General features: G+C 65.9%; 13 protein-coding genes across 21 annotated transcripts in view; 6 read left to right on the forward strand and 7 right to left on the reverse strand.

Moving 5' to 3' along the window:
• ACTN4 (actinin alpha 4) overlaps positions 1-4,954 on the forward strand; it is a 27,414-nt gene extending 22,460 nt beyond the window's left edge. For 2 of the 4 annotated variants that reach the window (XM_062598234.1, XM_062598237.1), the window contains exons 13-22: positions 97-205; positions 337-477; positions 771-953; positions 1,068-1,202; positions 1,411-1,590; positions 1,998-2,144; positions 2,534-2,614; positions 2,963-3,028; positions 3,457-3,615; positions 3,727-4,954. In XM_062598234.1, the coding sequence (XP_062454218.1) occupies positions 97-205; positions 337-477; positions 771-953; positions 1,068-1,202; positions 1,411-1,590; positions 1,998-2,144; positions 2,534-2,614; positions 2,963-3,028; positions 3,457-3,615; positions 3,727-3,885 (1,360 nt within the window). In that variant the 3' untranslated portion in view covers positions 3,886-4,954. The remainder of the gene's footprint in view (positions 1-96; positions 206-336; positions 478-770; positions 954-1,067; positions 1,203-1,410; positions 1,591-1,997; positions 2,145-2,533; positions 2,615-2,962; positions 3,029-3,456; positions 3,616-3,726) is intronic. The other 2 variants (XM_062598235.1, XM_062598236.1) reach the window with 1 other exon arrangement.
• A 1,061-nt stretch (positions 4,955-6,015) lies between these two features.
• Positions 6,016-14,335, reverse strand: LGALS4 (galectin 4). The gene is given in 11 exon segments (XM_062598239.1): positions 6,016-6,916; positions 7,726-7,891; positions 8,114-8,202; positions 8,917-8,946; positions 9,112-9,153; positions 9,284-9,310; positions 9,444-9,563; positions 10,905-11,103; positions 13,482-13,570; positions 14,211-14,221; positions 14,224-14,335. Coding segments are annotated over 11 exon segments (951 nt in total). The 5' UTR covers positions 14,255-14,335; the 3' UTR covers positions 6,016-6,769.
• A 1,194-nt stretch (positions 14,336-15,529) lies between these two features.
• ECH1 (enoyl-CoA hydratase 1) lies at positions 15,530-27,417 on the reverse strand. The gene is made up of 10 exons (XM_062598296.1): positions 27,330-27,417; positions 24,893-25,052; positions 24,680-24,768; positions 18,118-18,242; positions 17,973-18,021; positions 17,831-17,895; positions 16,795-16,865; positions 16,610-16,681; positions 16,374-16,524; positions 15,530-15,686 (listed from the first exon to the last, which is right to left on the reverse strand). Exons 1-10 carry the CDS (start codon positions 27,370-27,372, stop codon positions 15,582-15,584), a joined length of 930 nt encoding a protein of 309 aa, XP_062454280.1. The 5' UTR covers positions 27,373-27,417; the 3' UTR covers positions 15,530-15,581.
• A 532-nt stretch (positions 27,418-27,949) lies between these two features.
• HNRNPL (heterogeneous nuclear ribonucleoprotein L) lies at positions 27,950-37,294 on the reverse strand. 2 transcript variants are annotated; one of them, XM_062598294.1, is made up of 13 exons: positions 37,061-37,294; positions 35,775-35,893; positions 35,420-35,657; positions 34,883-34,968; positions 34,334-34,430; positions 33,673-33,745; positions 30,133-30,204; positions 29,760-30,040; positions 29,281-29,402; positions 28,997-29,198; positions 28,861-28,918; positions 28,596-28,691; positions 27,950-28,280 (listed from the first exon to the last, which is right to left on the reverse strand). In XM_062598294.1, the coding sequence occupies exons 1-13, from the start codon at positions 37,292-37,294 to the stop codon at positions 28,222-28,224; spliced, it is 1,737 nt and encodes a 578-aa protein (XP_062454278.1). In that variant the 3' UTR covers positions 27,950-28,221. The 2 variants fall into 2 exon arrangements, with proteins under 2 accessions (XP_062454278.1, XP_062454279.1); XM_062598295.1 differs by having other exon boundaries at positions 28,596-28,724; positions 37,061-37,198.
• A 2,527-nt stretch (positions 37,295-39,821) lies between these two features.
• On the forward strand, positions 39,822-50,757 carry LOC134152712 (RNA-binding protein Nova-2-like). Its single transcript, XM_062598297.1, is given in 12 exon segments — positions 39,822-39,972; positions 42,733-42,801; positions 42,804-42,874; position 43,831; positions 46,593-46,676; positions 46,679-46,759; positions 48,153-48,214; positions 48,216-48,411; positions 48,414-48,551; positions 48,554-48,641; positions 48,643-48,743; positions 48,746-50,757. Coding segments are annotated over 12 exon segments (1,404 nt in total). The 5' UTR covers positions 39,822-39,887; the 3' UTR covers positions 49,174-50,757.
• Positions 50,758-55,606: 4,849 nt separating this feature from the next.
• CCDC61 (coiled-coil domain containing 61) lies at positions 55,607-60,886 on the forward strand. 4 transcript variants are annotated; one of them, XM_062598249.1, is made up of 15 exons: positions 55,607-55,639; positions 56,912-57,081; positions 57,318-57,400; positions 57,602-57,765; positions 57,856-58,008; positions 58,468-58,684; positions 58,866-58,948; positions 59,083-59,142; positions 59,252-59,454; positions 59,561-59,639; positions 59,853-59,962; positions 60,073-60,151; positions 60,236-60,302; positions 60,477-60,546; positions 60,645-60,886. In XM_062598249.1, exons 2-15 carry the CDS (start codon positions 56,934-56,936, stop codon positions 60,740-60,742), a joined length of 1,614 nt encoding a protein of 537 aa, XP_062454233.1. In that variant the 5' UTR covers positions 55,607-55,639; positions 56,912-56,933; the 3' UTR covers positions 60,743-60,886. The 4 variants fall into 4 exon arrangements, with proteins under 4 accessions (XP_062454233.1, XP_062454234.1, XP_062454236.1 ...); XM_062598250.1 differs by having other exon boundaries at positions 60,242-60,302; XM_062598252.1 differs by lacking the exon at positions 59,853-59,962 and having other exon boundaries at positions 60,029-60,151.
• A 525-nt stretch (positions 60,887-61,411) lies between these two features.
• Positions 61,412-64,464, reverse strand: BLOC1S3 (biogenesis of lysosomal organelles complex 1 subunit 3). The gene is made up of 2 exons (XM_062598266.1): positions 64,401-64,464; positions 61,412-63,575 (listed from the first exon to the last, which is right to left on the reverse strand). The coding sequence occupies exon 2, from the start codon at positions 63,565-63,567 to the stop codon at positions 63,034-63,036; it is 534 nt and encodes a 177-aa protein (XP_062454250.1). The 5' UTR covers positions 63,568-63,575; positions 64,401-64,464; the 3' UTR covers positions 61,412-63,033.
• A 2,920-nt stretch (positions 64,465-67,384) lies between these two features.
• On the forward strand, positions 67,385-71,700 carry NKPD1 (NTPase KAP family P-loop domain containing 1). Its single transcript, XM_062598198.1, has 4 exons — positions 67,385-67,426; positions 68,410-68,578; positions 69,236-69,367; positions 70,031-71,700. Exons 1-4 carry the CDS (start codon positions 67,385-67,387, stop codon positions 71,698-71,700), a joined length of 2,013 nt encoding a protein of 670 aa, XP_062454182.1.
• A 1,619-nt stretch (positions 71,701-73,319) lies between these two features.
• Positions 73,320-102,037, reverse strand: PPP1R37 (protein phosphatase 1 regulatory subunit 37). The gene is made up of 14 exons (XM_062598200.1): positions 102,032-102,037; positions 101,740-101,989; positions 92,358-92,455; positions 91,381-91,426; positions 88,754-88,854; positions 85,536-85,655; positions 83,031-83,181; positions 81,764-81,919; positions 79,313-79,425; positions 78,623-78,764; positions 77,971-78,137; positions 76,612-77,518; positions 75,737-75,825; positions 73,320-75,267 (listed from the first exon to the last, which is right to left on the reverse strand). Exons 1-13 carry the CDS (start codon positions 102,035-102,037, stop codon positions 75,743-75,745), a joined length of 2,340 nt encoding a protein of 779 aa, XP_062454184.1. The 3' UTR covers positions 73,320-75,267; positions 75,737-75,742.
• A 607-nt stretch (positions 102,038-102,644) lies between these two features.
• Positions 102,645-104,329, forward strand: GEMIN7 (gem nuclear organelle associated protein 7). Its single transcript, XM_062598273.1, has 2 exons — positions 102,645-102,924; positions 103,930-104,329. Exons 1-2 carry the CDS (start codon positions 102,867-102,869, stop codon positions 104,280-104,282), a joined length of 411 nt encoding a protein of 136 aa, XP_062454257.1. The 5' UTR covers positions 102,645-102,866; the 3' UTR covers positions 104,283-104,329.
• Positions 104,330-104,431: 102 nt separating this feature from the next.
• CLASRP (CLK4 associating serine/arginine rich protein) lies at positions 104,432-114,470 on the reverse strand. Of its 2 annotated transcripts, XM_062598277.1 has the most exons (20): positions 114,305-114,470; positions 113,742-113,839; positions 113,045-113,146; positions 112,056-112,135; positions 111,638-111,722; positions 111,090-111,235; positions 110,635-110,731; positions 110,218-110,296; positions 109,930-110,003; positions 109,330-109,371; positions 108,953-109,174; positions 107,902-108,150; positions 107,491-107,670; positions 107,230-107,269; positions 105,587-105,647; positions 105,415-105,473; positions 105,287-105,333; positions 105,103-105,185; positions 104,649-104,673; positions 104,432-104,546 (listed from the first exon to the last, which is right to left on the reverse strand). In XM_062598277.1, the coding sequence occupies exons 1-20, from the start codon at positions 114,401-114,403 to the stop codon at positions 104,504-104,506; spliced, it is 1,911 nt and encodes a 636-aa protein (XP_062454261.1). In that variant the 5' UTR covers positions 114,404-114,470; the 3' UTR covers positions 104,432-104,503. The 2 variants fall into 2 exon arrangements, 1 of the variants encoding a protein (XP_062454261.1); XR_009961052.1 differs by lacking the exons at positions 104,432-104,546; positions 104,649-104,673; positions 105,103-105,185 and having other exon boundaries at positions 105,300-105,333; positions 107,226-107,269.
• A 1,257-nt stretch (positions 114,471-115,727) lies between these two features.
• RELB (RELB proto-oncogene, NF-kB subunit) lies at positions 115,728-120,757 on the reverse strand. The gene is made up of 10 exons (XM_062598302.1): positions 120,686-120,757; positions 120,103-120,587; positions 119,534-119,691; positions 119,174-119,265; positions 118,957-119,088; positions 118,457-118,561; positions 117,875-118,090; positions 117,348-117,416; positions 117,151-117,228; positions 115,728-116,443 (listed from the first exon to the last, which is right to left on the reverse strand). Exons 2-10 carry the CDS (start codon positions 120,193-120,195, stop codon positions 116,142-116,144), a joined length of 1,245 nt encoding a protein of 414 aa, XP_062454286.1. The 5' UTR covers positions 120,196-120,587; positions 120,686-120,757; the 3' UTR covers positions 115,728-116,141.
• Positions 120,758-123,373: 2,616 nt separating this feature from the next.
• The window catches only part of CLPTM1 (CLPTM1 regulator of GABA type A receptor forward trafficking), a 12,773-nt gene continuing 5,332 nt past the window's right edge, over positions 123,374-130,814 (forward strand). The window contains 7 exon segments of the mRNA XM_062598301.1: positions 123,374-123,458; positions 123,567-123,673; positions 127,659-127,782; positions 128,839-128,997; positions 129,163-129,280; positions 130,185-130,270; positions 130,798-130,814. The exon segment at positions 130,798-130,814 is cut by the window's right edge and continues 104 nt beyond it. Coding sequence (XP_062454285.1) covers positions 123,384-123,458; positions 123,567-123,673; positions 127,659-127,782; positions 128,839-128,997; positions 129,163-129,280; positions 130,185-130,270; positions 130,798-130,814 — 686 coding nt within the window. The 5' untranslated portion in view covers positions 123,374-123,383.

Here is a 130,814-nt window from a genome sequence, read left to right on the forward strand (position 1 = left end):
GGAGCCCGTCCCGAAGCGGTGGCGTCTCCTCCGCAGCCCCGGCGCGTCCTCTTGCGTCCTCACCCCTGTGCTTCTCTTCCCTTTGCCCCGCTAAAGCGAGCTGGATTACTACGACTCTCCCAGCGTGAACGCCCGGTGCCAGAAGATCTGTGACCAGTGGGACGTCCTGGGTTCCTTGACCCACAGTAGGAGAGAGGCCCTCGAGGTAAACAACACCTGCCTGCTTGCTGGCTCCGTGGCCCGAATCGCGGCGGAGGAGGCCGCGTCGCTGCGGCCTGCTGCCGGGGAGGTTCCGCTCTTCCTAACCCAGCCCGTCCGTGTGTCTCCTTCCCGCAGAAAACGGAGAAGCAGTTGGAAACGATCGACGAGCTGCACCTCGAGTACGCGAAGAGGGCGGCCCCCTTCAACAACTGGATGGAGAGCGCCATGGAAGACCTTCAGGACATGTTCATCGTCCACACCATCGAGGAGATCGAGGTAGGAGGCTGCGGGAGAAGCTCTGCAGCCTTCGGCTTTCTGCGGACGCGTTTGTCTCGTGTCCTGAGGTGGCCTCTCTGCCGTCTTTCCGTGCTGCTGCGAGCTTTGGGGTCTGTAAGACCCAGCGAGCTCGTCCTCAGTGGAAAGATGCTTGTGTGAGCGGGTATAAAACCATCTTCGGAGGAGCCCTGAGGTCCCGGGGCCTTCCGGGACCTCCGCAGCCAAAGCCGGCTGCACCGCGCGGCGCTCCAGCACCGACTCCGGCGCTGTAACGTGGATCCCGTTTCTTGCAGGGACTCATTGCCGCTCACGACCAGTTCAAATCCACCCTGCCCGATGCCGACAAGGAGCGCGAAGCCATCCTGGGCATCCAGAGGGAGGCGCAGAGGATCGCGGACTTCAACAGCATCAAGCTGTCCGGGAATAACCCTTACACTTCCGTCACCCCGCAGATCATCAACTCCAAGTGGGAGCGGGTAAGCGCCCCTCGCTGCAGGGGGTCGCCTCTCGGGACGGGCCTCGTCGTGGACGTCCCGGCTGCGAAAGCGAGCTCCCGTGGGTCTCCCAGCACCCTTCCCTGTTGCACGCAGGTCCAGCAGTTGGTGCCTAAGAGGGACCACGCCCTGCTCGACGAGCAGAGCAAGCAGCAGTCCAACGAGCACTTACGGCGGCAGTTCGCCAGCCAGGCCAACATCGTGGGACCGTGGATCCAGACCAAGATGGAGGTGAGGGCCGGGCTCCCTCCCGGCGCGTCCTGGCGATGGCTGCTGGGGCTGGAGTGCCATCTGCCGTCCAGAGGGCTCGGCAGATGCCTCGGAGGAGGAGAGAGCCGGCCGCGCGGCTCGGAGCGGAGCTTCCCCGCGGGCTTCCTCGCGCGGCACGCCGGCTGCCCCTGACCCGGCCGTGCCGGCGTTCCGCTCCTCGTCCCCGCAGGAGATCGGGCGCATCTCCATCGAGATGAACGGCACGCTGGAGGACCAGCTCAACCACCTCAAGCAGTACGAGCAGAGCATCGTGGACTACAAACCCAACATCGACCTGCTGGAGCAGCAGCACCAGCTCATTCAGGAGGCGCTCATCTTCGACAACAAGCACACCAACTACACCATGGAGGTGGGTGCCCTGCGCGCGCCGGTCCCCGTGGCGGCCAGACCGCGGAGGGCTGGAAGCGGGAGCCCGAAGGGGAGAGGCCTGAGATGTCGCTCCAGAGCTGAGTCAGAGCTCAGCCACCCGATTTGGGCAGCCCTAGGGTGCCCCCAGCCAGGCCGAGGTGCTAGAGGGGTCGGTGTCGCGTCTAGGAAGACCCTTGCCAAGCGTTTGACTCGGGAGCCAGCGAGAGTCAGGGATGCCGGAGCCTTCCAGCTTGGCTTCCAGCCCTTGAACCTCGCTGCGGTGTTGGGATTAGTCGCTTCACGTCCAGCGACTCTCGCTCCGCTTACCGGCTTCGGTGAAAGCCGCGTCCCGCCCGCGGCAAGCTGGGCGCTCCTGGCCCTCTAACCGTGCCCCTTTGCCTCCGCCAGCACATCCGCGTGGGCTGGGAGCAGCTCCTCACCACCATCGCCCGCACCATCAATGAGGTGGAGAACCAGATCCTGACACGCGACGCCAAGGGCATCAGCCAGGAGCAGATGCAGGAGTTCAGGGCTTCCTTCAACCACTTCGACAAGGTACCCGCGAAGCTCCAGCGCGCCGGGCCGCCGGCCGCTTGCGGAAACGTCCCTTCGGCGTCACTTGCTTCCGCCGTCGTCTTCTCCCTCGGGCAGCGCGGACTGAGCTGAGGCTCCGGCTTCCCCTAAAGCTGCTGCTGCTCTCCCAGACCTGGGGGGTTTTCTTCTCCCCCCTCAACCCCTCACCATTGGCCTTAAAATCCCCCAGTTTGGGGACGTGGCCCCGTGGCGGTGCCCGACCTCCTCTCCCGCAGCGGAGCCGCCGGGCACTCAACTAACGGAGTGTTTTTTCCCCCCTCCCCTCCATCCCCGCCCGCCGGTGCACGTCTCCTCCCTGCTCTCCCCTCCCGCCTCCGCGCGTGCCGGCGTCCTGGCGCCGCGTGCCGCAGGACCACGGCGGCTCCCTGGGACCGGAGGAGTTCAAAGCCTGCCTCATCAGCTTGGGATACGACGTGGAGAACGACCGCCAGGTACCCCGCCGCGCTGCCGCGCAGCCTGCCGCCGCCGCTGCGATTAACCTGTCTCCTTTCTCTCTTCCTTCGCCCCCGTCCCGTGCTCCTTCCTCGCCCTCCTCTTCCTCCCGCCCCGTCGCCTCCGTTCCTGCTGCCTTTTCCCGTTCGGCCCCTCTGCTCCGTGTCCGCTTCCAAAACATCTCCTTTGACTGAATCTGCCTGTTTTTCTCCTCCTTTCATCCCTGCCGCTGCCCTGCTGGGGTTTTTCCCTCCTCTCTTCCCGTCTGTCTCTGCATGCACTGCCCGTCTCCGCCCTTCGTGGCTGCCTCTCTCTCCTCTTCCTCCTCTGTCACCCTCTCGGAGTAGAAGCGCACAGGAAGCATGGACACGGATGACTTCCGAGCTCTCCTTATCTCCACAGGATACAGCCTGGTAGGCTCTCTGCTAGCTCCCCCCCTTTTTTTTCCCCTTTTCCCCCCCCCTTTCCCTTTCTGATCTTCTCCTCTGCGTCCGCCCGAGGGGCTGCGGTCGGCGCCGGCGCTCCACTGCGCTGGCTTTGCGCGAGGCGGGGGGCTGAGGGCAAGCGGGAACAGCGCCGGAGCGGCCGGAGGCGGCTCCCGCTCGAGCGCCCACGCTTCCGAACGGGGAGCGTGCCGAGTCGCCGGCGGCTCCCGGCTCGGCTCGCCCGTCCCGCCGGAGCGGAGGCGGAATCGCCTTCGGAGAGGTTTCCCCCGGGGAGCGGATTAGCTCGCGGGGAGACGGCGAACGCGGGTCGGCGCCGGCCGCGCCGTGCTCACCGCCGGACCCGTGTCTCCCTCCCTCCCTCCTCCTCCTCCTCCTCCTCCTCCTCCTCCTCGTAGGGCGATGCCGAATTCAACCGGATAATGAGCGTCGTGGATCCCAACAACAGCGGGATCGTCACCTTCCAGGCCTTCATCGACTTCATGTCCCGGGAGACGACCGACACGGACACGGCCGACCAGGTCATCGCCTCCTTCAAGGTCCTCGCTGGGGACAAGGTGAGCTGCGGGGGCGGGAGCCCGGACGGCCTCGGAGGAGCGAAAAGCCGCGGCGGAGCGGAGAGCGGACGCGGCGCTCGGCCCTGAGCCTCCGCTCGCTCTCCGCCGCAGAACTACATCACGGCCGAGGAGCTGAGACGGGAGCTGCCCCCGGACCAGGCCGAGTACTGCATCGCCCGCATGGCTCCCTACCAGGGCCCCGACGCCGTGCCCGGCGCCCTCGACTACAAGTCTTTCTCCACGGCGCTGTACGGCGAGAGCGACCTGTGAGGCGGCGGCGGCGGCGGCACCGAGCGCTGGCGCTTCGTGGCGGAGCCGGGGCAGCCCCCCGTTCCCGCTGGCGCGCGCGTCCCCTCCCCACCCCGAACCCGCCGGCGACGGAGAGCCCGGGGCCCTTCGCCTGCCTTCCCGGCCGATTTGCCGTTATTATATCTCGACCGCGTTACCTATGCAAAACGATTTTATTTTTGAATTTCTTTTTTTTTTGGGGGGGGAGGGGGGGGTCCGGTTCCCCACCCTGCTCGGTTAGAGGGGCTCGAAAACGGGGTTTTCTCACCGTCACTCGCTTTGGGGTTTCTTGGCACGGGGTTGGGGCGGGGAGGGGAAGGCCCGAAGCGCCCGGCGGCTCTGCTTCAGATGGTTATTTTTTTTAATATATCCCCTTCTATTTTTTCAAACGACCTTAAGGAAGAGAGAAAAAAAAAGGAAAAAAAAAAAAAAAAGAAATCTGCTGTCGACCGGTCTGTTTAAAGCGGAGCCTTGTCCCCCCCCCCCCCCTTCTCTCTGCTCCCTCCTGCCCACTGGCTCTGCCCCTCCTTTAATTTATGCCTCTGCGCAGCCCAAACCCGAACCGGTCTCGACGGGGGAAGGAAAAAAATAACCCCCACCCCAAAACGGGAATAGCGCCGGAGCCCCCTCGCGGGGAGGCGGACGGGGCCCCAACGCGCCCTTTCCCGGCCGGAGCGAGGCACCGAGCCGGCGGCGGCGGCCTCCAGCCCTGGAGCAGGTTTTTTCTGAGGACCAAAAATTAAAAAACAAAAAAAAGAAAAAAGCAAAAAAAGTTAAAAAATTAAAAAAAAAATGACACCCCTTCCCACCACCACCACCACCACCACACACAATTCCGCTCTTTTAAATGAAATCAAGAAGGTTCCTATTTACTTTATTAACTTACGGATTTATTATATAAATATATATTCACCTAGCAGCTTCTGTCACGGGGTTTCTTTGGCGCGCGGTTGAGGCGACGGCACGTGGAGCGGTGTGAGGCTGGGGCCGCCCTCGGGGACGCCGCGGCCACCGGCGCTGTCCCGGGCAATAAAACGTGTCCTGTTTTTAAGGGCGACGGGGCCGCGTCTTTGTCTCCGGGGGTTCGGCGGAGGAGGGGGAAGAGGGCCGGGACCACGGGGATGGGGATGGGATGGGAACGGGATGGGGATGGGGATGGGGCTGTGGGGACAGGATGGGCTGATGGGGACAGGATGATGAGATGGGGACAAGGATGGGGATGGGAATGAGACCATGGGGATGGGATGGTGGGGACGGGATAGGGACAAGGACGGGGATGGGACCGTGGGGGTGAGAGGGGGACAAGGATGGGGACAGGACTGCGGGGACAGGGATGGGAATGGGATGATGGGGATGGGACCACGGGGATGAGATGGGGATGGGGATGGGACTGCGGGGAATGGGATGATGGGGATGGGATGGGGACAAGGATGGGGACAGGACTGCGGGGACAGGGATGGGAATGGGATGATGGGGATGGGACCATGTGGACAGGATGGAGATGGGCTGATGGGGACAAGGATGGAATGGGACCATGGGGATGAGATGGGGATGGGGATGGGACTGCAGGGATGGGGATGGGAATGGGATGATGGGGATGGGATGGGGACAAGGATGGGGATAGGACTGCGGGGACAGGGATGGGATGGGACCATGGGGATGGGGATGGGCTGGGACCATGGGGATGTGATGGGGATGAGGATGAGGATGGGGATGGGACTGCGGGGACAGGGATGGGAATGGGATGATGGGGATGGGACCATGGGGACAGGTTGGAGATGGGATGATGGGGACAAGGATGGGGATGGGATGGGGACAAGGATGGGACCATGGGGATGGGATGGATGGGGATGGGGATGGGATTGCGGGGATGGGATGGGACCATGGGGATGGGATGCGCCCATGGGCATGGGATGGGGACAGGCCCTTGGGGGCAGGAACCTCAGTCTGTGCTGGGGGTGGGACTGTGGCGACCACGCTGGGGCCTGGGACAGGCCCATGGGGCTGGGACACCAGGCCCATGGGGACACGCTGGGGCAGATTTGCAGCCCCCCCTTGGCGTGGGGTGGGTGCCGTGGGGTGGGGGTGGGGGGGGGCAGCACTGGCGGAGGCTTCTGTGCAACAACAACTTTATTGGGGGGGGGGGCATTGCCGTGGGGCCAGCTGTGGGGTAAGTTATGGGCAGGCTGTGGGCTGGCTGTGCAGAGAGCTCTGGCCATTGCTATGTGGCTGGCTGTGGGGTGAGCTGTAGGGCAGGGCAAGCTATGGGGCCGAGCTGTGCCATGGGGCTGGCTGGGGGCTGCACCATGGGGCCAGGCTGCACTGTGGGGCAGGCTGGGGGCTGTGCAATGGGGCTGGGCTGAACCACGGGGCAGGCTGGGGGCTGTGTAATGGGGCCGGGCTGCACCATGGAGCAGGCTGGGGATTGCACTATGGGGCTGGGCTGAGCCATGGGGCTGGCTGGGGGCTGTGCAATGGGGCTGGGCTGAGCTGTGGGGCTGGCTGGGAGCTGAGCAATGGGGCTGGGCTGTGCTGTGGGACTGGGCTGAGCCATGGGGCTGGCTGGAGGCTGCGCTGTGGGGCTGGGCTGCGCCACGGGGCCGGCCGGGGGTTGCGCCGTGGGGCCGGGCTGCGCTGTGGGGCTGGCTGGAGGCTGAGCAATGGGGCTGGACTGCGCCGTGGGGCTGGCCGGGGGTTGCGCCGTGGGGCCGGCCGGGGGTTGTGCCGTGGGGCCGGGCTGCGCCGTGGGGCTGGCTGGAGGCTGCGCTGTGGGGCTGGGCTGCGCCGTGGGGCCGGGCTGCGCCGTGGGGCTGGCCGGGGGGTTGTGCCGTGGGGCCGGGCTGCGCCGTGGGGCAGGCCGGGGGGCTCAGAAGTGGACGTAGGAGAGGACGACGTCGCCCTCCACCTCCAGGGTGTCAACGTGGGGCCCGGCGGGCGCCCGGTGGGCGAAGGAGAAGAGCGGCTGCCCCTCGGCGAACACCTTGAAGCGATGGTTCCCGCAGCGGATGGAGAGCTGGGGGGCAGCGGGGGGTGAGCGCGCAGCGCCGCGCACGCCCGCGTGCAACGCACGCTCCCCCCCCCCCCCCCCCCCATGCAACACCCGTCCTCGGGCACCACCCGTGCAACACCCGCCCTCGGGGCAATGCACACCCATGTGCAATACCACTCCCCCCCGCAACACCCGCCCTTGGGCAATGCACACCCGTGTGCAATACCCCCCCCCGTGCAACAGCCGCCCTCCGGGCAATGCACACCCGTGTGCAATACCACCCCCCCCCCCCGTGCAACACCCGCCCTCGGGCAATGCACACCCGTGTGCAATACCACCCCCCCCCCGTGCAACAGCCGCCCTCGGGCAATGCACACCCTCGTGCAACGCTGCCCTCATGCCCCATACCCTTGTGCAACGCCCACCCTCGTGCAACGCCTGCCTCCGTGCGACACCCACCCTCGTGCAACACCCACCCTCATGCCCTGCATCCTTGTGCAACACCCGCCCCTCGTGCAACACACCCTCTTGTGAAATACCTGCCCTCGTGCAACGCCCGCCTTTGTGCAATGCCCACCCTTGTGCAATGCTCTCCCTCGTGCAACACCTGCCCTCGTGCAACGCGCTCCCTCGTGCAACGCCCGCCCTTGTGCAACGCCTGCCCTCGTGCAACGCCCGCCTTCGTGAAACACCCACCCTCGTGCAACACCTGCCCTCGAGCAACACCCGCCTTCGTGAAACACCCGCCCGCCCTTGTGCAATGCTCTCCCTCGTGCAATGCCTGCCCTCGTGCAACGCCCGCCCTCGTGCACCGCCCCCCCCCCCGCACTCACGTCGAAGTAGCAGCCGCGCTGCAGGGGGTTGTGGGGCAGCTCGCGCTCCTCGGCGCCCCACCTGCCCCCCAGGAAACTGTTGCGCACCAGGGAGCCCTCGCCCAGGCGGGGGTTCACGTGCAGCAGCACGTCCCCCCCCCGGCCCGCCCGCAGGTTGATGTGAAACCTGGAGGGGGGTGGAGGGGGGGGGGAGGTCAGGGCGCCCGGACACCTGGGCCCCCTCCCCGCCTTCCCCCGGACGCCTGGGCCCCTTCCTCCCCCAGCTGCCTGGGTTCTCCCGGACACCTGGGCCAACACCCCTGATTGCCTGCCCCCCCCCCCCACCCTGGCTGTCTGGGGCCCCTGCCCCCGGACACCTGGGCCCCCCGGATGCCTGGGCCCCCCGCACCTGTTGGCGTTGGGCGGGATGAAGCCCTTGACCACGATGGTTTTCTTGGGCGTGAGCCCCCCCGGGATGGTGGCCACGAAGGGGACGGGCTGGAAGAGACGGTGACGGCGCTGGCACGGGATGGGGACGGGATGGGGATGGGATGGGGATGGGATGGGGATGGGATGGGGATGGGGATGGGGATGGGATGGGGATGGGATGGGGATGGGGACGGGGATGGGGACGGGGATGGGGACGGGGATGGGGATGGGATGGGGATGGGGATGGGGATGGGATGGGGATGGGATGGGGATGGGGATGGGGATGGGGATGGGGATGGGATGGGGATGGGGATGGGGATGGGATGGGATGGGGATGGGATGGGATGGGATGGGATGGGGATGGGGACGGGGATGGGGACGGGGATGGGGATGGGGATGGGGATGGGATGGGATGGGATGGGATGGGATGGGATGGGATGGGATGGGATGGGGATGGGGACGGGGATGGGGACGGGGATGGGGATGGGGACGGGATGGGATGGGATGGGATGGGATGGGATGGGATGGGATGGGATGGGGATGGGGACGGGGATGGGACGGGGATGGGGACGGGATGGGGATGGGATGGGATGGGATGGGATGGGATGGGATGGGGATGGGGACGGGGATGGGGATGGGGATGGGGACGGGATGGGGATGGGATGGGATGGGATGGGATGGGATGGGATGGGGATGGGGACGGGATGGGGACGGGATGGGGGTGGGATGGGGACGGGATGGGGACAGGGATGGAGACGAGGGTCCCGGGGGTCCCGCGCTCACCGGGTGGAAGGTCGGCGGCTGCTCCATCATCTGCGGGGAGAGGACAGGGGTTAGCGGGGACGCGGTGGGGACGCAGTGGGGACATCATGGGGACGCCGTGGGGACGCCGTGGGTGGGACGCCGTGGGGGTGTTGTGGGGACACCGTGGGGTGCCGTGGGGACGCCGTGGGGTGCCCCCCCAGCCCGGTCACTCACCGGCAGCTGCGTCTGCTGGTAGGGGATGGGCTGCGGCACACCCTGGGGACACAGTGCGGGGTGGGGGGGGGGGGAGACAACACACGGGGTGAGGGGGGGTCTCCCCGGACGCCTGGGCCCACTGCAGGGCCGGGGGGACCCCGGGGACCCCCCCCACCCCCCCAGTGCTCACCGGCATCGCGGCTGGGGGGAACATCCCCTGCGGAGAGAAGGGGCAGAGCTGAGCCGGGGAGGGAGGGGGGCCCTCCCGGACGCCTGGGCCCCTGGAAGCAGGGGGGGGGATGAGGAGGGGGGGGTTGGGGGGGGGCCCGGACGCCTGGGCCCGCACTCACGCGGCCGCCCAGCACGGTGACGGCCTGGAGCTCCACGTCGCCGTCCACGGTGACGGCGGTGACCTGCTCCGGCGGGAGCCGGTGCGGAAACTCCGCGAAGTCGCTGCCGTTCAGCAGGATCTGGGGGGGGGGCAGGGTCGGGGGGAGGTCAGGGGGGGCCCGGCACCCCCCTGGGACCCCCTAACCCCCCCCGGGACCCCAGGGACCCCTTAACCCCCCCCACGTCCCCCTAACCTCCCCCCCCCATGACCCTATATCCCCAAGCTGGGGTCCCCTATACCACCCCACGACCCTATACCCCCCCGGGACCCCCTAGACCCCCCAGGACCCCAGGGACCCGCTAACCCCCCCCCCACGACCTTATATCCCCCCCGGGACCCCCTAACCACCCCGGGAACCCCTAAACACCCCAGGACCCACTAACCCCCCCCCCCCGGGACCCCCTAACCCCCTCCAGGACCCCATAAACCCCTGGGACCCCCTGAACCTCCCCCCCCAAGACCCTATATAACTCCCAGGATTCCCTAAACCCTCTGGGGTCCCCCTATATCTCCCCAGGACCCCTGGGACCCCCTATAGCCCCCCTGGGGCCCTATATACCCCCTAGGGACCCCCTACATCCCCCCCACAGGGACCCCCTATACCCCCCCCAGGAGCCCATATATCCCTCTATAAGGCTCCCATGACCCTATATAGCCCATAGGCCCCTCCAGTGCCCCCCCATGTCCCAATGTCCCCCCATGTCCCCCCACCACCCGTGTCCCCCCACATCCCTATGTCCCCTGATCCCCCCATGTCCCCCCATGTCCCCTGTCCCTGTGTCCCCCATGTCCCCCCACCCCCCATGTCCCCTGATCCCCCCCATGCCCCATGTCCCTGTGTCCCCCCATGTCCCTGTGTCCCCCCATGTCCCCCCATGTCCGCTGTCCCTGTCCCCACATCCCCGTGTCCCCCCATGTCCCCCGATCCCCCCATATCCCGTGTCCCCCTGTGTCCCCCCATGTCCCCCGATCCCCCCATATCCCGTGTCCCCCTGTGTCCCCCCATGTCCCCTGATCCCCCCATATCCTGTGTCCCCGTGTCCCCCCGTGTCCCTATGTCCCCCCATATCCCCCGTGCCCCCGATACCCCCATATCCCGTGACCCCGTGTCCCCCCGTGTCCCCATGTCCCCCCATATCCCCTGTGCCCCCGATCCCCCCATATCCTGTGTCCCCGTGTCCCCCCGTGTCCCTATGTCCCCCCATATCCCCCGTGCCCCCGATTCCCCCATATTCCATGTCCCCCCATGTCCCCATGTCCCCCCGTGTCCCCCAATCCCCCCACATCTCATGTCCCCATGTCCCCCCAATATCCCCCACATGCCCCGATCCCCCCACATCCCATGTCCCCATGTCCCCCCATGTCCCCATGCCCCCCCCCCGTGTCCCCCGCGTCCCCCCCCCCCCGCCCCGCGCAGCACCCGGTAGCCGCTGGGGGTGACGGTGACGACGAGCTCGAAGGGGCGCCCGGGCGCCAGGGCGCCGAGGTCCCGGCGCTGCTCGGCACCCCAGCGCCCGCCCGCCCGGCTGTTGAGCACGGCCTGCGCCTCGCGCCCGAAGCGGGGGTTCACGTGCAGCGCCACGTCCGCGCCCGCGTCGCCCCCCAGATCCAGCCGGAACCTGCGCCGGGGTGGGGGGCACGGCACCGGCCGCGTCTGCACCCCAAATCCCTGCACCTGCACCCCGAATCCCTGCACCCACCCCTGCACCCCTGCGCCGCCCCCCAGCTCCAGCCAGAACCTGCGCCGGGGTGGGGGGCACGGCACCGTCCGCGTCTGCACCCCAAATCCCTGCACCTGCACCCCGAATCCCTGCACCCTGCACCCATCCCTGCACCCCTGCGCCGCCCCCCCCGCGCCGCCCCCCAGCTCCACCCGGAACCTGCGCCCGGGGAGGGGGGCACGGCACCGTCCGCGTCTGCACCCCAAATCCTGCACCTGCATCCCGAATCCCTGCACCCTGCACCCACCCCTGCACCCCCGCGCCGCCCCCGAGCTCCAGCCAGAACCTGCGCCGGGGTGGGGGGCACGGCACCGTCCGCGTCTGCACCCCAAATCCCTGCACCTGCACCCCGAATCCCTGCACCCACCCCTGCACCCCCGCGCCGCCCCCCAGCTCCAGCCGGAACCTGCGCCGGGGTGGGGGGCACGGCACCGTCCGCGTCTGCACCCCAAATCCCTGCACCTGCACCCCGCACCCCGCACCCTGCACCCACCCCTGCACCCCCGCGCCGCCCCCCAGCTCCAGCCAGAACCTGCGCCCGGGTGGGGGCACGGCACCGTCCGCGTCTGCACCCCAAATCCCTGCACCTGCACCCCGAATCCCTGCACCCTGCACCCACCCCTGCACCCCCGCGCCGCCCCCAGCTCCAGCCGGAACCTGCGCCCGGGTGGGGGGGGCACGGCACCGTCCGTGTCTGCACCCCAAATCCTGCACCTGCACCCCGAATCCCTGCACCCATCCCTGCACCCCTGCGCCGCCCCCCAGCTCCAGCCGGAACCTGCGCCCGGGTGGGGGGCACGGCACCGTCCACGTCTGCACCCCAAATCCCTGCACCTGCACCCCAAATCCCTGCACCCTGCACCCACCCCTGCACCCCCGCGCCGCCCCCCAGCTCCAGCCGGAACCTGCGCCCGGGTGGGGGGCACTTCACCGTCCGCATCTGCACCCCAAATCCCTGCACCTGCACCCCGAATCCCTGCACCCTGCACCCACCCCTGCACCCCCGCGCCGCCCCCCAGCTCCAGCCGGAACCTGCGCCCGGGTGGGGGGCACGGCACCGTCCGCGTCTGCACCCCAAATCCCTGCACCTGCACCCGAATCCCTGCACCCACCCCTGCACCCCCGCGCCGCCCCCCAGCTCCAGCCGGAACCTGCGCCGGGGTGGGGGGCACGGCACCGTCCGCGTCTGCACCCCAAATCCCTGCACCTGCACCCCGAATCCCTGCACCCTGCACCCATCCCTGCACCCCTGCGCCGCCCCCCAGCTCCAGCCGGAACCTGCGCCGGGGTGGGGGGCACGGCACCGTCCGCGTCTGCACCCCAAATCCCTGCACCTGCACCCCGAATCCCTGCACCCTGCACCCACCCCTGCACCCCCGCGCCGCCCCCCAGCTCCAGCCAGAACCTGCGCCGGGGTGGGGGGCACGGCACCGTCCGCGTCTGCACCCCAAATCCACCCCTGCACCTGCACCCCGAATCCCTGCACCCTGCACCCATCCCTGCACCCCTGCGCCGCCCCCCAGCTCCAGCCGGAACCTGCGCCGGGGTGGGGGGCACGGCACCGTCCGCGTCTGCACCCCAAATCCACCCCTGCACCCTGCACCTCGCATCCTGCACCCACCCCCGCACCCCAAATCCCACACCCGTCCCCACGTCTGTCCCCGCGCTCCTGCCGTCCGTCCCTCCTGCCCTCCTCCCCCGCCGTCCCCGCGTGTGCAAAGGGCCGGGGGATGCGCGGTGCCATGCACACGTGCGTGCAAAGGGCCGGGGGATGCACAGTGCTGTGCACACGCGCGTGCAGGGGGACGGGGCATGCACACGCGTGTGCAAAGGGAGGGAGGATATGCAGTGCCGTGCACATGCGCGTGCAGGGGGACGGGGCATGCACACGCGTGTGCAAAGGGAGGGAGGATATGCAGTGCCGTGCACACGCGCGTGCAGGGGGATGGGGCATGCACACGCGTGTGCGAAGGGCCGGGGCATGTACAGTGCTGCGCACATGCGCGTGCAAAGGGACGGGGGATGCACAGTTCCGTGCACACATGTGTGCAGGGGGATGGACCGTGCACAGGGCCATGCACACGCGTGTGCAGAGGGATGAGCGGTGCACACGTGCGTGCAAAGGGACGGGGGATGCACAGTTCCGTGCACACATGTGTGCAGGGGGATGGACCGTGCACAGGGCCACGCACACGCGCGTGCAAGGACCCAGCTGCCCCTCCTCCCCCCCCGCCCCGAGCTCCCAGTGCCCCCAGTGCTCCCAGTGCCCCCAGTACCTGTCGGCGTGGGGCGGCACGACGCCCTGCACGTAGATGGACATGCCGGGCCGGAGCCCCCCGACCACGGGGGACACGTGGGGCAGCGGCTGCGCCGGGAGCCCCGCTCAGCGCCCGCCCGGACGCCTGGGCCCCCCCCGACCCGGCAGGGGAACGGGGGACCCCCCCGAGGGCCCGGACGCCTGGGCCCCTCCCCGACCCGGCAGGGCAACGGGGACCCCCCCCAAGGGCCCGGACGCCTGGGCTCCCCCCCGACCCGGCAGGGCAACGGGGACCCCCCCGAGGGCCCGGACGCCTGGGCCCCTCCCCGACCCGGCAGGGCAACGGGGACCCCCCCGAGGGCCCGGACGCCTGGGCCCCCACCCGACCCGGCAGGGCAATGGGGACCCCCCCGAGGGCCCGGACACCTGGGCCCCTCCCCGACCCGGCAGGGGAACGGGGACCCCCACCACCCCCAGGGCCCGGACGCCTGGGCCCCTCCCCGACCCGGCAGGGCAATGGGGACCCCCTCAAGGGCCCGGACACCTGGGCCCCCTCCCCGACCCGGCAGGGCAACGGGGACCCCCCCAAGAGCCCAGACACCTGGGCCCCCACCCCGACCCAGCAGGGGAGCGGGGACCCCCCCCCACCCCCGGGGCCCGGACGCCTGGGCCCCCACCCCGACCCGGCGGGGGGAACGGGGACCCCCCCAAGGGCCCGGACGCCTGGGCCCCCTGGGGTGATACGAACCGGGTTGTAAATGGCTGGTAGCCGGGTGCGGGGACGAAGGCCATGGCCGCGGTGGCCGCGGTGGCAGCGGTGGCAGCGGTGGCAGCGGTGACAACGGTGGCAGCGGTGACGATGACGCGGAGCCGGACGCGCCGGGCGCCGGGGACTTTATAGCCCCCCGCGGGGGCCCCACCCCTGCCCGGACACCTGGGCCCAGGCGCCAACTTGGCCAGGTTGGGGGGGGGGGGGAACAGCCTGGCGCCCCGGACGCCTGGGCCCTCAGGGCTGGGTCAGGTTTGGGGGGGGGGGGGGGGGGGACACCCACTCAGCCCCCCCCCCCGCCCCCATTCCCGGACGCCTGGGCCCTCCTGTGGGTTTAGGGAGGGCCCTTCGGTGCCTCCCCACACACACACCCCCACACATCCGCCCAGTGATGGGGGGGGGGGGCAGGGCTGGAGCCGGACGCCTGGGCCCCCTCCCAGGGCGGGGTCCGGACTTTGGCCCCGAGATGGGGCAGAAACGTGCCTGGGGCGCCAACGCCCCGGACTCTGCCCCCGCGCCGGGGCCCAGGCGTCCGGGCGGGTGCCAGGTGGCGAGCGAGCGGTCGGGGGGGTGGTGGGGGGTTGTCCCCTGTCACCATCACGGCACCCTGGGGACACGGGGTCACCCTCTCCCCATCGTGGCACCTCGGGGTCCCCCCCATCTCCATCAGGGCACCCCGGGGACATGGGGACACCCAGTCCCCATCACAGCACCCAAGGGACACCCCAATCCCCATCGCGGCACCGTAAGAGTCGCCTCCATCTCCAACGTGGCACCTTGGGGACACAGGGTCACCCTGTCCCCATCGTGGCACCTTGGGGTCCCCCCATCTCCATCAGGGCACCCTGGGGACACGGGGACACTCTGTCCTCACTGTCCCCATCGTGGCACCTTGGGGTCCCCCCATCTCCATCAGGGCACCCTGGGGACACGGGGACACTCTGTCCTCATTGCAGCACCCCGGGGTCCCCCCAACTCCATCACAGCACCCTGGAGAGACAGGGACACCCCAATCCCCATCAGAGCACCCCAGAGCCCCCCCCCCCATCTCCACTGTGGCACCTCGGGGACACCCAGTCCCCATCACAGCACCCGAGGGTCACCCCAATCCCCGTCACAGCACCCCAGGGTCCCCCCATCTCCAACACAGCACCTCGGGGACATGGGGACATCCTATCATCTCCATCGTGGCACCTCGCGGTCCCCCCCGCCCATCTCCATCGTGGCACCTTGGGGACACGGAGACACCCCGTCCCCACGCCGGCAGCGGTGCCCAGGGATGAGGCGGGACGCGGGGGCGCGGGGACGTGGGCGGTTTATTGGCGCCGGCGGCGCGGGGAGCCGCCGTCCCTACAGCTTGGAGAAGGCCACGTCGCCGGCGTCCTTCTTCTCCAGCGTGGCCTGCACCAACTTGAGGATGTCCTCGGTCTGCAGCATGCTCATGTTCCAGGTGGCCTGGGGACGGGCACCCTCAGGGACGGCACGGGGACGGGGACCACATGGGTATGGGGACAACACGGGCAGGAGGACAACACAGGCAGAGGGACAACACAAGTATGGGGACAACATGGGCACAGGGACCACATGGGCACAGGGACAACATGGGCATGGGGACAACACAGGCAGGGGGACAACACGGGCAGGGGGACCACATGGGCACGGGGACAACACGGCCACGGGGACCACACGGCCACGGGGACCACACGGGCACAGGGACAACATGGGCAGGGGGACAACACGGGCAGAGGGACCACATGGGCACGGGGACCACATGGCCACGGGGACCACACGGCCACGGGGACCACATGGGCATGGGGACAACACGGCCACGGGGACAACATGGGCATGGGGACCACATGGCCACGGGGACAACACGGCCATGGGGACCACATGGCCACGGGGACCACATGGGCATGGGGACAACACGGCCACGGGGACAACATGGGCATGGGGACCACACGGCCACGGGGACAACACGGTCACGGGGACCACATGGCCACGGGGACCACATGGGCATGGGGACAACACGGCCACGGGGACAACACGGTCACGGGGACCACACGGCCACGGGGACAGGGCGGGACACGCAGACGGGACGGCCACGGGCACAGGGCACGGCCGGGGACGGCGCGGGGGACTCACGGCGTAGCGCAGGCCCTCGGCGACGGGGTGGTCGCGCGCGTACACCAGGTTCACCTTGGTGCCCTGCACGGCCACCGGGCTCTTGGCCGCCACGGCGGTCGCCAGGTCCAGGGCGCCCCGCAGCAGCGCCTCCTTGTCGGGGAACACGCGGCTGCGGGGCGACACCTTCGCGTCACCCCGCGGCCACCTCGTCGGCCCCCGGGCCGCCCCGGACGCCTGGGCCCCCTCTCCGATACCTCACCAAGCCGCAGCTCTGCGCCTCGGGCGCCATCATCTTGCGCGCGGTGAAGGCCAGCTCGTTCACGAGGCTGCGGAGGAGGCGGACGGTGAGACGGGTCCCCAGCAATGTCACCCCTGGTGACCCCGTGATGTCCCCATGATGCTCCCCACCGCCACCGCCACCCCCAGCCCCGGCACCCACCTCTGGCTGCCCACGATCTTCGGGAGACGCTGCAGGGTGCCCACGTCAGCCGCCAGCCCGATGTCCACCTCCTGCGGGCGCGGGGACACGTGAGGGGACATGGGGGACGTGCGAGGGGCCACCAAAACCTTTGCGTCCTGGTGGCCCCCAAGGGGCCATGGGGACACACGACGGGGGCTGGGGGGGTGCACAAGGGCACGTGGAGATACCAAAGGGGCCACAAGAGATATCTGGTGGCCTTCGGGAAGCCTTGAGGGGCCTTGGGGACATCTGAGGGGCCCAGGGGACACCCAAGGAGACACAGAGACCTGAGGAGCCTCCTGACACACAAGGGCACACAGGGAGGCCCAAGGGAACATGGGGACATCTGAGGAGACACCGGAACCACCGAGGGGACCTGGGGACGTCCGAAGAGTCACAGGGACATCTGAGGGGTCACAGGGACATCCCAGGGGCCACTAGGCATCCAAGAGGACACAGGGACACCCAAGAGACACAAGGATTCCCTATGGGTCACAGGGACCTCTGAGGGATCACAGGGACACACAAGACAGGGACAACCAAGGGACCCTCAGGTAGGTCTAAGGGGTCACAAGGATGTCCCAGGTGCCTTTGGACATCCAAGGAGACACAGGGATGCTTGAGGGGCCACAGGGACGTCTCAGGGCCCACGGGGACGTCCAAGGAGATAGAAGGACATCTGAGAAGCGCCTGGACACCCAAGGAGCCACAGGGACAACCAAGGGACCCAAAGGGGCAACCAAGGGACCCACAGGGATGTCTGAGGAGACCCTGGACACCCAAGGAGCCACGAGGACACCCAAGGAGCCACAGGGACAACCAAGGGACCCAAAGGGGCAACCAAGGGACCCACAGGGATGTCTGAGGAGACCCTGGACACCCAAGGAGCCACGAGGACACCCAAGGAGCCACAGAGACAACCGAGAGACCCACAGGGACATCCGAGAAGCCCCTGGACACCCAAGGACACAGGGAGACACCCCGGGGGCCAAGTCGGCCCCGCGCGGCCACCTACCTTCACCTGGAACCAGGCGTCCTGGGTGCAGTAGCGGATGTCACAGGCGGAGATGAGGTCGACGCCTGCGGAGGGACAACGCGGTGGGAGCGAGGGGACCCCGTGCCGCGGCGCCGTCCCCCCAACCCCGTCCCCAGCTCACCCCCGCCGATGCAGGCGCCGTGCACCGCCGCGATCACCGGCTTGGGGCACTGCGAGAGAGCGGGGCGGTGAGCGGGGCGGGCGCCCTCCGTCCGTCCCGCCGTCCGCCCGGCCGCCCGGCCGTCCGTCCCCGCGGCCTGACCCACCTGCTCAAGCACGGAGAAACTCTCCTGGTACTGGCGGATCTTGTGCCGCAGGTTCCAGGCCTTCCGGGCCACGTCGTCACCCTCCACCACCAGGAACTCGCCGCCCATCTCCATGAGGTCAAGGCCTGCGCCGACGAGGTCGCCCGTGACCGCCGGCACCCGCGGGGCCCCCCAGGATGTCCCCAACGCCCCTCGCCCCCACCCCGGACCAGCCAAGAGACCCCCCCGCTCCCACCCCGGGGGGCCAGGAATGAAGGAGCCCGGGCGTCCGGGCACCCTGAGGTCCTGGCAATCAAGGAGCCCGGGCGTCCAGGCACCCTGAGGTCCTGGCAGTCAAGGAGCCCGGGCGTCCAGGCACTCTGAGGTCCTGGCAATCAAGGAGCCCGGGCATCCAGGCACCCTGAGGTCCTGGCAATCAAGGAGCCCGGGCGTCCGGGCACCCTGAGCTCCTGACAATCAAGGAGACCAGGAGTCCAGGCACTCTGAGGTCCTGACAATCAAGGAGCCCGGGCGTCCAGGCACCCTGAGGTCCTGACAATCAAGGAGACCAGGAGTCCAGGCACCCTGAGGTCCTGGCAATCAAGGAGCCCGGGTGTCTGGGCACCCTGAGGTCCTGGCAATCAAGGAGCCCGGGCGTCCGGGCACCCTGAGGTCCTGGCAGTCAAGGAGCCCGGGCGTCCAGGCACCCTGAGGTCCTGACAATCAAGGAGACCAGGAGTCCAGGCACTCTGAGGTCCTGGCAATAAAGGAGCCCCGGTGTCTGGGCACCCTGAGGTCCTGGCAATCAAGGAGCCCGGGCGTCCGGGCACCCTGAGGTCCTGGCAGTCAAGGAGCCCGGGCGTCCAGGCACCCTGAGGTCCTGACTATCAAGGAGACCAGGCGTCTGGGCACTCTGAGGTCCTGGCAATCAAGGAGCCCGGGTGTCTGGGCACCCTGAGGTCCTGGCAATCAAGGAGCCCGGGCGTCCGGGCACCCTGAGGTCCTGGCAATCAAGGAGCCCGGGCGTCCGGGCACCCTGAGGTCCTGGCAGTCAAGGAGCCCGGGCGTCCGGGCACCCTGAGGTCCTGGCAATCAAGGAGACCAGGAGTCCAGGCACTCTGAGGTCCTGGCAGTCAAGGAGCCCGGGCGTCCGGGCACCCTGAGGTCCTGGCAATCAAGGAGCCCGGGCGTCCGGGCACCCTGAGGTCCTGGCAATCAAGGAGACCAGGAGTCCAGGCACTCTGAGGTCCTGGCAATCAAGGAGCCAGGGCGTCTGGGCACCCTGAGGTCCTGGCAGTCAAGGAGACCAGGCGTCCCGGCACCCTGAGGTCCTGGCAATCAAGGAGACCAGGAGTCCAGGCACCCTGAGGTCCTGGCAGTCAAGGAGCCCGGGCGTCCGGGCACCCTGAGGTCCTGGCAATCAAGGAGACCAGGAGTCCAGGCACTCTGAGGTACTGGCAATCAAGGAGCCCAGGCGTCTGGGCACCCTGAGGTCCTGGCAATCAAGGAGCCCGGGCATCTGGGCACCTTGAGGTCCTGGCAGTCAAGGAGCCCGGGCGTCCGGGCACCCTGAGGTCCTGGCAGTCAAGGAGCCCGGGCGTCCCGGCACTCTGAGGTCCTGGCAATCAAGGAGCCCGGGCGTCCGGGCACCCTGAGGTCCTGGCAATCAAGGAGCCCGGGCGTCCCAGCACCCTGAGGTCCTGGCAATCAAGGAGCCCGGGCGTCTGGGCACCCTGAGGTCCTGGCAATCAAGGAGCCCGGGCATCTGGGCACCTTGAGGTCCTGGCAGTCAAGGACCCCAGGCGTCCAGGCACCCTGAGGTCCTGGCAATCAAGGAGACTAGGAGTCCAGGCACTCTGAGGTCCTGGCAATCAAGGAGCCCGGGCGTCCGGGCACCCTGAGGTCCTGGCAGTCAAGGAGCCCGGGCGTCCGGGCACCCTGAGGTCCTGGCAGTCAAGGAGACCAGGCGTCCCGACACCCTGAGGTCCTGGCAATCAAGGAGCCCGGGCGTCCGGGCACCCTGAGGTCCTGGCAATCAAGGAGACCAGGAGTCCAGGCACTCTGAGGTCCTTGCAATCAAGGAGCCCGGGCGTCCCAGCACCCTGAGGTCCTGGCAATCAAGGAGCCCGGGCATCTGGGCACCTTGAGGTCCTGGCAGTCAAGGAGCCCGGGCATCCCGGCACCCTGAGGTCCTGGCAATCAAGGAGCCCGGGCGTCCGGGCACCCTGAGGTCCTGGCAATCAAGGAGCCCGGGCGTCTGGGCACCCTGAGGTCCTGGCAATCAAGGAGCCCGGGCGTCCAGGCACTCTGAGGTCCTGGCAATCAAGGAGACCAGGAGTCCAGGCACTCTGAGGTCCTTGCAATCAAGGAGCCCGGGCGTCCCAGCACCCTGAGGTCCTGGCAATCAAGGAGCCCGGGCATCTGGGCACCTTGAGGTCCTGGCAGTCAAGGAGCCCGGGCATCCCGGCACCCTGAGGTCCTGGCAATCAAGGAGCCCGGGCGTCCGGGCACCCTGAGGTCCTGGCAATCAAGGAGCCCGGGCGTCTGGGCACCCTGAGGTCCTGGCAATCAAGGAGCCCGGGCGTCCAGGCACCCTGAGGTCCTGACAATCAAGGAGACCAGGAGTCCAGGCACTCTGAGGTCCTGACAATCAAGGAGCCCGGGCGTCCAGGCACCCTGAGGTCCTGACAATCAAGGAGACCAGGAGTCCAGGCACTCTGAGGTCCTGGCAATCAAGGAGCCCGGGCGTTCGGGCACCCTGAGGTCCTGGCAGTCAAGGAGTCCGGGCGTCCAGGCACTCTGAGGTCCTGACAATCAAGGAGACCAGGAGTCCAGGCACCCTGAGGTCCTGGCAATCAAGGAGCCCGGGTGTCTGGGCACCCTGAGGTCCTGGCAATCAAGGAGCCCGGGCGTCCGGGCACCCTGAGGTCCTGGCAGTCAAGGAGCCCGGGCGTCCAGGCACCCTGAGGTCCTGACAATCAAGGAGACCAGGAGTCCAGGCACTCTGAGGTCCTGGCAATCAAGGAGCCCGGGTGTCTGGGCACCCTGAGGTCCTGGCAATCAAGGAGCCCGGGCGTCCGGGCACCCTGAGGTCCTGGCAGTCAAGGAGCCCGGGCGTCCGGGCACCCTGAGGTCCTGGCAATCAAGGAGACCAGGAGTCCAGGCACTCTGAGGTCCTGGCAATCAAGGAGCCCGGGTGTCTGGGCACCCTGAGGTCCTGGCAATCAAGGAGCCCGGGCGTCCGGGCACCTTGAGGTCCTGACAATCAAGGAGCCCGGGCGTCCGGGCACCCTGAGGTCCTGGCAATCAAGGAGCCCGGGCGTCCGGGCACCCTGAGGTCCTGGCAATCAAGGAGCCCGGGCGTCCGGGCACCCTGAGGTCCTGGCAATCAAGGAGCCCGGGCGTCCGGGCACCCTGAGGTCCTGGCAGTCAAGGAGCCCGGGCGTCCGGGCACCCTGAGGTCCTGGCAATCAAGGAGACCAGGAGTCCAGGCACTCTGAGGTCCTGGCAGTCAAGGAGCCCGGGTGTCCGGGCACCCTGAGGTCCTGGCAATCAAGGAGCCCGGGCGTCCGGGCACCCTGAGGTCCTGGCAATCAAGGAGACCAGGAGTCCAGGCACTCTGAGGTCCTGGCAATCAAGGAGCCAGGGCGTCTGGGCACCCTGAGGTCCTGGCAGTCAAGGAGCCCGGGCGTCCCGGCACCCTGAGGTCCTGACAATCAAGGAGACCAGGAGTCCAGGCACCCTGAGGTCCTGGCAGTCAAGGAGCCCGGGCGTCCGGGCACCCTGAGGTCCTGGCAATCAAGGAGACCAGGAGTCCAGGCACTCTGAGGTACTGGCAATCAAGGAGCCCAGGCGTCTGGGCACCCTGAGGTCCTGGCAGTCAAGGAGCCCGGGCATCTGGGCACCTTGAGGTCCTGGCAGTCAAGGAGCCCGGGCGTCCGGGCACCCTGAGGTCCTGGCAGTCAAGGAGCCCGGGCGTCCCGGCACTCTGAGGTCCTGGCAATCAAGGAGCCCGGGCGTCCGGGCACCCTGAGGTCCTGGCAATCAAGGAGCCCGGGCGTCCCAGCACCCTGAGGTCCTGGCAATCAAGGAGCCCGGGCGTCTGGGCACCCTGAGGTCCTGGCAATCAAGGAGCCCGGGCGTCTGGGCACCTTGAGGTCCTGGCAGTCAAGGACCCCAGGCGTCCAGGCACCCTGAGGTCCTGGCAATCAAGGAGACTAGGAGTCCAGGCACTCTGAGGTCCTGGCAATCAAGGAGCCCGGGCGTCCGGGCACCCTGAGGTCCTGGCAGTCAAGGAGCCCGGGCGTCCGGGCACCCTGAGGTCCTGGCAGTCAAGGAGCCCGGGCGTCCCAGCACGCTGAGGTCCTGGCAGTCAAGGAGACCAGGCGTCCCGACACCCTGAGGTCCTGGCAATCAAGGAGCCCGGGCGTCCGGGCACCCTGAGGTCCTGGCAATCAAGGAGACCAGGAGTCCAGGCACTCTGAGGTCCTTGCAATCAAGGAGCCCGGGCGTCCCAGCACCCTGAGGTCCTGGCAATCAAGGAGCCCGGGCATCTGGGCACCTTGAGGTCCTGGCAGTCAAGGAGCCCGGGCATCCCGGCACCCTGAGGTCCTGGCAATCAAGGAGCCCGGGCGTCTGGGCACCCTGAGGTCCTGGCAGTCAAGGAGCCCGGGCGTCCAGGCACTCTGAGGTCCTGACAATCAAGGAGACCAGGAGTCCAGGCACTCTGAGGTCCTGACAATCAAGGAGCCCGGGCGTCCAGGCACCCTGAGGTCCTGACTATCAAGGAGACCAGGAGTCCAGGCACTCTGAGGTCCTGACAATCAAGGAGCCCGGGCGTCCAGGCACCCTGAGGTCCTGACAATCAAGGAGACCAGGAGTCCAGGCACTCTGAAGTCCTGGCAATCAAGGAGCCCGGGCGTCCAGGCACCCTGAGGTCCTGACAATCAAGGAGACCAGGAGTCCAGGCACTCTGAGGTCCTGGCAATCAAGGAGCCCGGGCGTTCGGGCACCCTGAGGTCCTGGCAGTCAAGGAGTCCGGGCGTCCAGGCACTCTGAGGTCCTGACAATCAAGGAGACCAGGAGTCCAGGCACCCTGAGGTCCTGGCAATCAAGGAGCCCGGGTGTCTGGGCACCCTGAGGTCCTGGCAATCAAGGAGCCCGGGCGTCCGGGCACCCTGAGGTCCTGGCAATCAAGAAGCCCGGGCGTCCAGGCACCCTGAGGTCCTGACAATCAAGGAGACTAGGAGTCCAGGCACTCTGAGGTCCTGGCAATCAAGGAGCCCGGGTGTCTGGGCACCCTGAGGTCCTGGCAATCAAGGAGCCCGGGCGTCCGGGCACCCTGAGGTCCTGGCAGTCAAGGAGCCCGGGCGTCCGGGCACCCTGAGGTCCTGACAATCAAGGAGACCAGGAGTCCAGGCACCCTGAGGTCCTGGCAATCAAGGAGCCCGGGTGTCTGGGCACCCTGAGGTCCTGGCAATCAAGGAGCCCGGGCATCTGGGCACCTTGAGGTCCTGACAATCAAGGAGCCCGGGCGTCTGGGCACCCTGAGGTCCTGGCAATCAAGGAGCCCGGGCGTCCGGGCACCCTGAGGTCCTGGCAATCAAGGAGCCCGGGCGTCCGGGCACCCTGAGGTCCTGGCAGTCAAGGAGCCCGGGCGTCCGGAAACCCTGAGGTCCTGGCAGTCAAGGAGACCAGGAGTCCAGGCACTCTGAGGTCCTGGCAATCAAGGAGCCCGGGCGTCCGGGCACCCTGAGGTCCTGGCAATCAAGGAGCCCGGGCGTCCGGGCACCCTGAGGTCCTGGCAATCAAGGAGCCCGGGCGTCCGGGCACCCTGAGGTCCTGGCAATCAAGGAGCCCAGGCGTCTGGGCACCCTGACGTCCTGGCAATGAAGGAGCCCGGGCGTCTGGGCACCCTGAGGTCCTGACAATCAAGGAGCCCGGGCGTCTGGGCACCCTGAGGTCCTGGCAATCAAGGAGCCTGGGCGTCCGGGCACCCTGAGGTCCTGGCAATCAAGGAGCCGGGCGTCCAGGCACTCTGAGGTCCTGGCAATCAAGGAGCCCGGGCGTCTGGGCACCCTGAGGTCCTGGCAATCAAGGAGCCCGGGCGTCCGGGCACCCTTAGGTCCTGGCAATCAAGGAGCCCGAGCATCCTGGCACCCTGAGGTCCTGGCAATCAAGGAGCCCGGGCGTCCGGGCACCTTGAGGTCCTGGCAGTCAAGGAGCCCGGGCGTCCAGGCACTCTGAAGTCCTGGCAATCAAGGAGCCCGGGCGTCCGGGCACCCTGAGGTCCTGGCAATCAAGGAGCCCGGGCGTCCGGGCACCCTGAGGTCCTGGCAATCAAAGAGCCCGAGCGTCCCGGCACCCTGAGGTCCTGGCAATCAAGGAGACCAGGAGTCCAGGCACTCTGAGGTCCTGGCAATCAAGGAGCCCGGGCGTCCGGGCACCCTGAGGTCCTGGCAGTCAAGGAGCCCGGGCGTACGGGCACCCTGAGGTCCTGGCAGTCAAGGAGCCCGGGCATCTGGGGCACCCCGGGATCCCGGAGATTGGCGAAGGGGGCCCAGGCGTCCGGGGCGGCCCTCACCGGCCGTGAAGACCTTCCCGGCGCCCGAGATTACGACGGCGTGGCAGGCCGGGTCCTGGGCGATCTTGCGGAAACACTCCACCATCTCCCTGCGGGGAGGGACGAGGGAGGAGGGCAGCGCTGGGGCCTGGGGACCCCCACCCCCCCCCAGCCCGGCGCGGGGCGGGGCGGGGTCCCGCGGCGGGGCCCAGGCGTCCGGGCCGGCCCCGTTACCTCCAGAAGGCCACGTTCATGGCGTTCCTCTTCTCGGGGCGGTGCAGCTCCACGTGCAGCACCCGGTCGCGCGCCGGCGTCACCCGCAGCGTCTCGTAGCTGTGGGCCCCGGCCCGCGGCCCCGCGCCCGCCGCCATGCGCCCCGCCGGCGTCCCCAAGCCTGGGGGGGGGGGCAGAGCCCGTCACGGCCCCCCACCCCCACCCCGACGCGCTGGGGGCACCGGGAAGGGACTGGCAGCCGCTGGGAAGGGATTGGGAGCTACTGGGATAGGGTTGGGGGGGCATTGGGAAAGGGCTGGGGGCACTGGGAGCCACTGGGGAGGGGCTGGGAGCCACTGGGAAAGGGCTGGGGAGCACTATGAAAGGGCTAGGGGCACTGGGAGCCCCTGAGGAGGGGCTGGGAGCCACTGGGGAAGGACTGGGAGCCACTGCGAAAGGGCTGGGGAGCACTGTGAAAGGGCTGGGGGCACTGGGAGCCCCTGAGGAGGGGCTGGGAGCCACTGGGGAGGGACTGGGAGCCACTGCGAAAGGGCTGGGGGGCACTATGAAAGGGCTGGGGGCACTGGGAGCCCCTGAGGAGGGGCTGGGAGCCACTGGGGAGGGACTGGGAGCCACTGGGAAAGGGCTGGGGGGCACTATGAAAGGGCTAGGGGCACTGGGAGCCCCTGGGGGGGCTGGGAGCCACTGGGAAAGGGCTGGGGAGCGCTATGAAAGGGCTGGGGTACTGGGAGCCCCTAAGGAGGGGCTGGGAGCCACTGGGGAAGGACTGGGAGCCACTGGGAAAGGGCTGGGGAGCACTGTGAAAGGGCTAGGGGCACTGGGAGCCCCTGAGGAGGGGCTGGGAGCCACTGGGGAAGGACTGGGAGCCACTGCGAAAGGGCTGGGGAGCACTGTGAAAGGGCTGGAGGCACTGGGAAAGGGCTGGGGGCACTGGGAGCCCCTGAGGAGGGGCTGGGAGCCACTGGGGAAGGACTGGGAGCCACTGCGAAAGGGCTGGGGGGCACTATGAAAGGGCTGGGGGCACTGGGAGCCCCTGAGGAGGGGCTGGGAGCCATTGGGGAAGGACTGGGAGCCACTGCGAAAGGGCTGGGGGCACTAGGAGTCCTTGGGAAGGGACTGGGACTCACTGGGAACCCCTGGAGGAGGGCTGGGACCCACTGGGAAGGGACTGGGGCCCCTCAGCACACTGGGAGCACTGGGAAGGGCCTGGAAGCCACTGGGAAAGGAGCAGGACCCCCTAGGAAAGGGCTGGGGGGCACTGGGAGCCACTGGGGAGGGACTAGGACCCACTGGTAAGGGCTGGGGACACTGGGAAGGGACTGAGACACACTGAGAAAGGCTTGGGGGGCACTGGGAGCCACTGGAGAGGGTCTGGGGCCCACTGGGAAAGGGCTAGGGGGCACCGGGAACCCCTGGGGAGGGACTGGGACCTACTGGGAAGGGACTGGGACTCCCTGAAGAAGGCTAGGGGGGCACTGGGAGCCCCTGGGGAGGGACTGGGAGATACTGGAGAAGGGCTGGGAGGTACTGGGGACACTGGGGAGGGGCTGGGCATTACTGCAGGACACTGGGGACCCTGGGAAGGGGGCATGGGAAACTGGTCTAAGCTGGCGACACTGGGGAGGAGCCGCGGGACACTGGGGACACTGGGGAGGGGCTGGGCGTTACTGGGGACACTGGGGAGGGGCCGCGGGGCAGGGCCTCGTCAGCCTCGTTAATCATCAGCCCGGCAGGGGCCAGGGACGGCGAAGGGCGAAGGTTGGGGCGGCGCCACGTCCCCCCTCCAGGGGCCCAGGCGTCCGGGGGGAGGGAGGGGCTGAGGGGCTGCCTCTGGGGGGCCCAGGCGTCCGGGGGGGGGGGGCAGCCACAGCCTTGCTCTGGGGGGGGGGGGCACAAGGGGGGGGGAGATAGGGGGAATATGGGGGTCATGGGGTGGGGGGAAAGACATGGGGGGGTCAAGGTAGGGCCTGGGGTCATGGGGAGGATTTGGGGGGGGGTCAGGGCAGGGCCAGGGGTCATGAGGGGGGTTATGGGGGATTTGGGGGGTCAGGGCAGGGCCGGGGGTCATGAGGGGGGTTATGGGGGATTTGGGGGGTCAGGGCAGGGCCGGGGGTCATGAGGGGGGTTATGGGAGATTTGGGGGGAGGTCATGGGGGGATTTTTGGAGGGGTCACGGGGAGCTTTGGGGGGGGGCATGGAGGGAGTCACGAGGGGGATTTAGGGGGATCACGGGGGGATCTGAGGGGGCCACAGGGGGGATTGGGGGGGCAGGACAGGGCCGGGGGTCACGGGGTAGATTTGGGGGGTCAAAGGGCAAGGTCAAGGCTAATTTAGGGTCACAGCGGGGGGCGAGGCAGCCCTGGAGGTCAAGGGGGGGCTGGTGGCGGGGCCCGAGCTCGGTGGAGGGTCCCGGGGGCCCCGGGCCGCCCCCACTCACGTCTCCCCAGCAGCCCCCGGAGGCCCCAAACGGCCGCCGCCATGGAGGTCCCGCACGGTCCTCCCGCGGGGGTGGGGAAGGGGAGGGAACCAGCGAGGGCGGGCACAGAGCGCCGCCCCTTCCCGCCACGTGACCCGGCCCGCGCTGCGCAGCGCCTCCAAGATGGCGGCGAGATACCTCCCGCTTCCGCTCCCTACCGAGGCGGAAGTAGTCTCGTAAAGAGGCGGAAGTTGATTTCCTCCCCCACCGAGGCGGAAGCGGCTGCCTTACCGAGGCGGAAGCGGCTCCCTTACCGAGGCACAGGGGGCGGCCATGTGGGAGGCCCCAAACCCTCCGCTGTCTCTCCACCCCCCCCCGGTCCTGGCGCCCCCCCCGGGCTGCTGCTTAACAAGGAAACCCCCTCCCCAGCCTTTCCACCCTGAAACCCTCAAACCCACCCCAGAACCTCCACGCCGAAGGGCCTGACACCTCGTGAAGCAGCCCCACGGCACGCCAAGCCGTTGTCCCAGCTTTTAACCCCAAAATAACGAAGCGTGGCGAGACGCAGCTGCTTTTCGGGATCCCCCCCCCCCCAACACACACACACACACCCCTCCGCTGCGAGCACCAGGCGTGCAGCCTTTCGTTTTCCAAACTGTTTTATTGAAAGGTGCCGACAGCACAGGCAGCACAAAGGAACGGGAAACAAATCACATGTACAATCATTTTTCTTTTTAAAAATCGAAGGTTATCCGGGAGCCGCCTCGGCCTCTCCCCGCGCCTCCGCTAAGGGGCAGCCTCTACTAAACTCGAGCATTTTTTTAAAAAAAAAAAAAAAGGAATACAGGGAGGGCGGCGCAGCCCAGCGGAGCGCGGGAGGGCCCCGGCGCCGGCGGGCCGGCTCGGGCGCCCCTTACGAGGCGTGCTGAGCGGTGGAGAAGCAGAGTTTCAGCGTGTACGGGTACGGCCCATCTAGGGGAAAACACACGCGGGGGGACGTTAGCACAGCGGCGGCGCGGGGTTTGGGGGCCTTACGAGGTTTTTTTTTTTTTTTTTTAGGTCCGCTCCTCTCCGAAGGGGCGGATTTAGAGCTGTCGCTCGAGGTCATTTTTAACCCACGGCTGAGAAACCCAGCGGGAGCAGGGGCACCGATGCTTCCCGACGGCGCACCGCGTCCCAGCGCCGCCGGGAAACCACGTCAGTGGTTTCCTCCGGTAAAACTGGCACCGCCTCGTCCCCTCCCCACCCCGGGGACGCGGAGGTTCCCTCTCCTCCCGGTTCACTTACTCGGGTTCTTCATCTGGTAGTGGTTGAGGAAGCCGAGCGTCTCCAGCGCGTCACTCTTGGACTCCCACTCGAGCAAGCCGGAGGAGCTGCGCTCGCCTGCGGAGGCGTGAGCCTTCCTCAGCCCGACGGCTGCCAGCGGCGTTGCCGCCCTGCCCTCCCGCTCGCGCCCCCGGCCCCGGGGCAGGGAGCAGCGGGGGGCACGCGCACGGCCCCGTCGCCTTTGCGGCACCTCTCGCGAGGCGGCTCCCTGCCCAAAGCTACTTACTTTTGCCCGAAAACACCTTGACCGAGGACGGCCGCTTCACGCCCAGCTCGTCGCAGATCTAGGAGAGATTTGGGTTGGGGGAAGGAGGGCGACTCGTTCGGCCGCAACGGCCCCGGGCCCGAGGCGCAGCGCCTACCTCGTAGAAGTTGTCTTCCGTCACTTCCAGGGGAGCGTTGAAGAAGTGGAGCACGTTGCTGGGGTGCTGGATCCTGTTCTTGGCCGCCTGCTCGGGGGTGGAGAAGCGGTTGTTGCGGGAGCCGCTGAAGTCCTTGTAGCTACAGGAACCGTCCTCCAGCCCGTACGACTGTCCGGGCATGATGGCCTGCTGCTTGGACACGCTGCGGGGGAGAGGCGCGGCGGCTCACCACGGCGCTTCCCGGCGAGGCCCGGCCCTCCCGGGGGGCCGCCGCGCCGACCTACCAGACGTTAAGCTTCTGCCCGAACATGAAGTTGTTGTTGAGGTGGGTGATGGCCCGGTCCACGGCGTAGCCGTCCGCCATCTCCACCATGGCTGCTCCCGGCTTGCTCTTCATGAACTTCACCTGGAAGCGAAGCACCGCGGTCAAGCGCGGAGACAGCTGGGCATCCGGGTCCTTTCAGCTACCTCCTGCGCTGGGGAAAAGCTGGGCCCGACCTCCTCCCTCCCAAACCAAGGTCCTTCCCGCCTCCCAGACCAAGACCTTTCTCGACCCGGCACAAGGTCTCGAGAGCGATGTTCCCTCAGGGCCGCCGAAGCGACCGTTTGCAGGAGGACGACCGTCTCGAGAGCTGCCTGCCGCCTCCGCGGACCTGGCAGCGCGGCCTCTGCCCCAAACACCCTCGGCGCCCATCGCTCAGACCCCTCGGAGGGATCACCTCAGCCCCCGGGGCTTCGGGAAGCCGCCGTGGTTTCCGCTTACCTTCTCCACGTTTCCGTAGAGGCAGAAAATGTTGAAGACCCGGTCGCAGTTCATCTTGGACTGGTCTAAGCCATACACCATGAGGACGGGGCTGTCGGCGTGGGGGCCGTAGTCCGGGGGCGGCGGCGGGGGAGGCGGGTGCCCGTACTGGGGGCCGTAGCGGCTGGGCCCCCGGCGGTGCCCCCCGACCGGAGGGCCCATGCGTCTCCCTTCGTAGTGCGGCGGCGGCGGGCCGTAGCCCTCGTCGTGGTAGTGCCCGTGGTATCCGCCGTGGGGTCCTCCTGCGGAAGCAGATGGGGGGGGAGGAAGAAGGTTGGAGACACCCCCCCACCACGTGCTACACCTCGCCCGCTCAGCCCCGGCAGGGCCCTACCGTACTCCGCGGGGTGGTCTCCGAGGAGCGGGGGCTGCCTCTGGCGCTTGTTGGGGTTGCCGCCCGGGTCGCCTGCAGGCAGAAGCACAGGTTACAACCGACGTCGGGGAGGAGAACGCACCCAAGGCTTCGCGCCAGGTTCCCCTGGGCGCGCCGGGCTCCTCCGAGGCCTTAACGCTTAAACCATGACCTGCGGCGAGGCGCCGGGGATTCCCGAGCTACCCGAGAGCGGAGGCACCACGCACAAGCGTCACCGTGAGGCCAATCGGGCCGGTTCCCGGCCCGCTCTTCGGCCGCAAAATCCCTGCCGGGCTGCCGGGGAGGGAGGGAGGGAGGGAGGCCGCCCCGCGCTCCCGCGGGGCATCCTCGGATCTCCCCCGTCCCCGGGGCCAGCCACACTCCCGGGACCCTCGTCTCCTCCGACCAGGGACCGGGACTCTCCCCCCTCTTCCCCCGAGGCCGGGGAAGCCCGGTCCAGAGCGAAACCGGAGCGGGCGGCGTCGCTCCGAGCTGCCGCCGCGGATCCGATCGCTCGGTCCGACCCTCCCCACGTTCCCTCCCTCGCGCGGACGCGGCCCAGCGCCGCGGGAGGCGGCCGGAGCCCCAAGGAAAAGGGGCTGCCCACGCCGTCCCCCGCGGAGAGCCGGGCCCTTCTCCGAGCTGGCTACAAAGGAGGTTTGACAACAAGGCAAGGGGGGAAAAAAAGGGGGGGGGGGGAGAATTAAATAAATAAAGGAGTGCCCCACTCCGTGCCCCCAGCCTCCGAGACGCTGCTAAGTTTCTAGATAGCAATAAAAAGAAGAAAATAAAAATACAGAAAACAAAATAAAAACAAGTGGCAAGACATCTCCCCGCTCTGACAAAAGGGAGAGGGAGTGAGACTGATACAGGCACGGCAGCAAAGCAACAGCAGTAATAGGTTAAAACGAGCCATCACGTACAAGGCATAACACGTTCATGTCACCGTACAATTGCTCTTTTCTTCCCTTTAAACGACCGTGTTTCGTACAGGTTTATTCCGAGTCATTACAAAGATTGAAAAGGGCTACTTACAGCGGGAGTACAAAGTACAATGTCCATTGTCATATAAAAATTCTGTATTTCTCTTACCATTGGACGCTTCAAGAGTGAGTTAGCACAGTTCTGAAAGATGGCGTCCCATCAAACATACACTGCGACCCTGCATCACATGGTTTCAGAGTCATAAATACAGGTCAAAGGCACAAAACCGCTACAATTTTTCTTTAAAAAAAAAAAAAAAAAAAAGTAAAATCTTTAAAAAGGTCTCACAGATGTTTTGTCCTCAGAAGATACCAAGACAGAGGACATAAAGGTGTGATAAATGAGAGTGTTCCTCCGTGTTTCACCTCCTGAATTTGTGTTGTGCTGTAACAAAATGGTGCTTCTGGCTCTGTGTAGTTCTTTCCAGTGTGCGTGTCTCCTCTGTAATGGAAATGTGTCTCGGCTCAAGTGGCCCCGAACGCGTGCGTGTGCCAGACTGCACACCCCAGGTACAGCCTCTTAGGGATCTGTGTGCCTTTGGGGTTTTGTTTGGTTTTTTTCTCCACTTGGCGCTGATATGGTGGCAGTTGAGGACTGCAGGAGAAAAAGTATAAGCAAAGGAACTGCCCTCCCAAACCAAACCGTGTTGAGAGCAATCCTATGTCTTGGAGGGCCTCAGATCTACTCCGTTCTCCGATAAGAGCGCTGCTGGGCTTGTTTTGAGGACCCTCGGGTCTGTGTTTTCTAGTTCTGTGTACATTCTTGGGTTCAGTTTGGTTTGGTTTTGGTAAGTAAAAGTAATGTCTGCTGTGGCATGCTGCGCCTCTTTCTCTCTCTCTCTCTGTGCTGTAGATAGTCCTTGGACCACGGTGTTGTGTTCTTGATGTAATGAGCTCAAGCTGCTGCTTGTTTCTGGATGCTGCGTGTTTTCTCCAGGAAGAGCTAGTAAGGTTTCTACACTGTGTGGTGTGAGGAATGTGCAGAGGCAGGTCACGGCCAATTCGGGACTTCCGCTGTAGTACGGTCCCCGGGGTTTATGTGCAATAACTGCTCAGAGCTGGGAAAGGCCACGTTACTGCACCCCCCGCCCCGACTCCCAGCCTCGTGTCAGGCAAGCCACGATGCATCTAAATCAATGCACAGCCCTGCAACTAGCCCCTGCAGCTCTGCACATCTTCTAGGTATGTGCCTTGGAGGAGAGATTTGTCTCTTGTTTTTGTTAAGTCATGTAATGCCATTGCTTGCTTCAGCACATTAACGGCTTTTCATCTTTTAAAAGCAGGGGTGTCCACGAGACGGCGCCTGCGGAGCGGCCCGGCAGCGACCGCTCGGCAGCGCCTGACACGCTGCCCCAGAGAGCCGGAGCTCCCGGCTCGCGGGGGATCAGCGGCGGCCTCTGGAAGCGAGTGCAGCGTGGCAGAGGACAGGCCGGCTCCCCGCTTCGGGAACGCGACAGATTCCTCGGCGGGACCCCAGCGAGCTCCTCCCCGCCGCCCCCAATCCCCCGTTTTGAGCGCCGGAGCCGCCGTCCGACCCGTGGGGCCAAATCGAGGCCTCTGTGAGCTGACACCCCGGCTTTAAAATATGAAGCGAGACAAGTGCTGCCAAGCAAATTGGTACCGTTCCTTAGACGCGGCCAGCCCTGCCGACGGAGAAACGCTGCCCCAGCAGAGCTTGGCCGCTACAGCACTCCTCCGGCTCCGCGCCCCCAAGTTTCGAGGCCCGAAGCGCGAGCTCTGGCTAACCCCGCGCAGCCCGGCACCGCGGGCCGCGGCTTCCACGGAAGCCCCGTGTTAGCGGTCGCACCCAGCCTCTGGGCTGCTAACTCTCCGCACCCAGTTTGGGAGAGGAAGACATCCAGTCTCGGGAAATCTCATGGGCAGGAGCACAGCGGGGCTCTTTTTTTGGGGGGGGGGGGGGAGGTGGGCAACTTTTTTTTTCCCCTTTTGAACTTAAGGGAACCGGCGTTTCCCTTGTGGTTTTACACGCACGCGTGTTCGTAAGCCCGGTGCCTCCCCCTGCCAGCCCAGGGTCGTTTCCAACTCGCCCTTCAGCTGTAGCAGCTCAAGGAAGGCGACACAGCCAAGAGCCCCGTTTTGGTAAACCAGCTCCAGTTCTGCAGGTGAGGCAAGCAAAGAGCCGGCAGCAGGGCAGGCTGTCCGGCTCCCACACAAGAAACCAATGGCACTTTCCCCCCAAACCACTAACCACTAGAGACTCCTTAATAAAATAAATAATAATAATAAAAAAAAACACTTGTGCAGAGATTTCCTTCGTTTCAAGCTCCTGACTGATGCCTCCCCGACAGTAAATGCGCGGTACAAGCCATCAAGAGAAATCCCTAGCAAATCACCACTCAGTTTTCACATTAACTTTCCCCACCTCAACTGTCGCCCCGCCGTGCACCAGCCTACACCAGCTCTGACTGAAGGTAACGGCAGGCTAATGGCATTACATAACGTGGATCGCTATATGAGGTGCTCTAGTCAACTGGCAGCAGCTTTGTGTGTAGTTACAAAGCAGTTCATCGGAGATTACCTTGTCCGCTGAGATTGGGGTTTGTGTAATCCCAGGTATCCTGGTCGTTCTTGAACACGTTCAGGCGCGTGGGCTGGAAGAAAAGACGCACACGCACGCGGTCAGCACGAGAACAGCTTCACCCCGCGAGAAAGCCAAGGGGTTTACTGCTCCGTTCGGCCTTCCGCGGTCTCAGAGGATCCCTCAACAAACCGCCAGCCTCCGGGCAAACAGTTCCTTGCAGGAAGCAGCAGTCACAGAGGCGGCGCGAGCCTGCGTAAACGATCCGACTCTCCCCAAACCCTCACCCAAGCCCTCACAGAAGGGATTCCAGCTCTCTCTCTGGCTTCACAAGGCAAGGCTGTGCCCAACAGCGGCGCAAAAATAAAACTGAGTGAAAAATGAGCTTTTCAATCAATTGTTCAGGTTTTTCAGCCAGTGATGACTGTGTAACTGTGCTCAACTACCTCACCAAGAAAGCAGGGATTATCTCCGTTCCGCTCCAGGCTGCTGTTGGCCAAGTGATAGGAAAGCATCTCCTTTTTTAAAATTAACGCTTTTAAAAAAAAGGTCTAACGAGGTCTAATTACACTGCTCCAATTACCTGCGATACCTGGACTCGTCCGAGGCCCGCGTGCGACACGGGCACCGCGTCCCTACCCGAGCTCGCGGGGACGCTTACCTTGGCGTATTCGATCTTCAGAGTGCAACACCCGGAGTAAATGTCAGCCCCGTTGAGGGACGCCTTGGCTCGCTGCGCGCTCTGCACGGAGTCGAACGTTCGTAGCGTTAAGGAAGTTTAGGGAACGAGGCATTTTCCACGCGGGTTTCTCCGTCCGGGAGCAGCAGGATCACCTCGACCACGCCACGCGGACAGGAGGGGTTTGCCACGGCCACCAGCTCAGCGTCGCGATCGGAAGCGCTGCGCAAGCGACGGCTTCGCCCGTCCCGCGAGTCGTTCCCAGAGCGGCACGGATGCCGCAGCGTCGGACCCAGGGAGAAGGGGCGATTCGGGACTCCCTCGACAAGGGGCGAGTGCAACTCCCACCCGCAGCTCCCTCCCCACCAGGGACATCACCCCGAGCGGGACACGCTGGAGACAGGGTCCCGCTACCGCAGCCAACGTGCCCCAACACCGGTCAGGTCTGACAGACGGGCTCAGACACGGAGTCGCACAACACCAACGAACAACCGAGGAGCCCCGAGAGCCCCCCGGGGCACGGAAGGATATTCCACCATGGCCTGGACTCCGTTTTTTCTGAAGATAACGATCCTCTGCACAGGGCCGCAGGGGTTGCAGATGGTATAGAGCACATCCTGCGGGACAGTGGAGAGGCATGAGGAATCCGGCCGACTCACACCGCGGCAGCCAGGCCCGCTGGCTCAACAGCCGTCCACGGGAGACTGCGGCTGTGTCTGCTGCAGCGCTACAGCCGGATTTCACCACCCCACGCACCACACAAGGCACAAGCCACCCGCAAAGCAACAGGTCCTAAGACTAGGAGGGAAGATCCCCTGCCTGGCTGCGCAAACACCATTTCGGAAACGGGAGGAGCAGAGCCGAGACCACCAGCAGGCCCGGAGGAGATTCAGTCGCAGTTAAGACCCCGCCAGGAGCCCACCCCTCAAACAGCCCCGCGTTAAAACACTCCGTTATTGGGACAAGCTGTTCTCATCTACACCGCGACGCCAACAGCCGCCTGCCCCCTTTTACGCTGCTCTTGTCCCTACAGCGCCCAGCGAACCCTGTCCTGGATGCTTCACCCACCGTCGTGATCGAGTAAATTGGGTTGAGGATGGTGAAGAGCAGAACGTTGTTGACGCCCCTGGAGTCATCCGTGTCCCCAGGACGGGATATTTTCTGGCTAGTGGAGTAGTTAACGAAAGCAGGGTGACCGGCAATGTAGATCTGGTTGTCCGCTGCGTAGTTCACAGCGTTGCAGGCGCCAAGAATATCCTCAAACTCCACCAAGGCCTGTCTCTTCTTGGGCATCACCACCACATAACTAGGGCAGGGAAGCGGCTCGGTCAGAGCAACACGCCAGCGACCGCTCCGGCGGTAACCGCCACGGGCACCGAAACGCAGAGCCGGGCTTTTCCGCTCGCTCAACACGACACCTCACCTGATAGGACCAAATTCCTGAAGAGCCTCCACGAGATCGGCCTCCACGACGCCATCGATCAGCCCCCGGATGTGAACCACCGGGGAAGCGGGCGTCTTGTGGGGATCGTCGTAGTTCTCCTGGCGGGCGAGAAGGGTTTGTTTCAATACGGCATCTGCACCACTGGCAAAAGCCGCTGAGATCTCTTTATTCGCCCAAAGTTATGCATGTCTGTGGCACAGCCGAGAAAAAGTCCCTCTGAAGAAGGGCTTGGTCACCGCTGCAGGAATCTCAATGGATCCTGCCCTCACACGTGCCCCCCAAAAAAACCCTGAATGTCTCTGTCACCACAGACAAGACGATGAATTTGAACCTCTCGGATCCTGCCTGGGCAGGCAGCCCAGCACCTTTCCAACCCCAGCACTTCACAGACACACTTCTGCCCCTCAGGGCCCAGCTTTGCCCCCTGAAACTCCCTCCCCCCCCAGTCCCCAAGGGTGCTGAGCCCCCCCCCCCCCACAACCTGACCAAGCCTTTCCAACCCCAAAGAACAAACACTGTGGTCCCCCCCACCCACCCGAGGACCCTGAGACCCTCCGAGGGCTTGGTCTATCCAGTGTCCCTTGTCCATGCTCTGACATCCCTCAAAGTCCCATCTCGTTCCCCCTCTCCAGGTCTCCTCCTGCCTTCCCGTTTGCCCCTCACCCTGCCCCCCCCATTCTTACCCTTCTGAAGACCTCCCTTACCTGCCCCCATCCTGCCCCCTGGATTTACCCGCTCAGGCTCGTTCTTACCCACCTCATCCTGCCTCCTGCTTTTACCTCCCTTAGGCCCTATCCTGCCTCCCGTTTTACTCCCTTATACAGGCCCTTCCTTACCTCCTCCCAGGCCCCATCCTGCCCCCCCAACTCTTACCCCTCTCAGGCCCCATCCTGCCCCCCTCTACTCTTACCCCTCTCAGGCCCCATCCTGTCCCTTACTCTTACCCCTCTCAGGCCTGACTCTGCCCCCCCTCAGGCCCCTTCTTACCCCCTCAGGCCCCATCCTGCCCCTCGCCACTCTTACCCCCCTCAGGCCCCATCCTGCCCCCCACTTTTACCCCCCTCAGGCCCCATCCTGCCCCCATCCTCACCCCCCCAGGCCCTTTCTTACCCCTCTCAGGCCTGTCCTGCCCTCATTTTACCCCCCATCGAGGCCCTGCCCCCCCCCCACATGGCCCAGCCCTGCCCCCCCCCTCCAGGCCCCACCACAACGGTCCCCTCAGGCCCCGGCCTCGCCACCCCCACGCTGCCCCCGACCGCGCTCACCGCTCCGGCGGCGCCGGGCCCGCCGCCAGCCCCCCCCGGCCCGCCGGGCCCGTGCGGCGGCGGCTCCGCGTTCTCCGTCTTCTGGCGCTTGGGAGCGCGGCCGCCCTCGCCGCCCCCGCCGTAGTAACGGCCCGAGCCGCCCCCACCGCCGCCGCCCGCCGCCATCTTCCCCATCTCCCCCCCGCGGCCGCTGCCCTCCGCGCTCTGCGGGCCCCGCCACCGCCGCCGCGACATGGCGCCTCACTCCGCCGCGCCGCCCCCGACACGCCCCTATTGGGCCGGCCCCCCGCCACTCACGCGTCGCGCCCAGCTCATTGGCTCCGAGCACTGCCCCTCCGCCGCAGGCCCCGCCCTCCGCCGCCATTGGGCCCGCGGCTCCGCGGACTCCGCGCCCATTCGCCCGTGCTCCTGGCTGTCAACGGCGCCGCCGCCTTTCATTGGCCGCAGCCGGCACCTCTCCGCCCGCCCACCGAGCTGTTTGGCTAGAGCGGATGTCCGTCCAGACGGCGCCCCGCCCATCTTCATGGCCCTGCACCGAGACTCCGCCTTCTTCTACCGACTCGCCGTGGCTCCCAGAAGGCCGTTCGGCGGCATCGCGGAATGCTATTGGTCAGGGGAACGCCGATCAACCCTCAACGCTGACTCTCATTGGCTCCTACTCCTGCCTGCCCCGCCTTCTACAGGCTCTCCCGCCGGCAAACCCTGGCGCCCAGCAACGGAAAACCGCATTGGCTAATCCTCCCGCCTATCAACCGCTGCACCCGCGTGCTCTGATTGGTCGCAGCCCTCAGCGCTCGTTTCTGATTGGCCCGAGCCTGTGGGCGCGGAGGGGGGGGGGGGGCACGCCTCGCGGGTGCGATGAGCTTGTGCGGCCTCAGCCGGTGTTTAACGGCGCTGAGGCCGGTTGGGGGGGGGGGAGAGGCAGGGCCCACCCCCCACCCCGGAGGGGGAACCCAAAGGGATGGAGGGGGCAGAGGGAGGAGCGGAGGGGGGAGACGGAGGGATGGGGGAAAGGTGAAAGGACAGAGGGACGGGTGGGGGGATGGCGGGAGGCAGAGAGGCGTTGGGGCTGGGGGAGGGAGGGGCGCTTAGGTGGAGGGGGAGCTGGGGAGGGGGCAAGGAGGGAGGAGGGAGGAAGGGTGGAGGGAGAAGGAGAGGAGGGAGGGGGTGGAGAGGGGGAGGAGGAGGGAGGGAGGGGGATGGAGGGAGGGAGGAGGCAGATGGAGGGAGGGAGGAGAGAAGGGAGGGAGAAAGGAGGGAGGGAGGGAGGAGGATGGAGAGAGGAAGGAGAGCAAGGAGGGGGTGGAGAGGAGGAGGATGGAGAGAGGGAGGAGGGAGGGAGGGAGGAGGATGGAGGGAGGGAGGGGAGGAGGGAGGGGGTGGAGAGGGGGAGGGGGAGGGAGGGAGGGAGGAGGATGGAGGGAGGAGGAGAGAAGGGAGGGAGAAAGGAGGGAGGAGGATGGAGAGAGGAAGGAGAGCAGGGAGAGGGTGGAGAGGAGGAGGATGGAGAGAGGGAGGAGGAGGGAGGGAGGGAGGGAGCTGAGGGGGGAGGAGGGAGGGAGGGGGATGGAGGGAGGGAGAAGGATGGAGAGAGGGAGGATGAACAGAGAGAGAGGGATGGAGGGAGAGGGGAGGGAGGGAGGAGAAGAGGAGAGGGGAGGGCCAGACGGAAGCCGAGCGGATGAATGGAGGGAGGGATGGACAGACGGAGAGGACGGCGGAGAGGGAGGGTCCCAGCTCGAGGGACCCAGGCGTCCGGGGCGCAGCTGGGCGGGCAAACAAAGGCCGTGGGGGGGAGGGGAGGTTGGGCAGGGGGCCCAGGCGTCCGGGCTCCCTCCTCTCACCGTTAGACCCTCCTCGCCCTCCCCCCAGAGGCCGCAGCCAGGAAGCGGCTCCAAGGCCGGAGCTTCCTGCCTTCCTGCCCCCCCCCCCCCCCGGCTCCGGGAGCGCCCTGCCCGGAGGATCCCGGCGGATCCCCGCCCCGTCCCGGGCGATCCCTGCGCCTCCGGACATCTCTGCCGCCCCCGGCTCCGTCCCGGCTCCGTCCTCGGCCGGGATCCCTGCGCCTCCGTGGCGGATCCCGGGATCCCCCCTCCCCTGGGTGGATCCCTCTCCTGAGCCCTGGGGGATCCAGCAGGCTCCCGCCCCACCCCCGGCAGCACGACCAAGCCCCGCCCACTGCCCCGCCCACGTTTCGGGCCCCGCCCCCCCCCCACGGCAGCAGGTGGCTCTGTGCAGCGCAGCGGCCCCGCCCCAACAGGCCCCGCCCCCCCCAGGGCTCAGGCCACGCCCCCTGCCCCCACCAGGCCACGCCCCCAGCAATAGCTGGCCAGTGGCAGCTCAGCGCCTCCTGGTGGCCCCGCCCCCAGGCCCCGCCCCCCCAAGCCATGACAGGTAACTCAGTGCAGCCTCCAGGCCCCTCCCCTCTGAGCCTTGGCCACGCCCCTTCCCCCATCAGGCCCACCCCCGAGGCACTGGCAGGCAGGTGGGGGCATCTTTATGCCCCGCCCTCAGGCCCCGCCCCCGGCGATGGCAGGTGGCTCGGTGCATCGCTGGCCCCGCCCCCCTGACCCCGCCCCATCAGGCCCCGCCCCCCCCAAAGCTGGCAGGCAGCTCGGCGCATCCCTGGCCCCGCCCCATCAGGCCCCGCCCCCCCAAAGCTGGCAGGCAGCTCGGAGCATCCCCGGCCCCGCCCCCCGGCCCCGCCCCATCAGGCCCCGCCCCCCCGCTCCCCCCGCCCCCCCCCCCCCCGGCGATGGCAGGCGGCTCGGTGCAGCACAACGGCCCCTTCCCGGCGCCGCCGCCGCCGCCGCCGCCGCCGCCGCACATGGACCCCGACCCGCCCGACTCCCGCAAGCGGCCGCTCGAGACCCCCCCCGAGGCCTCCAGCACCAAGCGCTCCAACACCGGCGGTGAGCGACCCCCCCCCCTCCCCGGTACCGACTGGCCCGGTCCCCCCCGCATCCCTCTCCCCAGCCCTGCTGCATCCCCGGTACCGGCCCCGCTCCCCCCGGCATCGCCGGTACCGGCCCCGATGCCCCCCGCATCCCCGGTACCGGCCCCGCTCCCTCCCCGCATCCCTGGTACCGGAGCCGGTGCCCCCCCGCATCCCCGGTACTGGCCCCGCTCCCTCCCGCATCCCTGGTACCGGAGCCGGTCCCTCCCCCCCGCATCTGTCTCCCCAGCCCCGCTGCATCCCCGGTACCGGCCCCCGGTGCCCCCTGCAACCCTGGTACCGGCCCCGCTCCCTCCCGCATCCCTGGTACCGGAGCCGGTCCCCCCCCTCCCATCCCTCTCCCCAGCCCCGGTGCATCCCCGGTACCAACCCCGGACCCCCCCCCCACATCCCCGGTACCGGCCCCAGTCCCTCCCGCATCCCCGGTACCAGCCCCGGACCCCCCCCCCACATCCCCGGTACCGGCCCCGGTCCCTCCCGCATCCCCGGTACCAGCCCCGGACCCCCCCCCCACATCCCCGTACCGGCCCCAGTCCCTCCCGCATCCCCGGTACCAGCCCCGGACCCCCCCCCCCCACATCCCCGGTACCGGCCCGGTCCCTCCCGCATCCCTGGTACCAGCCCCGGACCCCCCCCCCGCATCCCCGGTACCGGCCCCGGTCCCTCCCGCATCCCCGGTACCAGCCCCGGACCCCCCCCCCGCATCCCCGGTACCGGCCCCGGTCCCTCCCGCATCCCCGGTACCAGCCCCGGACCCCCCCCCCACATCCCCGGTACCGGCCCCAGTCCCTCCCGCATCCCCGGTACCAGCCCCGGACCCCCCCCCCCCACATCCCCGGTACCGGCCCCGGTCCCTCCCGCATCCCTGGTACCAGCCCCGGACCCCCCCCCCCGCATCCCCGGTACCGGCCCCGGTCCCTCCCGCATCCCCGGTACCAGCCCCGGACCCCCCCCCCCACATCCCCGGTACCGGCCCCGGTCCCTCCCGCATCCCCGGTACCAGCCCCGGACCCCCCCCCCCCGCATCCCCGGTACCAGCCCCGGACCCTCCCGCATCCCCGGTACCAGCCCCGGACCCCCCCCCGCATCCCCGGTACCAGCCCCGGACCCTCCCCCCCGCATCCCCGGTACCGGCCCCGGTCCCTCCCGCAACCCCGGTACCAGCCCCGGACCCCCCCCCTCGCATCCCCGGTACCAGCCCGGTCCCTCCCGCATCCCCGGTACCAGCCCCCGACCCCCCCCCGCATCCCCGGTACCGGCCCCGGTCCCTCCCGCAACCCCGGTACCAGCCCCGGACCCCCCCCCGCATCCCCGACCCGGCCCCACCCTGCTCCATCCTCTACCCGGTACCGGCCCTGCCGTGACCCCCCCCCCGCCCCAGTCCGATCCTCCTACCGGCCCCGCTGCCATCCCCAGGCCCCCCCCAGCCCCACCCGGCCCGGCCCGGCCCCCCCATTCCCAGTCCCAGATCCCCCCATCCCAGTACCCCCCCCCATTCCCTGTTCCCTGACCTTGTTCCCTCCCCGCCTGGTTCCCGGGGGGGGGGGAAGGACGAGGAGGGGAGACACCGGGGGGCACCGGGAGCCCGGTAGTGGCGGGGGGGGGGGGAAGGGCCAGGCCGCCCCCCCCGCCGTGTCCCTCCTGGTGTCCCCAATGTCCCCCCCCCCCCCCACGGTGTCCCTGGGGATCCCCAATGCTTCCCATGTCCCCCCCACGATGTCCCCAGTGTCCCCCATGTCCCCCTCCCCTTGTGTCCCCCCGTCCCCGCAATGTCCCTTTGTGCCCCCCGTGTCCCCATACCCTTGTTGTCCTCTATGTCCCCCCATGGCCCCCGTGTCCCCCATGGCCCCCCACCCCCTCCCCACTGGGGCCCAACCGAGGGACGTGGCGGGGGGGGGCATTGGGGACACAAGGGGGACACGGTGTGGGGGGGGGACGAGGCCAGTGGGGGGGGCAGCTATCCCACAATCCTCCGGGAGCGTGATGCTGAGGGAAATTCCCATCAGCCTTTGCAGCAGCATCCGAGGGGGGGGGGCGTCTCCCATCCCAGGATGGGGGGGGGAATTTCCCACAATGCATCGCAGCCAGGTGGGGTCCTTGGATTGGGGGGATCCCTGGATTGGGGGGTCCCTTGTTGAGGTCTAGTGGAGCTCCCTGGTTTTGGGGGTCCCTGGGGGGGGATCTGAGGGGGCCCTGGGTGGGGGGGGACTTTAGCTGGGGTCTGGGGGGGTCCTGGACCGAGGGGGTCCCTGGATTAGGGGATCTGGGAGGGTCCTAGGGGTCACTGCGGATCCCCAATGGGGTCCTGGATTTGGGGGGACTACAGGGGTGCTGGGGGGGTCCCTAGGGGGGGTCCTGGCTTGGGGGGTCCTGGGGTGTCCCTGGGGATCCCCAGTGTTGTCCCTGGATTTGGGGGGGGGCTATGAGGGCTGCAGGGGAGGTACCTGGGGGGTCCTGGATTGGGGGATCCCAGGGGGTCCCCTGAGGGTCCTGGGGGGGGTCACTGGATTGGGGAGGGTCCAAGGGGGATGGGGGGCGATCCTTAACCTGGGTGTGTTTGGGGGCAGAGGGCTGGATCGGGTGGGGAGATCCCAGAGGGTCCGCAGGGACCTGAGATCCATCCGCCCGGCTCTGCAACGGCGGGAGGGGCCGGCGGGGCCCGGACGCCGGGGCCCCCCGGACGCCGGGGCCCCGCGGCTGACAGGCTGCGCCCCAGAGGAGGGCGAGTACTTCCTCAAGGTGCTCATCCCCAGCTCGGCCGCCGGCTCCATCATCGGCCGCGGCGGCAGACCATCGTCCAGCTCCAGAAGGAGACCGGCGCCACCATCAAGCTCTCCAAGTCCAAGGACTTCTACCCGGTGCGGCCCGGCGCCCTACGGCGGCTATAGGGGATGGGGAGGGGGATTGGGGGGGGCGGCGGCCGCTGAGATCCGGGGGGGGGGAGGGGGGGGTCGGTGGGGATGGATGGGGGCTTTGGGGGCTGGGGAGGCCGTAAGGTCTACGGGGGCCATGGAGATCTATGGGGGCTACAGAGGCTCTAGGGGGGCTATGGGGATCGAGGGGGGGGCTATGGGATCTAGCGGGACTACAGAGGCTCTAGGGGGGCTATAGGGATCTAAGGGGGCTCTGAGGATCTAGGGGGGCTATGGGATCTAGGGGGCTACAGAGGCTACAGGCTCTATGGGGGACTATGGGGATCTAGGGGGGCTATGAGGATCTAGGTGAGCTATGGGATCTAGGGGGGCTATGAGGCTCTATGGGGGCTATGGGGATCTAAGGGGGCTATGAGATCTATAGGGGCTACAGAGGCTATAGGCTCTAGGGGGCTATGGGGATCTAGGGGGGGCTATGGGGATCTAAGGGGGCTATGAGATCTATAGGGGCTACAGAGGCTATAGGTTCTAGGGGGCTATGGGGATCTAGGGGGGCTATGGGGATCTAAGGGGGCTATGAGATCTATAGGGGCTACAGAGGCTATAGGCTCTAGGGGGCTATGGGGATCTAGGGGGGCTATAGGGATCTAAGGGGGCTATGAGATCTATAGGCGCTACAGAGGCTATAGGCTCTAGGGGGCTATGGGGATCTAGGGGGGCTATGGGGATCTAAGGGGGCTACAGAGGCTATAGGCTCTAGGGGGCTATGGGATCTAGGGGGCTATGGGGATCTAAGGGGGCTACAGAGGCTATAGGCTCTACGGGGCTATGGAGATCTAGGAGGGCTACGTGATCTATGAAGCTCTAGGGACTATAGGCTCTTCAGGGGCTACGGAGACCTATGGGATCTATGGGGGCTACAGAGGCTATAGGCACTATAGGGTCTACGGAGATCTAGGGGGGCTATGGGATCCACGGGGATCTATGGAGACTGTGGGCTCTACAGGGGTGGAGGGAATGTATGGGGGCTGTGGGGATCTATAGCGACCTACGGGGGCCGGTGGGGCGGGCGGTGCCCCCCCCCCCAGGGACAGGGGAAGGGGGGGGAGGGAGGAGGGATGGGGAGATGGAGGGAGGGAAGGGGGGCAGCAAAGGGCCGCAGGGGCAATGGAGGGACATGGGGACATGGGGGGGGGTCTCCTCCCCCTCCCCCGCCAGCCCCCGGACGCCTGGGCCCCTCCCCCCCCCACACACACACACACCGGGGCCGTTTTTTGGGTCAAGCCGGGAGCTTAGTGGGGGGAGAAGGGGGAGCCCTAATCGGGGGGGGGGTGGGGGGTGGGGGAGCGGGGGGCTAAGCTGCTTACTGAGGCCCTGGCCAGGCCCGGACGCCTGGGCCCTCATTGGGGGGGGGGGGGGGGGACGGCCGGACGCCTGGGTCCCCGGGCAGCGCCGGAGGAAGCCGGAAGGCGGCAGGGCCGGGCCCGCCGGGAGGAAAAGGCCTTCAATGGCCGGAAGGGCCGCGGGCAGGGCGGCCCCGCGCACGCGCTCGTGCGAGGGCCGGCCGGGCCCCGGCGCTCGTGAGAGGGTCGCTAAACGTGTTGCGAAGGGCTGCGCGCTCGTGCAAAGGGCTGCGCGCTCGTGCAATGGGCTGCGTGCTCGTGCAAAGCCCAGTATGCTCGTGCAATGGGCTGCACGCTCGTGCAATGGGCTGCGCGCTCGTGCAAAGCCCAGTATGCTCGTGCAATGGGCTGCACGCTCGTGCAATGGGCTGCGCGCTCGTGCAAAGCCCAGTACGCTCGTGCAATGGGCTGCACGCTCGTGCAATGGGCTGCGTGCTCGTGCAAAGCCCAGTATGCTCGTGCAATGGGCTGCGCGCTCGTGCAATGGGCTGCGCGCTCGTGCAAAGCCCAGTACGCTCGTGCAATGGGCTGCGCGCTCATGCTATGGGCTGCACGCTCGTGCAAAGCCCAGTACACTCGTGCAAGGACCCAGGTCCACGTGCAATGGGCTGCACGCTCGTGCAATTGGCTGCGCACTCGTGCAAAGCCCAGTATGCTCGTGCAAGGACCCACGTCCACGTGCAATGGGCTGTGCGCTCATGCAAGGGCCCATGTGCGAGCACATGGTCCCCAGGTGCTTGTGCAAAGGTCAGTGTGCTTGTGCAATGAGCTGCATCCTTGTGCAACAATCTGTGCACTCATGCAAGGACCGATACATTTGTGCGAGGGCCTGTGTGCTGGTGCGGGGGCCTCGGAGCTCGTGCAAGGGCCTGGGCACTTGTGCAATGACCCAGGCACTCGTGCAAGAGCCCGTTTGCTCGTGTAATGACCTGTGCACTTGTGCAAGGGCCTGGGGCACTTGTGCAATGGCCCGTGCACTCGTGCAAGGGCTCGTTTGCTCGTGCAATGACCCGTGTGCTCGTGCAAGCAGCGTGCAAGCCCCGCGTGCCCCTGCGAGGGGACCCAGGGCCACGGTGTTGGGCGGGGGGGGGGGAGAGGCCGTCGCCGGGGTCGTTGCCATGGCGCCAGGCCGAGGCCTCCTCCGTTGCCGCGGGGACAAAGGGGACCGCGGTTGTCGCCACGGCGACAGGCCCAGGGGGCCGGTGCCATGGCAACAGGCCGGCAGCTGTCGCCAGGGTAACGGGGCGGGGCCGTCGTCAAGGGGCAGTGGGGGAGGGGGGGAAACTGAGGCAGGGGGGTAGGGCCGGGAGGGGCCTTGCACCGGGCACCTCTTGCACGAGCATCTCTTGCACAAGCACCTCTTGCACGAGCACCTCTTGCACGAGCATCTCGCACTAGAAGCCCTTGCACAAGGGTCCTCACATGGGCGCCCTTTGCACAGACACCCCCCCCCCCCGATGAGCGCCCTTTGCACGGCTGCCCTCGCACAAGCAGCCCTCACGCAGGCACGCCTGGCACGAGCACCTCTTGCACGAGCTGCCCTTGCACAGACACCTTTGCACGAGCCCCCCTCGCACGAGCGCCCTCGCTCACCTCCTGCCTTGCCCTGTGCCTCGCTCCCGCACTCCCCGTGCTGACACACTCGCCTCGCACACGTGCTTCCGGCCCTCCGTGCACAAGCGCTGCCATGTGCACCCCGCGCTCACGACTTTGCACGCTCAGCCGGCCTCACTCCTCTGCGGCTTGAGCCACTCGCAAAGGCGGCCCGGGCCCTTTACACGGGAGCGTTTTGCACGTGCACTCCCCTTGCACGTGCTCCCTTTTGCACATGCAGGCTCCTTGCACATGGCCCCTTTTGCACACGCAGACCCCCTTTGCACACGCACCCCCCTTGCACATGCTCAACTATGCATCCCCGCCCCTTTTGCATGTGCTCCCTTTTGCATCCTCGCCCCTCTTGCACACACAAACTCCTTGCACACGGCCCCTTTTGCACGCACTTCCTCTTGCACATGCTCAACTTTGCTCCCCCAGCCCCTTTTGCACGCCCCCACCCTTTACACGTGCTCCCTTTTGCACGCACAACCCCCTTGCACATGGCCCCTTTTGCGCATGCGACCCTTTTTGCACACTTCCCCCGCCTTGCACGTGCTCCTCGTGCACCTCAGGCCTTTTTGCACACACAGCCCCCCCCTCCCTGCGACACCTCTGCACGCGCCCCGCTTTGCACCCGCAGCCCCTCGCCCGTGGGCCCCCCCCCTAAGGCGCGGCGCCCGGGCCCTGAGCCCCTCCCGCCCCAGGCACCACGGAGCGCGTGTGCCTCGTGCAAGGCACGGCCGAGGCCCTCAATGCCGTGCACAGCTTCATCGCCGAGAAGGTGCGCGAGACGCGCAGGCTGCGGCCAAGCCCGAGGCCGCCGGCGCCCTCCAGCCGCAGACCACCATGAACCCCGACCGGGGCCAAGCAGGTGGGTGCGTGCCGGCCCCGCTCGCCTCGCACGGGGCCGTGCAATGCTCCAGCCCTCGCACGGGGCCGTGCACGGCGCCTCGCACGGGCCGTGCGTTGCTCCAGCCCTTGCACGGGGCCGTGCACGGCGCCTCGCACAGGGGCGTGCAATGCTCCAGCCCTCGCACGGGGCCGTGCACGGCGCCTCGCACGGGGCCGTGCAATGCTCCAGCCCTCGCACGGGGCCGTGCACAGCGCCTCGCACGGGGCCGTGCGTTGCTCCAGCCCTTGCACGGGGCCGTGCACGGGCGCCTCGCACAGGGCCGTGCAATGCTCCAGCCCTCGCACAGGGCCGTGCACAGCGCCTCGCACGGGGCCGTGCGGTGCTCCAGCCCTCGCACAGCTCCATTCCCAATCCCATTCCAGTCCCGGTCCTATTCCAGTTCCAGTGCCAGTCCCAGTCCCATTCTCAGTCCTGTTCCCATTCCCAGTCCTCCTCCTGGTGCCATTCCTGTCCCAGTTCCGTTCCTAGTCGTGGTCCCATTCCCAGTTTCATTCCCGGTCCTGGTCCTGATCCTGGTCCATTCCCGGTCCCAGTCCCATTCTCAGTCCTGTTCCCATTCCCAGTCCTGCTCCTGGTGCCATTCCTGTCCCAGTTGCATTCCTGGTCCCAGTCCCATTCCCAGTTCCATTCCTGATCCCGGTCCCATCCCGGTCCCAATGCCAGTCCCGGTCCCATTCTCAGCCTGTTCCCGTTCCCGGTACCGTCCCAGTCCCGTTCCCAGTCCCAGTCCGATCCCAGTCCCGGTCCCGGTCTGGTCCCGTTCCCAGTCCCAGTCCCGGTGCGGAGCCGCTGCCGCTGTCCGCGGTGCTGAACCGCCGCGCCGGGGCCGCGGGGAGCCGGCCCGACCCGGGCTCCAGCCCCACGGGGACCCCCAGCCCCACGGGGACCCCAACCCTGACCCTGCCCCACGGGAGCCCCAACCCAGCCCACGGGGACCCCCAGCCCCACGGGGACCCCAACCCTGACCCTGCCCCACGGGGCCCCAACCCAGCCCCACGGGGACCCCCAGCCCCACGGGGGACCCCAACCCTGACCCTGCCCCACGGGGGCCCCAACCCAGCCCCACGGGGACCCCCAGCCCCACGGGGACCCCAACCCTGACCCTGCCCCACGGGGGCCCCAAGCCAGCCCCACGGGGACCCTCAGCCCCACGGGGACCCCAACCTGACCCCTAGCCCGACAGCGACCCCCAGTCCCATGAGCACCTCCAACCCTCACCCCTAGCCCCTCAGAGCCACCCCCCAATTCACGAGGTCCCTCAAGCCCCCAGCCCTAGGAGGATCCCAACGCCAAACCCCCGCCCCCCCATGCCCCCCACCCCTCGCCCCACCTCCTGCCATCCCGCTAACAGGCGCCCACCCACAGGCGAAGCTCATCGTGCCCAACAGCACGGCGGGGCTCATCATCGGCAAGGGGGGGGGCCACGGTGAAGGCCATCATGGAGCAGTCGGGCGCCTGGGTGCAGCTGAGCCAGAAGCCCGAGGGCCTCAACCTGCAGGAGCGGGTGGTGACGGTGAGCGGCGAGCCGGCGCAGGTGCTCAAGGCCGTGCACACCATCGTGCACAAGATCCAGGAGGACCCACAGAGCAGCAGCTGCCTCAACATCAGCTACGCAACGTCACCGGCCCCGTGGCCAACTCCAACCCCACCGGCTCGCCCTACGCCAGCGCCACGGACGCCTTGCCGCCCACGGCCGCCGCCGCCGCCGCCGCCGCCGCCGCCGCCGCCTCGGGGCTGCTGGGGCCCGGCGGTTGGGCGGCGCGGGCGCCTTCGCCGGCGCCCTGCCCAGCTTCTCGGGCAGCGACCTGCTGGCCATCAGCGCCGCGCTGAACACCTTGGCGCTACGGCTACAACCCGGCGGCGTTGGGGCTGGGGCTCAACTCGGCCACGGCGTCGGGCGTGCTGGCGGCCGTGGCGGCCGGCGCCAACCCGGCGGCCGCCGCCGCGCCAACCTGCTGGCCTCCTACGCGAACGATGCCGCCGGCGCCTCGGCGCCCGCCTTCGCCCTGGGCTCGCTGGCCGCCGGCACCGCCAATGGCTACCTGGGCACGGCGGCACCTCTCGTAGCCGGCTCCTTCCTGGCCCCCGAGAAGCTGGTGGAGAGCACCAAGGAGCTGGTGGAGATCGCCGTGCCCGAGAACCTGGTGGGCGCCATCCTGGGCAAGGGGGGCAAGACGCTGGTGGAGTACCAGGAGCTCACAGGCGCCCGCATCCAGATCTCCAAGAAGGGCGAGTTCATCCCCGGCACCCGCAACCGCAAAGTGACCATCACGGGCCCGCCGGCCGCCACGCAGGCCGCCCAGTATCTCATCAGCCAGCGGGTCACCTACGAGCAGGGCGTGCGGGCCACCAACCCCCCCAAAGTGGGCTAAGGCCGGCCGCGACGGCGCCCGGGGTGCCGGCGGGCGCCGGGGCGGGGGGCTGGCGGGTGCTGGGGTGACGCAGGCGCCTGGGGGGGGATGCGATGGGTGCCGGGGTGGTGTGGCCCCATCACCTGGGGCGTCCCATGGGCAGGGTGGCATTGCCGAAGGACCTTTGGGTACTAATGGGCATGGCTCCGGCGCCTGGGGTGGCCAACGGGCATGGTGGCACCACCAAAGGACCCTCGGGTGTCTGAATTCATGGCTGTGGTGCTCCAGGGTGGCCAATGGGTGCTGGAGTGGCACTGCCTGGGCACCTAAGGTGGCCAAGAGGCATGGCCCCTCACCCAAGGTGGCCAACAGGCATGGTGGCACCACCAAAGGGCCCTTGGGTGCTAATAGGCATGGCTCCGGTGCCTGGGTGGCCAAGGGACCCTGAGGTGGTCTTGCTCCAGCATCCAGGGTGGCTGAGGGGCATGGCCCTCCCACCCAAGGTGTCCCATGGGCATGGTGGCACCACCAAAGGACCCTTGGGTGTCTGAAGGCATGGCTCTGGCACGTCAGGGTAGCTGATGGGTGCTGGGGTGGCCTTGCTCCAGCACCCAAAGTGGCCAAGGGGCATGGCCCTATCACCGGGGGTGTCTCAAGGACACGGTGGCACCTCCAAAGGACCTTTGGTGTCTGGAGGCATGGCTCTGGCACTCCAGGGTGGCTGATAGGTGCTGGGGTGGCCATTGCCTGGGCACCCAAGGAGGCTGAGGGGCAAGGCCCCGTCACCCAGGGTGGCCAACAGGCATGGTGACACCACCAAATGACCCTCGGGCACCCGAAAGCACAGCTCCGGTGCCCGGGGTGGCTGATGGGTGCTGGGGTGGCCTTGCTCCAGCACCCAAGGTGGCCGAGGGGGCATGGCCCCGTCACCCGGGGTGTCCCATGGGCATGGTGGCACCTCCAAGGACCTTTGGGTGTCTAAGGGCACGGCTCCGGTGCCTGAGGTGGCCGATGGGTGCTGGGGTGGCATTGCTGAGGACCTGGGGTAGCCGATGGGTGCCGGGGGGGGAGGGTATTACTGTTGGTGGGGGGGCGGGTCGCACCCCACTTGGGTGCCGAGCGGCACAGGAGACCCCTCCCCCAGCCTCACCCCTCCTCATCTATCCATTTTGCCCAATTGGAGGTTTTTAATAGGAAAACAAAATCCAAGGAAGATGACTTTTTCTGTGCCCCACCCCCAGTTTCCTCCCAGGGCCCCTAAAATGGGGGTCCCCCCACCTTAGGGCCCCCCAACCCTCCTATAATGGTAGCCCCCACACACACCCCAGAGACCCCCTATCATGGGGTCCGCCCATGACCCCCGATATTGGGGATCCCCCCAGGCTCTAAACAGGGGTCCCTGACCTCAAGGCCCCCCAGTATGGGGGCTCCCCCAGGCCCCTAATGGGGGTGTCCCTCCCACCCAGGACCCCCCCCATTCGAGACCCCCCCCCCACTCAAGCACCCCAATACGGGGGGGGTCCCACAACCTCGCCCCCCTCCCCCGGGAAGGGTGCCCACCTCGGTAGCACTTTGCAATGGGGGGGGGTCAGGAGACGGGGGAGGTTTGGGGGAGACCTGGGGGGTTTTGGGGTGCGGGGGGGGGGCAAATCGCCAATGTGAAGCATTTCCGCATGGAAGCAATAGTCAGGGCACAGCTTGCACTGGGAGGGGGGTCTCCCCCCCAAAAAACAGAGGGGCTTCAGGGGGGGCCCCCACTCTCGCTGCTGTAGTTTATCACGGGGGGGGCGGGGGGGGTTCTGGTGCCAAATTCTTCATTTGTGTCTTTTTTAGCCAGGATCGGGCTGGGGGTGGGGGGGAGGGCAGTTTAGGGGGAGGAGGGGGCACGGGGCAGTTTAGGGGGGAGGAGGGGGCACCCCTAAATCCTCCATCCCAAGGTGCGGCCCCTTTAAGGGCAGCGCCGGGTGGGGGGGGTATTGGAGGGGGAGGGCGGGCTCGGACGCCTGGGTCCCTTTTCTTTTTTTTGGGGGGGGGGGGGGGTCAGACCCGTTCGTGCAAGTGCCAAATTCATAAGAGCCACGGGCAGCTATAGGGGGGTCCCGGGGGGGGTCCGGCCCCCTCCCCCCGTTCCTGGCAGCTCCGAGACGCTCTTTTTTGCGGCGGGGGGGGGGGCAAATTGGGGGTTGGACCAGGGTCCGAGAGGGGTGGAGGGTCGGGACTGCCCCCCACCCCGGGTGGTGGGGGGGCACCAGCCCCTCCCCTTGGCAGCGGTTGGGGGGGGCATAACGCCCCCCTACACTGAGCTGGTTTCGGGGTCCCCCCCCCCAGCAGGATCTCTTTGGGGGGGCAATTTTGGGGTGGGGGTGGGACCGGGACCCCCCCCCCCCGGTAGGGCCTCATTTTGGGGGGGGGTTAGACCCCCCCCCCAGTCACTGTAAATAGGGGTTCGCTGGGGGGGGCACCCTCCTCCCCACCCCGAGGTGTTTTTGGGGGGTGAATCCCCTGAATCCCCCTCTATGGGGCAGAGAGTATGGGGGGGGCACCCCCATTGCCCCCCCCCAGCCTCCCTCCTCGAGTGGGAGCTAAAAGGGTCCCGGACGCCTCGGCTCTCGGCACGGGGGGGGGGGGGGAGGGGGCGGTCCCGGACGCCTGGGCCCCTCTCCCAGGGCCGACGCGGCTCAGTCATCTGCCCCCCGCCCCCGGCACATTCCTCCCCCTCCCCTATTTATTTCCGCCCCCCCCCCGCCGCCGCCGCCGGGCCGGGGGGGGGGGAAGGGCGCGCCCCTGTCGGCTCTGTCGCGATATAAGGCTTGTGCGTGTGCTCGTCGCCGTGTGCGGCCGTTCCTTCCGTCCTCTGTCACGATAAACCCTTCGCTCCCGGGAGCCCCCCCCCCGCCTCGACGTCTCGTTCTTTTATGTCGCGACAGCAGACACCCCCCCCCCGAGGGGACAGTGCCCCCACCCCCCCGCTCTCCATGCAAATCGGGCCTCCCTGTCGCGATAGCAGCCCCCCTCCCCTCCATCGCGATACAACCTGCGTCGGGGGAAGCGTCGGCTGCCGCGGAGACCAGACGGTGTCAGACGGGGCTGGGCCGGGCCGTGGTCGCCCTATAAAGGGGGCGAGGGGCCGCCCCCCCCCCTTGGCCCCCCTGCCGGCACCCATGGGTGCCCGCCGCCCCTTCGACCGCTGGAGGGACTATCTGGGGTTGGCCCAGGTGGTGGCCGAGCTGGCGGCCGCGGGGTCCGGCCGGGGGGCCGCGGTGCCGCCGGGGACACCGACGGTGGGCCCCCCGGGGCCGTCAGCGGTCCCCAAGGTGCCACCAAGGACGCCCGACGTGCCATCGGCGGTCCCCATAGTGCCATCAACAGTCCCCAAGGTGCCACCAAGGATGTCCGCAGGGCCATCAACAGTCCCCATGGTGCCACCCACGGTCCCCCACAGGGCCACCGAGGTTGTCTGATGTGCCATCAGCGACGCTGGCGGTCCCCAAGGTGCCACCAAGAATGTCTGCAGGGCCATCAGTGGCATCAGTGGTGCCATCCATGGTCCCCACAGGGCCACCAAGGATGTCTGCAGGGCCATCAGCGATGCTGGCGGTCCCCAAGGTGCCACCAAGGATGTCTGATGTGCCATCAGCGACACTGGCGGTCCCCAAGATGCCACCAAGAATGTCTGCAGGGCCATCAGTGGCATCAGTGGTGCCATCCATGGTCCCCACAGGGCCACCAAGGATGTCTGCAGGGCCATCAGCGATGCTGGCGGTCCCCAAGGTGCCACCAAGGATGTCTGATGTGCCATCAGCGATGCTGGCGGTCCCCAAGATGCCACCAAGAATGTCTGCAGGGCCATCAGTGGCATCAGTGGTGCCATCCATGGTCCCCACAGGGCCACCAAGGATGTCTGCAGGGCCATCAGCGATGCTGGCGGTCCCCAAGGTGCCACCAAGGATGTCTGATGTGCCATCAGCGATGCTGGCGGTCCCCAAGGTGCCACCAAGGATGTCTGCAGGGCCATCAGCGATGCTGGTGGTCCCCAAGGTGCCACCAAGGATGCCACCAGCGGTCCCCCCGGCATCCCTGAGGAGGGCGACGGCCGGGGGCGGGCGCCGGGGCGCCGGGGGCTGCAGCTTCTGCCGACACAACGGGGAGTCGCGGCGGGTGCACGGGTCGCACGCGCTGCGGGGCCCCGACGGCGCCGTGGCGTGCCCGGTGCTGCGGCGCTACGTGTGCCCGCTGTGCGGGGCCACCGCCGCCGCCGCCCACACGCTGCGCCACTGCCCGCTCAACCGGGCCCCCCGGGCGCCCGTCCGCCGCGGCCGCCGCAACGCCGCCGGCCGGCGCCTGCGGCGCTGAGCGCCCCCCGCCTCCGCCCCGCCACCCACGCCCCGGATCCCCTGATGGAGCCACGTGCCCGCGGAGGGACCCGCTGTGCCCTGGGTGGGCCCGCAGACGGACCCACGGGTGCACGAGCGGACTCATGGGCCCATGGATGGACCTGCTCAGTGGGTACATCATGGATGGATGCATGGGTGGACCTGTGGACCCACAAGTGGACCTGTGGACTCACAGATGGACCCACTGAGCCATGGATGGACCCACTGAGAGACCCATGGACCCATGGATGGACCTACTGAGCCATGGATGGACCTACTGAGCCATGGATGGATGCATGGGTGGACCCACAGATGGACCTGCTGACCCATGGATGGACCCACTGAACCATGGATGGACCCATGGACAAACCCATGGACAGACCCATGGACAGACCCACTGAGCCATGGATGGAGGCTTGGGTGGACCTGTGGACCCATGGGTGGACCTGCTGACCCATGGATGGACACACTGAGTCATGGATGATCCCAGGAACAGACCCATGGACGGACCCGCTGAACTGCAGACAGAGCCACAGACCAAGGACGGGCCTGTGGATGGACCCACGGACCTGTGAACAGACCCACAGACAGACCCCTGTGCCCACAAATGGACCCATGGACAGATCCACTGAGCCAAAGACAGAGCCACAGACCCAAGGATGGACTCATGGACATACCCACTGACCCACAGATGGACCCATGGCTAGACCCACAGACCCTATCGATGGGCCCACAGACAGATCCAGGAATCCATGAACAGACTCACTGACTCACAGACAGACCCATGGACTCACAGACAGACACACTGACCCATGGAGAAACCCGCTGACCCACGGACAGATCCATAGATGGACAGACATGCTCCTGCGAGAAAGAATATGGGGGGGGGTGCGGGGAGGTTTGAGGCCCATTGGGGTGGGGACTCACCTGCTCCCATTTTGGGGAGATACTTTACTTTTTGGGGGGGTCCCTGTGTGTTTTGAGGGTGGTATTTTGAGTTTCGGGGGGCTACTTCCCCCTCCTCAAGCCCTGTTTTGGGGAGTCCTCTGCATTTTTGGGAGGATTTTTCCATCCCCTCTCTGTTTGCAGGGAATATTTTGCGTTTTGGGGGATATTCTGCATTTCAGGGGTATTTCAGCCCCCCTTTCAGGGGGAGCTCGTGCATAGGTGGGGGCACCCTTGGATGCTGAGCCCTGCGGAGGGGTTTTGGGGAAGATTGGGGAGTTCTGGGGTTTTGGGGAGGGGGTCAAGTCGGGGGGTTGGGAGGGTCCTGCCTCCCCTTCAGCCTGTCCCGGTTAATAAACCTGTTTCGAGGTTCAGCCATGTCCTCGGATCTGTCCCCCCCCCCCACTGCCTCTCCCCCTCCCCCAGTCTTGTGCCTCCCCCCCCACACACACGCAGGTCCGGCCCCCTCCGTGATCCTTGCAGCCCCCTGGTTTCACCCCCATAATCAGAGACACCCCCCCCCCGGCGCTGCTCCCCCCCCCCCGCTGACTGTGCTCCCCACCCCCATGAGGGCGTGAATGGGCGTAGGAGCGGGGGGGGGAGGGCTCGTAGTTATCAGTGGGCGGGGTGGGCCCCTATTTATCAATGGGGCCGGGGTAGTGCCTGGAGTTTATGAATGGTCGAGGGGCGGGGCCTCGGCGTTATCAATGGAAGGGGCGGGGCCTGCGCTGTCACTGCCGGGGCGGGGGCGGGTTCTTCCCGGCCCCGGGATCGAACATGCGGTCCCGCGGCTCCTCCTGCAGCGCGCGCGCGCGCGGCGCCCACCCGGCGGCGCCACGGAGGCGCGAGCTGCCCCTCCGCGCTCCCCCTCCCCTCGCTGAAAGCGGATGACTGACAGCAGCAGCAACCAATTGCCTCCGCGGAGGTGGGCGTGGGCGCGGCCTGGCAGCCAATAGCAGCTGGAGGCGGCTGCGTGGGGTGGAAGGGGGGAGGCCGTTAACGGTCGCCGCCAATGTGGTGCCTCGGCGGGGGGGGGGGGGAAGTGACAGGCAGCGGCGGGAGCCAATGGGATGGCGGGAGCCGTTGGTGGCCGGCCAATGGGGGTGGAAGCGGAGGCCGCGGTAGGCGGGGCTGCGGCTGAGGCAACTGCGGAGCGGGGCGGGCGGGCGGTGAGTGAGCGGGGCCGCCGCTGCCGCCCCCCGCGGCCCCCCCCCCCCCGCGGCCCCTCTCGGGGGTCTCCTCGCGCCGGTGACCCCCCTCTCAAGTCCTGGGTTCCCCCCAGCTCTCCCCCCAAAGACCCCCGGTCCTGGGTTCCCCCTTTTCCCCCCAAAAAATGTCCCCCCCGCCAAGCCCTGGGCTCTCCCCTGCCCTCCCCCAAAGTCCCCTGTAGTCCTGGGGTTCCCTCATTCCCCCCCCAGACCCCCTCCAAACTCTGGGTTCTCCCAGCCCCCCCCAAGTTCCCTATAGTCCTGGGGTTCCCTCATTCCCCCCTAGACCCCCCCCAAACCCTGGGTTCCCCCCCCCCAAGTTCCCTATAGTCCTGGGATTCCTTCGTTCCCCCCTCCAGGCCCTCCCCAAACCCTGGGTTCCCCCAGTCCCCCCCTCAAGTCCCCTATAGTCCTGGGGTTCCCTCATTCCCCCCCCCCCCTTGGCCAACCCCAAGCCCTGAGCTCTCCCCTGCCCCCCCCCCAAGTCCCCTATAGTCCTGGGATTCCCTCATTCCCCCCCCTCGGCCCTCCCCAAAACCTGGGTTCCCCCAGCCCCCCCCAAAGTCCCTTATAGTCCTGGGGTTCCCTCCTTTCCCCCCAGGCCCTCCCCAAACCCTGGGTTCCCCCAGTCTCTCCCCTCCCCAAGCGCTGGGCTTCCCTCTGCCCCCCTGAGTCTTGGGCTCTTCCCTTTCCCCCTCACAAAAGTCCCCCTTAAGCCCCCTGCCCCTCCCCAAGGTCCCCTGTAGTCCTGGAGTCACCTCCTTCCCCCCCCCCCCCCAAGTCCCCCTACTCCTGGGCTTCCCCCTTCCCCCACAAAAGCACTCCCCCAAGCCCTAGGCTCTTCCCTCTGCCCCCCCCCCAAAAAGCTCTCCCACATCTTGAACTTCCCCAGCCTAAAGCCCCCTCTAATCCCTGGGTTCCCCCCACCACCACTAAAAAAAAAAGCCCACCCCAAGCCCTGGGTTTCCCCTTCCTCCCCCCTAAAGCCTCCCTAAACCCTGGGTTCCCCCCCTGCACCACCGACTCAGAGCCCTGTGTTGCCCCCACCCTGCTCAGACTGCCCCCCTACACACAGCTCCCCCCCAGGCCTTATCCTACCCCCCCCCACGCCCATCCGAAATGCCAGTCTGTTGGCTTCACCCCAGCAACGCCCTGTCTCTGGCATCTCCCCCTGCCCCTGCGTCCCCCCAACCCTGGCACCCCCTCCCCCCCCGAGCATGCCGGTCTCCGCAGGACGCCCACGACGAGCCGGGCCATGGCCAAGCTGCAGTGCCTGCAGGCCGACTACGCGTTCCGGGGCGGCGAGCACGCCGTGCGCATGGCGGTGAACGGCGGCGCGCTGGAGGTCGAGGTGGAGGACCGGCTCACCACGGACCAGTGGAGAGGGGAGTTCGACGCCGCCTGTGAGTGCTGCCGGGAGGGACGCGCGCGGCCCCGACTCCCTCCCGGCTGGCAACCGAGGGGAGCGGGGGGGAGCGTTTCCACCTCCCGCTCCAAAAGCGGAGCGGGAGGCGATGCTCAGAGCAAGGCTCCTCCTGGGTGAAGGAGGCCAGTGGCTAGCGCAGAACCTCGAGTGACTTCAGGACCTGCCTCGACCTCAGACATTTGCTGACTGATGATTCTTCCTTTTTCCTCCTAGTCATTGAAGACCTGACTCACAAGACGGGCAACTTTAAGCAGTTTGGGATTTTTTGCAGCATGCTGGAGTCAGCGCTGACGCAGGTGAGGCCGGCAGAGCTCGTGGCCCGTGGCCTTGCGGGGGATCTGGGCGCCTTGCTGGGACCCGTGGGCCTCCGCGTCTCGGCAAAAAAAAAGCAGAGCAGGGAGCAGCATGCGCCCATTGGCGTGAGGTGTCTCCTCGCCGGGGTGTGTGGGTGGGGGACGCCGAGGGTCCCACCAGGTCCCCACCTGCCCCCTCCTCAGAGCAGCGAGTCCGTCAGCCTGGACCTGCTCACCTACACCGACCTGGAGGCCCTGCGCAGCAGGAAGGTGGGGGTGGGCCCCCGGCACCTCCCCTCCGCCCTCAAGGCCTCGCCGCTCAGCTCCAAGCGCTACCTCATCCTCATCTACTCCGTGGAGTTTGACAGGTAACGTGGAGTTCGACAGGTAACGGCGCCGAGGACGCGGCCGGGGCCGTGCCGCGAGCGCTCCTCCTCACCGCCCGGCCCTCTCCGCAGGATCCACTACCCGCTGCCCCTGCCCTACGTGGGCAAACCCGACCCCGTGGCGCTGCAGAAGGTGATCCGGGAGCTCAAGGAGGAGCTGGCCCTGTTAAAGGCCAGACCCGGCAAGGATTTCCGGGACGCCGAGATCCGACGGCTGCAGGACGAGTGAGCGGGGCGCAGCCGCGAGGACGGGCTCCCATGGCCCCGCTTCCTCTCCCGCGTGCGCTTGGCTCCGTGCCTTGGCGCTCCCGCTGCGGGTCCGTTTCGGAGCCGGCGTTGCGCTCCGCAGCGAGGTGGGAGAGAGCTGGGGCCTGCTGGAGCGAGGTTAGGACTCCTGGGCCCCCTATTCCTGCTCCCGCTGGTGGAGTGAGGAGGAGGGAACCAGAAGACGCCCCTTGGTTTTGCCCCAGCTTGCAGAGGAGTGCCCAAAACGGGGCAAAACGGGCTCAGCACTGCCGATGTGGCGTTGCCAGCCGCTCTGCTGCTTTCCCTAAGGGGACGGAGACGAGTTCCTTTTTTCCCCTTTCCTCTGGGATGCAGTGGAGCAGCTCTGGAGGCAACTCCATGTGGAAAACGAGCCAGAGGCTGCTCGCCAGCCCTCACCCGACCCGTTTCCCCGGCCAGGCTGCAGCGGACGCTGGAGGAGAAGCAGGAGGTGGAGTCGGTGGTGCTGGGCCTGCAGGAGGAGATGCGGCTCGCCACCAAGAGCTGTGCCGCCAAGGAGGTGAAGATCCTGAAGAAGATCGTGCAGAGCCTCGAGGAGGAGCTGCTGAAGGAGAAAACCAAGCACCAGCGAGCGGCCACCAAGCGCCTGCAGGAGAACCGGCAGCTGGCCAGCGAGGTGGGGCTGCCCGCCGCCACCAGCCGCGCGCCCCTCTCTCCCCTCCGGCAGTGTTTAACCACGCAGCGGGTATTTAACGGCCCCCGAGAGGCGGCTCGGGGCAGGAGGTGGAGCAGGAGGTGTGGGGTGGACTCTGCCGGCTCCGACACGGAGCAGGGAGCGAACCCTTCCCCTTCCTTAGCTGGCGGAGGTGAAGGCGTCGGAGAGGACCCTGCGGATCCGCGTCAAGAGCCTCACCGCCGAGCTGGCCTTGTACAAGAAGGGGTGAGTTGCCCCGGCAGCCGGCCCCTCTGCTGCTTCCGGGGGTCCCCCCCCAGCAAGCGGGGGCGGAGAGGGAGCCCGTAGCCTCACGGGACGGAGCCGGGAGAACTTCAGGGAGCAAAAATTGGGTTTTGCAGGGTGCGGGTCCAGGGCTCGGAGCCTGCAGGCCGCCTGGAAGCAGAGAGAGCGGCGCTGCCGTGAGACCCTTCGCCCTGGGGAGGAGCTGGGCCGGGGGCAGGGGTGGCCGGGGCACCCCCCCACTTCCCGCCCGGCCGCCCTCTTCCCCGCTCCCTTCCCTCTCCGCAGGCGTTCGACGCCCACCGGCTCGGCCCCGCAGAGCCGCTCGGCCGCCGCCCGCGCCTCCGGGCACGGCAAGGCCCGCGAGGAACCGCGCTCCAGCTCCGGCGAGCGCGCCGCGGCCTGGCCGCCCCCGCGCCAGCGCTCCGCGTCCAGGGAGAGCCGCGGCGGGAGCCAGAGCCGCCTCCCGCGCCAGTCCCCCTCGCCCGCAGGTGAGGGGCCGGGGGGGTGGGGGGGGCGCCACGGCTCCCTCCCAACTCCCCAAATCCCAGGCCCGGCGCCGCGGAGGCCCTGACGCCCTCGTCTCCTCCCCGCCAGGCTCCCGCCCGCCGCGTTTCGACCCCACCGCCTTCGTCAAGGCCAAGGAGCGCAAACAGAAGGAGGCCGAGCTGAGAAAGTAAGTCCCAGCAGCGCTCGGAGGCGGCTTTTTGCTCTCTGGAGCGCCCCCAAATCCTCCTCTCCGCCCCGTTTCCGACGCGAAACCGCCCCGATCCTCCCATCCGTCCGCTCTCCAACACGGAAAAGCCCCCGGGGCGTCCCCGGAGGCTGGCGCTAGCCGAGCCGGCCTGGCCCTCGCGGTGCCTCTCACTGCCCTCTCCCTTGGGTGCAGCCCGCGGCGGCCGCGGCGAGGGGCCGGCGCCGTCCCCTGGGCCCGCGGCGTTTCGGCTGGCGGCGGCGGCGGCGACAGCCCGGGGAGGAGCCGCGGGCGCAGCTCGTCGGGTGAGTCGCCGGCTGCCGCAGCGCGGTCCCTTCCCCCCCCCCCATTTCCCCCCAACCCCTTCCCAGCTGCCGCTCGGTCTCTGAGCTCCTCCCGCCGCCTCTCTCCTCAGCGGAAAGCGTCCGGAGCCGACGCTCGGCGGTGAGCTCGGGCAGCGAGGCGGATGAGTACTCGGAGCCCGTGCCCCTCAGGTAAGGAGCGCGGCGGAGGGCCGGACGCCTGGGCCCCCTCGCTGGCCTGCGGGGGAGGACTCGAGTCGCGCTTCCCTGCGGCAGGGGCAGGCGGAGAGCGGCGCGGACCAGGAAACCCTTGAGCTCCTCGTCCTGGAACGGCCCCAGCTCGGTGAGCGGCTCTGCGGCGGCGAGCCGGGACGCCCGCGGTCCCTCCCCGGCTCCGAGCCAGAAACCTCTCGCTTCTTGCCCCAGAGGGGTGGGGGGGGGGAGGAGAGGGTGGGGGTCTGACACCAGCCGAGCCGGTGGCACAGGCGCCCGCTCACCTCCCTGCGCCTCCTGCCAGGCTCCTCGCGCCGCCGGGCACAAGAAGCACTCGGCCAGCACGCCCAGCTCGGGCCGGCGCGCGGGGAAAGGTGAGCCCCCCCCCCCAAAAAAAAAAAACCCTCGTCCCCTCCGCGTTTTCAGCACTGCGGGCCCTTCGCCGACCCCCTTCCCCCTCCGTCACCCGCAGAGAACCTGTATGAGGAGCCGGCGGCCGACCTGTCGGAGATCGACGCCCGGCTGCAGGCGCTGCAGGAGTACATGAACAACCTGGACACCCGCACGTAACGCCCGCCCCCCCCCTCGCCCTCTTTTGGGCCCTCGGAGCCGCGGCGCCTGGAAAAGAAGGGGGGGGGAGGACGTGGCCCCCCTCCGGGGGACCCCCCCCTCCGGGGCACACGATTCTCCGTGTAAATAAACCTTCCGTGTGGCCCCCGCGGTGCCGAGCTTCGCCCGGGGTGGGGTGGGGGGGGTGAACGGGCCCGTCCTGCTCGCTGGCTGTGTCACCGCCCCGCTGCGGCCCCCCCCGCCGTGGCCCCCATGGGGCTGGGGGGCTGCTGCTGGGGACAGGGGACGCGGCTGGAGGAAGAGCACGGGGTGGCCGGGGACGGGGGACGAGGCAGTGGCACAGGACGAAGGTCCTGGGCCAGGGACAGAGAAGGGGCTTGGGGGACACAGCTAGGGCCACCGCCAGGGCCACCCGGACGTGGGGCAGGGGATGGTGACGGAGGGGACGCGAGGATGGAGGAGACAGCAGGGCGACGGTGACGCGCCACCTCTCCGATCATCTCTCCTGACGTCCCCTGGGCCGCCAGCGAGCTCAAAGGCCACCGCGCCGCAGGTGGCACCAGCCGTGCTGGTGGCACGCTCTGCACCCCCGGGTGCCCCTGGGATTCCTCCCCAGACCCCCCCCCCCACCCATCCCTGTGCCCTTCACTTCCCACCAGGACTTGGAGCCACGGTCGCCCCTGCGCTGGAGCCGGCGCCGCCGTGGGCGTCCTCCCCGGCGGGGTTTATTTGCTGCCGAGTTTTGATAAAGCCCTTGAGTGGGGCAGGAAAAACCCACCCGAAAACAACAAGTGAGGGTTGGGGTGGGGGGAAACCCGCACCAGACCCACGGCCTGGTGACGGTGACACCGTGACTACACTGGCAGCAGGTCACCATGAACGTCAGGCAGGAGGCCGCAGCCGGTGACGTTCAGGCGCGTGGTGTGAAGCGCCACAGCGGCAGCCTGGTACCGGTGACACCGCAGCTACGCCGTCAGCAAGCCACCACCTTCGTCAAGCAGGAGACTGTGGCTGGTGGCCACAGTCACAAGGTGGTCACAGGCCAGGCGGACGCGGCAGGAGGCACCAGAGCAGCAGTCCAGGGGCAGTGACACCGCGGCGCCGCTGGCAGCGAGCCACCACGTACGTCAAGCAGAAGGCCACAGCTGGTGACGCCATCAACCACAGCATGGAGATCGGCACGTGCCACGAGGTGCTAGTGACACCGTCGGCCAGGGCACGGAGGTCATCAGGTGCCATGAGGCACTGGCGGCACCACGGCTACACCGTGGGCAAGTCACCACCTACGTCGAGCAGGAGGCCACAGCTGGTGGCATCTGCCACAGCATGGAGGTCGCCATGTGCTATGAGGTGCCGGTGCCACCGCAGCTACGCCACGGGCAAGTCGCTGCGGATGTCGGGCAGGAGGCCGCAGCTGGTGGTGCTCAGTACAGAGGTCACCACGGGCCACGAGGTGCTGGTGGCAAGTCACCACGGCTGTCAGGCAGGAGGCCACAGCCGGTGGCACCATGGGGGTGCAGTACAGAGGTCACCATGGGCCACGAGGTGCCGGTGGCAAGTCACCACAGATGTCAAGCAGGAGGCCACAACCGGTGGCACCATGGAGGTCACCACGGGCCACGAGGTGCCAATGGCAAGTCACCACAGACGTCAGGCAGGAGGCCACAGCCGGTGGCCCCATCAGCTGCAAGACAGAGGTCACCATGGGCCACGAGGTGCTGGTGGCAAGTCACCACAGATGTCAGGCAGGAGGCCACAGCCGGTGGCACCATGGGGGTGCAGTACAGAGGTCACCATGGGCCACGAGGTGCCGGTGGCAAGTCACCACAGATGTCAAGCAGGAGGCCACAACCGGTGGCACCATGGAGGTCACCACGGGCCACGAGGTGCCAATGGCAAGTCACCACAGACGTCAGGCAGGAGGCCACAGCCGGTGGCCCCATCAGCTGCAAGACAGAGGTCACCATGGGCCACGAGGTGCTGGTGGCAAGTCACCACAGATGTCAGGCAGGAGGCCACAGCCGGTGGCACCATGGAGGTCACCACGGGCCACGAGGTGCCAATGGCAAGTCACCACAGATGTCGGGCAGGAGGCCACAGCTGGTGGCACCATGGAGGTCACCACGGGCCACGAGGTGCTGGTGGCAAGTCACCACAGATGTCAAGCAGGAGGCCTCAACTGGTGGCACCACGGAGGTCACCACGGGCCACGACGTGCTGGTGGCAAGTCACCACAGATGTTGGGCAGGAGGCCACAGCCGGTGGCCCCAGCAGCTGCGGCACGGAGACCATCACGGGCCACAAGGCGCCGGCGGCAATTCGCCGCGGATGTCGGGCAGGAGGCCGCAGCCGGCGACGATGTCCACGGCGGCGGCCACGGCGCGCAGGTCGCGGCGGGCCAGCCGGAGGCTGTGGGAGGCGCCGGCGGCGGCGGCCTGGGCCCGGCCCAGGGGGGCGGCCAGGGCGCCGAGGTGCCGGGCGGCCTCGGCGTAGCCGCGCCGCACGGCTCCCCCCACGGCGCCCCGCAGCCGCGCGTTGCCCTCCAGCAGCCGCTGCTGCAGCAAGGAGCCGCCCCACGGCGCCGGCGCCGCCTCCGGCCGCTCCGCCGCCGCCGGGCTCCGCTCCACCACCAGCGGCGGCAGGTCCGGGAAGCCCTTCGGCCTCGCCGCCTCCTCCTCCTCCTCCTCGGAGTCGGTCTCGGAGGCTTCGCCCGGCACCTTGAGCCCCGGCGGGGCGGCGCAGGCGGCCGCCGCGTACAGCTCCGAGTCGGAGTCGCTCTCCGAGGCCTCGCCGGGCACCACCGCCTCGGTGCGGGCGGCCGCCATGGCCCCACCTGGGGGGGCGGCGAGGGGGGGGGTGGGGTGGGGTGGGATGCGGCACCCCTCTCGCCCCCCCCCCCCACACGCAGGCCCCCTAATGCCTCTCAGCCTCCCCCCAGCCCCACGGAGACCCCCAGACCCCTCACCCAGGGCCCTCCAGACCCTCTCAGCCTGCCCCCCAACCCCACAGAGACCTCCAGACCCTCTCAGCCTCTCCCCAGCCCCACGGAGACCCCCAGACCCCTCACCCAGGGCCCTCCAGACCCTCTTTGCCTCCCCCCAGCCCCACAGAGACCCCCCAGATCCCTCACCCAGGGCCCTCCAGACCCTCTCAGCCTCCCCCCAGTCCCACAGAGACCCCCCAGACCTCTCACCCAGAGCCCTCCAGACCCTCTCAGCCTCCCCCCAGCCCCACGGAGACCTCCAGACCCCTCACCCAGGGCCCTCCAGATCCTCTCAGCCTCTCCCCAGCCCCACGGAGACCCCCAGACCCCTCACCCAGAGCCCTCCAGACCCTCTCAGCCTCCCCCCAGCCCCACAGAGACCCCCAGACCCCTCACCCAAGGCCCTCCAGACCCTCTCAGCCTCCCCCCCCAGCCCCACAGAGACCTCCAGACCCTCTCAGCCTGCCCCTCAGCCCCACGGAGACCCCCCAGCCCCCGCACTCATGACCCTCCAGACCCTCTTTGCCCCCCTCTCCCCGCCCCATAGCAATGCCCTGGGCCCCTTGACCCTCCAGCCTCCCTCCCCGGCCCTCTGGCCCCTCCCCAGCCCCATGGCGACCCCCGACCCCCCCCCCCACGCTCAGGGACCCTCCCCCAGCCCCCACAACCCCCCACCTGGCGCCCGGCGCCTCCGCAGGTCACATGACAGGCGGCGCGCGCAGCGCCCGCGTCACGTGCCCCCGGCGGCGCCCTCACTCGCCATGGCGGGGCGGGGGCGGTGCCAGGAGTGCGCAGGGCGCATGCGCGGAGCCGGGAGAACGAGGTGGGGGGGGCGGCCGGGCGCGCTCTGCCCCCTGGCGGCCGGCGGTGGGAGCGCTCCGCCCTGCGGGCGGGGACACGGGGGGGATCGGGGGGACCTGGGGGCACTGGGGGGGATCGGGGGAGCTGGGGACACTGAGGGGGATCGGGGGGACATGGGGGCACTGGGGGGGATCGGGGGAGCTGGGGGCACTGGGGGGGGATCGGGGGGACCTGGGGGCACTGGGGGGGAGCTGGGGGTACTGGGGGGGATCGGGGGAGCTGGGGACACTGGGGGGGATCGGGGGGACCTGGGGGCACTGGGGGGGAGCTGGGGGTACTGGGGGGGATCGGGGGACCTGGGGGCACTGGGGGGGATCGGGGGAGCTGGGGACACTGAGGGGGATCGGGGGGACCTGGGGGCACTGGGGGGGAGCTGGGGGTACTGGGGGGGATCGGGGGAGCTGGGGGCACTGGGGGGGATCGGGGGGACCTGGGGGCACTGGGGGGGATCGGGGGAGCTGGGGACACTGGGGGGGGATCGGGGGGACCTGGGGGCACTGGGGGGGATCGGGGGAGCTGGGGACACTGGGGGGGATCGGGGGGACCTGGGGGCACTGGGGGGGATCGGGGGAGCTGGGGACACTGGGGGGGGATCGGGGGGACCTGGGGGCACTGGGGGGGATCGGGGGAGCTGGGGACACTGAGGGGGATCGGGGGGACCTGGGGGCACTGGGGGGGAGCTGGGGGTACTGGGGGGGATCGGGGGAGCTGGGGACACTGGGGGGGGACCTGGGGGCACTGGGGGGAGCTGGGGGTACTGGGGGGGATCAGGGGAGCTGGGGACACTGGGGGGGATCGGGGGGACCTGGGGGTACTGGGGGGGATCGGGGGAGCTGGGGACACTGGGGGGGATCAGGGGGACCTGGGGGCACTGGGGGGGGGAGCTGGGAACACTGGGGGGGACCTGGGGGCACTGGGGGACACTGGGGGGGAATCAGGGGAGCTGGGGACACTGAGGGGGATCCGGGGGACCTGGGGGCACTGGGGGGGGATCGGGGGAGCTGGGAACACTGGGGGGGGGGAGCTGGGGACACTGGGGGGATCGGGTGGACCTGGTGGCACTGGGGGGGGGATCGGGGAACCTTGAGGCGCTGAGGGGATTGGGGGACCTGGGGGCATTGGGGACATTGGGGGGCACGGGGGGGGGGGGGTCAGGGGAGCTGGACTTTGCTGCCTGGTTCCTGGAGGCCGGGGCCGCCTCCATCCCCATCCCACGGCCGGTGCCCAGTTCGCCACTGGGAGCTGGTGCCAGAGGCGTTTGCACACTCACGGGCACCCGCACGCTCACGAGCACCCCCAGGCACCAGGTCCAATGCCAGAGGCATTTGCACACTCATGGGCACCCGCACGCTCACGAGCATCCTGAGACACCAGGTCCAATGCCAGAGGCGTTTGCACACTCACGGGCACCCGCACGCTCACGAGCATCCTGAGACACCAGGTCCAATACCAGAGGCATTTGCACACTCACGGGCACCCGCACGCTCACGAGCACCCCCAGGCACCAGGTCCAATGCCAGAGGCGTTTGCACACTCAGGGCACCCGCATGCTCACGAGCACCCCCAGGCACCAGGTCCAATGCCAGAGGCATTTGCACACTCACGGGCACCCGCACGCTCACGAGCACCCCCAGGCACCAGGTCCAATGCCAGAGGCATTTGCACACTCACGGGCACCCGCACGCTCACAAGCACCCCCCCCCAGGCACCAGGTCCAATGCCAGAGGCATTTGCAGCTCACGGGCACCCGCACGCTCACAAGCACCTCCCCAGGCACCAGGTCCAATGCCAGAGGCATTTGCACACTCATGGGCACCCGCACGCTCACAAGCACCCCCCCCCAGGCACCAGGTCCAATGCCAGAGGCATTTGCACACTCACGGGCACCCGCACGCTCACAAGCACCTCCCCAGGCACCAGGTCCAATGCCAGAGGCATTTGCACACTCACGGGCACCCGCACGCTCACAAGCACCCCCCCCCCAGGCACCAGGTCCAATGCCAGAGGCATTTGCACACTCACGGGCACCCGCACGCTCACAAGCACCTCCCCAGGCACCAGGTCCAGTGCCAGAGGTGTTTGCACACTCAGGGCACCCAAAGGCTCCAGCTGCCACCCTTAACCCCTGCGGCACGCCGAGAGCTGCCTGGGGGTGTGTGTGTGGGGGGGTCCCCACACCCTCGGGGGTCCCCGTGCCCCCCCCCCCAGGACCAGGCACCAGCAGGGCTCAGCCCCCCCCCCCCCCCCCAGGCACCCCCTGCCCGTCACCCTGGCCTCAGGGCAGAACCCTTGCACGGGCTGCGCGCCGCCGTGCCGCGGAGCTTTGCACGCGCGGGCTGCACCCGTCCCCCGTGTCCCCTGCACGTCTCTCGTCCCTCTCACCCCCCCCCCCCACGTCCCCGCTCCGCCGCCCTCGTCCCCACGCCGCACGTGCCGGAGCCGGAGCCGGAGCCGCCCGGGACATTGCTGCCGCCTGACTCAGGCGCGGGGAGGAGACGGTGCCGCTGCCGACCGGGATGAGCAGCAACGCGGCTCCCACTGGCGCAGCCAGAATTTCTGCCTAATCCGCACTTAATTATTTCCTCCCGAGCCCGGGCCGGTTGGTTTGTTGTTTTATTATTATTATTTTTTTTTTCCTTCCCCGGTGCATTTGTCATCGGAGCCCAGAGGGAAACAGGCCAGGTGTGGTCGGAGCCTCCGGAGCCGCCGGCCTCGGTCCCCTTATAAATCGGGCGAGCGCCGGCGAGGAGGCGATGGATAAATGTGGCCGGAGGTAGCCGGGAGCGCGGCGAGCCCGGATGCAGCCGGCGGCGGGGCAGGATCTGACGGCGGCGGCTTGGGTAGGACGGGGACAGGGACGGGGATGGGGCACGGCGCCCTGCTCCGGGGTGCGGGGTAGCACTCAAAAGGGGGTTGGGGGGGGGGAGATGGCACCTGGACGGCCACTGGTGTCCCCAGTCCAACCAGTTCCGTGGCCACCAGTGTCCCCAGTTCAGCCTGGCCAGTGTCCCCCCAGTCCAGGCTGTCCCATGCCCACTCATGTCCCCAGTTCAGCCTGGCCAGTGTCCCCCAGTCCAGCCAGTCCCATGTCCACTCGTGTCCCCAGTTCAGCCTGGACAGTGTCCCTCCAGTCCAGGCTGTCCCATGGCTACCAGTGTCCCCAGTTCAGCCTGGCCAGTGTCCCCCCAGTCCAGGCTGTCCCATGTCCACTGGTGTCCCCAGTTCAGCCTGGCCAGTGTCCCCCAGTCCAGCCAGTCCCATGTCCACTCGTGTCCCCAGTTCAGCCTGGACAGTGTCCCCCCAGTCCAGGTTGTCCCATGGCCACCAGTGTCCCCAGTTCAGCCTGGCCAGTGTCCCCCAGTCCAGCCAGTCCCATGTCCACTGGTGTCCCCAGTTCAGCCTGGCCAGTGTCCCCCAGTCCAGGCTGTCCCATGGCCACTGGTGTCCCCAGTTCAACCTGGCCAGTGTCCCCCCAGTCCAGGCTGTCCCATGGCCACCAATGTCCCCAGTTCAGCCTGGCCAATGTCCCCCAGTTTGGCCAGTCCCACAACCGCCGATGTCCTCAGTCCAGACTGTCCCATGATCACCAGTGTCCCCAGTTCAGGCTGTCCCAAGACCACCAGTGTCCCCAGCACAGGCTGTCCCAGCGTCCCCAGTCCAACGTGCCCCATGGCCACCAGCGCAGTCTCCCCAGCCCCGGCTGCCCCACGTCCCCAGTGTCCCCAGCGTCCCCAGGAGCAGCCCCTCTGCGGCGCGTGTCCCCCCCCCCACTCCGTCCCACCGCGGCGGCAGCGCGGTGACACCCGGCTCCCCGCGCCGGCAGTGCGGCTGCCGCCCTCCGCGTGCCGTCGGCCCCGCGACGCCCACGAGCTGCAGCGAGGAGGAGGAGGAGGTGGCCTGCCTGGGGCACCCCGGGGTGCCCCGGGGCTGCGGGTGCCTGCCGCCCGGCGGGGACAGCGCCTTCGTGGAGGTGGAGCCCGGGGAGGACCGAGGTACGGCCACCGCGGCGCCCGTCCCCTCCCATCCCATCCCATTGCATCCCATTCCCATCCCCATCCCATTCCCATCCCATCCTATTCCCATCCCACCTATTCTGCCCCATCCTATCCCGTCCCTGCCAGCCAATCCTATCCCATCGTGTCCCGTTGCTCTCATCCCATCATGTCCCATCCCATCCCTGCCATCGGATCCCATCCCTCCAATCCTGTCCCATCCCATCCCATCCCAACCATTTGATCCTTCCCATCCTGTCTCTCCCATCTGATCCCTCCCATCTTTCCCTCTGCATCCCATCCTATCCCATCCCTCCCAACTGATCCATCCCATTCTTCCCATCTGATCCCATCCCATTCCTTCCATCCCATCCCGTCCTGCCCCATCCCATCTTCCCCACATGATCCCATCCCATCCCATCCTTCCCACATACACAGTCCTAGCAGTCCCAAAATCCACCTAAGCAGCCTCAAAACCGTTGGGTTTTGCCCCGGGCCACCGCTCGGCCAGGGATCTTCACCCAGGTTGCACCAAATCCCAGATGTTCTGCCCCAAACCCCCCCCCTTCTTCCCTCTCTCCCATGCCCAACGGGCTTGGCGCCGGCGGGTGGCTCCGGGGTGCCCCCCGCTGCCGACCGGCGCCTCGTCTTCCCCAGAGCTGTTGACGGAGGATGACGTTTACTGCCGGTGCCTCTCCAAGACGCTGTGTCACACGTCCACCCCCGTCACCGTGGGCTTCTACGCGCCCTGCGGCCACCGCATCTACTCGCTGCTCGACAAGGTCACGGGTAGGTGCGGGGTGGTGGCACGTTCGCCCCCCTGGATTTGGGGGCCCTCCTGGGCCACGTCCAGCCCATCTGCCCCATTTGAGGTCCCACCTGCACCACGTCCCGCTCATCTGCTCTCCAACATCTGAGGTCCCACCTGCACCACGTCCAGCCCATCTGCTCCCCAACATCTGAGGTGCCTCTTGCACCACGTCCACCCCATCTGCCCCATCTGAGGTGCCTCCTGCACCACGTCCAGCCCATCTGCTCCCCAACATCTGAGGTGCCTCTTGCACCATGTCCAGCCCATCTGCCCCATCTGAGGTCCCGCCTGCACCACGTCCAGACCATGTACTCACCAACATCTGAGGTCCCTCTTGCACCACGTCCAGCCCATCTGCTCCCCAACATCTGAGGTGCCTCTTGCACCACGTCCAGCCTATCTGCCCCATCTGAGGTCCTGCCTGCACCACGTCCAGCCCATCTGCTCCCCAACATCTGAGGTGCCTCTTGCACCATGTCCAGCCCATCTGCCCCATCTGAGGTGCCTCTTGCACCACGTCCTGCCCATCTGCTCCTCAGGTTTGGGACAACGTTGCCCACACAGCCCCTCTTGAAGCCCCACCAGGAGATGACGCTGTGGGACGGAGGTGACCCACGGCCGCTCTCTCTCTGTGTCCCCAGGCTTCATGCGAGAGGAGATGGCGCGGCGCGAGGAAGCCGAGCTGCAGAAGAGCCACCAGAAGGCGCGCAGCCCCGAGGGCTGGGGGCTGCTGCTGGCCCTGTGGTACCTGGCTTTCTACAAGCCGGTGATCACCGAAGTCCACCTGCGCAGGAAAAACATCAAGTTCATCTTCATCCGCTTCAGCGCCTGGCAGTACGCGGGCTGCGACAAGCTCTGGGCCGGGCTGGTGACCACCCTCTGCGACAGCATCCGCCACCACTTCGGGCCTCTGCCGCTCAGCGTCTTCCACGTCATGGGCAGCCGGCCCCACTTTGCCTCCGGCTTCAGCCAGCGGGAGTGGGTCCTCAAGAAAAGCACGTGCCTCAAGCTTTGGGGGATGCTCTTCGTGCTGAGCGCGGGCCTCAGCGTGCTCTTGGTGGCCCTGCTGGTGCCCGGCATCAAGGACAACCACGCGCTGAAGGTGATCGGCAGCACCGTCGCCTCGCTGTCGGGCTCCGGCTTGGTGCTGGGCGTCGTCTCCGTCGTCAAGAACCTGCTCATCAGCGAAAAGAAGAAGATCGAGCGGCTGACCAACAGCGAGAAGTTCACCAGCCAGCTGGGCTTCATGAGCAAGGTGCGCAACGAGATCGAGGTGCTCATCGACTTCCTGGCCTTCATGGAGATCTTCGAGCGGCGGCGGCTCCGCATCGTGCTGGAGATCACCAGCCTGGACATCTGCTACCCGGAGAAGGTGGCCGGGGTGCTCAACGCCATGAACACGTTGCTCTCGGACACCAACAGCCCCTTCATCTTCATCCTGGTGGTGGACCCCAGCGTGATCGTGCCGTGCCTGGAGCAGACGAGCTGCATGAAGGGCCTGGCCGACAACGGCTACCTCTACCTCAACCGCACGGTGACGTTGCCCTTCTCCATCCCGGAGATGGGCGTGAGGTCCAAGCTGCAGTGCGTGGAGGACGCGGTGCAGACGCGCGAGGACCTCATGTACCGCATCATCACGAGGAACGTGGAGAGGAACGTGCGCCGGAGCCGGGCCAAGGGCCGGGGCGAGCCGGAGGCGGCGGCGCCGCGGGAGCTCAGCCGGCACGAGGTGGACGCCGAGGCCGTGCGCTACATCCACGCCGCCTTCCGCTGCCTGCACGACGCCGCCGACAGCCTCTACCGCTACGTGCCGTCCAGCAGCGTCCAGGTGCGCCGCATCGTCAACACCATCCCCATCACGCTGCGGCTCATGCTGCACCACGGCGGGCCGCGGCGGGACCTCTCGGCCCGCGCCGCCGCCGCTTGGGTGGTGTTGGCCAACCAGTGGCCGTGTCGTTTGAGCTGGGCCTTGCAGTGCATGGAGGACGCCGGGCAGGACGCCTTGGCCACCCGCACGTTGTGGAGCGTCTTCGAGGAGAACGCGCGGGAGCTGAGCGGCGCGCGGGAGGCGCTGCGCCGGGCGCTGTGCCTGGACGGCGACGCCGAGCTCTTCGAGCGCTTCCTGGCGCGCGATTTCCCCTTCACGGCCGCCGAGGCCGCTCACCTGCTCCGCTTCACCGTCAACCTGGACCACTCCATCCGGCGCGAGATGGGGCTGCTGCGGGACCTGGCGCGCCTGGCGCGGGCCAGCGCCGCCGCCGCCGCCGCCGCCGCCGTCTCCAGGAGCGTGCAGTGCCCGGCCCCGGAGTGACGCGGAGCCGCCGGGAATTAAAAAGCCCCCAAAACGGTGAAAAAAGCCTCCAAAAAAATCGTAATTAACGACGATGCTGCAAACGGGGCAGCTGGCGCCAGCCGCGGGCGCCCGGTGTTCCCAGTGCTCCCAGTGGCGCAGGGGACGGAGGGTGGGAGGTGGCGGTGCCCGAGGAAGACTCTGGTGCGGCGCCTTCGGCCGCCATGCCGGTTGTAGGGGGGGACTGGGAAGGACTGGTTGGAGGTGGGAGGAGAGACTGGAGGAGACTGGGCCAGGCTGGGAGGGAACTGGGAGAGACTGGGAGGAGGTGAGAGAGACTGGGGAGACTGGGCTAGGCTGGGAGGGAACTGGGAGAGGCTAAGGGGGACTGGGAGAAGGCGGGAGGAGAGACTGGGGGAGACTGGGCCAGGCTGGGAGGGAACTGGGAGAGGCTAAGGGGGACTGGGAGAAGGCGGGAGGAGAGACTGGGGGAGACTGGGCCAGGCTGGGAGGGAACTGGGAGAGGCTAAGGGGGACTGGGAGAAGGCGGGAGGAGAGAATGGGGGAGACTGGGCCAGGCTGGGAGGGAACTGGGAGAGGCTAAGGGGGACTGGGAGAAGGCGGGAGGAGAGACTGGGGGAGACTGGGCCAGGCTGGGAGGGAACTGGGAGAGGCTAAGGGGGACTGGGAGAAGGCGGGAGGAGAGACTGGGGGAGACTGGGCCAGGCTGGGAGGGAACTGGGAGAGGCTAAGGGGGACTGGGAGAAGGCGGGAGGAGAGACTGGGGGAGACTGGGCCAGGCTGGGAGGGAACTGGGAGAGGCTAAGGGGGACTGGGAGAAGGCGAGAGGAGAGACTGGGGGAGACTGGGCCAGGTTGGGGGGGGGGAACTGGGAGATACTGGGGATACCAAGGGAAGCAAAAAGAGCGGCTGGGGGAGACTGGGAAGGAAGGCTGGCAGTGCTGAGGCCAGACTGGGAGAATTGGGAGGAAAGCCGGGGGCGCTGAGGCCAGACTGGGAGGAAGGCCAGGGGAGACCAGGCCAGACTGGGAGGACTGGGCCAGGGCAGCGACTCTCCGGGTTTTATCCCCCCAAACGAGCATCCCAGGAGCGCGCGGGTGGGGGGGTCTTTTCCTCCCAGTCCTCCCAGTGCCCCCCCCCCCAGCATCCAGCAGCAGCCTTTTTCTTTTTTTCCCCCCGTTTTTTCCCCTTTTTCTGGTTCAAGCGGCAGCATCGCTGCCGCCGCCACCTTTTCCGGGCGCAAATCCCCCCTCCCGGCAAAGCTGCCCCCTGCTCCGAGCTTTTTCTGAAAGAGGGTTAAAAAAAAATAAGAAATATAACGCTCGCTCCCGGCGCCTCCTTCCCAGAGACTCGCGGGGAAAAAAACGGGGCCGGTGCCTCCGAGCCCATGGGATAAAACCGCTCCAAAAAATAAATAAAATAAAACAAAAACCCACCCCCCCCTTCTCGGTTTAAATCTGTGCATCTCCTGGAAAAGCAGCGGGAACGTCACATATATATTACATATATATTATATATATATTTTTTTATTATTATATGTATATATATAATATATATATTTTTACATATATATATATATATATATGGGATGTTTGTAGGTACCAAAGAGACAGGAGGAGTCGGTGACGAATGCGGGTTTCATTTAATAGAAAACAGTGTTAACAACAACCGACAACAACGCAAAAGAAAGAGGGAAAGGGGGGGAAAAAAAAACAAAAAAAAAAAAAAAAAAGAAAGAAAGAAAGAAAGAAATATCCCCCCCGCCCCGGCCCGACGGAAAGGAAGGACGAAGGTCAGCGAATAAATCCCCCTCCCTCGTGCGTAGTGTTAACGCAGCGGCTGCCCGACGTGATTCAGTTCCAGTGCACCAAAACGCCTCTCCCGCCCCGATCCCGCGCGGCCAAGTGCCCTCAGCTCCCTGATAGATTTATTGCACTTCAGGAAAAAAAAAAAATCAGGAAAAAAAATAAAGGGGAAAAAAAATCGAAACGCGTGACGTCTTACCCGGCAGCCCCCCCGCGGCCCGTCCCATTCGGTTAAATTAGGGATTAGCGCCGGCAGCGGTTTCCCGGCGCCCGGGCGAGCTCCTCTCCGGAGCGATGCTTTTTTTTTTTGGGGGGGGGGGAGGCCGACGGCGGCGATTCGGAGAGGTCCCTCCCTGAGAAAGCCGAACGCCTTTTCCCGCGGCGGCTCCGAGCGAGGTTTCCCGGCCGGAGCCCGTTCCGAGACGGGAACCCTCAGCCCAACCTTTGGTAAAAGGGGCGAACGTCTCCGAAGGCAGGACGACGTCTCCTCTCTCTCTCCTTCTTCTCTCCGCGCCGCTTCACGAGGTCGGAGCGGCTAAGCGAAAGCTGCTTCGAGTCCCGAGAAATAATAATAATAATAATAATAATAATAATAATTAAAAAAAAAAAAAAATCCTGGATTTATCCGTCAACGCCGCAGCGTTTCCCCCACTCCCACCCCCGGCAAACGCGCCGGGGCGCAAAGCCCGAACGCAGGAGGGAAGGTAGAAAGGGGAAACGGAGCCGCTCCTGGATCGCAGCAGCCGCTCCGGCTTCCTCGTTTGGTCCCCAAAAAGCGGGGGTAAAAAAAAAAAAAAAAAAAAAAAAAACCACCCAGGTTTTCCCGACACCGGCTCGGCCCTGTGTCCGTGTCCCGTGCTGCGTCCGGATGCGGCGCCTCCGGCTCGGGCCCCGCTTCGTGGAGGCTTTGCAAGGGGAAGGCTCTTCCCGTGGTGCTTTTTTTCTTCTTTTCTCCTTTTTTCTTTTTTTTCTTTTTTTTTGGCAGAGTTTTGCAAACCAAGAGCGGAAGTTCAGAGAAAAGTTGCAGGTTAGCCTAAAAGTAATTAATATTCTACATCGTCTTTTTAAGTCAAATCCCCACCCAATAACTTTGCAGCTCATGATAAATATATACCAAAAAAAAAAAAAAAAAAAAAAAAAGAAAAAGGGACTTTAAAATAAATAACCATCGTGGCTGCAAACGCAGCCTGTCCTGGGTATCTCGTTTAGTGATCTAAGTTCCTCAACGGGCGACCACGGCTCGTCCGTGCCTCCCGCTCTCCTCCAGGGAATAAGAGGCGTGTGCAACCATCCTGCTCGCGAGTGTTTGCCCCGAAACGCAGCTCGTTCAAAGCCTCCGGCGGAAACCTGGGGCGCTTCGTAGTGTGCGGCGGCGTAGCCGAGCCCGAACCGGGAGGCACCGGGTTGGCGTGTGTTTGGTTTTTCTTTTTTTTTTTTTGTTTTTTCGTCTCCCACGCGGATCGAAGAGAGCAGTATCTTGTGCATCCGCCCCGGTCTCCAGGGCGCGGTTATCGTCTCCTTACAAATTACGCGGTAACAAGTGGTAATTCCAGAGAAATATAGAAAAGAAAACGCAAATGGATCAGCTAGCGTCTAGAGAAGGGCAGAAATATCTCAGACAAAGGGAGGGAAGTCTCCGGTTCGGTAAAATTCCTCCGGTCTCCTTCCCTTCCTCCGTCGCCCTGGGAATATCGGAGTCCTTCCTGGTAGGGAAGGCGAGTCGAGAACGCGGGGAAGAGTTCAGGGCAGGAAACAGGCTGTTCTGCAAAAATAAATAGATAAATAAAATCACCTTTGCACCGAAGACCAAGGTTTGTTTCGTTTATCGCGCGCGGCGGGAAGAGAACAAAGCTAAACCGGCGTTTTCCCCCCCCCGGCGCCTCGCTCCGACGCCGAGGATCTGCGGGAGACGCAAAGGCGAAAGCCACAGTAAAAACCTCCCCGCCGCCGCCGCCGCGGGGCCCCGGGAAAAGCCGCTCCGAGCTCTCCCGCCCCGGCAGCCCGCGGGTTCTCTCGAGCGCGTTCGAGAGCTTTTCAGCCCCGTGCACGTCGGACTCCCGGCGTGTCCGGGCGAAGCTCCGGCGGGTTCGGAGGTGCGGCAGAGCCGGGGCTGCGTCGGCACAGCGCCGGGAGCCGACGGCTCCAGAAACAGCTCCGGGAAACTCGTTTCCTTCGGGGTCGAGCCTGTTCCCTGTTAACAGGCTCATCCCAACCCCATAAACCCTCCTTGCCTGCGGTCACAGCGACTCCTGCCCCGTGTCCTGGCTGGCTTCTAGGAGCAATTCCTCCAGTTCCTTCTCGTTCTTGGAGCAGTTCAGCTCTGAAAGCGAAAGCAAAACGGCAACAGTTCGCTCAGTTCTCGTCAGAAGCCCCAAAAGGCCGAGGATTCGCGTCGCCCCGAGAAAAAAGGGTTTATGGTCTGGAAGAGCCTGCTTGCTACGGCACTAAGAGGTGCAAAAAAGGGGAAAAAAAGGGGGGGGGAAAAAAGAAAGAAAGAAAAGGCAGCAGGTTCTGCCAAGACACTTCGATCTCGCCCTCGGGAGCGGGCGCTTGCTTTATCAGACATGCTCCAAGTCACGAGCTCGCTGCTCCAAAACGGGTCTCCAAAGGGTTTTTTTTTGTTGTTTTTTGGGGGTTTTGTGGGTTTTTTTTGTTTTTTTTGTTTTTTTTGGGGTTTCTTTGATTTTTCAAACGTGCCGAGAGGCCTCGCTGCCCGGCCCCGCGAGCGGGCTGCGCCCCGCCGGCCAGGCCCTCACCCGGGCCCCGCCGGCGCTCGGGAGCGAGCATCCCCGCAGGGATCGTTAACGCGAGGCGCCGCGGCTCGTTTAGATGCCTAATTAAACAGACAGCACCCGGGGCCTTCAAAACGCGAACCTCCGAGTCCTGCCAAGAGCGGAGCGCTTCGCGTCGGGTTCAAAACCGCCAGAGGAAAAAGCTCCCCCCGCCCCGCAACAAGCTCCGTACGGATATCGCATGGAGGGAACCGAGCAAAGAAACCAGCCCAGGGAACGGCGCCGCCAGGGCTCTGCCACGTCGCCCCGCAGGTATTTAGGGAACAACGTGCCAGAGCAGGGCTCGGGGACGGTCTCCGGTTCGGAGCTCTTACCGTGCTCCACGGCACGGCTCCCGATTTTCCCGTCGCCGTCCGCATCCGGCAGCGCTCGGGCGAAATCCGTCTTCAGCCCGTTGGGGAGCGGAGTGTCGTGGATCGCGTTCTCGCAGGGCGCAGAGCTACTCCGCTCGGGGCTGGGGCCGGCGCTCCGCGCCGCCGGCGCGTTTTCCGAGTCGGCGGCTAACTCGGGAACGGTCCCGTTCGCCCACGAGTCCGAGCGTTCAGTTTTTGGGGCCGGGAGCTGGGTTTGGGACTCAGCTGGTTTCACCGCGGCGCCTCGCACAGTGCCCGCGGTCTCCCGCGGGCACGCGGCGTCCTCCGCCGCTCGCTCCGGCAAGCTTTCGACGCGCGTCACCACGAAGATTTTATGGCCTCGGCCAGGACTGGAAACGGAAATCCTTCTCTCGTTTGCCGGCGAGCCGGCGCGGTTCCCCAAGCTCCCCGCTCCTTTGGGATCGCGCTGCGACTCCCGCGCCGCGCGCACGGGCTGTTCGGAGGGAAGCGGCGGCTGGGGCGCGCGAGCCACGCGATCAGAGTCGGCTTCTTCCTGCAGCCGGCCGAAGTCCTTCGCCTCTAACCCGGCGTCCGCCTCCTCGTCCGTATCCGAATCGGAGGAAGCCGCGCCGCCGTCCGCTGCCCGCTCCGCGTCCCCGTTCTCCTTGGACGCCGGGGTCTCCTCGACTTCTTCTCCCTCTTCGGGGGTGGACGCCGCGCTGTCGTCTTGGCTGTTCTCCGCAGGTCCCTCCTCCAGAGGCTCCGTCACGGTGATCTCCGGCATCGAAGCCGACTGCTGCAGTTTCTGTTCCTTTTCCTCTTTCTCCTTGGCCAGAACGAAGTTGCGCTTGCAGCCGTTCTGGATTTCCGCCAGCAGAGCCTTCTGGGTTTCAATAAAACTCTTCACCTGCAAAAAACAACCAACCAATCAACCAAAAATGCCCTAAGTAATTCAAAATGCAAGAGCTGAATACAAATTGCTGCGTTTCAAGACCCCCGATTTCCAAATAAACCGGATTCCCGGGAGCTTCCAAGAAACGAAGCCGTCACTGCTCGTGTCCCAGGGGCTGCGGGATCCCCGTCCTCGGGGACATCGGACGCGTGACCGCGCAAGACCCCGAGCAGCCTAATTTGGTCCCGCTTTGAGCCAGAGACCTCCGGAAACCCCTTCTGACCTACGTGATTTGAGATAGGAGCCACGGGATCACCGGGCACGTTGCCTGCCACGACAACCCCCGTGAGGACAACCAAGCCTGTCCTCCAGCCTCTTCCTGCTGGAGGTTGAGGAGACCACGCGGAAGGAGGGTCGCGCGGAGCTCGGCAAGGGCGTTCTCCTGCACGGAGCGCCGTAGGACTCACAGCCTCCTTCTTGGGCTCCCTGTCCAGGTCGAGCCGGAGCAGCGAGTGGTTGACCTTCAGAGCCAGGGAGAGCGCCATGAGGCCGCCCGTTTTGATCTCGTTCTCCCGCAGGTCGAGGCGAAGGAGCCGCGGGCTCTCCGCGATGAACTCCGCCACGGCCACGGCGCCTGCGAGGGCGGAAAGAGCCTCCGCTGAGGAACCGAACGGCGGCGGCGGCGAGAAAGCAGCCGCACCGCGGGCTCCCCGCGAGACCTCAGAAGCGGCGTTTTTGGGACGGGACGACGTACGCTTAACGCGCGTCGATACAAATAACCGCCAAGCTCCAGCTCCCAGGCACGTGCGGACAAACTGAGCTTTTTATTCCGCAGGGCTCTTTGCGGGCGCAGAGCGCTGGGAACGCCCCAGGCATCGATCCTGCCGCAACACCCCGCGGGAAGAGGTGGCCCAGGACAGGCCGCCCGCAGCGTTTTCTGCATTTCAGGTACCAAAGCAGTCCGACCTCACGCGCCGCTCCGCAGTAAACGCGGCAGGTTTGGCAAGGGCACCACCGTTTCGGTGGCGGGGAAAGAGCCCGCCGGCCGCAGCGGCCGCAGCTGAGCGGGCTGCCGGGCCGCGGTCGGCGCCCGCTCTCCGAGGAAGCGCCTCCACCCACCTTCGCACGTCAGCTTGGTCGACGCCAAGCCCAGGCGAAGGACCGAGCGGTTGCCGATGAGCCCATTCTTCAGGTTGCGGACGCCTTCGTTCCCGATGGGGTTGTGGCCGAGGTTCAAGGTCTCCAGGCTCTGCGTGTGCGGCTGCGGAGGAAAAACAGGAAAACAGCACGTGCCAGAGGTGTAGAGACGCGTCGACCTCAAAGCTGAGTAGGTGGAAGCCAGGGCCTGTTCCTCTGCCCAGCGAGGAGCCAAACCTTTGAGTCAGGGCACGAGCAGAGCAGTGCAGGTGGTGGCCAAGGGACAAGCAGGGTAGATAGAGGGGAAACGTGGAAAAGAAGGGAAAAAAAAAAAAGGCAGAGGAAATGTTGGAGCAGACAAGGGGGATGGTTAGAGGCGATGGAGGCTGAGGACAAGGGAGCACGTCCGCAGGAAGGGACGTGCCAACGGGGCCAGGGTGAAGAGTCAAGGGAGGAGATGCCGCGAGCCTCTCTCCGCTCCTCGGCTCGCTGCCCTGACAGCGCCTCCTCCTCCGGCTCCGACACGGAGGGATTTTTCTCCTTCCGATGCAACGGCTCCGCAGCGTCTTTGCAAAAAGCCGGCGCGACCGGCCGGGTCCCCTGCCCCGGCTCCTCGCTTCGGCCGGACGCGAACCCACCCGGGGAAGCCCCCTCGTGCCGAGATCTGCTTACCAGCGTCATGCCCAGGTAAGACATGCCGGTGTGAGTCAGCTGGTTATTCCACAAAACCAGAGTGACCAGCCCTTTCCGCTGCTCCTTCAAGCCTTCGCAGATGTAAGCCAAGCCTGTAAAACAACAGCAGGCAGCACGAATTCATCGTTTTCCGGGTCAGCCCCGCACCGGTCACGCCGCCAGCACAGCCCGATGCCGGCGTAGATAAGGTTTTAACAGCACTTCTCTTGCCGGCAGCATTGCCCGCGCCGGCAGTAATCTTCGTGCGGGATTAAGAGGCGAAAACGTCCTTTAAACCATCTGCATTTCGAAGCGGGACGGCGTAAGCGCCGGGGGGGAGCTGCGCTCCTCCACGTCCCCGCAGAAGGTGCGGCGGCCCGCAGGCATCTCCGAACGCCTTCCCTCCGAACCCCCCAAGCTGCTCGATTCTGTTGACAAGCCGCTTAACCTTTAGACCCAAGCAAAACACGTTGCTCCTGTGCGTGCAAACGCACGGACGTGCAATTAACTTCTTGGCATACAACATTAATTAGGGGTAGGTTGGAGTCTTTAGAAAAAGATATGAAAAATATCCGGCAACACCGGGCTGGAGTCAAGACGAGCAGGGCCATCAGACTCCGTAGGTCGGCAGCGTCCTCTCGGTGACACTGCTGTCCCCCGTGTCCTCTCCCCCGGCCCAAGGGAATAAGGAGAGCCGAGCTCAGCAGCTCCATCGCTTCCTTCGAATCTCAGCTCCCCAGCGGCCGCGCTGGCGGGACAACAGCTAATTCGCAAATATTTCACGCGCGGCGAGTTAAACTGATGCCACCCGCTCCAAGAGCGTTTGGCAGGAGCAAACAGCTCCAAGCACTTGGCGTTTGGGGCCCTGAGGCTCCACCCGAGGCTCTCCCGAGCCTGCAGCGCAACCCTAGTCCTCTAAATTCAGCAGGGAAGTTTAGCTCCCCCCGGCGACACGCGAGGCTGTGGAGAGGCGACCAGGAGGAGAGAGGGTTCCTATGAGCTCTGGACACCCAGAGGCAGCGCGGGATGGAGCCGAGCACGGCGCCGTCTTTACGAAACCCGGCGAAGCGGAGGAACCAGGAGGGCTTGAATTTCCCCTTACTCCATCAAGGAGACGCAACTACTACAGGACGAGGTGGTAAAAGGGACGATCCTCAATCTTTCAAGCACCAAGACGGACTTACTGGTCCAGTTCTGCTCACTGAACAGCGGGTTGAGGGCAGGAGCCACTTAAATTGCTGTCAACACGCTGATTCGATAAGCGCCAACTCCGATGCTGCAAAAATCCCAGAGCAACGTCAGGCAGGTGCCTTTGAGCAACGCCGGGCTACGCGTCTAAAGCGGCGGCTCGCTCTTAGTAAGCGCCCAAAGACGCGAGGGAAACCCCGACTAACCCGGCAAGCAACAAAGGCGCGCGTGCACCTTCGGGTGGGACCCACCCGGGAACGCGGGCGCCCGCAACAGCGCTGGCTACAGCCGACTCGGTCGCCCAACGCAACCGTAGCGAGGGCGGCCCGAGAGGCGACCGCAGCGCCAGCTCCTCCGACCGCGGAGCCCCGCACCCAGGATCAGCGGCGCTCGAAGGAAGGTTTGGAGCGGGACGCTTGCGCGGTTCCTGCCGACGTGTTAGGTTTGGCCTCCCGTTTGCTTCCCGAGAGCGGGAAGGAGAGAAGAAAAACAAGACCAAAGCTGTTTTGAGGAGATGGACATACCCAAAAGACCCAACTCGGAGGCAAAAAGTGCCTCTGCCTCTCTCTGCCTTCGTGAACAGCGATGAGCTGCACCTCATGACCTTGGCCAGCAACGGATCCGAGTTTCTCTCATGAGGTCTAAGCAGCTTAAGAGCCTTTAAAACCCGAGAGGTTTACCCAGCTCACGTCGCCGAAATCCTTTTCAAAACGCTTAAGCCGCTCTACGCACCCCTCTCGTTTCAGCTTCGTTTGGGAGCCCCCCTCGGAGCGGAGGCCGGGCCGCCGGCCCCGCCGCTCGCAGCACGGCGCCCCGCGAGCCGGTTCCCTTCCGGCTCGCTCTTCCCAGCCTTAAACCCGGTTCAAACCCGCAGGGAAGCGGCGAGCTGCCAGAAGGAGAGGGCGCTTAGACCTGACCCTGCAGACGGGCCCTTCCCCGTCCGTCCGCCGCTCTCACGGCGGCGGAGGGCTATCAGTGCTCTTATGTCTGCATTAATAGCAGTATCGGGGGCTCTCCTTGCACGTGTTCCCTCTGCGCCTCCCTTCGCTTTTATTTTGGTAGCTAGATTGAAGAGGTGACACTGCCCGAGCGGTTCCAGCAGCAGCTTGGTGAAGAACAGGTCTTCTCGGATGGAAAGGGAACGAAGATTTCCATCTCTTTTTAACCCAGGCTGCGACCCAGGAGTTTTTCCTCCTCCAAGAGGCCTTGCACGTCGTTCGATCTCACGAGCGTCTCCAGAGAAGGAGAAAGAACCTGCCTCACCTGAGTCCAGGATATGGTTGTTCCGCAGATCTAATATCTGGATGTAGCAGTTGAATTTCAGCAGGTTGCCGAGCTGAGCGGAGTCCTGCAGCCCGTTGAGCTTGTTATCGGCCAGGTAGAGCTCCCGCAGGTTCATGTTCATCTTCAGGGCCGTGGCTGAAAAGCGGCAAACAACACTTCAGCTCGTGCAAAATTACAGAACAAAAGGCCGCGGGGAGCAGGGCAGCGGCACCCAAATGCCCACGATTTCCTGACGCGCCGGGTAACTGGAGAAAACACGTCGTTAGCCTCGCTCGTTATTGCTGCCCTGTGTGTTTATGCAATTACTCACGGTTTATTAAAGCCTCGGCACAACGCGAGGGCCCGGGGTGCAGGAGCGGCCCGGCAGCCTTGTTAAAAGCACTCGCACTTGTCTTACCCCAAAACGATGCCACGCAGCTGCGGGCAAAGGCAGAAAAACCCTCACCCCCCATTAAGATCTTCGCGCCCGGCTCGCCGGCGGCGCGAGCCCTGCTGACGCCGCGGGCCGGCTGAAATCCCTCGAGGGCTTTCGAGCGAGGCGCGGGGCCGGGAACGGAGAGCTGCAGAAGCGCCTCCGTGCCGCGCTCCCGGCCCCGGCGGCAGAGCTGCGGCCTGCGTTCGCGCCAGCAGCCCGGGCACGGCCGGAGCCCGCGGGTTTTATCTGATCAACGCCGGCTCACGCGAGCGGGCGCGTCTCCTTTTTTCGCAGCCGGGCCGGGTGGCCTAATAAACAACGCTGCGACCCAGAAGCGTCGGGCCCCGCTGCTATCACAACACTTCCATTAGCTTAATGCCAGCAGTGATTTATCACCAATTCATTTGGCTAACGAGGGAGGCCGCCCAGGGCTGTTTTGCTGGAAATCCGGGGAAGGCGCAGCAAACAACCCACCTCCGAGCCTGGCCCCGCTTGGCACCGACCGAGAGCGGCGCCGCTGCTCCCCAGCCCCCGGAGCCCAGCAGCGAGAGGGCTGCAAATAAGTTTTAAGAGGCTTTTGCAAATGCCCGCGGAGGCCAGCGGAGAGTTTGGCGTGAACTCCACTCTCCCCCGCAGGAGGGGAAAATAAAAACAGCTCTGGCTGGAAAGGATTTCAGGATTGGTATCTGGCTTCCTTCCATATTCTAGGACACGGCTGGGCAACGCAGACATCCGAGCTCGACCGGCTTCTCCGGTTGGGCAAACGAGGACTGTTAATTAAGGCAGCGAGCGTAGGTGGCACCTCCGCTGCCCCCTCCGCGGGTTACTCACCCAGCAGCATGAGCGGGCGCCCGGAGAGGCTGGCGTTCTCCAGGTGCAGGACGACGAGGCTGCTGCTGATGCGCAGGGCGCGAGCCACGAACGGCGCCGAGTGGTCCAGCAAGGGAGTGTTGCGGGCGTCCAGGTACTGCAGGCAGTTCGTCTGGAGGAGGAAGAGGAGGAGGAGGAGGAGGAGGAGAGAGAAGCGTCAGCGGGCGGCCCCCGAACGCGTCCCGCTCGCCCTCCTCGAGGGAGCCCTCGGGCATGGCCGGTCCTTGATTTTCCCTTCTAAAGAGGCCGGCGCAGCTCTGCAGCAACGGGCGTCGCGCAGCGCCCGCCGCTCCGCATCCAAATAAATAAATAAATAACAACCAAAGCGCTCCGGAAAAAACACGAGCCCCGGGGGCACCTCTGGGCATTCGCCTCCTCCTCCTCCTCCTTCGAGGTTGCTCTTCTCCCCGCGGAGGAGACCAAGAGGCAGAAGGGAGCGTGCCGGCAAGCCGGCCGGCTGCTTTCCGCGCTCCGGCCAGCACGGCCCCGAAATGCCTCCGTGCTCCAGCTAGATAACTCTAGATACGCATCTTATCCGGGCTCCAGCGCTCCCAGGGAATCGCCTGATGCTCTCAAATCGCCCCAGCAGCCCGTCGCCGAAAACATACGGCTTTTCCCCGTCAGTCCGAGCGGCTTCAAGGCCGAAACTCGGGCCGGCAACGGCGCTCCCGTGAGCGGGAAGTCCCGTTTCCAACCCCTCAATTCTGCCCGTGAACCTTCCCCAAAGCGCCGCGACGTTTTGGGGCGTCCCCAAACCGCAGCGCGTGTATTTTAAGCGGTCGCCGCCATGCCAAGCGCCTGGCCTCTTCCAAACAAAACTCCACCTCCGCCCTTACGTATCCAAGGGCTGAATTGCCTTAAGCTCCCAGATTTTTCCATCTGGGAACCCGCATCCTGCCACATTTGAGGACGCCGGTCCCTCAGCTGGGTGCCGGCGTCTGCTTTAGAGGAGCTGAATCATTCCCTGGGCTCTGCCGACTGCAGGCACCGGATTCGTGGGGGGGGGGGAAAGGAAAAAAGCTGGCAGCGCAGCTCCGACACCCGCGCGCAGGCAGCTGAAGCATCAGCTCGGAGCCGGAGCGGCAGCGACAGCTCCAGACATCCCGGGCGACACTTTCACGTCGCAGCCAGGGCTAAAATTCCCGGGGCAGAAATAAATCTTTGGGCCGGGGAGGCGGGTGTCCACAGCTCCCGCGCCGCTCGGCTCCCGTAACAACCTCCTCCGCGCTCCTTCCTCCGACGCGGACGATTTTTCCGATCCAAACCGTCCGCGGCCGGCTTCCGCGGCCTCCGCCAGCGGTTTTGCCTGCTCCTTCGTGCCGTGCTCACGCTTGAGGCTCCCCAGCCTCGAGTCCCGCCGGCCACATCAACCGGGACCAGCTCCGATCGCGGGCTTTCCAACTGGGATCGCACAAGGCCACGGCGGCAACGCGACTGGAAGCGCCGATGGCGCTAATTAGCGGGTAGAGGTGGGATCGGAGGGGGGAGCCGGGGAGGTTTTGCCCCTGCTCCACCTCGCTCCTCCGCTCCGGCAGCGAGCCGGCTGCTTCCCCTCCGCTTGGCTCGCCGCAGGTCCAACGCGGGAGCCGGGGAAGGACGCAGCGGGGCTATTTCTGCAAACACGCTGCTTTCTTCTCCCCTCCCCGCAACGTTTTCATAAACCAAAACGAGCCAAGGGAGCAAACGTCAAAAATAATCCACAGCCGCGCGGCGCTCCGAGCTGCTCTCCCCGCACGAGGCACCAAGCAACATCCTAGAGCGCCGCGGCAGGTGGGAAGCGCGATTTTCTTCCCGCATCGCGGCGCGGTAGCGGCGCCTCGACGTCCAGCTAGCTGCAAACGGCTGCAGCACCGCTCTGCACAGGCTCTAGTCACGTAATATCACGTTATAGTCTCAGCTCCGACTTTACCCGGGATCCGTTCTTTGCGATACCTGGAAAAGACGCTCAGAAAAATTTCCCCGAGCGCCCCGCGCCCTCCCCGAAGCGGACGCTCGCTGCAAATCAAGTCGCTCTGCGCCCCCCGGCTCTCAAAACAAGCCGGTTCCCAGCCTCCGACGTGCTGAATTTTGAGGGTTTGTGGTTCAGACGCGGCGCAGAGGTTCAGGAAGCCCGTGGCGAAGCTCTCATGTGGGCAGCCAGTTAACCTCAAACGCAGCCCAGCGCTTCCTGCCTCTCACCCTCCGTTACCAGCTCTTTCCAAATTGCTATTTTTTTTTTTTTCTGGACGGGAACTCTAAAGACGAAGACGCAATCGCAGCTACGATCTCCGGAACAGGAGCGCAGGCAGCGAGACGGCCCCGAAGCGCAGAGGCGCCGCGGAAACGCCGGGGTTGGGAGCGCCGGGAACGCGATCCAGCCCTCAAAGCGCAACCGCAGCCACGAGAGCAGCTCGCTCGGCTCGCCCCAAAGCGCCCCGCGGCCGAGCAGAAAGCGGGCGTCGAAAGCGGTCAGGAGTCGGCACAAACCTTTCTCATCATGTGCGCAGCCGCCTGCCAGCCCCGGGTGCCGATGTGCTTGTTGAACGAGATGTTGAGGTGCGTCGCTGACTCGTAGTACTCGATCATGTCGAATAACGCCGAGGCGCCCTGGGGGAACGGGAGAGAAACGCACAAGTTGTCACCGGCCGCGTTAACACCGGGCGAAAACGCTGCTTTCTGGCGCCTCTTTGGAAAGGCGACTCGTTCTTCCGAGGCGCTAGGAACCGGCCCCAGCTGCAGCGCGAGCGAGGCCGCGGGGATCATCCCGGCCGGCTCCATCCGCTCCGACCGACACCGTATCCCCGACCGACACCGCATCCCCAGCCGGTTCGTTCTCATTTTCCTCCTTTGCTTTTCCAAAGCCCGGACGAGCCGGTGGGAAGCCCGAACTGCACAAACCCTCCTTCGGCGCAGCGCGGGCCGCGACGGGAACGGACAGGGCAGAGGGGCACGGCGAGGGGTTACGTCGCGCTTTACCGCCAGCCAGAATTACGCGGATCGCTTTCGGCGAAGGGAAAGCTCTCGCCCGCGAGTCCTTCAGGGCAACGCGGGCAGCGCAAATTCTCCGTTCGACCTCAAGCGCGAACGAACTCGCAGCTCAGGCGACGAGTTCCCGCGCCCCCGAGCCTGACGGCGCTGCTTAATCCATCCTTTCCCGAGACGCTGTCTGGAGTCTAAGCGGCAATTCGAAAAGGTACAAAAGAAATCGGTGGAGGAGTTTGCAAATGCAGGAAAAGATCCTGCTTTTTTCTTTCTTTTTTTTTTTTTAAAAAAAAGGAAGATGCGTTTTGCTGTGGTTGCAGGGAGATTTATAACGCGTGGATGTTAAAGCCAAACAAATTCAACTCCCAACCGGTCTAACACCAGGAGAGATGGCAAACCTGGCCCGAGCGGCTTATAGCAGCAGAGAGCCCCAGAGGCTTGAACAAACTCTTCCAAGGACACAGGAACGTGGTTTTCCTAAAATATTTGATCAGCAGAGGCCAGTTTATTCGCTCTGAGTTTGCCCAACGCCGGGGGCGAAGCAAGACCGTTCCCCGCGGCGATCCGGAGCGCCGCGCCTGCCCGTTTCGGGCGTCACCCACAGCTCGCTCCGCCGAGAAATCGCCCGAGAACCCGACCCCGCTCGGGTCAACGCAAACAGAAGAGCAGGTCTTCAGGGAACAACACGACTTTTTACCGTAAATTAGGCGCTCATCAGCAGGAAACTATTAAAGGGGGGAAAAAAAAAATGTGGGTACGCTCGTCTGCCCCAGGGTGACTAAGTCACCGGCGTGACGCACCCGTGGAAAAAAAAACTGCTGATGGGAGATGATTCAGAGGGGTTTTTTTAGTTTTTTTTTGCAGGGAGACACAATCTTTGCTGTTACTGTGCAAGGATCTGGCAGGGTCTGGTCTATAAAACCTACCTCCCACACCGTATCTCAGGCTGGAGTCGTCTCCTCGCGAGTGGAAATATTAGGAGCGCAGGGAAGGGGGGGGGGGGGGGGACGGAAAAGCTCATTTCATTTTGCGAGGCGCCGCGTAAAAAGGGGCCCGACTTGCTCAGCCTAACAGAACGAAAGCTGAGGCGGCAAAAAGCACCGGGAGTGAAGGGCAGAAAGGAGAAAAACGAGCGGCGCGACGCTACAGACGCGCCCGCAGATCCATCCGTTCAGCCGCAAAGTCCCGTTTCCCCCCCGGCCAGAGCCGTAACATTTCGCTTATCTGCCCGACCAGAGGCGAAGGTTAAGCAAGACGCGTTTTAAAAACGGGAAAGTGCTCGCGTCCCAGCCCGACTATTAGCAAGGATTCTAATGACACCTTTTCTCTTGATAAGCTCTGAAGTCAGCACGTGTCCCAGAGTTACAAAATAAGCAGCATTAACCCTCCCGAGGGCCAGCGGAGGCTAAGTTTTACCCCAGGAGCAATTAATAACGTTGACGACGCGTTAGCTACCCCGCAGACCGCCTTGCTCTAACTTAACGGGAAGGGTTTAAAGCAAGGTCTCCGATCTCTTCGCCTCCACCATCAAGGTGTCCAGCACAGCCCTTCCCGGGCTGCAGCGCGCTGAATCGGCTCAGGGAGCTCAACGAAAACCCTCCGGCGCTCGCGGCCCACCGAGGTCCGTTCCCCCAACGGCTAAGTCGCGCGGGATCCCGGCGTCAGCACAGCCCCGGGATGAGAAGAAACTCAGATCATCAAGGGATCCGGATAAGGAGCCGGAGCCAAACTCCCTCGGTGCCGAGCGCCTCCGAGCGAGCGAGACCCGAGGCCGGGCTCAGGATGGAGACGGGACGACGCGGCCGTAAGCGTGAGAGCGGAAGGGAAGAAGAGACACGAGGACCGAAAGAAACGGGATATTCCAGGGCAACGGGAGAGCAGCTTCGGATCAAGCGCTGGCAGGAGGCAACGCGGACGGCAAGGCAACGCTACTAAAGGAAAGTTGCGGCAACCCTGGCCCGGTCTCCCAACCTCGACTTAGCACCGGAGGGGAAAAGAACGCCGCGTTTTGGAAGTCGCACGCGAGCGACCGTCACGAAAAGGAAGAGGTGGAAAGGGCCAAGCCCACGTCAGGATTTACAGCTTCCCTTCTTGGGTTTTTTTTTTTTTTCCCCATAAAGACCAGTAAGGAAACGGGCCGGCCCTGAAAGAACTCAACCCGCCGCCCCGCAGCATCGCGGCGAGCCCGCGCCGAAACGCTCTGCAAAGCCGCTTCACGTAATTCTTCCCCCCCAGCCGTCGGGATCCTAAATTCGGGCCGCCCCCCCCCCCCCCTCGGGCGGCCCCAGGAAGGCGGACCACGACTCGTCGCAGGGCTGGACGCGCAGAGCGGAGCCCCGGCGCCCGTCCTCAGCGAAGCAGCCCGACGCTTCCTCTTCCAAGACCGAGTTAGCCAGCCCTGACTCCCTCGGCTTTCGAAACAGATTTAAAAAAATAAATATTTAAAACGCCTCTGAGCTTCACGGCCATCTGGGCTTCAGCGACGGCGTTCAACCTCTCCGTTCCTGGACCGGCAAGCACCGCGCCAACGCACCTAAATAAAACCACGTACGCGGAGGGGAAGGGTAACGGCAACGCGGCCGAGGTCGGATTCGCCCTGCGGCTTTGTCCAGGAGGTCGACGTAGCTTCGGGATCGACCCCCAAATCCCTAAGATTCCTTCGTTAATTGTGAAAGAGGAAGCTAGAAGCAAGGCGGGGGGGGGGGGGCGGTTACATCACTTACGTCTTCGTCCAAGTTTGTTTGCTCCAAGTCGACGATTTTGAACTGGACCCGTTTGAAAATTTCTTCCAGCGCCTCGCAGGCCTTGTAATCCAGCTTCTCCCCTGGGGGAAAGGAAAAGGGAGGGGGGGGAAGAAAAGAAAAAAGGACAATAACATGAATTCGCATGCTTAGCAGGGAGTACGCACGCCGAACGCGCGCTGCGCGTGTAGATACGTAACCGCGGGCCGCAGAGCCCCGAGCAGCAGCGGCACGGAGGACCCAGCGAGCGTGTGAAAAGGCGACTTTCTGCCCCATTTGGTAAACCGCTGCTTCTTTTCCTTCCGCGTAGCCGGTTACAACTCATACAGCTTGGCCTCGAATTACGCACGTCGAGCGAGTTCTCGCGGGTGGGGATACGAGGGGCGAAGGACGGCTGCTGCCAGCTGACCACTTTTAGAGCGCTATAAGCTTAAGGGAAATTCAGACCTGATATTTGACACCCGCTTCGATATATTCTAGAGTGTCTAGTGCCGAAAAAACACCCCGCAGTGCATCCCCTCTAACGAACAGTTTTCGTTAATACCAAGAACCAACAGATTTTCACCATTCCTGATGGTAATTTCTCTCTTTGCCAGGGCTGCAAAATGGGGATTTGCAGCGATCGTCCCCAGGGAACGGCGGCGCAGGCAGCCTCGCGCAGAGGGACCGCACCATTTTCCCAGCAGCTCAATCCCTCAATCCCTCCAGCCGCGCGGGCACCCAGCTTTCCTTTTATTTCAGATTTCAGCGCAAAAGAAAACTCCGCCTGAGCAGGTGGAGCTGCAAGCTCAGAGCGCCTCGCAAATCCGCTTAGGAGAGACTTACGGCTTTCCCGTCTCATCGCTATTGATTTGTTTGCTCGTTTTCTAGGACCCAAATACGGGGGTTTGGCAAGTCTGTCGCTTAGTCGCGTTGCTCCAGCAGCACGTCGACACCCCTCCGGAACGAATCAGTGACCAAGCAAGCTCGAGTCGTAGCTCGATAAAATCAGCGAGTTATTTTCCCTTCTGACAAAGCTGCTCGCCCACCGCACTCCTCTTCCCGGCCCCGAAGACAGGAGCCCGGCACCGCCGAGAAGCTCGGCCGCCGCATCGAAGCGTTTCTTCCCCCCGCCGCGACGGCGGAAAAGCGACAGCGCCGGGCAACGCCGCGACGGCGGCGCGCAAAGCGGCGCCGACTCGCTCCGACGGCTCAGCTTCGCTCTTCCCGTTCGCCGCAGGGGACCCGCGGCCGCCTCGGGCGTTATATCCACCTTTCCAGCCCGAACGCTCTCGCAGGCTCTCGGGAACGGCCACGCGCTCGCATCGCGCCGAGCTCCTGCTGCCGGGGGGGGGGTTCAGAGCGCCGACAGCGCTCGATAGCCAACGGGCACCGAATTTCCGGCAATTTTCACCGCGGGGATTTAACAAACTGCCTCTTGCCGCCGTTGCTGGGCTGCTGCGCCCGGGGCAAAGTCAGCAGAAGAGATGGGAGAGGTTCAAATTAGCGTTTACCGCAAAATCGTCGGCGGCTGAGCACTTCCGAACGGCCAAGCCGCTACGGCGGCCAAAGGCTAAGGCGCGTCGCCCGTTCCCGCAGAGCGGCGCCTCGCCGCAGATCCCGCCGGGGCGGAGAGGCGAGCGGGGAAACCGCGGGCACTTTGATAAATTCGAGGAACGCGAGGAACCCAGGCCACGTTCGGGAGTCGGACGGGGGCGAACGAACGGCTGCGCGGCGCAAAGCACGCGGTCCGCTCGCGCCCGCTCCGAGTTGCACCAGAAACCAGGAAAACCAGGCGAGGGACCTCATCGCCGGATGAGCTAGGAGTGAGGTTTCACCCGAAGCGCTCGGGACAATATTGACCATCCCGCCTCCCCTACAGCTTGAAAGACAGGCGGCGAGGACGGCCACGGGGCAGGAGAGCCCTCCGAACACAACCGAGAGCAAGCTCTTACTAAGGAGACCTACGGAAGGCAAGAGGAGAAAGGCAGTGGCCTACAGTACGAAGAAAACAAATAAAAGCTTCGTCTAGCAGAGACCTTTTAGGGAAACGAAGGTGACCTTTCTACTTTTGTTTCTTGGGGCTGAGGGAGAAGCCACACGAAAGCAGTCGTTCACAAAGCAGAAAACCGTTTACAGCACGGAGAATTACTTGGTGGTAGCAAGTTTTCCATCGCTTGGGGAGCTTCGAAACGTCAATCAGAAAGTCTCGTAGAAAATCTGCTCTGACTCACCCCTAACTCACACCCCCTCCAAGCTGTTCTGGGATACAGCATCACGCAGCAGGTCTGAGGACAGCCCTCGGGGATGGCGTGGGGGGCCAATTTGCTGTGTTGCTAGTCAGTGTTTCAGGTTCTCGGGGGGGCTGGTGGAACTGCTGAGGTCGTTTTGCTGCTAATTCAGTGCTCTCCTGAACCAGGATGTTAATATTCCTCATAGAGAAACATCTCTGGTACTTACTCTTCTGCTTTCGTTGGGATTAAGCATCTCTTCTGCTCTAGCCTGCAAGTGCCCCAACTGGGACCACGACTCCAACTGATTAAAGAGCTGCACAAACGGAGTAAAATACAGATATTGCCCAAGATGCCAAACAGGAACAAATCCACCTGGGTGATGAGAAAGGGGCTTACCTTTCAGATCCAGGCAATCTATCCTGGGAGCCAGGTCCTTAAATTCCTGTTGAAAGAAAACGCAGCATGTCATATTCAGAAGAAGCAGGGAGAAAGGAGGAATTAATGAACTAGGAGGAGGTACAAACTAGTGGGCAAATCCTCTCCCAAACTAAGCCCGGACGTGGTCGCTCTCAGGCCAAAGTTCACTAGAAAAGGGTGAGTTTTGCAACGTTTCTCAAAGCCACAAAGAGAAGGAGCTAACCTTTTAAAAAGAGGATCCGACGCGCTCTAACAGCTGAGATTTTAAATAAGGTTTTTTATTCACTGCGTGCAAACAGAGGAAGACCGCAGCGTTAGCTGCGATCTCTCTGCCTGCTTCGCCTCCGCCGACAGCACGTGCAGAATTCCATTTAAAATAACATCAGAAATCCCAACTGCTCGGGAAACAAGTCCTTTTGGCCTCGTTCTCGGGCTTAGAAATGCTGCTGCACTGAGGAGGGGCAGCTGGGAGGGAAGTTAAGAACAGAGCCCACGTCTAGCGCCCGCTGATGCTAGCAGGGCTATAATTATCCTTGCAGAAAAGCGAGACGGCGAGAAGAGACGCAGCCTCAGCAGCTATCGAGACTGGAAACCAGCATGCTCACAGGGAAAAAAAAAGGGCTTGATATCATATTAAATTACGCATTGTATTTCCCTAATAAATTCCTTAGATACCGGCGTTCTGCAGCGATGTTTCGCCTGCTAAGAAACCCGCCGAAGCCGTTAAAACGAGCGTACCCGTCTCCATCTAACAGACGGGCAGAACAGTTAAAACTACACTGCGAGGCGTAACGAAGGGTCTGGGTTTTTTTTTTTTTTTTTTTTTTGAATAAAATAAGCAATTCCGTACGCTCCGGTCCGGGCTGCCCAAGCTGACTTTGCCAATACCATCCCGGAGTTCAGAGGCAAAGCGGTGTAGCTTTTCTTTCGGTGTGCGGGGAGAGGGAGAGCTCTACCTGTATCTGCTTCAGTAGTTTGGGTATCTGCTTGCAGTTCAGCTTCTGGCAGGCTTGCTTGTAGGCAGTCACGATTTCCTCAACAGTCACGTTCTGAGCTGAAAATGCAAGGGGGAAAGGGTCAGCTCCCGGACGGGTAACTCTACCCGGCGCAAAGCCGCGGGTTTAATTTCACGCGCGTTCGCAGGGCGCCGGGATTAGACGACGGCCGCGGATTTGGCCGCGCTCGGGGATCCCTGTCGCAACGCAGAAAACATTTGTATCTTAAAAAAAGATAAATAAATAACGTGAGGACGCGCCAGGTTTCGAGCGAGGCCGTCACGGCGCCGTTTCTCCTGCCTAGCTCAATCCGAAGGTAGAAACCCGCCCTGGATTGCAGCTTCTAAAGAGGATAAATAATCACGTTAATGACGGAATTAGCAGTAAACATCGGAATTTCCAGCGCCATCTGCCTGCTTGTGTTTAAAAGCTTTCCTCAGAAAGAAGAAATAATAATAAAAAAGGAGCAATTTTGGAAAGCGAGGACCGCAAGCGCGAGATTTATTGCAATAACTGCCTTAACGCAGAGGAACACCGTGGGAGCGCGAAGGGAAGGGGCAAACCCGGCTCCCGCGAGCCGCCTGGGCAGGAGCCCGCTCGCTGGCCGAAGGATTTACCCCCCCGAAGAGGGCACGCACCCTCTCGAGCTGCAGACAGCGGGGATTTGGTCCCGTTCTCGCTCTCGTTAAGCCCGCGCAAGGCGCCTATTCGCACCAGCACAAGTTCCCCCCTCCCCAGCACCTACTGAGGAGCCCCGAAGAGCATCGAATGCGGAGGAAAAGCAGAGTTCTACTGTCTTTACCCTCCAAAAGAATCAAATTAAAGGACAAAACTAGATGGCAATTTTGTCCCGCTGCAACCCAGCCCAAGTCGGAGAAGAGCTCCTGAAACGGCGCGCGATAAGCAGGCAGCTTTATGCAGAGATTAAGAAAAAAAAATTCCCTTCCCAGGAAGTTGAAGCGACTCTACTCGGGGCCGGGAGAAGACGAGAATTTGTTTTGCCAAACAGCAGCCCCAAGAGAGATTTGTCTTTTCCCCCACCTCGAAATCCGTGCGCTTCATTAGACCGTGCTCGCCGCGGGGTGACGAGAGAAGAGGGGAAGCCGGTGCGCGGTGCGCGGGCTCCTCCAGCTGCTTCCCCCGAGGAACGCAAAGGTTACGCAAACCGGAGTTTTCAGCAGCGCCCTCGAAAGCCAGTTCCCCAAACGGGATTATCCGCGTTAAGAAGCGGCGTGGGGGGTTATTCTGTAACCAGCAGGAGTTTGCTCACATTCAGGTTTTCCCGGGTGTGGGTGCCAGCTGGGGCATGCGGTTTTCTTCACCGCTCCTGCCCAACTGAGCGATGCCAAAAAGGGCAGGCGCTGCCAGGCCCGGGCACGGTTTTTATTTCCCAGCGATGGCTTACGCTGCCGAAACAGCTCCCAAAGGGAGGCGAAGCACCGAAGCCCGAGGGAAGGACAGAGCTGGGAGGAGAGGCTGCAGCCGGGAGGCGGCAGAGCCCGGGCACGAGGGCAGAGGGAAGCCAGGAGGCGAGGGCAGCCTCCTGGAAAACGCTCGGAGACGGCCGACGCGGCCGAAGGGATTTTCGGCTCCGTCCCGCGCGGCCGGGCACGCTGAATTCCTTCTGGGAGAGCGTTTCCCCTTCCCTCGTAGGGCGTGCGTTCAGAGCCGCCAGCCTGGCGGGAGCGGCTAACTTGCGCCGGAGGGTCCCGCGTCCGCTCAGTTGACAGCTGCCTAGGAAACTTCTCTGCTGCAGCAAAACAAAGATCCGACTCGATTATATTATTTCAATTCAGTAAAACCGCCCCAAAGCTTCGGAGCTCGTGTCGTTGCGGCACCTCCGAAGAGCAACGCTGAAACCGCAACGGAAATAACCGGGGTTTCCCAAAGGCGTTTCTCACATGCTTCAAATCGCAGGTACGAAAGATAAAAAATAATTTTAATTAAGTCACTGCTGCTGTCTTAAAGGCACTAGGCATTCGGACAGGGAATCCGCTCTTCCCCCGCGGCAAAGGGGCCGCCTTGGTCAGCAGAGGCTGTTTTCGCAGAGACGCGGCTTCGCTTGCTCGCAGGCGGCGACGGGAGCCGCCGAACAAACCCCGCGCCGCTCCCGGAAGCGCTCGGGAGGATCGCTCGGATCGCTCGGGGGAAAGGCGGCCAGATAAAGCTCCCGAGATAAAACCCGCTCGGCGGGAGAGGGACGGGGCGCGCCGAAAGCCGCTCCCGTCACGCGCCTGCCCTTTGCGTCCCCTAAAACCTCGGCGCGGTCGGGAACGTCCCGCCGCCGCTCTCGGCCGCCTTCGGATTAGGAAGAGCGTTTCGAGCGGACGCGCTGGACGGGCGACAGCAGGCAGACGGGGCTTCTGGAGCTGCTATTTTTAGCCGGCGGCCGCCGCTCCGGTAAAACAGATAAAAGCCTTTCGTCGGCAAAGCCCAGAGGCACGCGCGCCTTCGCAATCTGCCGGCGCTTCGGGGAGAAAAAGGGGAGAGTTTGGATTTTAGAAGAGCTGATGGGCCGCCGAAGGAGCGGTCTCGGCCGCCGGCAGAGCCCGGTGCTTTTCACGCAAGCGAGATTTATCGTTCCGGCGACGAGCGCTTCGACACCGCTGCGGCCCCGAAATCCCCCCAGCAGGTTCAGAAATCTGCGGAAGATCCCAAAAACAGAGTCAGCTCCGCTGTTCACAACGCTCTTTATCGCAGAGGAAGATCGAAGGGGCGATAAGGAGGGTCCTTCCCAGCCTCCCGCATAACTCAATGTGCTTCATCCAATATTTTTCCGCTAATTTTTAACCTAGGGCTGCTGGCAGAGCTCCGGCCTCTTTTAGAAGAGCATCCTGCCTCCGAGGAGCGCCCGGAGCCTCCAGCCTGCTCCTCCGCTCTGCTGCGGCCTCGCCGCGCGCCGCTCTTTAAAAACGGCGTTTAGGACCCGTTTTGCAGAGCGTCAGGGCAGGCGTCAGAAAGGTTTTACGCCTCGGCCGCTCCAGCTCCCTGCGCCGCAAGGAGCCTTTGACCCGCGAGCTCCCCTCCTGCGGCTGAGGATAAGCCTCCATCGCGGCCAACAAAAGCCTGTTTGCTTAAGAAACCAGATAACTACTGGGCCAGAAAGTAAATAAGAGGGTTTGCCCGGACTACTCCTCTCCAGGGGAGGAAATCTCCCGCTCACGTAGCTGCTAGAGAGGCCGGGAAGCGCAAGCGCGGACGCACGCTCCAGCGTGGACAACGCTTTGTTTCCAAAAAAAAAAAGAAAGAAAAAAAAAGACCGAAAAAATAGAGGTCGTTCACCGTTTTCCCCGCTCGGCAGCCTCGAAGGAGGCGTCCTGCTCCAGACGGATTCGCCCGGCGGCTCGAGGCTCGGCCGCCGCGCAGCACCGAGAGCGGGTTACCGGGGGACGCAGGAGCGCGCCGGCCGCCAAAGCAAACAGGCGGTTATTTATTAACGGGCCGCTGTAGCTCCCGGTCGCCGTGAGCGCGTCTCCCGCGAGCCCCCGGCGCCGGGCGAGACAAACAGCGCGCTGGGGGAAGAGTCGCGTCGTGCCGCGCCGACGGTGCGAGGGAAAAAAAGCAGGATTCCCGCCAGCGATATTAACGTGATCTTTCTACGAAGATACCGTAGCTGTAGCCGAGTTCCCCGAGCGAGATGTCTAAGCTGAACCTTTTTTCTCCCAAGCTCCCGCTCGGCGCCGGCGCAAAGCTACTGGGAGAAAGTTGCTTGAATCTGGAGTGCTGCCTCCGGCGCGTAAACCATCCTGCCGCCGCTCACTCCGCGCAATTTCCCCTCCTAAACCAGGCTCGAGCACGAGGTCGACGTCCTCCCACGCGAGCAGAACAGGGACCGGCCAGAGGAAGAAAGCATCCGTCTTCTCTAGGGAAATTAAAAATTATCACCGAAGGAGTTTGCTGGCAACTCAGTGGCGCCTTCCCTCAAGGCAGCGCCGGTGCCAGCAAGGGCGAACCCTCGACGCGCCCGGAGAAAAACAGATGTCAAAGCACCGACTGCAACTCCGGAGTCACTCCCGACTTTGAGATTTGCTCGTCCTTCAGCGAAAGGCGCCGAATCCCACGTTTCGGGGCGGGGGGGGGGGGGGGGAAACGCCGCTTTCCCCGCTGCGACAACAAGTCTTTTCCACCGAGCGCCCGAGACGGAAGCGCGGCTCGGCTCTCCGCCGGGTCCGGCGCGCCACGAGGTTTCCCGGCGCGCAGCTGGGCTGGTTTCGCGTCGAGCGAGTCAGTCGAGGTCCCGACGCCCGCGCCGGGGCGCCGGGTTTACGGGGCTTCGGCACGACAGCAGCGCAGAGCCGGCCCGCGCTCAATCGTTTCCTACCCAAACCCGATAACTAACGAACGCTCAGACCTCGAGGTTGGGAAGCCAAACGTTTGAGACGCCGGAAATAAGACGCGACGGACGTGACACCTCTGAATTTTCTACCGATTCTACGGGAAAGCGGGACAAGCCAAGGAGACGGAGGACAGCAGCTTCCAGCCCCCAGGCATCAAAATTACCAAAATGCCTTGGGACAACAGAGACTTAAACCAAGGCAGAGTCTGCAGGTAAACAGCTATGCTTCTAGCCCAACAAGCACAGCCGGAAAACGAGGAAAAAACCCAAATAGGCAAGTTTTTTTCTTTCTTTTTTAGACGCACGAGTCCTCCTTCGGGTCTCCCGTTCCACGCGCGCACCGGCGCGCAGCAGCTCCTTTGCAGGGGACACGCCGGAGAGCGAACGCAGCCGCTTCGGCGGGACGCCGGCAAAGCCGAGAGGAAGGTCGGAGAAGCGGCTCTGCTGTAATTCAACCCGACACTGATCCTAGGCAAGGCAGCGGAAAAGGCTGATGCTGGAGTCCATCAATAAAGAATTAGAGGAAGGAATAATTCATGCGGATCGAGGAGGTTTCGCGGCAAGCCGCTCTCCTGAGCTGAACCTGACAGGGTTCTTTAGAAAGAGCGCTGTCAACCGGTTCAGGTAACTCTGGTGGCTTCGCACGCTTTGAAAATACAACAGTTCTGCTTTTAAGACGCAATACTCCCTGTAAAAATAAATAAATAAATAAATAAAAAGGAAAAAAAAAAAGGAAAAACAGAGAAATAAATAAAAAGGAAAAACAGAGAAATAAATAAAAAGGAAAAACAGAGAAATAAATAAAAAGGAAAAACAGAGAAGCATTAAAAAGTAATGCCCTGTGAATAAATAAAAAGAAACGTGATGCTACAAAGCTAACGATTTCCTGTTAATTTATAAGCGAGGGTATTTCTGCAAGAGTCTAGCGATCGGTTTGTGGCCCAAGGCTATGAAGTAGCTGCCGCTTTTTAAAGTTTGCCTCGTCTGGTACTGTTCAGACTAGTCAGTAACCGGGAGCAATCCAAACACACCCCATTTTAGCTATTTTTAGCAAGGGTGTTAGAAGTGTACAAACCTGGAGGGAAAAGCCGGCGCTGGCAGTTGGAAGGCAAACGGAGAACGCCCTGTGAATACAGCCGATCCGCCAGGATACCGGGGAAAAGCTGCCCCCCCCTCCCCCCGGAAAAATAGCAAAGAAATCCCACTAGTAAGACTAGAAACCAGCCGGGCGCGAAGTCTGTAACGCCCGTGCTCAGGACCGTTCCCCCGTCGTTCCTCGGGCGTTTCTTCCAGATTTCGGTACAAATCTGACCCGTTCGGTCTTTCCGCCGCCTCTCGTTTCCCCGACTCCCGATCGCTCTCGCAGCTCCCCCCCGGCTCCCGACGCCTTTCGCGAACCTTCGCTATTCGCCCGGTATTTTTCCGGGAACCGCAGTTAGGGCTGTTTCGTCCCATTTCTCCCTCTCGCTCGAGAGCGTGCTACTCCGGCACACGTCGCCCAGCGGTCCCCAGGCTCACGGAGGATCCGGGCTTAGGATTAGTCCGATTCCAGCGAAGCCCGAGGGGGATATATCCAGACGAAACCGCTTGGGAAAAGTCGCACGAGGCATTACCTAACCTCAGAGGGACCGTGGAAAGGCAGAGCTAAGAGCCACCTCCCTTCTTTTTCGGGAAGGTTAAACTTCTTTACCGCCAGGGAAAAGATTTAAGGGAGGGATGTTCATTTTTTGACGCGGGCAGCTGCTTTTTTAAGTAACGCTGCAGCCTGAGGACGCAAGAGAAAGGGGGGAAGCTCGTGGTTCAGGGTTCCGCACCCCCTCCGACACGCGCTCCGCGTTATCCTCATCCTTCTCAGCAAAAAAAAAAAAGCAGCGGGAAAGGCCGGCAGCACGCAAACATTTCTCCCAGCCGGATACAAGCAAGGCAGGGATCAAGGACGGCGGCTCCCCGAGCTCCGCCGCCTCCCACGCGCTCCAAGAGCTCCGAGCAGAGGGTGAACGCGGCGCCCGAAGCGCTAGAGAGGCGCGAGGGAAGGGGGAAGGAATCAAGCCGTTGTTCCCTTCGCAAAACCACCAGCTCGAGTCGGGATCGTCCTCCGCCGCTCCCGCCGAGCAGCTGACCCCGTTTGCAACAGGCGTTTGTCAAATGAGGAAGAAACCCCACGACAAATATATTTTTTTCCCTTCCGTCGCGCGGAAGGAGAGCGGCAAAGAAAGGAACGCGGACGAGAACGAGCTTATCTCGTCCGCAGGCGAAGCGGAGGTTACTCGCCCCGCGCTCGGTACCGTCGCCGGATGATTCATGCGTTTTACTCCGCGGGGCGGGAGTTTACCCCAATGTTTACCCTCGCCGCCGCTGTAAAACAGCCAGCTGGTTGTTAAGGCACAAGGAGCTCCGGAACCGTAAGCGGTTGCAAAGCTCGAGCGTCAAACGCGACGCGCTTCGTCCGGGGCAAACTGCCGACGTCCTCGGGACACGTCCCACTCCGAGCTCCGGGGGCGGCAGGAGCAGGACGCCTATTCCGCCGTCGCAGGAGGCGAAATATCCTCCAACGTCGCCATCAACCGCTGGCCGCAGCCAGCGACGGGGCGGGGGGGAAAAATAAATAAGGAAGGAGGCTTTGAGGAAAGAAAAAAAAAAAAAAAGAGTTCGGAACAGAGCGTAACAGGCTTCGCGGCGCCCTCGAACGCCGAGCGCGCGACCGCCGCAGCACGGCACGGCCCTCGTTTCGTTCCTCCGGCAGCAGGCACCTGCCGAAAGCCGCGTTTCCGCCCCAAAACACCAGAGCCAGGTTTGCAGGCGCCCCCAAATCCCACACGCACGGGAGCGAGAATTAACCTCTCTTCCCCCCCCCCCCCGCCCCCCCCAAGCTCCGATCACAACTCAGATAACCCAGCCAGCGAGCGGGAAACAAAGCCGAGTTATCGTGCTCCTGAAGCGAAAACACGTTGCAGGAAGAAAATCGGCGCGGAGGCTCGTTAAATCAATTCCTCATGAAGAGAAAAAAAAAAAAAAAGGGAAAAAAAGGGGGGAACTGCGCACTATTTAGCGATTAATTCAGCTTTTCAGGCGTGTTGAGACCAACGCAACGGTGCAAAGTTTTATTTAAAGCCCAAACCGGAGCTCGGTGTTGGCCGAAGGCCGTTACGTGCGGTAGAAAGAGGGGAAAAATAAAGGGGTTCGGGGGGATTTCGAAGCGCTAAAAGGAAACGTAGAGTCTTCTTGTCAAGCGCGGACGGCAGGCACGGACCGAGCCGCACAGCAGTCGCGGCGGCCCCCCCCCCCCGAAATGCTCGGTAATTCGGCGCCCGCTCCGGGGCGGGGGCTCGGCCCCCACGTGAACGCAGCAACCCAGGGGGGGTGGGGGGGTCCCGGGGCTCCGCCGAGGTTCACCGGCGGGCGGGGGCGGGGGGGGGGGGTCCCGGGGCTCCGCCGAGGTTCACCGGCGGGCGGGGGCGGGGGGGGGGGGTCCCGGGGCTCCGCCGAGGTTCACCGGCGGGCGGGGGCGGGGGGGGGGGTCCCGGGGCTCCGCCGAGGTTCACCGGCGGGCGGGGGCGGGGGGGGGGGTCCCGGGGCTCCGCCGAGGTTCACCGGCGGGCGGGGGCGGGGGGGGGGTCCCGGGGCTCCGCCGAGGTTCACCGGCGGGCGGGGGCGGGGGGGGGGGGTCCCGGGGCTCCGCCGAGGTTCACCGGCGGGCGGGGGCGGGGGGGGGGGTCCCGGGGCTCCGCCGAGGTTCACCGGCGGGCGGGGGCGGGGGGGGGTCCCGGGGCTCCGCCGAGGTTCACCGGCGGGCGGGGGCGGGGGGGGGGTCCCGGGGCTCCGCCGAGGTTCACCGGCGGGCGGGGGCGGGGGGGGGGTCCCGGGGCTCCGCCGAGGTTCACCGGCGGGCGGGGGCGGGGGGGGGGGTCCCGGGGCTCCGCCGAGGTTCACCGGCGGGGGGCACGGGACCCGGGGCTCCGCCGAGGTTTACCGGCGGGGGCCGGGGGGGGAGACCCGGGGCTCCGCCGAGGTTCACCGGCGGGCGGGGGCGGGGGGGGAGACCCGGGGCTCCGCCGAGGTTCACCGGCGGGCGGGGGCGGGGGGGAGACCCGGGGCTCCGCCGAGGTTCACCGGCGGGCGGGGGCGGGGGGGGGGGGGGGTCCCGGGGCTCCGCCGAGGTTCACCGGCGGGGGCCGGGGGGTTCCCGGGGCTCCGCCGAGGTTCACCGGCGGGGGCCGGGGGGTTCCCGGGGCTCCGCCGAGGTTCACCGGCGGGGGCCGGGGGGTTCCCGGGGCTCCGCCGAGGTTTACCGGCGGGGGCCGGGGGGTTCCCGGGGCTCCGCCGAGGTTTACCGGCGGGGGCCGGGGGGTTCCCGGGGCTCCGCCGAGGTTTACCGGCGGGGGCCGGGGGGTTCCCGGGGCTCCGCCGAGGTTTACCGGCGGGGGCCGGGGGGTTCCCGGGGCTCCGCCGAGGTTTACCGGCGGGGGCCGGGGGGTTCCCGGGGCTCCGCCGAGGTTTACCGGCGGGGGCCGGGGGGTTCCCGGGGCTCCGCCGAGGTTTACCGGCGGGGGCCGGGGGGTTCCCGGGGCTCCGCCGAGGTTTACCGGCGGGGGCCGGGGGGTTCCCGGGGCTCCGCCGAGGTTTACCGGCGGGGGCCGGGGGGTTCCCGGGGCTCCGCCGAGGTTTACCGGCGGGGGGCCGGGGGGTTCCCGGGGCTCCGCCGAGGTTTACCGGCGGGGGCCGGGGGGTTCCCGGGGCTCCGCCGAGGTTTACCGGCGGGGGCCGGGGGGTTCCCGGGGCTCCGCCGAGGTTTACCGGCGGGGGCCGGGGGGTTCCCGGGGCTCCGCCGAGGTTTACCGGCGGGGGCCGGGGGGTTCCCGGGGCTCCGCCGAGGTTTACCGGCGGGGGCCGGGGGGTTCCCGGGGCTCCGCCGAGGTTTACCGGCGGGGGCCGGGGGGTTCCCGGGGCTCCGCCGAGGTTTACCGGCGGGGGCGGGGGGGGGAGACCCGGGGCTCCGCCGAGGTTTACCGTGTCTCCAGGGGTCCTTGGGCTCCACCGCCCCAGAGACGATGTCCTCGTCGGAGGGAAACGTTACCCGCTTGGCTCCGTGCCTGAGCCGCCCGTCTTCGGCAGCGGCGGCGGACGAGGCCTCCTCGGCGCCGGGCTCCGCCGAGTCCCCGTTACCGGCGGGGTCCCCGTTACCGGCGGGCGGCGGCGCGGCGGGAGCCGGTTGCCCGCTGCCCTCGGCGGCCAGGGCGCTGCCCCGCTCCGCCGCCGCCTCCTCCTCCTCCGGCGGCGGCGGCGGCGGCCCCGGGGGCACCTCCATGGCGGAGCTCTCCCTTCCTCACGGCCCCCCCGGGGGCATCCCTCGGCGGCGGGAGGCCGCTACTCGCCGGCGCCGGCGGACGGGCCCCGCCTGGGCGCGCTCGGGCCCCGCGGGACCATGGAGGGGAGGCGGCGGACGGGCCTGGCGCGGCGGGGACCGGCGGGGACCGGGCAGAGAGCGGCAGCGCGGGGGGGGGGAGCGCGGGAGCCGCCGCGGCGCGCACCGAGAAGAGCCGCCGCCGCCAGCGAGTGCGCCAGCGCGCTGCGCGTCCGCCGCCGCACTTTCGCCACCGCCGGGGGTGGGGGGGAGGGGGAGGGGAGCACACAAGGAGGCGCCGCCGCTGCTCGCCGCTCTCACCGGTCTCGCCCGTTCGCCGCTGCCGCCGAGAGGGGAAGGAAGGAAAAAAAAAAAAAGCCGTAACGGCGGGAACCCCGAGATGGTGGCGAATCTGCGGACGCGGATCGTCACGCACAGCCGCCGGCCGCCGTGGCGGGGGAGGTGGGGGGAGGGCGCGGCACGCAGGCGGCACTTTCGACACGGCGGACGCGGGCGCGCAGCGGGACGGGAGACGAAGGGGAGGGCGGGGAGCAGCGGGCGGAGACCCTCGCCAGCACCGTGAGGCGCCCGCGGGCCGGCGGCGAGGGCCGCACGCAGCCGGGAGCAGACGCGACGAATCAGCAGCGGCGGAAAACCAAGCCGCGTTCCCGAGGCCGCGCCGGCCTCACGTGAGCCGTGACGCACTTCCGACACCGGCCGGGAGGAGGGCGGCGGCGGCCGCGTGGGGCCGCGCCGCGCGGGGGTGACGTCACGAGGCCACGCGGGTCCCCGGATGCCCCACGCGTGTCGGGGGCGGCCGGCGCGCGCCGAGGCGCCGAGTGAGGCCGGCGGTGCGTGTCCGCCCCTCTGCGGGGCTGGGGGGGCACCGTGGGGGGGGTCTATAGGGGCTCTGGGGGGCACTGGAGGGTCTATAGGGGACACTGAGGGCTCTGGGGGGCACTGTGGGGGGTCTATAGGGGCTTTGGGAGGCTATAGGAGCTCTGGGGGGCACTGGAGGGTCTATAGGGGACACTGAGGGCACTGGGGGGTCTATAGGGGCTTTGGGGGGCTATAGGGGCTCTATGGAGAGCACTGGGGGTCTGTAGGGGCTCTGGGGGGCACTAGAGGGTCTATAGGGGACACTGAGGGAGTATAGGGGCTTTGGGGCGCTATGGGAGGCACTGAGAGGGTCTACAGGGGCTTGGGGGGGCTATAGGGGCTCTATGAAGAGCACTGCGGGGGTCTACAGGGGCTTTGGGGGCTCTATGGGGCACTGGAGGGTCTATAGTGGACACTGAGGGCTCAGGAGGGGGCACTGGGGGGAGTATAGGGGCTTTGGGGGGGCTATAGGGGCTCTATGGAGAGCACTGGGGGGGTCTACAGGGGCTTTGGAGGCTCAATGGGAGGCACTGAGAGGGTCTATAGGGGCTGGGAGGGGCTGTAGGGGCTCTATGGAGAACACTGAAGGGTCTTTAGGGGCTTTGGGGGCTCTATGGGGTCTATAGGGGACACTGAGGGCTCTATAGGAAGCACTGGGTGGGCTATAGGGGGCACTGGGGGGGCTACTGGGGGCTCTCTGGGGGGCACTGCAGGGGCTTTAGGAGCGCTATAGGGGGCACTGGGGGAATACAGGGCCTCTTGGGGGGGGGGGGCGGCACTGAGGGCTCTATTAGGAGCATGGGGTGGGGGGTCCATAGGGGCCTTGGAGGCTCTATAGGGAGCGCTGGCGGCTGCATGGGAAATATAGGATGCTCCTTAGGGGCACGGGGAGGGGGTACTGGGGGGCTCGAGCCAGGAGCGACCCCCCTCCTTTTTTTTTTTTTTTTTTTTTTTAAATATAATTTCCCCTTCCCCAGGAGACGCCGCGGTGCCGGTGGGCGTCATCCGCCTGCCGCGGGGGCCGGAGGGCTCCAGCCGCGGCTTCGACCCCGCCTCGCCGCGGTTCCGGGCGCCAGGGGCCGGCGGGGCGCCGGAGCAGCGGCAGCGAGCGGCGCTGCGCGAGCGCTACCTGCGCAGCCTCTTCGCCATGGCGGGCCGGCGCGTGCGCTTCGCCCTGTACGAGCGGGTGAGCGTCGCCGCCGTCTTCGGCGCCTCCGACATCGACGTGCTCAACTTCCAGGTGTCGGAGCTGCAGACGCCGCTGGGCGTGCAGAAGGAGGCCCTGCTCCGCTGCTCCGACATCATCGCCTACACCTTCCACCTCGATTAATAATAATAATAATAATAAAAAAAAAAAACTGGCGCTGCCTCTCCTTTCCCCCTCACTCCCCCACTTCCAGATCCTGCCGGGCGGGACCGCAGGGCGAGGAGGAGCCCCCAGGAAGCCCGGGGAGGGATTTCCCTTTTTTTCTTTTTTTTTTTTTTATTTGATAACAGCACATAACGAACAAAACGCAGCACCGCGCACAGCGTCTCCCGGAGCCGGGGCCGTCAGTGGCGGTAGTGAGGGCTCCGCGAGCGGGACCGGGAACGCCTGTGGAGAGAGACGGGCTGGGTAGAGACGGGCTCCGCGTCGCCCCAGCTCCGCGGCGCCCGCAGAGCCGACGACCGGGGCGGCGGGGAGCCGTGTACGTACCTCCTCGAGGAGCTGTATTCCCGACCTGCGACGCAAGGGAGACGCGGGTGAGGCAGCGCCCACGGCCTCGCGGAAGGGGCGGGCGCCACGGGGTGGCTCCCACGCCCTGCCCGTAGCCGTTTTCCACCCGTTTCCCCTCAAAATAATCTGGTTTCGCGTTCATCTTCCATCACACCCCCCCCCTTTCCTCTTCCTAAAAAGGGCTGGCGGGGAGCCGAGCCCCACTTAGTCCCTTCGCCAAACCCCGCCGCGGCCCCGTTTCGAATCCCTCTCGGAGCGGCCAACGCTCCCAGCCCAAGGAAGGATTTCATATCAGATTTAGGTCGTTCTCGTGTTAAACGTTAGACCGACCCCTCCGCCTTCTGGGCTCTTCGCCCCTGGCTCCGGGCGCGTTCAGGGGTCCCGTTCTCCCGCCCCCATCTGCTGCGGCCCCGCTCCCGAGCCCGGCACTCACTGTATCGCGGCGACGGCGACCGGCTCTGCCTGCTGTACTGCCTCTCCCACTCCTCCCGCTCCTTCTCGCGCCGCTCTCTCTCCCTGCGGGGAAAGGAGGGTTAATCCGGAGGGTTTTCCCCCCCTCCCCGCCTGGAGCCACCCGGAATAGAGGGATGGAAAAGGTTTTTTTTGGTTTTTTTTACTTCATGCGGATCTTCCGGGCCATGGCCCGCAGCTCGTCTTCGCGCTCCTGCAAGAGAAAACGCGCCCTTAGCCGGGCCCCGCCGCGAAAACGGCGCCCGGGGCCGAGCTCGGCCGCAGCCAGCCCTACCTGTCTCTCGTGCTCCTGCTGCAGCATCTTCTCCTGCGCTGCCTTTTTGTCAGCTTTAACTGCGAAGAAAAAAAAAAAAAAAGAGAGAGACGGGAGTCGGCGAGGGGGCGAGAGAGGTGCCAGGGCCTGGCGCGGCGGCACGCGCCCGCCGCAGGCAGCCGGTCCTGCTTACACTGCCGGTTCAGAGCCTTCTGCATGCGGAGCTTCAGCTTCTCCTGCGGCGTCAGCTTGGGCTGCGAGCAAAAGCAGAGGCGCGTGTCAAGGGTGCTGGGGGAACGAGGACACGGTGCAGCCACACTGGACCGGCCCGGGGTTCCCGGCCCCGGAGGAGGAGGTGAGAGATCTCGCGGGGCAGGATCCGAGGGGATCGACTCGGAGGGGGATCGACCCCGGGGGGCCGAAAGTCTCCCTGCCTTCCCCCGGCCTCGCCGTGGCGGACCCCAGAAGGATCTGCGAGGTGCCCGGCCCCGGTCTCGGCGAGATCCCGCGGTGGGGAAGTCGCCAGCTGGACGTACGAACCCCAAACCGCCAGCTTGGAACCTGCCGGCTCCAAGCGCCGGCCCAGGCTTCGGAGCCGCCCGTCCCACCGAGGCGACGGCGCCGCCTCTCCGGCCGATCCCCCCCGATCCAGACCCTGCTCCGAACCCCCTCTGCCCTGCTGGAGGTGCTGCTCCATCTCTGGAGCCAACAACCTGGGCATCAACACCTAAATCTTTGCCCGTGGGGGGCCGAGCAGGGTTCTGAGCCCCCCCGGGCAGGCTGCAGAGCCCGGTCGGAGGCTAAAAGCTCTCCCAGGAAGGGCGGGCAGAGAAACCGGCTACAGGACGGTCCCGGGGCCGTGCCCGCCACGAGCCGGCATCTTTGCAGCCGGGACGGAGCCGCCAGGACCGACCCCCATGGCAGCTTGGCAGCGGGACATGTGCCCCCAAGCAAAGGGGCCGGGGTGGGGGGGACGCTAACGCGTTGCCCGCGCGCCTTGGTGGCACAGAGACGACTGCTGACAATGGCATCGCAAATACGAGCTGCTCCCTGCCGGGGCCTCCCGGAGGAGGACGCACAAGGCCCGGGAGGCGGCACCCGCACCCGCCTCGGCCTGCCCGGGCACGGCCACGGGGCACCCTGCGGGCACGGAGACCCCGGGTGATTCGCACGGGGCCGAGAAGGGGGGCGGCTGGGGGCACCCAAGGAGATTTGGGCAGGGACGGAGCTGGAGAGGACAGCCGCGCCCCGAGCCCACGACCGGCGGCGCGGACGCCTCCCTCCGAGGGCGGCGATGGCTCCCCGGCCGGCGCCTCTGCTCCGCGGAGCAGCGGTGGGGATGCGCTGAGCGCGGGGACGGTCACTGCCTGGGTGCCAGCGCCCCAGAGACGGCCCAGGGCTCGTTGGGCGAAGAGCGAGGCAGCTCCCAGCTTCGTGACCCGCATGGACACCGCTGCGCCGGGCGGCACGCGGGCGTCCCCACTCCATCCTGCGCCGGCCAGGGCCGGGATCCCGGCTCAGGGGAGGCAAGGGGAAGGTCTCACCTCCAACCCCATCCCGACTAGGACTTCCCCACTGCCCCCAGAGCTCAGACCGCTCCGTGCCCCGCTCTCGCCCCAAGCGCCGGTGCCCGGCGAGCCTGAGCTCCAAAGCAGGAGCGGGCTCGAGCGGCGCCGGCACCCGGCCGAGGCGGGGACGGCTCGTGGGGTACCAGGCGCGGCCACGGAGCCGTTCACTGCCACATCCCTGCATCTCCTCCAGCCCGTCCACTACTGTGTCCCTTAGTCTGTTCTGCAGTGATGTGAATTAAACAGGTGAGGTTAAATTCTTACTGACTTTGGCAGCTCCTGTCTCTTTACCAGCAGCAGTGTCAGCCCTAAGAGCAGGGGAAAGAAAAAAAGAGCAGGGATCAGCGCAGGCAGGACGAGCCCCGAGGCCTCCCCGCCGCGAGCCGCTCGTGCTCCGGGTGCTGTTTGCTTCCTCTGACACCCGTAGAGGATCGAGCTCCGCCCCATCCCCAGCGCACGGGGAGAAGCGGGGCGCCCGGCTGCCGCGCGAGGCGACGCGGCCGCCCTCCTCGCGGCCCTTCGCGCTCACTTTTTCAGCTTCTCCCCCACGGCCGGGGACGCTGCGGGCCTCAGCGGCTTCTCTCGCACCGGAGACGCCGACTTGCTGCGGCTTCGCGAATCGCTGGGGCTTCGGCTGCTCGGGCTGCTGCTCCAGTGTCTGCTCGACCTGCCGCCCCGCCGGTAGCGCTCCCCGGATCTGGAACGGCTCCTGGTGTATAAAGCATAGGCTGAGAGATGTGGAGAAACAGGCTCTTACTGCTGCCTACAGCTGAACGGCAGGTTGTAGAGCAAACGGAGCCGAGTTCACCTTGGAGGAGGCTCAAAGAACTGGGAAGAAACAGCCACAAGCTGGGACAATTGAGGGGGAAATTAAATACTGCAGCGGGGCTGGGGGATTCCCTGCTCGCGCAGGTGCCCCATCCCTCCTCTACCGGCTCACCTGGAGCGGCGGCGGGAGCTGTAGCGATACCCCCGGTCGGGGGAATAGGACCTGGAGCGGCGCCGGCTGTCACGCGAGCCCCCTCCCGAGTACCGCCGGCTCCGGCTGCGGGAGCGCGAGTACCGGCGGCTGTGGGAGCGGCAGTAGCGGCTGGAACGGTGGTAGCCGCCGCGGTGCGACCGGGAGCTGGAGCGGGAGCTGGAGGACGAGGAGGAGGACGGAGAGGTGGAGGAGGACGAAGAGCGTCTCCTAGAAGGGACACACGGGGCGAGCGGTTCAGGCACGGGGCGGGCGAAGCAGGGCCGGGACCCCCCGCCGCCCCCAGCGCCAGGCAGAGCTGCCACGCGGAGGCCCGGGCAGCCCCCCGCAAGGAGGGAGGGGACGCGGCGGGATCCCACCGACAGCCCCCAGCACAACGGGTGACCGTGACGGTCACCAATTCCCAATTCCCCTCCCCGACCTCCCAAGGAGCAGCCCGGACGCCCCCTTTCCTTAGGGGCAGCGGAAGGTTTGATTCACACTCGTGTTTCTGCCTCCAAAATCCCCCACCCCACAAACGCCAGGAGGGCCCAGAGGTGCTGCAAAGTCGCTCTCCGTGAGCCGACCGGCTTCGCTCCGATACCGCAACCGCTTCCTCCCCTGCCCTGGCCTAGCAGGAGAGCCAGGGCAGGCACCCCGCAGGGCCCGGCGAGAAGGACCAGGAGCTCCTAGGCAGCCCGGAGCCCCAGACGCCTGCCCCACGGCTCACTGAATCGGGGACACAGCCTCTCTCCGGCCGCCACCTGCTCAAACCTCTCCCCGTCCGCCCCCAGCAGCTCCGCACGGCTCCCTCGGCCCTGCTGCAACGAGCCTTCCGCTCCCTCCCGGGACGCTTCCCCTTCGAGAAGCGCCAGCAGCCCGGCCACGGATGTCGGGAACGTCCCCCGCCAGCGTCTCCGAGCGGAGCCGGCCCGGCTCGGCGCCCGCGAGGGGCTGGGCGGCCCGCCCGGCCCCTGCTGCGCTCTCCGCGGTTAAGGATTGGGAAAGCGAGCCAGATGGGAGAGTTACCGACCGGGAAGAGGCGCTATGACCTGCCGCAGCGCTGCCCGGCTGCCCTGGGGCGGAGCGCTGTTTGCCGAGCGAGGCGGCTTTGCCGGGGACGCCGCCGGCTTGCGCGGACGCCGCCTCTTCGTCGCTGCCGCCGAAGCTGGTGATGAAGGTGATCTTCTCCTCGTGGCCGGGAGACGGCGAGCGGGAACGGGAGCGGGATTCAGAGGTGGACTCTGAGGGAGACCTGCGAGGTGGCCGGGAGGGAAACGGCTTCAGCGCAGCAGAAGGGAGTTGCCGAAAACCTTCCCTCCCAAAAGGAGGGCAGAGTCACCGGATACCGCGTTTCTCCGTGACCCCCCAGAACCAGGACAACCCGCTCTCCCGTCCCTTCCCGCTCACCGTTTGTAGGGATCGTACGTGGGGCTGTCTCTCCGGGCGTAGCTGCGAAAAGAGAGAGGCTGTTAGGGCGGGAGAAGCCTGCGGGAGATCTCCAGGGCACGCAGCCCCCGGCCTCTCCGAAGGCCTTTCCTCAAATGACAGCTTCAGGCGCGTTAGAAAACCACGCTGGCAGAAGGCGGCATCCGCCAAGCTAGGAGGAGCGCTAATTAATTGGTGGAATTAGCGCCAATTAGCACATGAGCAGAGTCGTTGCTAACTACCTTTTAGTTGCTGGCAGCGACCTAAGAAACCAGCTCTTCCCCCTCAGCCAAGGGCTCGCAAGCACCGCAGAACTCCGATTTACGGGCAGAGCCAAAAATGAGAGCTGAAACCTGGCACCTGCCCCAAAGCGGAGGCCGAACCTCAGGAAAAGGGGCCTGGCCTCAGCCTGCACTGCCCCAGCGAGCTCGCACAGCCCACGGGGCCCGGGACAGAGGGTCCCGGAGCAAAGCTGCCTGGTTCGGGACAGCGAAGAGCCGCCCGGACCGCAGGGCGGGACGACGACAAGCCGACGACGACGGCGGCCGAGCCGCGACTCGGCTGGAGGCCGCGGGAGCTCACCTGGGAGGGCTGATCTTCCTCCCTTTCAAGCGTTTCTCTCTGAACTCCCTCCTCTGGCGGCGAGAGCGACGGCCCTAGAGCAGAGCGGCCCAGGAGTTAGGAGACAGGACGGGCTGGGGACGCCTTGCCGGGTGTTTACGAGCCCCCGCCCCGCTCCAAGCGGGGAAGCGGAGGTGCCTCTGCAAGCACGGAGGTGCCCCCTCCGCGCTGCCACAGCTGCCCCGGTGCTCTGGGAGGCTCCCAGCCAGGCCAGCGAGATGGGGCAGGGCTAGCTACAGGCGCCCGTACCGAGTACATGGCCTTCTCCTCTTCCAGGGCTTTGGCGTGTTTAATAGCTTCCGCCTCCTCTTTGTCTTTTCGTAGCATCCTTCGGGAAAGGAAAGAAAAAACACTTTGAATTGGGTGTTGCCAGAGCCCCCAGCCCCTCCGCGGAGGGCACAGGGCTCAGGCGGACGGACCGCGCAGCCATCCGCCAGCAGCAAGGCCCCGGGGTCACCTCGTCCCAGCCAGCACCCAGGAGGGGGCTCTCTGCGCACCCCACGCTGTGGGGAGCCATTTCCAGGGCGCTCGTCCTAGAGACGGGCACATCCACGAAGGATTCGGCCGTCGTCGGGGAAAAGGGAGGCTTCGGGCAAGGCCCTGCCGGGGTCCCGGGGCTTTCCCGGCCCGCCGCAGCCGCGGCCCCAGCTCCGCCGCGAGCCGTACCTGACAAAGTCCCCCTCCGCCATGCCGTACGTAGTCGCCTGCTTGTTCAGGTCGGCCACTTGCTCCTGATTCAACTCGTCCACGTCCACTTCGACGTCTGCAAGCAGAGCACAGGAAGGCTCAGCGCGCTCAGAGCCCCCGGCGGGACAAAGCCCCCACGCAGCAAGGGGACACGTTTCTCCCTCCAGGCCTGGCCGGACTCCTTGAAGCAGCAGTTCAGGGCTGAGCACGGCCTGATTTTTGTGCTGTATTTAGCAAAGTCAAGAGAGCAGGACGCACGACGCCGGATATCCCCTCCGGCAGCCGGAATGGAAACGCTCCTGCGTGCTCCCCTCTATAGGTGTAGCCAGGGAGAGGCAGATTTTGGGCATCGTGTCTGCCAAAAATGGAGTTAAACAGCCCGGGAGAGCTGTCACAGGGCGAGAGCACGTGCAGCAGCAAGGCAGGGCTGTTACCGATATCGGGGATGACTTCGTCTTCGTCCGTGTTGCTGTCCTCCTCGGAGTCTTCCTCATCCCCTCGCTTCTCCAAGGAGTTCTCGAGCTCAGCGACTGTGCTGTCCTCGTACGTGTAGCCGATGGAGGCCTTCTTCTCTGCCAGCCTGGACACAGACACGCTTAGCCCCTGCCTGCTTCTCCCCTCCATCGTGGCCGTTTCGGGCCGAGCGGCTCAGAAAAGCCACCTGGGAAGAGACCGATCCCCTCTCTGCCTCCCTCCCCAGCCAAAGTCGCTGCACTCAGCCCCAGCTCTGGAGGTCCCCAGGACGGCTGCGGCCACGGGGACGCAGGGGACAAACTAGATCCCGCTTTGGAGCGTCGCCCCGGAGCAGCCGAGCAAGGACAGCGCAGGCCAGGGGCTGCTCCGTACCCCCCCAGTACAGACCGCCCTGGGCAAACTGGGGCCAGCCCGAGCGACGGGCACCTCTGCGGCTGGGCAGCCAGCGCAGCCCTAAGGACACGGATGTGACACCCGCTGCCTCCCCCCGAGCCCTTCTCGCACTCACTTCTTCTTCTCGTCTTCGTTTGGCTTCTGGAGTCCCCCATAGAGCTCGTCAATGTAGATCTGATAGAGACACTGCTCCTCCGAGACTGCAATAACACAGAGCGAGAGTTACCTACTTTATACCTGCTTGAGAGAGAACAGTTCAGTTTAAGAACTAATTAACTGCAGCTCGTTAGAGCGCTCGGGGCATTTGGCAGCTCTCCTGCAGCCCAGCCGCCTCCAGGAGGAGAAGGGACAAGCTTGTCCCCACTGCGACCCCACACCAAACGTCGCAGGGAGCGAGGGGGCAGCGGTATCCTGGATAGCTCCCAGCAGGGAACCCGGAGCTGCCATCGGGAATGGCACCTGGCGTTCGCTTTTGCCTCAGCGGAGCCACTTCCAGCTCGGGTTCGACTCCTCCGTTCGCAGGAGACACTTACTGCCGGCAAAGTCGTTCTGCACCAGGCCTCGGTATCGCTCGTAGTTGCACTTTCTCTCATCAGACTCTTGCTCGGGGGAGCTGAGAAAGAGCAAATACAGAGATCGGCACACGCGGGCCGCACTGGGGAGAGAGATTGCCCCAAACCAGCCTCAATTTCTCTCCCGAAGGGATTTGGGGCTTTCAAATCAAGCCAATCCTGAAAAAACCCAGCTCCCTAGATTGTTCAAGCAGGGCAAGGCGAGATCCTCGGTGCGCAGCGAGATCGAGGCTGGGGCTTTCAGGGGAGCAGCAGGTGATTTCTCCACCTGCTGTCGCGCAGGGGATCACACGCTGGTCTGGGATTCCCTGGAAAACCCAGGGCAGGAGCTCAGCTCGTTTTGAAAACTCTCCACCTGAGCACACCGAGGCTGAAAAAGGTAAACAGGAGCAGCAAGCAGGCGTAGGAGGGGAACCTGGCTGCTCTCCACGGAGCCCAGCCCCGGCCGCAGAGGACTTTGTCCCAGCTCCACCTGCCAGCGCCGAACTGGCGCGCGCGAGGCGGGATGGGACCTCCGGGCTCTCTCGGCCCCGCGCCTGAGCAAAAGCGGGGCCAACCCCAGCAGGCTGCTCGAGCCGAGCGCCAAGCGTTCGCCACGCCCGGAGATCCCACAGCCTTTCGGGGCTGCCCCACGGCTCGACTTACCCCCCCCCCACCAAGTTTTAATTACAGCCGTCGTCCCGAGCGCTCTGTAAGGAACCCGTCTCTGCCCTGAGCCGCGCGCTGGGAGCGTCAGCCACACGCGTTGAGCCGGCGCGTCTCGCCCCGCGCGGCTGCGTGGGCCCGGCAGCCCCACGATGACGCCACCGGGCTCAAAAACCTCCGGGGAAACAGCTTCAGAGCGGATCAGAAAAGGGCAAATCCAGGCCCCCGGGGGCCCGGTGCTGGCGCAGCCCTGCCTCGGGTAGCAAGGGCGGCTCCCGAAAACGCCACGCGGCCCCGCGCCTTACATGGGGTTCAGCAGGGGCGGCGTGTACATGGGAATGTAGTCCAGGTGCGCCCGCACGTCGAAGCGGTCGATCATGTTGTTCGTATCCCCCTGCCAGGGCATCCTGCGGGCGAGAGAGAGAGAGAGAGAGGCCGTCGGTGACCAGCTCGGAGCCGGAGCAGCCGCCGGAGGCGATTCCCGTGCCAGAAATAACACCAGGAAGAGCAGGATCCCAGCTGCGACGCGCACGAGCGGCGCACGCCTGCGCGCTCCCTCGCAAGCGAGCGCGCTCCGCTCTCACTGCATTAATCACTGCCTAACGAGGCGGCGGGGGGGGGGGGGAACGAGCTCATTAGCTGCGACAGCGTCTTCTAGAAGCTCTGGCGGGGGAGGAGCTGAGTCCCTCTCGTTGCTTTGATGAAAGCAAACGGCCCAGATTTTATTTCCAGAGCCAGCAACGAAGGAGGGAATCCTACTCGCTCGGCATCTCTGCTAGGGGAAGCGCTAAGAGCGGCAAAGCGCTCGGGAAACGCAGCGACCGCCGGCCAAAAAGCCTCTTTCTAAGGTCCGGCAGGAGATAAATTCAGCCCTCCAAAGGGACCTGCGAGTCTCCTGCCAGCCAGGCTCGTGTTTTAAACGGCCCCACAAAGGGAAGGCGACAGCTCCGGCGAGCGGGGAGAGCACGTCCCTGCCGCGCACACGCGCGCGCGGCTACTCACATGTTGACGGGGCTCTCGGCGGCGAGGGCGACGGCCGAGTCCAGGTGCACCTTGCAGGCCCGGCCGTGAACCTGGAGGAACTGGGCCGGGTCCTTTTTCTAGAAGGAGCAGAAAAGCCGAGAGTTTCAGGGATTTCCACGGGCGGGGGCCGTTCTGCCCGCGCAGGGTCGAGGCAGGCGGACAGAAGCAGGGCACCCGCGGCGCTGCCCGCGGTTAGGCGGCGACGGCTGCCTTTTTAATTTTTTTTCGCCTCCCTTTTCCAGCCCCAAAACTGCAGTTAAGCACCGACGAGATTCCCAAACGCCCCAAATCGGTGCTTCCTGCCTCCGCGGAAAAGCCTGTCGGGGACCGAGTCTTCCCCCGAGGCTCTTCGCGCTGCTCTGGACCGCAAGCAAAGCCCCGCGGCGAGGCAACGCTCCCGGGGCGGCCCCAGCCCCGCGGAGGGGCGGCAGCGCGGCCGGACCGGGGCCGAACCGCGGCCGGGTCCGTGGCGGTCGCGAGCCCGCCGGGGCGGTGGGGGGGGGGTGTGTGTGTGTTTTTTGGGGGTGGGGGGGGGGACTCACGATCTTCTCGTAGTACTCGCGGCGGCGCTCCGCTCGCTTCTTGTAGTCCACCATCATGCCGCGGAGCTTGCGCTCGTGCTTGCGGGCCTCGTGCCACATCGCGCTGTCGCCGGGGCGGCGCGGAGGGGGCGGCGGCGGCGGGGGGGGGGGAGGCGGCGGATGCACCGGCGGGGCGGGGAGGGGGGGGCGGCCGCTTTCCCTGCCTGGCGTTAGGGAGCCGTTAGGCGGCACGGAGCCTCCGTGGGGCCCGCAGCCACCCGGGAAGAGGCAGGAGGGGGGAGGGGGCGGGTTGCGTGGGGGGGGGGGGAGGGAAGAGGGGGGTGCGTGGGGGGGAGGGGGGGCGCGCAGGCTCCCCCCGGGCTGGGTGAGGGAGGGGGACACAGCGCGGGGGGGGGGTAGAGGTGACAGGGAGGGGGACGCGGTCCCCTCCCCCCCCCCCCAAGAACGAGAGATGAGGAAGAAGAGCTGGAGGGGGGGAAGAGGGTGTTGGCGGGGGGGGGAGGGGGGAGGCACCGGGCACCCCCGGGGCAGGGACCGGGACCGGACCGGGGGGGGGGGGCCGGGAAGAGCCCGGGGGAGGCCCCGGGAAGGTGGTGGAGGGGGGGCGGTGACAGCGGGCAGAGACGGGCTGCAACCGCCGCCGCCGCCGCCGCCGCCGCGCAGCCCCCCGGCGCCCCGCGCTGCCGCCGCCGCCGCCGCACGGGACGGAGCTCGGTAGGAGAAGGGGAGGGAAGGGGGAGGCGCCCCCGCGCCGCCATTAAGCACTCACCGCCGGGCCCGCGGCCATAGACCGACCCGGAAGCGGAAGCGAAGCCCCACGGAGGGGCGGGGCTGCGGGGGAGAGAGGGAGGGAGGGAGAGAACGGCGCGCATTGGAGCAGGGAGGTCACGTGGTACGGGAAGGGGCGAGGCCTCCGGAGGGCACCGCCCCCCCAGCTGGGCGGGGCCTGGCTGCGCGACGTTTATGGTTAAAGGGGCGGAGCCTGGGCGAGGGGGGCGGAGCCTGGGCGAGGGGGGCGGAGCCTGGACTGGGCCAGTTCTGGTTACACCGTGGGGACCGGGCCGGACCCGTCCCAGTCTCCGCGGGGAACTGGGCCCAGTCTAGGAGCCCGGGAGAGAACTGGGCCAGTCCCAGCGCTGCTCCCCCAGGGGAAACTGGGCCAAACTGGGCCAGGCGCTGGGCCCCGGCGGGACCCCGGCGCGGGGGGGGCCCGAGCGGCGCCGAGCCCGGGCTTTCCCAGAGCCGCGCCGGGAATTTCCACCACGAACCAGTTTGCCCAGTAGTACCGTCCTCGCGCGGGGCTCCAGCTCCCCACGCAGCCGTGGACGAGGCCCCCAAATCGCCTCCTTTTGCCCCCAAACCCGAGGCGCCGGGGGCACCCGTGGTTGGGGGGCGGGGGGGGGGGGGCCAGGACGAGAGCGGCGCCGGGAGTCGATCGCTTTATTAACCCCCCTCCGTCTCCCTCGTACAGAGAAGGACGCCGAGGCCCAGAGCGGCTGTGCGGGGCCCACCTACCCCCCCCCCGGGGTCCCCAGCACCCTGGGGAGGGGGTGACAGAGGTGCTGGGGGGGGGGGGGGGGGACACACGCACCCCACCACCCTCCGCCCCTATAAATATAGTGCAAAAGGGGCTCGGACCGGGGCGGGGGGGAACCGAGCGCGGCGGGGGCACCGGGCCGCCCCGGGGAGGGGACCAGCCGGCCTGAGGTGGGGCGGGGGGGGGGGGGAGGCAGAGAGGGGAACGAAGCGGGGGGGGAGGGGGCTGCTGTCCCCAAGTCCGTGGCGTGGTGGTGGTGGGGGGGGGGTAGGGGTGTCCCCCCACCCCACCCCACCCCCTTCAGCCGTCGCCCAGGCGCAGCTCCAGCTCGGCGCGGTCGCACGCGTCCTTGTAGTGCCCGGGGAACATGTTGGTGCCCACGAGGCTGGCGGTGCCGTGGGGCTCGGCGGGAGGGAAGGGGGCGGCGGGCGGCGAGCCGTAGGGCTCGGCCAGCAGCTCGGGGCCCAGGCAGCCCCCCAAGTCCATGGCCGGGGCGCAGGCCGCCGGCAGCCCCAGCGGGGCCAAGGGGCCGTAGAGCTGCGCCAGGGCGTCGAAGGGCTCCGGCGCTGCCTCCAGGGTGCCGAACAGGGCCAAGGCGTCCTCTGGGGGGGGGGGGGGAGAAGGGAAGACATGCCATGAACTGGGGTAATTAGGGCAGGGGGGGGGGGAAGTCCTGTGGCATTAGGGACAACCCCACTGCCAGGGTGGAGGGATTTGGGGGCCCTTTTGGACCCCCCCCCCAGGGCCAGATACGGGCTCCAGAGGCTTCTCCCTACACCAGGGAGGACCCCAGTGTCCGGGGGATCCCTAAGGGCTTCTCCCAACTCCAGAGGATCCTAAGGTTGGGGGGGGGAACACATGGGAGCTCCCCCCTACTCGGGGGGGGGGGGCAGTGTCCTGGGGATCCCTGAGGCCTTCTCCCAACTCCAAGGAGACCCAGGGGCACCCTCCAAGTCTGAGGAACACCCTAATGTTGGAAGGGGGTCCTGAGGCCTCTCCTGCCCCCCCCCCCGGGGGGGGGGGCTTCTCCAACTGCCCAGGGGCTGTAGGGGGCCCCTGCTACCCTCCCCGGATGTCCCCCAGCCCAAGGGGACCTGGGGAGCCCAGGAAGACCCAGGTATTTGGGGACGTCCCCTCTGCGGGGGGGGGGGGGGGGGGGGGGGGGGAGGATGATGATGATGCAGAGCTGGGTCAGGCTGAGGCTTTGCCAGCTCAGGCCGTGACACAGCTGCTGGCCAGGCCCTAATCGCTGTCCCCAAATCTGTCCCCCCCACCCTCACCCCCCCCCCCCCCCCCGCCAGGAACCCACCTGCAGCCGACAGCGGAACAAAGTGATCCATGTATCCAGGCGGCTTCTTCCTCCTCTTGGCTTCAATCCCGTATGGATCTGGGGGGGGGGGGAGCATCACGGCGTGGAGCCACCAGCCCCAGGGAGGGAGCCCTCCCCCCCCCCCCCGAGGAGGTCTCGCCCCCCCCCCCACCACGGGGGTCCGCCCCAGCACCCACCTGAGCCCGAGAGCTCCTCCAGGACGTCGGGCATCCCCCGCTTCCGCTTCACGTTCACCCCATAGGCGTCTGTGGGAGGGGATGGGGGGGGCATGAGCGTGGGGGTCTCCCCCCATCACCTGGGGTGACTTAGGGACCCACCTCTCGCACGATGACACCAGGTTTCTCCCCCCCCCCCCCACCAGCTGTAGGGGACAGCGGGGACGACACATCCCACCCGCCAGGGATCGGCCCCGATCCCCCCTCCGCGTCCTTGCGGGGTCGGACCTTGAGCCCCCCAACCCCGCGGGTCCCGTCCCCGAACCGCGGGCCGCACCTTGCCGCCCCCATCCCCATCCCCACATCTCTGTGGGTCCCGTCTTGCAGCTCCGGGACACGTCTCCATCCCTCAAGACCACGTCCCCGTCCCGTGGGCCACGTCCCCGCTCCGGGTCACCCTCCCGCAAGCCTCATCCCCACGCCGGGGGGTGGGGTGGGGGGGATGGAAGGGGGGGGGTGGGTGCACCCCCACCCGCGGGGCCGCGCACCGTGGTCCTTGGGCAGGTAGGTGAAGCGGAAGGACTCGCTGCAGACGCTGTCGGTGAGGCGCTGCAGGAAGACCTCCACCTCCACGGGCTCGGCGAGCTCCAGGTGCTGGTACGGCGGCGTCTTGAACACGATGGCGACCTGGCGGTGCACGTCGGCCTGCGAGAAGTCGGCCCGCGCTTCCCACGCCTCCTTGCGGAAAACCACCGCGATGTCCTCTGCCGGGGGGGGGGGGGGGGGGGGCAGCGGGCTCAGGCAGGACCCCCGCCAGCACCCAGCATCCACCCCCCCCTCCAACCCTGTGTTGTGAGCCGGAGCTCTCCCCTGCAGCACCCCAGGGTCCCTTCTCTTACCCCAGGATCCCCCCTACCAGCACCCACCGCGTCCAGCAGCACTAGTGTGTGTGTGGGGGGGGGGGTCACAGCTCATGTCCCCAGATTCTTTTTGGGCCCATCCTCAAATCCTTCAAGCGCCCCAGTCCCCTCCAGCTTCCGTCGCCTTCCCTCACCCCCACCCTCGCTTCCTGGGGGTGGTAAATCGGCACCCACCCGGGGTCGCAGGGCTCCCGAAGCGCCCGCCAGTACCTTTCTGGACCTTGTCACAGAGGAGGTAGAGCTCCTCGCCGCCCGTGCAGGGCCCGCTCTCCTTGTTCATCCGGCAGATCCTCAGCTCCGACGTGTTGGTGGACTCTGTGGGTGCCAGGGCACGGCTCAGGGGCACGGTCAGCACCCTCGGGCGCCGTGCCCCCTCGTGACGCGCAGGCGGGAGCCCACGGCCTCCCCGGGGAGTCCAGCGGTGCGGCAACGGCGACGTGGCTCTGAAACTGCGCCGGGCTCGGGCAGCGGGGAATCTCCTACCAGGATCATCTCTTCCCGAGCATCCCTAGCACTGGCCCCCACGGGACACAGGTGACCGGACAACCTGCCCACGGGGGACCGGCTCCCCATCAGGACACCGGTCACAGGGGACCGTCCCTGGCCAAACCTTGCAGCCCAGGTGAAGAACAGCACCCAGGGAGGCACCGGGGGCCCAGCTGAGCCCCCCCCCCCCAGCGATCCGAAGCCCCCCGCTTCCCTCCACGTACTCTTGTCGAAGATGGGCTCCGACAGCACAGGGCTGAGGTGCTGCGTCTGCCCGGAGCTGTCCTGGTAGGAGGCCTGGAAGCAGATCCTCACCACGTTCATGTCCACCTCCTGATGGTTCTTGAGGGACCCAGCTAAGGGAAAAGAGAAGGCAAAAATCAGCTGCCGCCCAGGACCGGGACTCAGCACCCTGGAAACACCTCTGCTGGAGCCACCCACCTTTGAAGGGGTCGATGCCCAGCTGCAGCTTCTTCTCTATCGCCGTCTCGATCTCCTTCTTCTTCACGCACTGGATGCCGAGGTTGCTAAAGCTGCCGGGGGGAGCAGAGACACGATGGAGAGGCAGCTTCTCCCCACGAAATCCGAGGACACCCAGGCACCTCGCTCCTCCCAGCCTGTCCCTGCCCGGCCTCCAAGCATGCTCCAACCCCCGGGGCTTCCCACCCTCCTGCTCCACCTCCGAGACCCCACAGTTCCCCCTCCCAGGGGATGCAGGCCACGAGCCATCTCCAGCTCCAGGACGGCGCCTCCGCGAGCCGATGCCGGGGCCCCACGGGATTCGCGCCGGCGCAGCCCCACCTGTGCTTGGGGTTGGTCTGGGGTTTGAGGACGACCTCGCAGAGCCCGTTGCTGCAGTCCTTGCCCACGAGGCCGTGGGGGTGGACGCGGTACGGCCAGTCCTTCCACACCAGGCACGCCGTCACCTTCACCTCGGGGATCGCCTGGCAGTTCACCAGCTGGCGGGACACGAGCTGTGGGCACCGCCTCGACGCGGGGGGCACCGGGGACGTGGGCACCCCTGCATCCGTGGGGCTCCTGCGGTCCGAGCACCCCCCTTCCACCCACGGGGCTCCAGTACCCCCCGGCAACCCCAGGGCTCCGAGTCTCTGGCACTCAGGAGTCAACAGCACCGACGCAGCTTCAGCACCACCCCCAGCACCTGCACAGCTCCAGCATCTCCCCAGCACCCCACATCCACGGGGCTCCAGCATCCCCCTCAGCACCCACCTGGCTCTGGCACCTCCCCAGCATCTCCCAAAACCCACGGAGCTCCGGACATCCCAGGACTCCGGCCCTCAGCACCCACAGGACCCCGCGATCCCCGTCTCCGAGTGAGTACGGTGCGGCGGGCCGCCTCCGAAGCTCACCTCGATGGCCGGCAGCGTCTTGCTGGCGTCGGTGCTGCTCTCGCCCAGGATGCTGCCAGCGGAGCGGCCCTCGCACTCGTAGCGGAAACGCATGCCCCGCTGCTTGGGCTGCTCCGTGATCACCAGCTTGGGCGGCTCCAGCAGCTCCTCTAGCTGGTCCTTGCCTGGAGACCAGCGGTGCCGCCCGCTGGGGCCTGCCGTGCCCCGTGGCACCAGCTTGGGTGACAGCGAGAGGGTGCTGAGGCTCTGGGCGAGCTGGGGTGAGCGGGCGTCAGCGGGCAGCAGCGGGGCACCGGGGCCACACGGGGTCCCATAGGGCACCAGCCCGGCCGGGCAGGGCTCAACGGGGCGCAGCGGCCGGGCAGCCAGCGCAGGGCTGGAGCCGCGGGCCACCAGCTTGGCCGAGCCCTTGGGCAACGACTTGGGCAAGGCGGGGGCCAGATCCGGCTGGAAACCGTCCTCCTTGATGAGCTCTTCGATGATCTCTGCGGGACGAGGAGGGGCATCAGGGCTGTCCCGGGACGGGAATGACGGCCCCGAGCTCCCCGCGAATCCCTCGACGCCTGGCCCCGACGACACCCACGTGCCAGCGACGGAGGGACCGGCCGGATCCTGCTCTGTTTCCACCCGCAAATGTCTCCTCTGTGCTCAGGACACAGCTGGGGGACGATGATGCCACGTCCCCTCCCTCCCATCGCGTCCCCACGGATGCAGCTCAGCCTTTTCCGGCCCCTGAATTCCCCACTCGCAGTGCCCCGGAAAATGACGAATCCAGCTGTTCCAGGCGCACGTGGGGACCCCCTCGCCGGAGGTCTCCGGCTTTGTCACCCGTGGCTCCGGGATGCCGCCCCGGCTGAGGTGTCACCGACGCACGGGACTACGCTCACCGGCCCCCCGCAGTCCACTCACCTAAATCGTCTGGAGGAGAAAAAAAAAAAAAAAAAAGGAAGAAAAATAGAAAAAAAGAAAAGAAAAAAATGAGGCTCCCTGCCCCAACCTGCACCCTAGGAGGCCCCCGAAGCCGCGAGGGGCAAGCAGGGCTCTCCCGGGGCCCTGCCACCCTGAGCACGGTAGGAAGGGGGGGTCGGGGGGCTCTTACCGGCCACCGGTGCAGCATGCGCCATGGCCAGGCCGGGATCCTGGAGGGCAGCTCCTGGGGGGACACCGGCACCATCACCCCGAGCTGCACCCACCCGGCCCCACCTAACGGGGGTGGGAGACCTCGGCCTTCTGCCCCCTCGAGGGGCAGCGACTTGGGGAGAGGTCTCCGGGATCAGACACCTCCCCCCCACACACACACCCCAGGCAGGACTAGGGGGTCCCCAGGGTCACAGCTCCCCTTGGGGTGGGGATCAGGGTGCCCCCCAAAATGATTTGGGGGTCTCCAGGACTGTGCCCCCCTCAATAAGAATTAACTGCTGCCAAACCCGCTCAGGACAAAGATCGAGGGGCCCCCAAACTCATGCCCCCTCGACAGGGATTTGCTTCCCCCAAAACCTCCCATGACAGAGATTAGGGGGGGTCCCCAATACCGTGTCCCCCAACCCACCAGGGATTTCTCCCCTTAGAGCAGGGATGGGGAGTCCTGAGGACCCTGCCCCCCCCAAGGGGGAGAAGCCAGGAGGGGACTCTAAGACTGTGCCCCCCCCCCCCATGAGGGGTCTGCCCCCAACGCAAGCACCGGGGTGATCTCCAAGATCATGCTCCCCCCCCCAAGAGGAACTGGGGGGTCCCCAAAACCATGCCCCCCAACCAAGGGGTCTGTCCCTCACCCCCTGACAGGCACCGGGTGCTCCCCAGGACCGTTCCCCCTCCCAGACAGGGACCGGGGGGTCCCCAAAACCGTGCCCCCTCCCACCATCAAGGGGTCTGCCCCCCCTACCCCCTGACAGGCACCGGGTGCTCCCCAGGACCGTGCCCCCCCCCTCAAACAGGGACGAGGGGTCCCCAAAACCGTGTCCCCCCCCCACCAAGGGGTCTGCCCCCCCCCACCCCCTGACAGGCACCGGGTGCTCCCCAGGTCCGTGCCCCCCCCTCAAACAGGGACGAGGGGTCCCCAAAACCGTGTCCCCCCCCCACCAAGGGGTCTGCCCCCCCCCACCCCCTGACAGGCACCGGGTGCTCCCCAGGTCCGTGCCCCCCTCCACAAAAGGCAGCGGAGCCCCCCGCGGTCCCGCCAGGCGCAGAGCGCGGAGCCCCCCGCCCCCCGGTTCGCCCCCCCCCCCCCGGCCCGGCCCGGCCCGGCCCAGGCCCCGGGCCCAGGCCCCGGGCCCAGGCCCCGGGCCCGCCCCCCACCGCCGTCCACGGGCCCGGCCCCCAGGGTCACGCAGCAGGGGCGGGGGGAGGGGGGGACCCCCACGCTCACCGAGCGGCAAGGCCATGTCCCGCCGGTGCCGGTGCCGGTGCCGGTGCCGGCGCCCCCCCCCGCCCCGGCCGCCGCCGCCGCCGCCGCCGGAGCCCGAGGCCGCGCGGCCGCCGGAGCTGGAAATCCCCGCGCGGGCGGCGCCGCCATTGGCTGCGCCCGCTGAGGTCATCGCCGCGGGGCGGGCCGGGAAACCCCGCGCGGGCGGCGCCGCCATTGGCTGCGCCCGCTGACGTCAGCGCCGCGGGGCGGGCCGGGAAACCCCGCGGCGGGAGGCGCCGCCGCCGGCAGCGGAGCGGGTCGCGGCCGGGGGGGGGGGGGGGGGGGGAGCACCGGGAGCCCTGCCCGGGTCTGGCCCGCTCCGCTCCGGAGACACCGGCCCGGGGCGCCAGCAGCCTCCTGGTGAACTCCTCCGGGGGCCTCCCGGTTCCCTCCCCCCGCAGACCCCTGGCCGGGCCCCGGGAGCCGCCCGGTCACGTCCTCCGGGGGCCTCCCGGTTCCCTCCCCTCGTAGACCCCTGGCCGGGCCCCGGGAGCCGCCCGGTCACGTTCTCCGGGGCCCCCGGGAGCCTCCCGGTTACTTCCTCCTCCAGCACCCTCAGCGTCACCGCGCTGGGTCCCCCCGGGAGCTCCCCAGTCCGGTCAGGGCCTGCGCGGACCGCGGAGAAGCTCCCGGTAACGCTACCGGGGCCCCGTCACCCGCCTCCACCCAGCCGCCGCGATAGCCGCGGCCACGCCCCTTAGTCTTAGCCACGCCCCTTAGTCGCGGCCACGCCCCTTAGTCGCGGCCACGCCCTTCTCCGCCCCCCGCAGTCCCCGCCCACCTCCCTGCCCCGCCCACCTCGCGTGACGCGGCGCCCGCGCGAGATCGCGCCCGCTCTGCGCTCTCGCGAGAGCGACGCGAGCAGCGGCGCAGCAAGATGGCGGCGCCGGAGACGGAGGCGGCGGCGGCGGCGGCGGCGGCGGCGGCGGGGCCCGGGCCAGGCCCGGAGCAGGTACGAGCGGCCCCGGCAGGGCGGGGAGCGGCCGCGGGGGGGGAGACAGGCGGCGGTGGGGCCCTGCTGACGGCCTCGTTCCCCTCTCTGCCCGCTTCCCTTCAGCAGGTGACCAGTAACGGGAGCGCCGGTGGCGGCGAAGCGGCGGCGGCCGAGACGCAGCGGCAGCAACCGGCGCCCAACGCCTGGCAGGTCATCAAAGGCGTCTTGTTCCGGTGAGCCCCGGCGGCGCGAGCCCCGCCGCTGCGCCGGGCTCCGCCCGCGCCCGTTGCACCGGGGCCGCCTCTCCCGGGCCTACCGGCAGCGGGGGGGGGGGGGGCGGGCGGGGAGAGGCCTACTCGTGCCCCGGGGCTTGCGGCCTGCGAGCGGCGAAGCTCGGGGGTTAGTTGGCCGCTCCTGCCCGCCGCCGCCGCTTGAACGGGCTGAGCGCGCTGCCTGCTCTCTTCCGAAGAGACGTCGGTGCCCTCCGTAGCTCGTCCGGAGGGATCCGAAACCCAGGCTGCGGCGTGTGTGCGCTCCTCCAAACGCTCCTCGGGCTGAGCAGCGCCGCCGCCGAGCGGGCGGAAAGGCCCTGGCGTCCCCATCCCGGGCAGACGGCGCTTCCCTGGTGGTCGTGTCTGCCTCGGCTCGATCCCCTGTGCGAAGGAGTTTCCCTCGGTGGGGAAGGAGGCGGCAGCAGCGGCGTTGCTGGTCGCGGTCGGGTTTGCGCAGCTGCTTCGCGCTCTCACGGAGATCTCGGGCTGCGGAATGGCTGCAGGAAGGAAAGGACCTGCAGTTTGGGAGCATTAAACAGGTAGCGGGAGGTTAAATGAAGCTCTAGGAGTAAAACAAGCTGTTAAAAATGCATCTGGGCGGCCCTAGGGTGACTTAGCGGTTCTCGGGGCTCGCCGCCCTCGCAGAGGAGGGAAGGCCTCTGGCAGGTTTCCAGCTTGAAGGCCCCAACTATCTGTTTGGGATAGTTTCCTGGGCCGAGATGAGCTCCCGTGTGGGGCCGGAGCGGATGAACTGCCTCAGGCAGGCTTGTGACCCGGCTCTCCGACACCTCGGATTGCTTTCTTCAACCCAGACTCCCGGATGGACTTTGAACTGCCTCTGGCTGAGCTCTCAGATCAACATCAGCTTCCTGGCAGCTCCTCTACAGGGCTCATCCGGAGCCTCGGTGAACCTGCGTGGACCGGGCAAGAAGAAGAGCTCGCTCGAGGACGGCTGGTTGCTGCTGAGCTGCTGTAAAACCACGTTAAGTGATGGAGAGCCGTCCTTCAGCGACGCCCCGGGCAGCGCTGAGCTTTCCCTCCTAATGCTGCGACGGCAGAACTGCCCCCCGTCTCCCGTGGGGTTTTGGAGCCCTTTCTTGGCCCCGCAAAGCAAAGCGCAGGCTGCAAAGCTGCAACCCGGCCTTCCCTCTGGCCGAAGGTTGGGTCAGAGAGTGGCCGATCTCGGCAGCGCAAACCCAGCGGGCTCCACGGGGAGCGGTGGGATCTCGAGGCTGCTCGCAGGACCGTGCGTGGCCGTGCCGCTCTCTGCGTGTCTCTAATCCCGTGGAAACGAGGAACGCCGCGAGCGTAAGCGGGGACGGCCGATGTTCGCCTTGCCCCGTCTGCGCTCTCCGTCTCGAGCGCCGCAGAGACGCTTTTCCTAGCGCGAAGACGGATCGAATGGCTCAGCTGCGTCACCGCCCTCGCTGAAGGTTTCTCCGGGGTTCTTGCCGTAGCAGCTGCCTCGTGTGACGCCTGCCGGGAGCCAGTGCTGCGTATTTGGACATGGACAACCCAAACCTGTGTTTTCATGAGCACATGGGGAGGTTTTTGCCGGCCTCGTCCGCGTTGTGGTGAGGAATTCCGTACGCCGGAGCCGACAGACCCGCTGCGGGCGTTCTTGCGTGTCTTGGACCTGCTGCGTCACGACTCTGTTACACTTCTGCTCTTCCACGTGCAAAGTCTCTGCACGTCCACCCTAGTGCAATACGCTGCCTTCCCCACGCTCCTGAAGCGCCCTGAGCAGCTGCGCTTCTGGGAGGGAAATCAGTCCGCCTTCTCGTTCCTGCCCCACCAAGGGCAGGTTTGTTCCTCCCCAAAGCATCATCTCTCTTGGCAAATCCTTCTGAACGGCCGGAAGAGCTCTGCCGCGGAGCAGGCGTGACGCTGCGGCCTGTCTGCCGCCCAGGACAGCCGGGAGAGAGCACTAAATCCTCTCCGTCGCGTAGCGATCGTGGCGAGCGAAGAGCTTTTGCGGCGGAGGCGCTTAAAGTTGTTCCCTGTGTCGCGGTTGGATGGTGGAGGGAACTAGGAGGCACGAGGGAAAAAAAATCACGCTTATTGGTAGGTGGAAAGCAGTCTCGGCGCCTAGCCCTGAGCGGGCTGCTCGGACGAGGAGCGGGTGACGTTTTGCCTTCAGCATGCGAACGTCGTGCCTGGTATCTGCTCTGGTTTCTGGAAGTCGCATCTTTCAAAGAAGAAATACGCTCCCAAACCTTCCCTGTGCAGGCAGTAACGCTCTAGGTTGTTCTAGAAAATAAACCGCTCTGCGCGCTGTCGCGTTGAGCTGGCTGCGGGCCTCGTTGTGACCGTCTGAGCGAGATACTTTGGCGCTCCCCCATGCTGCGTAGCCAGGACGATTAACTCTTCGGATCTGTTACTGCGAGCGAGCTCGCCAGAGAGCCAGCAGTGCGGAACTGTGCTGGGCTCAGCGAGAAGCATCCCGGGAGACTCTCTCGATGCCTCTTCTTGTCCCTGATAGCTCAGAAAAGCTAGTTCAGGCTTTGTTTAAACCTTTGCTCTCAGACTTTCTCAAAAGCTCTGACCCAGCACAACCAGACAGTTCTAACAAGCGAAGTCTTGATTAAGTTCAGTGCATCTCCAGAGTCCTCCACCTGAAAACCGGCCTTCCTTGGGGCACGGACGTCTAGGAAAGTAACTCTAACAGATCCAGGCCCGTTTCTCTCCGGGAAGTCGTTCACTCTGTGCTTTTGGCTTTTGTTTACTCTCAGAGAGGAGTTGCTTGGTTGCTGGCTGGTGCTGCCTGCTGTTCCCAGGCTTGTTGTCTTGTAGTGTTGCGCTTAGACCAGGAGAAGAGTCTGGTTTAACGTCGCTTGAGGCGTGTACATGATACTCTGAGCTTTAACTTCAAAAAAAAAAGGGGGGGGGGGAGGCTGAAAATCTCTTCACCTTCAGACATGCTGCCTTGGGAGAAAGTCATCCAAAACTTAAAAAAAAATCGTCTTTTTTTATACTCGAAGGCTATTGCCTTGCAGAGGAAGCATGGAAGGGACCTGTCCCGGGCTGCGTGCTGGAAGCAACCCGGGAGAACACCTGGGGGGACTGGTGTTCGGCGGGAATCGCAGCTGCGGGCTCCGAGGCGGGGAAATGTCACGGCTATGGCCATAGTTTACGTCTTTCCAGGCCGGGAGGAGATGGAAGATCGTCCCTCTGCCCTCCTGCCCAGCGTGGGCCCTTTTTCAGCTGCCCTACAGCTACACACAGACCCCAAAGTTTATATTCCAGAACACAGGCAGTAAATTTACTGTCTTGCTTGGCTGGCTTTGACTTAAGAAGTGTCTCGTAGCGTTCTGGAGATGGTGAGCAAGCGAAGGACGTGAGCTCCACCGGGAAGGCTTCTGGAACTGTGCTGGGACCCATCGCTCTTCCAGGTGATCTGGCCTCGTGGCTTCTGCCCCGCCGTAAATACGCACGGACAAACTTTGTTCTTCGATGTCCTCGTGGTTCGGTCCCCGCCGTCGGTCTCGGGTTGACGCTCCTACTTGACGCTTCGCTTCCGTGACTCGAGGCCTCTGCGAGGACGTGGGGACGCCCCGGCGTCCCCACCCCGCAGACCCCCCCGGCGGCAGAGGCTGGGCTGGCTCGAAGCGCTGCTTTGTCGCCACGTCCTTGAGGCGAGCTCCGGGCACCTTCGCTCCGCTGCCGGCGGAGTCTGCCGTGCCTGGCGTTGCTCCGCGGGAGTCCGAAGTGGCCCGGAACCAGTTTGTTCTGGCCACCAGCTCTCTCCCAAAGGTGAACGCCAGAGATGACTGCGGTGAGTGAAAACCTGAGCCTTGAAGTAAAAGCTCAGAAATCCAGCAGTAGCAAATTTCCCCCTCCCAGCTCCAGGGAACGGGCAGCGTTGTTTGTGCGAGACCACAACTGATTTGGTTAGGGAGGGTGGTTCAAATGCCGGAGTGACTTCTCCTGACTCTTTCTTCCGCAGGATTTTTATCATCTGGGCCATCAGCAGTTGGTTCCGCCGCGGGCCGGCGCCCCAGGAGCAGAGCAGCGCTGGTGGGACGCCGCGAGCTCCGAGCCGAAACCTCTTCCCTAAGGACACTTTGATGGTAATGCCAAGAGAAGCTCCCAGTCGGGTCAGGTCGGAGCGGGCTCGCGGTGTTGTAGGTGCTGGCTGCTGAAGCTGTGCAAAATCCCCCCTTCGCAAGGGCGCGCGATGGAGCGGGTAGCATGCGTTGACTTCCTAAATGACCGTATGAGGAGCCTCATCCCTCTCAGATGAGTTCATCAAACCACAACTGGCAACGTAGCGGTGTCGAGAACAGCCTGGAAAGCGCAGGCTGGTGTGGAGGACGCGGAGGGGCAGGAGGATCTGGGTCGGGGCGCGCAGCCCGGGGAATCCCTTGCACCGTTCTCACGTGGATCCTGCTCGGTTTCTGCGGCTCTTTTTCCGTAGATGGGAGCTAACGATGGGAGGCTCCTGCTGCCTCGATCGCTGACCAGCTGCCTTTTCTTGCTGCTTGTGTGCTGGTTTCTCAGCAGCCTTCGTGGGAGGGCTGGGAGCACCTAGCAGCCTTTCTGTCTTGCGTGCAGCTAGCCAAACGCCCTTTCGCGCCCGGGCTGCGGTGCTGTGTGCTGTTACGAGCTCTCCAGGGAAGGCAGTTTTAGTACCCGCGCTGAGGTCAGGCAGAGCAGCTCCTCTGCTGCCTCCCTGACGACCCTCAGTGGCTCCAAACCATGCTGTGGATAAAACAGGGCGCCCCAGAAGTTGGGGTCCAGCAAGGAGTTGGTGCTTGCTGGGAAGGGTAGGTTTTGGGCTGCCTGGAGAGCAGCAGAAGGGAGTAAGCTGCTGGTGCGTAAAAGCAGGGGGTTTAGGAGGTTCTGTTCAACGCAGGCGTCTGCTGTTGCTTGGGGATGATTTAAAACAACTCCAGTGCTCTGCCTCGTGGCTGTGGTGTCCCGGCAGGGTAGCGGCGGTTGAAAGATACCTTAGTTATGTCTTGGGTCTGCCAGAGGGTGGAGATGGTTTGGGAGGAGGTGCTGTCCCGGTCGCGTGCTGCGCGTGGGAGGCTCGGGAGTCCGGGGAGGATACGGGGCTCGGGCAGCGATATCTCGGCGCCGGGCCGAGCCGTCCGCTAGCGGCCGACGCGCGCCTCCCTCCGCAGGACCTGTACGTTTACATCTCGGAGCACGAGCACTTTACAGATTTCAACGTCAGCTCAGCGTTGTTCTGGCAGAAGCGAGATCTCGTCTACGGGGACTGGACCAGCGGGGAGAACGCAGATGGGTGTTACGAGCACTACGGGGAGGTAGACATTTCACAGGTAGGTGTGGGGCTCTGTGCTAGGCGCCGTACGAACGCCGGTGCCGAGCGGTGTCTGCGGTCGTGACTAAGAAACCGCCGCTGAGCTGCTGCGGGCTGCAGCAAACTCGCCCCGTGCGGCCCAAAGCCCGGCTGTAACCGCCCTGCCGGTCCCGTGCGATTTCAGAGCGTCCAGCAAAACGGCTCTATCTACATCCACGTGTACTTCACAAAAAGCGGCTTCCACCCGGATCCCAGGCAGAAAAACCTCTACAGACGCCTCGCCACGGTCCACACGTCGCGCAGTAAGTTTGGGGGCAGAAGGGGCGGCGGTTGTGGGGTTGCGCTCGGCATGCGAGCGGCTTGGAGGGCTGCTTTGGGCTGGGAACAGAGGTGTTTCTCGTGTGTGTGGGGGCGAGGGCAGAGCACGGACCATGCGAGCTGACGTCCCATTTCCCTTGTCAAAATCGGGAGCCCTAAGGGCTCACGCCAAGCTCTGTTTGCCTTTGGATTGGCAAAAGCAGCTGCCTAGAGATAGAGGTTAAGATTAGGGCAAATATCCCGGTCCCCACAGCCTCCGGCAGCCTGTGGCCTGGGTGTTCTCCGAGCTGGAGATCGTCTCTGTTTCTTGGCGCTTGGGTTGAAGGTAGAAGATGGTCTCCTGCACGCTTGGGTGGGTGGTCATCTCCTGGGTGTCTCCTGTAATTCACCAGAGCCAGTCGCTGAGATTTTGGTGCAGGTGAAGGAACTGAAACGCAGCCAGGCTCCACGTGAGGGAGACGAGGTCGTCGTCTTCCAACCCTTGAGCTACGTCCAGGGACGTGGGTCCCCCCGAAGGAACAGGGAGAGATTCTTGGGAGGATTTTGACCTTATTTTGGACCCTGGGAATTTGGCAAACTTGGCATGACCGTGAATCCTCCTGCGCTGCGTCCCATCGCACCTGGAGGAGGTGGAGGCGTGAGCAGAGACGTGTCCCTCTCGGAGGGAGTTCTAGGGACCCAATCGATTGCTCTTAGTCTCTTTGGCAGCGCTAGTGTCCGGTGGCACCGAGTGGGAGAAGGAAGGTTGGGAGAGAGCAGGAGTGGGATCGACTCAACCGCAGGGATTCGTAGGGCGTTCCCAGGATGGCCACTCGCCAGTTATCCACGTGGGCCGAGTCTCAGAGGGAAGCAGGCAGATGTTCCTTCACCTCTCCTGTTTCCTTCCAGTGATCAATAAATACAAACGACGGCGGTTCCAGAAAACCAAGAACCTTCTGACTGGAGAGACGGAAGCAGACCCCGAAATGATCAAGGTAGCCGTCTCCTCCTCCTCTTCTTGCCCCTTTGGCTTCGGGTCGCTTCTCCTTCGAGCCGAGCGGAACTGCAACGAGAGCAGCTCGGCTCGCGCTGACCCGGTGTCCGTCACCTTTGGAGGACGGTGCGTTTTAGGGCCTCTCGGAGGTGAGGCTTGGGGGACAGCTGGTTTGTAAAGCACTTGGCTGAGCAAAAGGGCGTCTCCACCGCTCTTGGTGGGTCCTGGGAAGTAGCTGCCTTGCCCTGGGTTAGGATTTGTCCAGGGAAGGCGGTGAAGGTCTGTTCCCCACCAAACTCCTAAATATTCACATGCTGTCCTCTAATCATGAAGACTGTGAACCTCAACCATTCTGTGGCCTCAGTGTTCCTGCTCTAGGATGCCCCCTCCTATGGCTGTTTGTTTTTTCTGGGGTTATTTTAGGTCTAAAAGCTCTCTCCCGGGTCCCTGGGGCCGCGCATCCCCATCGTGTGGGGACATACGGGGCCGTGGCCCCCAGGGCGTGCCCTGACTCCGCTCTCGTTGCAGAGGGCAGAAGACTACGG

The sequence above is a fragment of the Rhea pennata genome, chromosome 32 (assembly GCF_028389875.1).
Source record: "Rhea pennata isolate bPtePen1 chromosome 32, bPtePen1.pri, whole genome shotgun sequence".
Classification (NCBI taxonomy): Eukaryota; Metazoa; Chordata; class Aves; order Rheiformes; family Rheidae; genus Rhea; species Rhea pennata.

Coding starts and splice junctions, on each gene's coding strand:
- ECH1 (XM_062598296.1), bottom strand. CDS start 27,372: ATGGCGGCGGCCGTTTGGGGCCTCCGGGGGCTGCTGGGGAGAC. Junction 18,022..18,117: donor GTTTCTCCGTGCTTGAGCAG/GTGGGTCAGGCC, acceptor GCTCTCTCGCAG/TGCCCCAAGCCGGTGATCGC. Junction 16,682..16,794: donor AAGATCGTGGGCAGCCAGAG/GTGGGTGCCGGG, acceptor CCTCCTCCGCAG/CCTCGTGAACGAGCTGGCCT.
- HNRNPL (XM_062598294.1), bottom strand. CDS start 37,294: ATGTCGCGGCGGCGGTGGCGGGGCCCGCAGAGCGCGGAGGGCAGCGGC. Junction 35,658..35,774: donor CAGGAATTTGGTCCTATCAG/GTGAGGTGTCGT, acceptor TCCCTGCCCTAG/TTATGTGGTGGTGATGCCCA. Junction 29,403..29,759: donor TCTACGGAAACGTGGAGAAG/GTAAGCGGAAAC, acceptor CTTCGCTTCCAG/GTGAAGTTCATGAAGAGCAA.
- CCDC61 (XM_062598249.1), top strand. CDS start 56,934: ATGGCCAAGCTGCAGTGCCTGCAGGCCGACTACGCGTTCCGGGGCGGC. Junction 57,082..57,317: donor AGGGGAGTTCGACGCCGCCT/GTGAGTGCTGCC, acceptor TTTTCCTCCTAG/TCATTGAAGACCTGACTCAC. Junction 58,009..58,467: donor ATCCGACGGCTGCAGGACGA/GTGAGCGGGGCG, acceptor TTCCCCGGCCAG/GCTGCAGCGGACGCTGGAGG.
- BLOC1S3 (XM_062598266.1), bottom strand. CDS start 63,567: ATGGCGGCCGCCCGCACCGAGGCGGTGGTGCCCGGCGAGGCCTCGGAG.
- NKPD1 (XM_062598198.1), top strand. CDS start 67,385: ATGCAGCCGGCGGCGGGGCAGGATCTGACGGCGGCGGCTTGG. Junction 67,427..68,409: donor ATCTGACGGCGGCGGCTTGG/GTAGGACGGGGA, acceptor CCGCGCCGGCAG/TGCGGCTGCCGCCCTCCGCG. Junction 69,368..70,030: donor GCTGCTCGACAAGGTCACGG/GTAGGTGCGGGG, acceptor CTGTGTCCCCAG/GCTTCATGCGAGAGGAGATG.
- PPP1R37 (XM_062598200.1), bottom strand. Junction 91,427..92,357: donor AACTACTGAAGCAGATACAG/GTAGAGCTCTCC, acceptor TTCTTTCAACAG/GAATTTAAGGACCTGGCTCC. Junction 79,426..81,763: donor CAACCATATCCTGGACTCAG/GTGAGGCAGGTT, acceptor GTTGTTTTACAG/GCTTGGCTTACATCTGCGAA.
- GEMIN7 (XM_062598273.1), top strand. CDS start 102,867: ATGCCCCACGCGTGTCGGGGGCGGCCGGCGCGCGCCGAGGCGCCGAGT. Junction 102,925..103,929: donor GGCGCCGAGTGAGGCCGGCG/GTGCGTGTCCGC, acceptor CCCCTTCCCCAG/GAGACGCCGCGGTGCCGGTG.
- CLASRP (XM_062598277.1), bottom strand. CDS start 114,403: ATGTGGCACGAGGCCCGCAAGCACGAGCGCAAGCTCCGCGGCATGATG. Junction 111,723..112,055: donor GCAGAACGACTTTGCCGGCA/GTAAGTGTCTCC, acceptor GTGTTATTGCAG/TCTCGGAGGAGCAGTGTCTC. Junction 108,151..108,952: donor GGTCATAGCGCCTCTTCCCG/GTCGGTAACTCT, acceptor TGTCCCTTCTAG/GAGACGCTCTTCGTCCTCCT.
- RELB (XM_062598302.1), bottom strand. CDS start 120,195: ATGCGTTTCCGCTACGAGTGCGAGGGCCGCTCCGCTGGCAGCATCCTG. Junction 118,562..118,956: donor GGAGCCCATCTTCGACAAGA/GTACGTGGAGGG, acceptor TGGCACCCACAG/AGTCCACCAACACGTCGGAG. Junction 117,417..117,874: donor CTACCTGCCCAAGGACCACG/GTGCGCGGCCCC, acceptor CCCCTCCCACAG/ACGCCTATGGGGTGAACGTG.